Here is a 140,894-nt window from a genome sequence, read left to right as displayed (position 1 = left end):
GCATTGCCTAGTCTTGCTGTGCATGCAATACAATGTAAAGTTTTGTTTTTCGAGCTGGTTTGCTAAAGAGGCTAATGTAGTTAACAATAAAAATAGCTATACTGCCCCCCTTGTTGAAATTAAAATTGTAAATGAAGCTGGAATATGAACATAAGTGTAAATCATCCTGTAGCTTGTTTAGATGCTTGTGTTCTCTCGTGTTCTAGGCAAAGCACCCAGACCTACAGAGACAGCTGCCCTGGTGGCATCCATGTTCTTTCCCACAAAGACAAACTGGAACACTATAAGTGCTATGTACAAGCCAGGCAATTACGTCACATTCTCGTGTACAACTCGGGCGGTACGATACTAAAGGATAGCCCCAATATATCCGTGTAAAAATCTGAGATGTTTGCGTTCCAGTTGTCAACAAGTTGTGAGAACAATATGCCACCGTTTGTTAGCTATTGTCTGTTGTTAGCTACAAGCTACAAGATAGCAATTCCAGTTTGTAATAAAGCATTACACAGTATTTTACACAAACATCATAGCAATATAGCAACAGATAGATTCAGACACAGAGAGGTTGGAGACTATTGTGTCTATGACTGATTTGATGTGACACAAATCGGACAGAACTGCTAATAAACAGAGCATATCTACGGCTTTATTTACTGTTAATGGGCAGCCATCTTGGAAATTCGAAATTCATGGTAGGCTACTCTAGCAGAGACAACACTCAAATAATCTCCCATAGAAATATATGGGGTTAGTTTAGTTTGTAACGCAAACATGGCAGTCATCTACACATATTCCGCCCCATCCTACCATAAAAAGTTGACATGTGAATATGTTGTGCCAATCATGGTAAGTTATGTTGTGAATACATTGTGCCCATCATGTGCCCATCATGTGTCAGCCCATCATGTGTCAGCTGGAGCTGGTGTGTCGTGATTTGTGAAGCCTTGCGCGAAAAAGATGCCAGATAAGTGCCCAAAAAGCGTTACAATATGGCCGCCGAGTGCATGGGCGGATTATGAACTTTCGGGCCCCTGGACCCAGATGTATTAAGGGCCCCCCACTAATTGTCGCATATGTGGGAGGGGGGGTTTGGGGGCCCTCCCCCAGAAATGTTTTAATTTGTTTGATGTGATTTCCTGTATTCTGGTGCATTTTGGGGATGGCCAATACTAAATTCAATCAGATTCTTGCCTAAAAGGACTTTGACAGTGGTTACGACTGAGCTGAGAAGTCTGAATAAAACTTCAGAGGGCGTTCCTTTTGCAACTCGGTGACTGACTCGGGCTGACAAATGGAACGTGAAATTACAGTGTGAGTAGTAGGTCTACAGTGTGACCACGTCAATCACAATCAGGTTTGAAACTACATTAGGACCATATCATATGCGATAAAACAAAAATGCACTGTACCTGTCATTGGTGGGACTTGGTGTCTTTGGAACAGTATCAAGCATCAATCGTCAGGAGATAGGAATTTAATTTAATCTAGGCCTAATTTACAGAGAGATCATACAAAACTGATAGAAATTATTCCACATATTAGGGTGCATTCACACTAGATTGTTTGGTCCAGACCCGAGTCTGTTTGGACTGAGGGTTCTGTGATTTATGTGAGTACAGTCTACCGAAACCGACACACCAACCTCGCTCCAGCAGCAAAATCAGAACACATGATTAGCACAATGTATTCATAACATAGCCTACCTGGTCCGGACCCGGGTCCGTACCAGGGCCCCTATAAAACAGTGGTCTGGGGTACGGTTTGTTAGAACTCCGATGCAGTTTGAATGTTATCCAAAACCAGGAAATAAACTGCTGTTTTTGCAACATTGCCAAGCAATATTGGTAAAAAAAAGTCATGTTTATGATATAAACGAACCTGAGTCCGCAAAAACAAAAATGTAATGTGAACCAGCTGGGCAGGGCTAGGGGGGCATAATTGCACTCGGGTACAAACGGACCCAGTGTGAAAGCATCCTCAGTGTTGCATTAATCCCATGCATATTGTTTTGCCATTGTTTTGAACTGAAATCATATCAATTCGCCTTATTCACTCTGTGGCCATTGTAAACCAAAACGAGGCTAGGGGTACGCAAACTGTTTCACTGTTGTGTTCTATGTATCCACCAGTACGTGGTGAGAACGCCTTAATGATAGTCAGTGTACCCCATAGCCTCATTTTGATTTACACATGGCCGTCCAGTGAATAAAGCGAATAAAAAGGCTACATGCACTATTGTTGCTGAAGTGTCAGCCCTGTCCTTGTGTGAAGACATAGGTTACACAAGTAAAGACGACCAAGTTTACCTGTGCAAATTTTTAAAGCAAAGGGCACTGACAAAGGCAACCAGCCCAATTGCCTCTATGCCAATTCTTAATGGAAAAAAAATGACAAATATCTCAATAAACCACAATCACATCTTGTTGGGTGTTTGAATTCACTTTCTTGTAGCATCCCTTTTTAAATTCCAAATTTGGGGAGAAGTTCATTGGTCTAATTAGCAATACTATTTCCTTATTAGCCTCAAGGCCTACTTGAGGTTGAAGATATTTAGGCACATGAAATTTATCCATAGCCTGCTGGAATTTCAAGATATCATATGATTATCTTGTTCAGTTCTGCACTTGAATTGAATAAGAAACCTTGAGTACAGGTATTGTACTAAACCCACATTTATATTACCTTGTCTACATTATACTTTACTCTCTTATTTGTCCATATTATTTATGCTGGTCTCTAGACCTTATTCTTGCACTGTTGCTCTGTTGGACTACTGTTGGACTACTTTTTGCACCTTCACTATGTCACTCACTCTCTTGAGCACCTTACCATGCACACAGAACTACAGGACTACTGTTGGACTACTTTTTGCACCTTCACCATGACACTCACTCTCTTGAGCACCTCACCATGCACACAGGCCAGTCCCGGCCCTGTCACTGCAAGCGTCTCATGCCCTCAAGCACACTGTGGATTTTTTTTAATTTAATTTAGTATATTTAGTATTTAGTTTTGTTAGTTTTTCTTATCTTCTACTGTCTCTATTGTACAATGGAGTTTGGTTATATGTTTATACTTATATTTACCATGCTGTAAGTGCATGTTGTGTGTGATGGTCTGTATGCTACTGATACCTTGAATTTCCCCTTGGGGATCAATAAAGTATCTATCTATCTATCTATCTATCTATCTATGTGTAGCAGGTAGACCTTCTCTGCCTGCTATTTCCAATAGCACCTGCCAGTGCTAATGAAGGGGGCGGGGCATGGGCTTAGGCAATTAATCAATCTGGCACCAGTGGAGTGCTACTTAAGAGGGGCAGCAGCAATGTAGACTCCACTGGTGTAGCCCCTGTCTGTGCTACTGTCAGGTATGCTGTCTCCCCATAGACATTTGTGGTTTTCTGTTATGTATATTGATGTGTTTTCATTGTTTAATCTTCTGTGTTCTGTTCTATTAGGCAGCACAGTCATGCTGTTGGGGTAACATGGGTTGTGCTGCTGTCTTGTCTTGGTTTTGCTTTGGTTATTTGTTATGTTTGGTTTTTGTTTTGCTTGTCTTGTCCTTTTGTTTGTGTAACTTTCATCTTTATTTAGTAGGGCGGTGGCTCTGAGGGGGGTCTAGTTTAAGCACATGTGTGATGTTTTTGGTGTATTTCTTGTAGCTTTACTGTGTACCTTTGCTGTGTAACAGGTCAACCTTTCTTTATGCTTGCATGGTATTGGTGTGAACTTCCATTGTTGCCACCCTCAGATCTCCACTTCCCAACCTTTGTCTTAATAAATATTGTTTTCCTGCAATTCATGTCTCCACTGTGTAGTTACGAACCTGAAAGAGGTACGATCTCTTAAAGATTCCTTGACTCCTTAGGCTTCAGGGTGGCGTAGTCAGGCTGCTGTGATTGGCCCCTTGGCCCGTCCTATGTATCACCCTGTTACATTCGGTTTTGGCCTATTGATTATTATGTGGTTTTAATTGAAAGCTCTGCCAGTCCATTTGGATAAAAGCGTCAGCTGAGTGGCTAAATGTAAATTCTTGAATGATTCTTAATTATGACTACCCAAATTCTGATCACACTACATGAACTTGCATACAGTACTATTTGGTAGCACAGGGGCCAAATTGTATACATTTATTATTTAAATATTTGTTGTGCTTAACTGCCCAATGACATGTAGCCATATTATCCTTATTAGGCTAAATGTTTGGGATAAAAAAATAAAGTTGATTTACAAGGTGGTTCCATGCTCAAAAGTATTTTCAAAAAACAAATACAGTATTTTATTTTGATAAAATGGCTACGGTCATTCATTTTGATTCATTAAAAAAATGAGCCCTATTTAAAATACATTTCTGATATATTTTTGCCCAACCCTGGGGTACAGCACATTTATTCTAATTTATAACTGAGGAATTGAGAAAGCATTTTGACAGATGGTTACTAACAGGAGGCACTTTCAGAGGTGTACAAATCTGGATTCAGAAAGTAAAAGTCTTTTGTTCCATCCTTTCACTGAACCAGCTCATTCTTATGATATGTATCCAGTGGGAAGTTGCCTGATTAAATAACCTGTTTTTATTAGGCAACAAGTAGAACCCATTCATGGGTTGCATCAGGTCCCTTCCCACAGGTGTATACAATCAAACACTTAGATTGAATGCAAACTGCATACTTGATGAATACACCTGTGGAAAGGAACCGGATGAAACCAGATTACCACAGATGTTTTTGTTTAATTGTAGCCGTTATACTTGAAAGAATAATCGTGTCATGTTTAAAATCTTACATGAAGCTTAGCCTAAAATAGAATGGGAAGAGGCATTATTAGCCTACCAAAACAAAGAATTTGATATTGCGACTTTCGCAGAGAAAGAAGCAACATTGCACGACCCTCCGGAGATCATTGGTAACTGCATCGCCAAACAAATCTGTTTCAAGGGGACTCACCCTTTACCGTAGGCTAAATATATGATGTCAGCATTTTAAAGTGGTGACCGATTAACCCAAAACCAAAAACCTGTCCTTTACATGGGAATAGCTACCGAAGTAGGGCTAGAATTTGTTGAATTCTTCACCTGACTCCGTCGGCTCAAGTAGACCTGCATGATGCGTTAAAAGCATATGCAGGGTAGCCTACTGTTTTTGGTTAATTTTAAATAGGCCTACAGTAGATCATGGCTCAAAACAGATTTGATGAGTGCTTATGTGTTTGCTATTGTGTCAGACATTATAGCATAGGCCTAGTTTGCTGCCCTATGACTCCGCATATCTGCTTTACCATGACGAAGATAAAATAAATAAATAAAAAACCTAACCGCCATTACGCAGTCGCACGAAATACGCGGCCGATGTTACTTGGTCTAATCTGTTAAATAATTTATTCCAATACATGATGAAAACAGCATAGCCGACTCGGTTCCTATCGCCGTCTTTCATTTGGAAGCCTAGTGAAAAATGTGTAATGGTCGACGTTACAGAGATATCGTTATCTTTTTTATAGACACACACAGTCGCTGTTGATTATTGAAACGACTAGGCTACTGGAAAGGATGGATTCGCTGAAATACCCGGTAAGAACGACGAATCAAATATACGGTAAAAAGGATGAATAATGTTGTAGTCATGTAGCCTAGTTTTTCATGTGATTATATTACAGTGTACAGCGAAGCTATCTCCAGATGCTAGACGGAACCTGCATCTGCAGAGGAATAGCCATACAGTAGGCTATTCCTGAACGAATATCCATTGAGATAAACCTTTGCATGTTTGTCTTTGAACATATTGAGTATATTATTTATTATTGCATTATTTGCATAAGGGATAAAATAACAAACTATTCCAAGCTGCTGCACCTGGAGAATTAGCCTGGTCAACTATGTTTCACCCATCGGAATGCTTGACGCTGAGATGCATGCTTGGCTTGGTAGCTGCTGACCATGGTCCTGGGATACCAATAGCGTAGATCGCTTCCGAGTGATGCCAGCTGACATCCCATATAGATAATTAAGGGTCTTATGTGAACTGCTAACTACTACTACTAGTGAAATGGAGGGGAATGTAGAGATGGGGTGCTTTGGAACGCTGGAGCGTGTGACGTGCATGGGAAAAGAAGGTTCACATCTTAGAAACCGAAGTATAGTAGGCTAGGGTGATTGTCAAGGTTGTCAATCATGTCTATGGTATCCTCCCAAACTTTGTTAGGAAAACATTTAGGATACAACCACTGCCATACTTTAGCAGTTAGGCTATGCCACATTTTGTTGTAGCCATACGAAGTGTAATATGAAAGTAGGCTATTGTAATGTGACAAAGGAAAGCGGCCTTTTCCTGATCCTCCGTCAGCTACACCATCTTACCCATTCTCCCTTGCTTTTGTTCCAACAGCAAGTGTAAACAGCATGCAAGCATCCACGAGCAATGACTGATGTTGAAGCGACGTATGCCGACTTCCTCGCTTCAGGAAGAACTGGGAGGCGGAATGCTCTGCATGACATCCTCCAGAGCCCTGATGACTCTAACCAGAGGGATCTGGCCCTCACCTTCTCAGACCTCAGTGTCAGCAAAGCGGGTAGGTTCCTGAGGGACAGCACTGCACTGCCAGGGAGATCATCTTGTGGAAGTATTATCAATGGGACTTTTTACCAGATGAAAAGGAGCAAGTCACTGTTACTACCTCCATCAAATGTGAATGGACTGGTCAAATGTGAAGGACAACTGAGAAATTGTCACAGTTACTGTCACTTTATTTCATACACAGTTTGATTAATTTTTTTGTGTATTATAAACTTGCTGACAATTCCAATAGATGCATTGAATATAGTCTTAATTGGTCTTGTTTTGTACTGTACAGGTGAAGGAAATGGCCCTGGCAAACGCAGAGGCTCATCTACCGATGACAGCCCCGAACATGGCCGACCTGACAACGAGAGAAGATAAGCTGTCACATCTTTGGCAACTGCCACCTTACCCATGAAGCCCCACGGACTAGAAGGGCGCGGCCATGGGCATATAGGGCCTATCCTTTTACAGACTGAGAGGTAGAGAGGAGATTTACCAAACGAACAGGAAGTGACTGAGGCTATTTCCCCGTGTATTCAACTGGGTGGTAATAGTTTTCTGGGGGAGTTATCTGGCACGGGGTGCCACAGATCAAGTTCACCAGCTGCACACTACTAAAGTGGTGCTCAGTGTAGCAGGGAGAGATAAACAAAAGCAATGATCTTGGGCATAGGCTATGGGAACGATTCAGCAGCTATACTACATCACAGACTTATTCTACTTATGCAACCACCTCAAGGTTCTCTTTATCACTATATTTCATTTTGATCACTTTTGAAAAAGGAAATATTATATCTAAGTCTTAGTTCAATCATTTCCGCCATACAAGTTAATCCTAGTAACATTAATGATGTGGAATATTTCTTTTCAACCTATCATTTTGTTTAAAAGTGTTATTCACTGGATGGTGAGGTAGTCGTTACTATTTCATGTTATTGTAGTGTAATCATCACCAAACGCACAAAAAGAGTTAAGTGCAGGTGTTCATCAGTTTAATGAAAATCCATTTATCACTTCAATAAAATTGCACTGAACCATTTAACCATTTGTTCCCATTCTAGATTACACAAAGTGTGTGTGTGTGTGTGTGTGTGTGTGTGTGTGTGTGTGTGTGTGTGTGTGTGTTACATTTGTGTGATATACAGTATTTGAAATAAGACACAATGGAACACTTATGGAAAGGAGGACTACTATATAATGGATAGCAAGCATCAGTTAGTTCGAACTGCTTTTAGCTCCTAAAAGCAACAGAGAAATGGTCTACAAAATGAAACAAGCAGCATTAAATACTTGAAAAACTATTTATCTGGCCTGTCAGAGAAAGTAAATTCTTTTATATGTTTATATAAATGTTCCACTTGTAAAGCACCAGAAAAGCAACCATTTTGTTTTATACTTGACAGAATGACAGAAATGTTACAATACAGAAAATGTAAACAATTATTTTTTCTTAATTACTCTCAGAAATCTAATATCTAATTGGCAATGCTGTCTATATGTGCCCAGCATGCAGAATAACTGGATTGAGATTTTGACAAAGGCAAACATGTAACTACTGACGATATACTGTACTTGATCATCTCCTCATTTTAGCCGACCTCAATTTGTTATCTTCATCATCATCATTATCAACATTATTGCCAGACTTAGGGTCCATTCAGAAGACACAGACAACACAGACGTGGCATACTGTACATACATTACTGTATGTTATGTCATGCCATATTTCAAAAATAGGCTCCCATCAGAGAGTATAGAGCATTCACAATGAGAAGGAATAAAATATGAAACCCATTGCAAGGAATTCCTCACAATCAATTTGAGATGTTGTTCTTTGATGGTGTGGTTTAATCTAGATTGAACTTTGACACTCCAAATCAGCACAAGTTGATCACTATTTGCAGTCTGTTTGTTTTGAGTTTGTCAAACTACACTAAAGTAGCCTACCAACTGAATGTAAAATACCATCTTGGGTATACTAGGTAGTAGAAGCAAATATTGTACTGTACTGTTGCTGGTGGATTGCGCCACTATCCCATGCCACTGTCCCACGCCACTGTCCCGTGTCACTTGACAACTGTCCCACGCCACTGTCCCGTGTCACTTGACAACTGTCCCACGACACTGTACTGTGGCACTCGCCTACTGTACTGCGCCACTATCCCATGCCACTCGCCTACTGTCTCGCGCCCTAACTCTACCTTAACCCATAGAACAGCTGGGACAGTAGGCAAGTGGTAGTCTGGCTTTCACCAGACCAAGCTCAATCTTTTAAGATTGAACATTGGTCTGGGGAGTCCACTATGTATTTTCTACTGCACAAGAGGCATGATCGACAGGCATAGTTCAAATGACTCATGAAATGAAATGTACGCAATTGAATAGTCATTCACCAATCTGACCAACGAACCGGGTGACGTTTGCAGAGCGACGCGAAAACTCGAAGCGAAGGCTCTCCCGCTATCGTCATCGTTTTAAACCTGCCAATAGCGCGCCGGCAAAATTGTAACGGAAGCAGCATAAAAAGATGCACAGGTTTCCTGCCTGAGCTGCAGGGCAAAAAAGAAATTGCCGTCAGATCAGGCAGGGTTCACCCAGCCTCGGCAAGTGGCATAAGAGAGTAGGCAAGTGGCACAAGACCGTATTGGTGAGTGGCACGGGACAGTAGCTGTGGCACCAATAACAGTACAGCTTTTGCTCCTTACTGCTAATGCATCTTAGAGGAACTATCAAAGTATGCATTCTAGCCACTCTACCGACAAATAGCACATCGAGACTGAATGCTGCTCCAGCGCTTTGTGTTAACAAAAATGAGCATATCCCAACAGCTGAAGGCTGTCACAGCCAGAAAAATCTCATTATTCCACTGCAGCTCCTGATGGGAATCAGCCTCCGAGAATATAATGGTCACATAATAAATCCGGAAAGCATGGTAAGGGGCAAAACAAATTAATATGACCATTACAAAGCACAGGCTTTTCACCTGAGCCCAGAACTCCTGGTGACTCAGTGCTGTGTTGCCATATTTTTTGTAGATCATCCCCAGTATCCAAAGCTGGACAGCCAGGAGCACGGAAGTCACCAGCAGTAGCACAGCACAGAGAAGGTAGTTTATAATGGCGACTCCCTTCTCACGCAAAGCATTTCCATAGTCAAAGCACTGGTATTTTTCTTTTTTTGTATCTGAGCCATACTCTACTATAGTCACCGGAAAAATGACTACCAGGATGACCACCCATATCGCCACACTGGCCGCCAGAGCGTGGACTCGCCTGTAGAACTCCAGTCTGTCCCTCCGGCTGAAGAAGGTGATGTACCGCACGACCAGGATGATGATGTAGAATATGAAGACAATGTAAATGTGCGCATGGATCATCGCGCTGATCAACTTGCAAAACCCGCTGCCCAAATCCCAGTGCCAGCAGATGTAGAAGTATATGCGGAAGGGCACAGTCAGCAGAAACAGTATGTGTGCGGCTATCAAGTTGAGCACTGCCATGGTGGTGACCGATCGCCCGCTGGACTTCAGCGTGTCAATCATGAGTGCGATACTGCTGATGCCGACAACAAAGATCACAGTGTACATGGCCAGTAAGGTGTACCTGTACCGATCTGGCAGAACATCTGTGCTGTTGACAGTGCAATTCCAGGTTTCACTGTTAAAAATGGGAAAAAACAATGCATTACAATATGTGAAAGTATTCTCACAATTGTGCATACAATGAGGAGAACAGACCCAATAAATGAAAATGAATAAACCCCACAAAGTCAGAGAAACAAGGTTTTGTTTTCTTTTGCTTTGCCCTCAGTTTGAAATGTAATATCCCACTACACAGACATCTTTAAGTAGGAAGAATCAAACACTTTGACTGTGCCACTTCAAAATGGGATTGTTAATAAATGGAACCCACATCTTGCATGGTGATTCTGTCGCATTGTTGTTGCTATTCCCAAACATGAAATTGGATGTGATCAGAGTGTTGGTGTTGATGTGTTCAGAGTTGTATTTCTGGTACAGTCGTCAAATGGCCTTGCATGTGTGAGTTTAGTGAACCTATTCCAGTAGGTTATGATAACATTGGTACTCAGCTGATAATACAGCCAGTCGTGCATGTCAAGATCTTTATTCTTGTGTGCCAGAGCAGGACAACATCCTTTGACATTTAGTTGAGCAATTTCACATTTTTGCTTTGTCAGAGCCATTACTTCCCCAACAGATGCACCAACACAACTGTAATTGATATGTCTCTTACCGGTATGTTGAAATGAAAATAATTTCACTGATCTTGTGAATTGTACCGCAGAATTAAAACAATGTAGTAGCATTACTAAAAGAGAAGTTGGAAATACTTCCTATTACAGATGGTTGCAATAAAACAAATGCAATAGGCCTTCTGTATCTACACCTATGTATCTGTTCATAGCTCAACATATCTCTATCTATCCAAATGGGCATGCAAAAACTGTATATATACTAGATTGTGTCATTCATCTCAAATATGTAAATATAATCAGCAATGTCAGCCATTGTGCATAATAGTGATGTTCAAATATGACTGCAATCCCACAAGCATCACTCAAGTGACCGTAGAGAAATTGAAAATTTCCACTTTTCAATTTTTCCACTTTGTTCTCCTATTTTGATGATGCTTCTACTCACGACATTGACTCAAACTATCTATGCTCAATATTCTGCTCAAACTACTACATGTAGGTCTGCAAGGCTACAGAATGGCATGACAAACACACATGAGTTTGTGTAACCATTTCAGCTCTGGCATGGATCTTAAAGGAGAATTCCAACAATTTTTCCACACAGATCTCTGTTTCTCGAGGTCACCCGGTAGCCTACTGTCGGTACGGAAAAAAAATGAAAACACTCAGTTCTACCTAGCTCGAGTTGCTGCAGCCAACAGCTACAGTGCTACACTCTGGGGGCATGAACATGGGGGCCTTGAGAAACAGAGATTGATGTGAAAAATCACGGATATTCTCACACATAACATCAGAATGGGTACTTTCTTTCATAGTTTCAAATTTATCACAGTCTTTCCACAATTTCAAATGCTTCACGTGGCAGACCTGAGGAATATTTATATTTATCATACATTACATTTACTCAAAATAATGTAATCATGTAGTAAACTATATCACTGATTACTGGTTATTGGTGAGCAGTTTACTGTATTCACACGACAGGAATGAAGGAAAACAAAACAGTGGACACAGAATGTGTTAATAATTGACTCCAAAGAGCTCTTTGCATAGTTAAGCAGCGCATTGTGACAGCAGTACCACATACAAGGACAATCTTAACGTTGCCAGTATTACAAAATTCTGAAAGTCACCTTCCCCTTTGAAAGAAAAGGGAACTCTTTTGGCACCTAATTAAAAGTAATAAGCAATTAACATGATAAAAAAATGGCACAGAGCTAGAGAAAACATTATTGAAATATGTAAGAGAGAAAATGCATGTCCTTACTTCATGGCAGCAGTCCCTCCTATTAATAACACAAAATTCTTAACAAGGAAGTTCTGTCACTTTGAGGGCACAAAATAAAGAATAATCACTATGACATTGGTAGACTGTTGTTCTCTCTGTCTCTGCCATGCACATACTGAGCACAGTTCAGCAGGAAGCACTTGAACATAAGTCACTTGCGTGGTAAATACCAGGGGAGAAACCACTGAAACTTTTGATATACTTCCTTGAACTTTGGATCTTATGTAAAAATGTTAAATGAGCAACTTAACTTATCATAGCTGCAAAGTGTTCGCCAAGTTTAACAACTGTGTCGACACGTGCACACACGTGTGTGTGTGTGTGTGTGTGTGTGTGTGTGTGTGCCTCAACACAGGTGGCCTCTGAACACCAGTGAACGTGTACAAGGAAGTGAGCTGAAATCACAAATACCACAACAATCTTGTAATTTCATGACACACACGAATCATGTGACAGTACATGCAGTGATTGACAAACAAATTGGGTCTCTCGTGTGAAAAGTATCACCCACTATGTGAAGTGTGATCAGCATTTTCATGTAGAATTATATGGAGTTGTGCTTAGTATTTTGCAAATAATCATACTCACATCAAATAAACACAATGAGCTCTCTGACAAAAAAAAGCATAAAAGTAGAACAAGAGCAACCACAGCCACTCCTCGCTCATAACATAATAACCTAAACCAAGACTGACTAAGTTCTAACCAAGAAGAAGAGTGAATGCTCAAATTTCAAGTAATCATCATTCACATCATACCATACCATGGCATTGTGTTGGCATTATGGACGTGACAGTTTTGTGTGGAATTGCCCAAGTGTTCAAAATTGACATGTAAAGAGTTGACATGTAGTGGTTTGTTCCACTACTCAACATGATGAATAAGTGCAGACAATGATACCTATGGCCTTATTAGCATGTGCATTAGCATTTGAACGAGTCTGCTTCTGCTGTGTGTAAGGTGAGAATGTTGTCCATATGGACCTATTGCACATTCATCTCACTGTAGTTGTGGTTTTCATTTCCTTAAAAGTAACACTCACCACATCCTTGTGCATGTGAACACGACACCACTCACACAAGTTAGAGAATTTATCTAGCACCCCCCCCCCCATTGGGATAAGCTACTGTTCTGGTGTGATCAAAGATAAAGGTAATAATTAGGTCAGTAAATATTCTGGTGTCGATTCTGATAGCTGACATAGGGAAACAAATGTTTGGACTTTGGAATAGATTATCCCACTATTTAAGCTCTAGCAACTAATTGAGGTGATTACCATGAGGATTTTTCAGATTTGATCTTCTAGGAATTTATTGGTTGCTGAATTAGTCAAGCTTTCTTTGTTGGAACTTAAAAAAGAATATTTTTTTTCCTACGATTAAATTAATTCTCTTGCACACATGCAGAATTTGAGAAAAATTGCAGTGAAGCTTCAACACTTTTTGTCATAGTGAATGTTCATCAGCATCAAATTGAGCAGTATTAAATATTTTACCAATATTTTATATATAAAAGGAACACACTTTAGTTTAGGCTACTCTTACAGCATCACCCCCTTTAAAGAAGAAAACACTTGGTCTTCTTGGTTAACATCTTTGTCAGTAAATACTGGTAATCTATGAGATATTAAAGGCATCATATTATTTGAATGTATGCCTAGACTATATAAAATAGCATGTTGTGGCTAGGGTCCAGCTGATTATCTAGGATTAGCCTACTGCATAATCCAAACTGCCGCACAGAAAACCTAGGCACGGCTTTCAAAAGCACAGAACATTCATCGAACTGTGACTGACAATGGCAAAACAGCACACATAGTGCTACGCCTATAATGTTTTATCTACATTTGAGTTGAACTATGCTGTAATTTTGGAAGGATTCCAAGTAGCTCAGTGGACATGGCTAACATATACGCGTTAAGGTAAGACTCTTAATACTTAAAGCTGTTTACTAGAGACTCATGCCGGGGTACGTGTAGTACTGTGTATGAAGCAGTGGGAGACAGGAAGTAACACTGTTCAGCCGTGTTCAGGTGTGGTCTTACTCTGACTTTGCTCACACAGAAAACCAGTTGCTCAAAATGAAAAGAGCAAATGGTGTAAAACAAAAACAGACATGAAACAAACATGAATTTCTTTGAAATCTTCTCATCACAGAGCATTTTTTTGTGGCCAGTGGTCTTCCTCAGCAAGACTGGATGGCAAGACGGTGATCATAACGGGCGCCAACACTGGGATTGGCAAAGAAACAGCCAGAGACCTGGCCAAAAGAGGTTCTTTTTCCATTTCTGTATTTATTCCATAAATGTTTCTAGAACATTCACACTCATAGAAATACACACACACACACACACACACACACACTGTTGTAAGGCGTCAGAAAATCAAAGAGTTTAATTTTTCTTTCCCTCTTTTATCATTTGTTTTTACTTTTATTATCCCCTAACTTATTAACAGTTGAATTGTTTGCAGTCCTTGCTTTGCACTGCAATAGCTAACAATCTGGTGCATTTCTTTCGGTGATGCTGCTTATAGGAGCAAGGATTATCATGGCATGTAGAGATATTGAAAAGGCTGAGAACGCCCTGAAAGAGATCACAGAAGAATCAAGAAATCAAAATGTTGTGATCAGAAAACTGGACCTGTCTGACACCAAGTCCATCAAAGAATTTGCAGAGGTAATGAATAGAGGTAAGCTTACAATTGGGAGTGGGAGACATTTGATCTCTCATTTTCCAGACACACAGATTTCCCTTGTCTGGCTAATACTTAATACACACCCATTCTCAAATGCCAGAGCAAAGGAAATACACTCCGATTGGTCACGTTCCCAGGCTAGAATGTAGCCATAACATACAATACAAAAGATATAGCCTACCACCAGGCAAACAAAGTGCAAGTTAATAAACAAAATGTCTCCTGCATGAAATAAAGCTTTCTTGTGGTGTTCTGCACTGAGCGGACCCAAACAATGTTTGTGTTTAGGGTGTTGGTCATGGTATTAAATGAACATATTTTGCCCAGTTAATCAATTATTTTCATTTAGACTTTAGACTTTGAACTTTGCCCATAATCTAAATTATGGCCCTATGATGTCATCTATTGCCATCAATTGTTGCCAGATTTTTAAAATAATGTGTGCATGTCTTTTTACATCACATGACAGAGGAGAGGCAACTGAATATTCTCATCAACAATGCTGGAATAATGATGTGCCCCTATTCAAAGACAGCAGATGGCTTTGAGATGCAGTTGGGTGTAAACCATTTGGGTGAGTACTCGTTTCAGATTCAGAATATTCATACATTTATTGTTGCCTATCCACACGGCAATGACAGGCAGCATTTAAAAACAAATCCCACTCTGGAACCCGTTATCGAAAAAAAAAAAAGCATTTTCAGGCACCCAAAGAGCCATTTTCATGTGAACACTCTACCGTTTTCACAAAAATATAGTTTTTGTTGTTTCCGTGTGGACAGCACCTTAAACATTACACCCAAAATGATGTGTACACACAATTGGTACAAGGGTGGAGGGCAGATGGGGATTAAACACCAAAATGGCTAACGACGAGTGTCTTTCAGGTCATTTCCTGCTGACCTTCCTGTTGCTGGACCTAATGAAAAGGTCTGCGCCTGCAAGGATCATCAATGTGTCCTCAATGGCACACAGCTGGGGGTCCATCCAGCTTGATGACATTAACAGCGAGAGGCACTACCACAGCAGACGAGCATACGGGCAGAGCAAACTGGCCAACATCCTCAGCACCCGCGCCCTGGCCAAAAGGCTCAAAGGTTTGTGTTGTGCTACTTCATTTTCATGATACCAGACCAGGACACATATCGCACAAATGATTATCAATGATTATACTAATAAATAAAGTATACATTTTTAAATATAACGTTCATCACATTTATAGAAAATTATGTTGTGGTAACTCGGGGTATTGTAAACTGTGGACCTTTTAATCTCATTAGGTACAGGAGTAAATGTGTATGTCATACACCCGGGAGTGGTGCGCACAGAGCTGAAGAGGCACATGAACATCCCACTGCTGGTGATGTGGAAGATTGTCAGGCCCTTCACCAAGACAGTAGTGCAGGGAGCTCAGACGTCCATCTACTGTGCTGTGGAGCCCGAGCTGGACGCAGAAAGTGGTGGATACTACAGGTGAGCAGCACACACTACACTCAGAAGGTATTTTAAACAGAATGCATGCATGAATGTATGTAAGTATGGATGGATGGACACATGAATGTATGCACTATGTGTCTGTATATATCAACTTCTGTCTTCTGTCATTACATTGACCTGAATGGTCTATTATATTCATATTTTGCCTTTGAACTCCCACAGCAATTGTTCCCCGGCCAGTTGCTCCAGGGCAGCAAGAGACGACGTCATGGCAGAGAAACTCTGGGAGCTCAGCTGCCAGATGCTGGGAATTACCTGGGAGTAACCCACTGATTTGATTGATTGAATGCATGCCTTTCAATTACGCATGGAATTACCATGAGATGTTAGAAGGGCATGTACAGTATGTACTATGGCCACCACCGCAACAGCTTCAATATTGACCTTACTAACCTACTTATTTACTTATAGACCCACAAACACACACACACACACACACACACACACACACACACACACACACACACACACACACACACACACACACACACACACACAAACACATGGTTTCTTTATTTGAATCCGCCAATCAAATTTCTTACAGAAAGGATTCAAATATTCTCAGAGAAAACACAGCTTTGACATTCAAGGGTACATAAAGCATCGCTTACGCCACACAGCAAGGCTGCCTATCACAGCTGATATGTAGCAGAATTGCCAGCTGTTTAGACTTTCCTTTTGGTAGCCCTGCCAGTCTTAGTCCACTAACAGTCAGTTTGTGGACATGTCCCAGGCTGCAAAATATCAATGCCACAAACTTACATGCATAGCCTAGGTCACTGACCTTTGTAAGGAGGAGTTGGTATTTAGTCATTTTTTCAAAAACGGCTATGTCCATATACAGATCACAAACACAACCTATTTCCAGGACTTGCACCTCCTTTCTATCTGTATCCACAAGCACAACATCAGGGGTGTTACAAAACACATCATCAGAGCTGTTGAACCAGTCTGGTTACACGTGAGTGTTTATACATTGGCATATTTTTTGGAAATATGTCTTGAACACAACTGGCAATGAGATCAACAATACGGTCATGGCGTGCTGTGCATAGCTCTTTGTACATATTACAACCATTTACAATATGAGCAACTGATTCAAGGTGATCAGAGTTAGAATGCATTATGCAGTGTGGATAGTGATTTCCAGGGTACCATAATGCTAGGTTGTATCTGGTTGGTAGCACCTATTATATAGTCTGGCCTTAACAGTGAAGCAAAGAATATCCTCCCCATTGCAGCATTTACATAGAATGAGAGGTAGAGTGGTCAGCAAAGTCAAGACATGCCAACTTTCCCTGCATTCTTAGTCCAGTCCAGTGTTGTTTTGTGTCCATCTGTTTGATGTTCAGTAAGGATATTCTTGCTGTTGTGCTCTGTAGTGTGTGTTGTGTATTATTGTGACAGACTGTGGCCTCCACAGTAAAAGATGGATCTGTGACCACTGCGTCAGATACCTCTGGTGCAGTGTGTGAGTTGCTTTGTGTCCAGTGTAATTTAACTGCCAGTCTGTCGTTTAGGTCTGGCCAGTCTGAACAAACTCTGAAACCTTTGGCTTGTGTGTCCAGTTTACCGTTGCTTTTCCTCCTGAAGCCTAGGAAGCTGTCTTGGTTGCCTGTGGCCAAAGGGACCTTTCTCTTCCTGAGGTCCAATAGGAGAGAAGCTCTGGCTCTCTGACTGTAGCATCGTAGTTGTTGAGCATGCTGATGAGGTGTGGTATTCTTGTAGTGGAGTAAGTCCATTCCACATTTGGGACCCCCAGACCCCCTTTGAGTGTGAGTAAGATTATTTCCCTGGTGGAATTTCCCTGGTGGAGAGTTCAGTCCCAGCCATTTCCTGACGGCCTCAACTGTTTTATTATTCATGTCCCGTAGGACATTTTGTGGGATGTGAATGTTTGCAAAGAGGTGTTGTATCTTTACCAGAGCTACTTCTCTAATGGCTTCCAGTTTCATGGCTACAGGTAGGGGGGAGGATTTAGATCAGATTTAGATTTTTACCAGCGGTTTCCACCGCTTCACACACGCACACACACACACTACCAAATTCATTACTCCACATAATTTTCCACCGGATATCTGTTGCTCCTATTTCAATTTGTGCCAATTATTTCAGTTCTGCCATTGTGCATTGCTGATTTGTATGATCTGGTTTGAAGAAAACAATTAAAATATAGGCTTTTATCAAGTAGAACGTTTCCTGACAGTTGTTTCTTAAGTGATGTCTAATTCTCCATGAGTTCACACTTAGTGTGGGAGTAAAGGCCCACATGTCAATCGATTTCTCTCGGTCCTTTGATTCCACTCTACTTTCCATTTTCTGTTTCGTTAGTTAGTAAGTGGTTTTTAATTAAAATAATCAAATGATCCGTCAAACTTGCTCCACGGCTGCTCTCTTGTGAGTTAATCAGCAACAGAAAGAAAGTGGTCGTTGACCTGGACAACCCGAACGATGGGCCCACATGCCACTAGATGGCGATACTGATGGTAGAAGTAGACGACTCAACAACAGAGCAAGGAGGAATGACACCAGTGCGCAATTGCGCATGAGTGAGTTCGAAGCGTCGTCATCGTTTTAAGACTCAGTTACGATACGTGGCTCTGTTTAGAACTATTACCGAGCGACTGTATTCGGTCCCATTCCTCCTCTTGCATCCTAAAACAAAGGTGAGTAGTCTACATGTACGAGATGATTAATCTTTTTTTCTTTGAAATCAATGAAAAATATTTTCGGTTAGGAGTTTCGGTGTAGCCTAGGCCTACGATTTGGCCTTTCTATTAATGGCCGTTCGCTCAGTTTCGAAAAAGTAGATCCAAGTTGGCTGTGTTGATCGAACGTTAAATTGTAATAACTTAAGTAGGCCTATGTAAAAAGCTAGATGTTTATTTTTCTGAATAACTTTTGCTTTCAATTTAGCCTGTAGCAATGGATCAAGTGGTGCAGTTTGTGGAGCCAGGAAGGCAGTTTGTCAAAGACTCCATAAGGCTGGTGAAGAGATGCACAAAACCTGACAGAAAAGGTGAGTCAAACAAAATTAAAATGTGTGTCTGTTTGTTTGTTAATGTATGTTATGACGTAGCCTAATAAGACACACTAATCATATAGGCCTTCTCTCTAATATATAAAAAATCATGATATGCATTTTACAGACTGCTATTATCACAGAATAAATCTACAGATATTTCTGAATCTCGTGCAAATAAAGACTGTTCTGGTAAAGAGGTAGTGTTTTAGATTTTTTGACTTCACCAATTAACGTTGAGCGAAAATGTTCCAATTCCAGAATTCCAGAAGATCGCCCTGGCCACAGCAATTGGTTTTGCAATCATGGGCTTTATCGGATTTTTCGTGAAACTCATTCACATCCCCATTAATAACATAATTGTGTAAGTATCTTTGACAAATATGGTATTTATGTGTAGTACAATGGCAGAATTGATGCGAGTGAAACAAATGGCTTTCTTATTCTTACAATTCTTTATATTACAGGGGTGGCTAACCAGAATCCCTTCTAAACTGAGATCCATAACTTGGTTATGGGACTTGAATCGTGACATGGGATGATTTATGACTCGTGACATGGAATGATTTATTCTTTTGTATGTCTTAATTTAACATGTCTGAAACATTTGTATTTTGTGAATAAATCCGCCTATCAGTCTTTGCACATGGCTATTTATCTTTTCACTCATTTAGCAATATGCAGATGTATAGTCCACCAATTGAATTGAAATAGAAATTGTAAAGATTAATCATTTTTTGTAATTATTCCATATTTAGTGTAGTCATTCAATATCAGAAACCATATAATCCAAATACAAGCATGAAACTTCAGAGTGTTGCCTTTCATTTGAGACCAAGATTATGCTTCTACACAAAGGGGTTCTTCCATAGGGCATTTTACGAAATGCATGAGCATACCTTGGCAAATAATGGTCTAAAGTAAGTAGTTTTCATTCTATATTGATCTACTTTTGCACACAGCTTCACAAGACCTGATGCTAGGGCTGCAGTTGTGTTTCTAAGTCATATCAAGTGACCTAGAGCAGTGGTTCTCAAATGGGGGTACGTGAGATTTTAAAATATACATATATTTAAAAAGTAGCCTGAAAAATCCAGACCCTGATAATCTAGAAAGATTAAGGGTCTGGCCAAGAACAATGTAATGGCCCAACTCGAGGGGCGGCAACAAGCATGCATTTAAAAATCTCACTGCACGCAATTGGATAACACTAGACCATGTTTACTCTGAATGATTTCGGACTTCGACGCAATCGGATAACACTACGACCAATGTGTACTGTCCTCCAACGTTGCAGCGCTGTCTTCATCAGTTTAGCTGGTTCCCCGGAATGTTGGGGTAAAAGTAACGTGCATCATTGCTCCTTGCCAGAGTGTCTCGCAGAGACAATTCTATTGTGCTCTCGCGAGAACTCTGGATTTCCAGGGTATTTAAAAAGTAGAATACATGCAAAAATACTTTAAAAACAATTATTTAATAAATATTTCAGGAAAATATAAGTTCATAAAATGAATTTTATATTTCAGTAGGCTATTCAATTTCATTATCCTAAAAACCCTGAGTCCCCCCCATACCAGGATGGTTCGACCCAACCTGTTACATGCCACCCGCCATCACCTGTCAATCACAGTCAATGGAGTCGTGGTTGAAGCGTAGCGGTAATTCTTGTGTGCTGGTTAGGGTACTTGACTGAAAAAATATTTCACAGGGGGTACATCACTGAAAAAAGTTTGAGAACCACTGACCTAGAGGGCTGAAATGTGGTCAGTTCAGAGATGCTTGTTATCCGGCAGAATGAGAAAACAATATTCTAGCCTCTGTAACTCTGTGTCAGTACATCACAGTTTTTCTGATTGTTTTCCAAGAAACTAAAGTGTCTCAGCTTTCCAAATAGGCCAGGCATTTGATTATAGGCCAAAGTATGTAGGAGCAATGATCTCCTAAGTAGATGATGTGCAATGTCGGGCAAAAAACTCAAAATGGGGCATATGCATAAGAATTTAAAGTGAATAGAATATTTCCAAAGTAGGCTATTCCTGTAGGCTACTGCTTAAAGTAGAGATTACTTTGTAAAAGGTAATTAAGACTTACAATGTACAGTCTGATTCTTGTGAGGTGTTGTTACTTGAGATCCAACAGCCAAACAAATGTGTTTCCCAGTTATAGAGCCAGGAATATGTGTGTTCATTTGAAGTATTTTGGGCATTCTAGGTATATCTGTTCCTAACGGCCCCTTTCATCACACAGAAGATTACACGTTTTATGACCTTGCCCATCGAATGGCATTATACCATATACTGTAAGTCCTTTACCACAGATATATTACAGTAGATTATATTCAACTTAATTGTCATTGTGCAGAGTACAAGTACAGAGACAATAAAATGCAGTTAGCGTCTAACCAGAAGTGCAAAGAAGCAGAAAAGTTGGTTGTAACTGAGAGTTAAATATGTTAATTTTGAATTTGATACCAGCAACATGTTTAAAAAAATTTGGGAAGGGGGTAACAAAATGCTGGAAAAGTTGTGTAATGATAGAGAAAACAAAAGGAGGAATGTTTCACAACTAAATGGTGACTAACTGGCAACACGATTGGGTATGAAAAAGAGCATCCCCAGAGAGGCAGGGTCTCTTAGAAGCAAAAAGGGCTTCATCATTCTGTGTAAACATGTGTGCACAAATGATGAAACAATGTAATTGTAATGATTCTTAACATAAAATTGTGAAGTATTTGGGGAGTTCATCATCTACAGGAAATAATACAATCCCAAAACAGAAAAAGTTGGGACGTTGTGTAAAATGCAAATAAAAACAGAATGTCACAATATACAAGTCTCACAAACCCATATTTAGCAGCAAAAAGGACATAGACAACATATCAAATGTTGAACATGAAATTTTGGACTCTTTCATGGAAAGTATATGTTAATTTTGAATTTGATGCCAGCAACATGTTTCAAAAAAAGTTGGGGCGGGAGCATGTTTACCACTGTACTACTTCACCTCTTCATTTAACACAATTCTGTAAATGTTTAGGAACTGAGGAGACCATTTGCTACAGTTTTGAGAATGAAATTACTCCCCAATATAGGACCATGGGACCTGCTGAATACAAACCCTGAGACTCCCATACCACCACCATGTCTTACAACACATCTGATGTCGTCTGTAATGCTACAATGGATGCTGTTAAGAAAGCAGACATCATTGCACAAAGTCTCCTATTTTGTGTATGCCTGCAGTGAGCTTAGCGTGTTATGCTGTAATGCGACTAGTCAGGGTGGATCACACCACCCCTGTCTATGTCATCAACCTCCTTGCTTTAGACCTCATTCAGGTCTTAATGAAACCCCTGCACATATTATATGAGCTAGAGAGAACATACCATGCTCTCCTTTCATCTCATTTCATGTTTCTGTTGGGACAGTTTGGTAGCATTTGGTTCATATATGCATCTCAGTAGAGAGGTGTGTGGCAGTGACACGTCCTCTTTGGTACCAGGGAATGCACACAATCAAACGTTCTGTCCAGATCTGTCTTGCCGTTTGGATTGATATTGACCATTACTTTGATGAAATACTTCCTCATACCACCACATCTGAATCTCAGGGCTGTCCTATTTTTTGTGCTGTTCATGTGTGTTGTTATATGCTACGCTGGCACATGGAGGACAATAAGGTCAGTTCGATCTATACCTGACGAGGAGAAGAAAAGGATTATGCATTTGTTGGGAATGGTCGTTGGAACATATGGTGTGCTCTTCTTACCTCTATGCTTTCTAAGTATTTACACATTGTTAAACACACTTTCTGTATTCCCAAGTATTTTGCGGGTCTACTTGTTCAGTTTACCCCTCTGGTGGATCCTTTCTTGTACATTTTCATAAGAAGGGATGTCAATCTGCGAGATCCTTGCTGTGTAACACCCTAGTCTAACCCAAGGGAAGATGAAACAACCACTCGAAACCATTAATTGAAAAGTTAAGAATTGAAAAGTTAAAAGACTGAGAATTGTCCGTCAACACAGTATCTCTTATCTAGCTCTAGCAATATATATCAGCAAGCTATGTATGTTTACTTTAGTTTATACTATTAAACTGTGTTTTTCATGTAAGTTAGAAATTAACAGTCTATATGTTACACAGCAAGATGTATAAGTTCTTAATAAATGTTTTCACTCTTTTTGCAAAATTGCTGTGTTACAGTATGTGTTGTCCTACATATGTAATTATTTGTGTTGGTTATCTTTTATTTGGTTTCTGTTATTGCTACTTTTTTTTGAGGAGTGTAGGAAGGTGGCATCTGTAATATCATCATGGAGCTAATCTCTCATAGATGTATGTGCAACATAAAGCCAATTATGTTTGTGCAATAAAATTGTACTTTTGTTGTTTACAATATCATATTTTGTGGACTTGGTTCATATACTGTAAGGTGTCATCCACAATACAATCTAATTCTGTTTATAAAAAAAACATCACTTTTGAAATGTGATTTTATTATATTCAGAAAAAATACATCAACGGACATTCAAAAACCGAATGGTGGCTAGCTGCCTTGTCACTATACCCCATTATTTGTCAAATAAAAGAAATCCTCAAAAATGGAATACAAAATGCATTCGAATGAAACACTGTCTCATATAGGGGAAATATTTGTATTTCATATTTGTTAGAAAACAAAATGCAGGATACCTTGTTTTACCCTTACACTTTACTTTACTTTACTTTACTACTGTATTGTGCATTGATTACAAATATGGAATTGGATGTGAAGAACACTATCTTAAGAAGGAAATATCAGATCAACGTCTGAGACAGCTAAAAAACGTCACAGATAAAAAATGATTTTACAATATTAGTCAATGCTCCATGATCTTAGCTTCATAGATGTATGATGTGCATTCAGTCAAAAAGATGGCACAAGTACATTGCAAATCACCACAGCTTTTAACATCCCCAACAGTGTAATAGGTAACATAATGACCCCAAATCTCAAGATGTGATCAGTCAGAGGTTTGTCATGAGCATAGTTGACTCCTGATGATATCTGGATATACACTGACTTACTACTACTGATATTCAACAAAAGACATTAACAATCAACCAATGTGAGGCATAAATAATAGCAACCACAGAAAACTATTTGGTTATTATAAACCTTTCCCCTTTGTGTTGCCAGACTGGGGAGGACATCTTTTTGCTTTGAAAAAAAAAAATCCCCAAACATGAATAATCAGGGAATAACATTATATATTTCATACATAAAATGTATCTGTGCCACAGCCTGATGTAAGCATGCTTGAAGTTTATCTGTTTAGTAACTTGCATACTAATATTACCCTTGAACACTGTATTTATAAACAAGAACGGACTACATTTGACTTATATATTTCAAAAGAAATACCACTTCGGATGTATAATATGTTCAAGTACTTTAACATGGGATATATCAGGCTTCTCTTGCTGTGCAGAAGAAAAAAATGCTTACAAGCACACACAAAATATTTTGAAGGATTCTTAAAATGTCAAATCCTAGCACAGGCACCATCAGTTTAAACAACACATTCCTCTTTTAAAATGTCCATACAAGTATCCATTTCTAATGTGGTGTGGTTATTTTCACCTTGACCTGAATACATTTGTATAGCATCCTTGACAACCTCAAACATTCCAAACAATTCTACAAATGGTGTTTCTGTCCTGAGGTATGTGGCAAATAAAGCACAAATTTGACGCTGCAAGGCAGCTAACCCAGAGCCTCACACTGAGTCGCCCATGTCTGTTTTATTCATAGTATGGGGCAGTTCTGGCCACAGCGCAGCTGCAGTGACTCTGTGGAGTCCTCCTCCTGCAGAGTTCTCCCTCCAATGGTCTGAGACCGAGCCGGCCGCTCCACGGCAGCTCCCCCTTGTGGGTGAATCTTTCCATCTGGAAGCTTGAACTCCACAGAGGCAAACGAGGAGAAGCTGCTGTTCTTCTTGGCCCATGTCTTTGCTGGTTGCTCTTGTGGGGAGACCCTGTTCCCCCTCGTGACTTCTCCATGCCTACCACTGCCATTGCTGCTGCTCTTGTAATTTAGGAAAGGGTCTGAGTCACTACTGTGTGGTATTGTGAAATACGTGCATTTAGGGGTTGACGGCTTAGCCATCTCCTCCAACTCTGATGAGGATATGACAGCGAGCGGGGACTGATGGTTGAGGTACTGTGAGGACGGTACATCTTCATCCTGACCTGAGTCAACAGAAGATGAGTCCACTTGGTCATACATTCCCATGGTCAATGGAGGTGATGTTCGGATGAGGTGGTTTTCCTTCAGCAGCCACCTGCCTTTGTCAATTAGCACACCTTCACGGAGATCTGTTTGAGAGTAAAAAGACAAGCACTGCACAGATTCTGAATCTCCGTTCAATGAACTTGATAAGTATGTGTTATCCTGGTGTGAGACCATTGATGCAGTGTCCTGATTAGAGTTAAAGCTAAACACACTTTTCAGATCAGATTTTGGGGTAACATTTGACTTTTGACCTAAGGGAGACGTGGCGGAGCCATTCTCAGTTATAGCACTGAGTTTGCCATCTGACTCTTCGCTGTTTTGATCTATCTGATCATGTGAAGTGGACACCCTGTCAGGCTCCTCATCTCCTACATCTGTAGAAATGTCAAGAGACAACTGTGACTTCTCTCCACTGTCTGCTGTGTCAGATCTATAGTCAGACAAGTCTGAGGTATTTGGGCTGGGGAGTCGTTTCAGACCATACTGACTGTCTATGTTCATTTTGCCGTCGAGCATTTCTGTAATAGACTTTGCTTCACCTACTTCAGGCTGTATTCTCAGATTACCATTGGAGTCATATGTGAAAGTCAGAGACGATGAGAGTAGAGCTTTATTAACAAACGCCAGCAGCTCCTGAGATAACTCCCCAGGGAGAAGAACACCAGGGTAGCCCTGTTGGCTATTCTCCTCCTCCTTCTCATCAGGATAGAGCCCATTTTCACTAAGAGTATCATTGTGACTCTCGCATGAATCGACACCCTCAAGTGAGTCCTTCTGTCCTTCCACTAAAGCATCTGCTTGTGCTAAATCATCAGCTTGTTTTTTGCTACATTTGTCTTTTGCCAGGCCTGTGCCATCCTCATCTTCCCCAAGGTCGTCCGACTGCTGCACATGACCCTCCTCCTCTTCCCCAAGGTCATCCGACTGCTGCACATGACCCTCCTCCTCTTCCCCAAGGTCATCCGACTGTTGCACATGGCCCTCCTCCTCCTCATCATGCTTATCCCCACAGCGACCCTCCTTTTCTGCAGCAAGGTCCACATGACCACTTTCACTTTTGGCTTCATCTGATTGATGGTCTGTGTCATGACCTTTCCAAGACTCGGAGTCTCTGTCCATGTCTTTCGGCACAGACTCTTCTTGACCACTTTCATATCTGGCTTCTTCTGATTGATGGTCTGTGTCATGACCTTTCCAAGACTCGGAGTCTCTGTCCATGTCTTTCGGCACAGACTCTTCTTGACCACTTTCATATCTGGCTTCTTCTGATTGATGGTCTGTGTCATGACCTTTCCAAGACTCGGAGTCTCTGTCCATGTCTTTCGGCACAAACTCCTCTTGACCACTTTCATATCTGGCTTCTTCTGATTGATTGTCTGTGTCATGACCTTTCCAAGACTCGGAGTCTTTGTCCATGTCTTTCGGCACAGACTCTTGATCACTTTCATATTTAGCTTCATCTGATTGATGGTCTGTGTCATGACCTTTCCAAGACTCTGACTCCCTGTCTATGTCTTTCGGCACAGACTCTTCTTGACCACTTTCATATCTGGCTTCTTCTGATTGATGGTCTGTGTCATGACCTTTCCAAGACTCGGAGTCTCTGTCCATGTCTTTTGGCTCAGACTCTGTTAGGGGTGTGAGAAACCGTTCATTATCTATATCCTCTGATTCTCCTGTTCGGGATCCGGTTTCTTCACATTTGATGCTCTCTTCTTCATTACTGTCACTGAGACTTCTTCCTTCTTCTATTGAATTGAAAGCCTTTACTGTCTTTGTCTGAATGTTGCTGGGCTCCTCTACATTATCTTCATCCATAGAATCTGCCTTCTCTACATCATCAGTATATGCTACAGGCATAACTTCCACTTGTTCCCTCTCCTCCACATCATCAGCCTTAATAACAGTGTTTGCAGTCTCTGGTTGTGAGCCTTCCTCAGGGGTCCCTGTGGGAGGTTCTTCTGCATCATGATAAGTCATCTCTCCCTCAACAAGAGAAGATATTTCCTGTCGCAGTTCTTCAGACATACTAAGCTCCTCCATCAGCTGTTCAATACCAAATGCTTGATCTTTGTTTTGGTCGCTTGCCTCTGACTGGACATCTAGGGCAAACTCTCGCTCCACATTTTTTGGTGATTCTAACGGACCATCTTCAATGTCATATTTCTCTTGGAAATCTTTCCAACTCTCCTGAAATTTAGGAGATGTCGATTTACGCAGATCGGAAAGACTAGCCCTGAGCTCTTCCTCATCCTCTGTGCTGGCCAGCTTTTCAAGAGACTGCATCACCTTTAGGGCCTCAGGACAGCTGTTTTTCCCACTGTTTAGGCCCTCGGAACTGCTGCTGCTTTGCCCACTGTGTAGTGAAGGCTGTGATCCCCGGCCGGAGGAGCCATCCTTCAGTGTCATGACAGACAAGAACGAGAGGAGTTTAGTAGAGGAAGCGCCAAAGACAGAAGCCACCTGGACAGAGAAGTCAGGGAGGCTGCGGGCTTTCTCCAAGGAGAGATGTCGCGTAGGGCTAACAGCCAGTCTTATGGACTGCATAGAGGCACACAGCTGCTGCAACATTGGCTTCATACCTCCCTTAAAGCTTGACCCGGTGTCCTGTGGTGACTCACTCTCAAGTGGGAAAAGAGCTTCAGTGGACTTGTGTGCTCTCATCTGCCTCTCCTGATCAGCAGGATGGATCCGAACACTCGGCATCGATCTACAGAAGCTCCTCATTCTTAGAGGGCTGTCATCAACCAGCTCTCCATCACATCTTATCTGAATGACTGGTCCAGATAGTTCTTGTGGTCTATCATCAGCATTTTCATCTGCAGATAACCCCTCTTCCTCAGGACTGAAGTGTGCAGACACACTCATTATTCCCTCAGACCTCTCTGATGAGGAAGTGCCGATGCGAAACTCTGCCTTTCTCTCCGACTCAAGATAGGTTGTCCCCTCCATATCAGTGTCTGGCTGCATCTTCTCAAGCCAACTGTCCACATACTGATGCACATCTGAAGGAGGGGCACTGAGGAAAGGCATTGAAATGCTCCCAGATAGATTTTCTTTGGGGGTGTTCAGGTTATCTTCATGCAGAGATTTGGGCTTGGTTGCAACCTTTTTGATTCGGCCTGGATTGGTTGGTGTCGTTGACTTCCTCACATTGGGCAGAGGTCCCTGGGAGTCTGCAATGTGTCCTCTAGGTGTTGAGCCTCTGGACGTGGCCACTCCCAAATGGAGAGCCTCAGTAGATGATAAGACCCTCTTTGTTCCAGTATTTGTAGATGTGGTACTTCTAACAGAAGACATTTCACTTCTGTTGCCCTTTCTTTCTCTCTTTGATTTGTTGGTTTTCTGGCTCTTGGCACTCTCTGCCGAACTCAAATATTTCCTTTCTGAACCACTGACACTGAGGCTCTCAGCTGAGTTTGTATTTTCTAAAACTTGTAAATTGTCCATTGAGTTGTCTTTTTGTATGCTTGTGTAATTATCAGAGCCAGAGGTAGCTGCTTCCTCTATCTGGGCCACACTCTCCATGTCGAGGTCCTGGCTATTGCAGTGCTCAGATTCTTCCTGCACAAACTCCTTGAGCTTCGATTCAGACACTTGACTGTGATGACAAGAAGAATCTATTTCATGAGGAATGACCTCTTCATCTCCCTCTTCACTTTGGCTTGGTAAGACCTCTGGAGAATTGCAGTCCTCCTCATCAGCTGATCTGACCCTTGCTTTCCTCTCTGCGTTGTGGCTTGAGAGTACTCCTTCACTGATGCATTCCTCATCATCAGCAGACAAACTGTGTGGATTGTTGTTTGTGGGGCTTCCTTCTCCGTGTGTGGAAGCCACACCCTCCTGTTCTGAATTGTGAACACTGTGCACAGAGTAATCTTTAGCCATATCACTGGCCTCATGTTCAGGTGAGTTTGCAGGAGGTGAAGAAGCTTGTGTATTCACAGACTCTGGGCGTTTTGCCTCCTCATCGCTGGCCTTATTTGGAGAAAACATGTCCTCCTCTTTTAGTTCTGCACCTTCCTCCAAAGGGCTTCCTCTAGGGGAGTGAACATATTCTTTACAATATTCTGAGGGTAATTCTATGGCTTCAGAATAACTAATTTCTTCCTTATTCGCATTCTCTGAACTGTCCACATGTGAAGTCCCTTTCCTGCTACTTGCAGGTGATTTAGTTGTATCATAATCCCTTGCTATGCTGCACTCTTCCTCTAGAGGGCTTCCTCCGCTTTCCTCCTGTGATGTGTGGTCTTTGCACTGGAGATCAACCCTATCTCCTTCTTTCATTTGAGCAATAGACATAACTTCGACTACTTCGCTGTCCTCTATATCATTGGCCCTAATAATTGTGCTTGTGTATGTGGTCTCTGGATATGAGGGTTTGTCAGTGGTCCCTGTTTGTATTTCTGTTGCATCATGATAAGTCATTTCCCCCTCAGCTAGAGAGGATATCTCTTGTCTCAGTTCCTCAGACATACTAAGCTCTTCCATCAGCTGTTCAATGTCAAATGCTTGATCTTTGTTTTGATCACTTGCCAGTGAATGTACCTCCAATATAAATTCCTGCTCTGAATTCTTTGGTGACAGTAAGGGGTTATCATCAATGTCATACTTCTCGCGGAAATCTTTCCAGCTCTCCTGAAGTGTGGGCGATGTAGACTTGCGTAGATCTGAGAGGCTGGCCCTCAGCTCCTCCTCATCCTCCGTACTTGCCAGCTTTTCAAGAGACTGTATCACCTTTAGGGCCTCTGGATAGCTGCCCTTCCTACTCGTCAGTGCAAGTGACTCTTGGCTCTGAGAGCGGTCCTTTAGTGTCATGACAGACAAGAACGAGAGGAGTTTAGCAGAGGAAGCACCAAAAACAGAAGCTACCTGGACAGAGAAATCAGGAAGGCTGTGGGCTTTCTCCAAGGAATCAGCCTGGTTTGGGATAACAACCCGTCTTATGGACTGCAGAGATGAGCATAGCTGCTGTAACACTGGTTTCATACCTCCCTTTAAGTTCGCCTCAACATCCTCTGATGTCTGTGTGTCGAGTGGAAAGAGAACTTCAGCTGATTGATGCAGTTTGTTTCGACAATCCTGTTCAGCGGGGTGAACGCGGACACTTGGCATCGATCTACAAAGGCCTCTCATTCCGTATGGCTCGTCAACACACAGCTGGCTCTGAGTAGGTTGTTGTTGTTCTTGTCCTTCCTCAGATTTATCCTCTGCCGACAAATTCTCCTCTTCCTCACTGATTATTTCTGAAGCACTGTTTTCCCAAGACCCTTTTGATGCAGCTTTTCCAGCCTCTGCCTCAGTAAGATTCAACTCCTCCAAGTAGGGAACAGAGTCTGGTTGCATTTGTTGAAGCCAGGTCTCCACATACTGTTGGACAGAGGGTGGGGAGCATAGCCGAGGCAATGAAATACTCTCATTGATTTCCCTGTTTTGTTTTGGTGATTTAACCCTGTCATCACTCATGGACTTTTGCTTTAGAGTTGACATTTTGGTGTGACCTTGATGTGACACTAAGATATCCTGTACATTTTTCCTTTGGGGTTTCTTAGGCTTCTCAGACTCAGAACTGTTCAGATTATGAGCCAGGTCTCTGACTGCACTCTCATCTAAATTTAGCCCTTGCTCTGCTGATAATGCCGACATGCTGCTTTTGCTGGCAGAGACTTTACCTCCATTATTATCCTTCTCCCTCTTTTTTACTCTGCCCGTCTTTTTACTTTGAGCACTCTCTGCTGAACTTCCTGTTTTTCCTATGTTGTCAGATGAATTTGTTCTTTTGACAGTCTTTGAGGACTCTGTCTGTGTAGTTCTTTGCTTTTTGTCTGATCCAGAGAACAAAGGAGATGCATTTTTATGTGTTCTAGATGTGAGTGTTCTCTTTTTCTTAATGCCAGGACTTATATGTGTGGCATCTTCATTTGCAGATGAGGATTTGTGTGCTGTGCTCCTGCTACTGCCTGTTGCTAATTTGGTCCTAGTTGTTTGTTGAGGGGCCATGCTTTCTGATGACAGAGAGAACATCTCATCTTTCTTCCCATTATTAGAATCTGATGTTGATGACAGTCTTGTAAGATCTACATCACAATCATTATTCGATGAACAAGGCCCTGAGTCTGTGGAACCTGGCTTACTATGTGCCACTGGTGCACTATGACTGGGTCTCTTTTGTGCAACATGCTGAGGATTTGCGAGGTAGTTGTCATAGCTACCCGGTGGCTGGGGCTCATATATGTGCATAAAAGTCTCTGTGACGTCAAGACCACTTTTTTGAATCTGGAGGACCTCTGACACACCTGAAGCCCTTAGTGAGGAATGTAATGTGCTTTGCTTGGCCTCTGCAGATCCTGTTTTTCTGGGTTTTGGTACTGGTCTGATGTTACTCGTGCTGCTACTTCTGACCACACAGTACCCTTCAGTGACCTCTCCCTCTGATGTGCGCTCCATGTAAGAGTATGTTCCCACAGTGCTTTCTTGAACCTCAGTCTCTGTTACTGTGGTTATGTTCTCCACTGATGCGTTGTTACTTTTCACGCGTCTTGGCCCTGGTGTTGGGGTCCGCTTACTGTGCGTGAGGTTCCTGGAAGTCTCAGCCAAAGCACTGTTGCAGTGGCCTCCTCCTTGCTCCTTGAAGGCGACTGTCCTCCCAGATGAGGTGCGCTGTGCGCTGTGGCCTCCATTTCTGGAGGAGTCGTTGTTGACGTCTGGAGAGTTGGGACCTGATACAGGCTGCGTGGCATGCATTTCGGTCTGTTGGCAGGAGACGCTTGTGCGGCTTAGCGTAGTAGTCCAGTGTATCATCTCCTCCTGTTTTATCATGAGCCGTACTTTCATTTCAACGGTCATACTACCGTCCTGGTTCACGCGGAAGGATTTCTCTATGTCATCCTCTGTTGGCATTATGGGACAATCCTTTCCAGCGACACCTGCCTTGCCAACACAGGGTTCCATGTCAACAGATTCTGAGGGTCGGTTCAGCTCGGTCTCCAGAGATCCGGAGTGGTGACTTTCATGCTCAGACAAACTTTCACTGAGGGACTTCTTGATCTGATTCACAAAGTATCTCTCAGATGACAATGAGAATTTCCTTGATCTTGTGCTGCTGGTTGGAGATTTCTTTTTATCTTGATGTGTGAATGGAATGAGATTTGGACCATGCAGCCCAGTGCCAGGGAAGAAAAGACAGGAAAAGGCAGGGGAATAAGAGGACAGAGGTTTAAAATAAAATATGAATGTAACACTTAGAATTAGAAATCAACTGATGGATCCTATATGCAATTTCGTTTTACATAATCATTAAAGCCTACAATATTGTATTTGGTAAGAATGGTTTTCATTAGCATGTGCAACATGAATGAATACAGTAGGCAATATATTTGGCCAGCAACAGCATGCTCTGTAAATTCTGCAAACCTACCACCACAAATAGAATACAATTCTGTGGGAAACACTGCACAGTATTACTAATGTACACTTGCTCTTTAATTCCATTGAAAATATGTATAACTTCAGTATGATTTGGTTGAGTATGTAAAAATACTGTGAAACAGAATGTTTGAGTGGTCAGACTGATTGCATGCTTACATATTTGAGGCGGGGCTCTGATCTGATCCATCAGAAAGCCTGACTGTGTCGTTGGCGGTGGTGGACCTCCTTGGAAGTTGAAGTTCAAGAGCCTGAAAGGCTCGTTGCCAGCAGCAACAACAACACCGGAGCACAGTATAAGGCCGGCAAGGCCCTCCACCTGTTGGGTGAAAAGACAAGTGTCTCCTTATGGTGCTGAACATAAACACAAATGTTTATGTTAAGCATGTAGTTTTGAGGCAAAAAATAGGAATTGAAACATTATTATTTCCCAATGTTTAAGTGTTTGCAGTTTCCCTATGTTGCTGTGTTGTGTGCTGTGTGCAGTTTCATGGATAAAGAAATGTGAACAAATTAAGTAGCCTAAATCACAGAAATCGAGTATCAACTATCATCATCAACATCAACTATCTATCAACATCGACTCTAAAAGGTGTTACCATTCCTTCTGAACAACAGAATTATTTTGAAGTGCTGAAGCATTTTATTTTTGTAAAACAAAATCTACTCGAAATGGGAACTAGAAATAACAGTGGTAAAAAAAAGTTAAGGGGCATTTGATGTTAAAGCCAGTATTAAACCAAGACACGTGTATGGGTCCTTGCCCACAGTCCTGAGTCACTGCCAAGGCCAGGCAGATGGTGACTGTATTGACCTCAGTTTACTTAGTCCTACATAGGTGGTGTTTGACTGTGTGACAGAACGTAGAGATCAGGAGTTCAACATCACAATAACTTCTACTGACAAGACTACAAATGTTAGACTACAAAATATGCATGCAGATTACTGAAACATTCTTTACAGTAATTGCACAGTGTTTTTTACTATGTATTTGTACCTCAACTTTTTACAGCATACTTAAAAGGTGCAAACAGATCTGATATAGAGTACAAATAACATAATAGAAATGTAGTGACAGTGTCAGTGATAGTGAAAAGATTTGTTTTACCCGTCTCCCGTCTGGAGTGAACAGCTTCACAACTGGAAACTGCATAACCTGACAAAGATAATCCAAAAGTGCATCAAAAGTTGGGGCAGTCTTCCTTTGCAAGACCACTATGCGTTTCACAGTGGGGTCCCTATTCTTGTAAACCACTAGTCTTTTTGGTGTCCGCACTGTGACATTTCTATCAATCATTCTTTCGGCCCTGCTGCCAAAATCAGCTCTTCTGGGTATTTGTCTGAGGTTCCCTCTGCGTTTAGCACTGATGGGTCTGGTCGTATTCCAGGGGACCTGTCTCCGGTTGGCCTGCTCAAGGTTCAGAGGTTTGATTCGCTTCTGGTCAGAGCACACATAGGACCCCCCATCCTGAAATTCCTCCAAGGCACGAATGGAGTTGGTTCCCCTTGGTGTGGTAATGGTGCGCACCCCAAATGGCAGAGGCACTTTTTTGGAGAGGGCATCCAGGAGGGCATCGAAGGTTTTAAATGTGCGTCCGTTGATGACCATGCGCAGGCCACCAAACTGAGGGTCTCCGCTCTTATAGAAGCAGACCCGTTTTGAGGTGATGGGGTTGGAGGTAGGAGGTGGCCGAGCCCGGGAGGCCAGCGTCTGCACGCTCCCCGGGGACAGACCCGCATGGAGCAGGTCAGGGTGGGGAGTGACGCTCATGTTGCTGGTGAGGTGCTAGGAAGCAGAAGGGGACAGTTATTGAGCAGATACGGGACATTTATGGAACCTCACAGTATCTGCACTAGTAAACAGATATCTCTGTCTCATTTCAACTCTCTAACAATTCTGCCAACTAAACTGTAAAACAGAATTCAACCTACTTTAAATAATGACCAACATGCAAAGTGAGGCACAGAGTTAATTGTCTTGTGAAGTAAAGTTATCATGTGGCGTGCGGCAGGGTTGACCTGACCGGATGTTTGGCATATATAAATTAACAAATTAACCGACAGATTATTCAATTACCTTTAGTTAGACTTTGCACATTGTCTGTCATTTGAATTAGGGTCAAAAAAACAGATTGAATCACACCCTGAAAATAGCAGAATCACACCATGCATTCAAACCTCCAAAGAGGAAAGAATCCCTGCAATAATACAGTGAACAACTGTAACAGTGCAATCTTAAGAAATATTAATTTGACAAGTATAGCAGACATTTCAAATCTATGAAACTTAAGTTGTCAAAATGGATTGTCTTTTTAGAGTCAGTGTAGTATTTAGTTTAGCCAGTGCATTCCTTGTTGCTGTAGCTGTAACTTAGCACACTTGAAGTAACAACTATGAAAATACCTCAATTTTACTGTAAACTCAAACAGATGTCAAAACCGTATATCTACAAAACACTTTATCATACCTGATATCACATTTTGAAGAAGGCCTTTCCTTTGAAAAAGGTTAAATAGCACGGCTGACTCCCATAGCCAAGCTAGTGAAAAGCTGATCAACATTGAATGCAGGGCTATTTTGGGATGGGCAGCATCAGAGTCAATTTGCATAATCTACGCCCATAGTTAATCAGCATTTTACACCAAGCTAATGTATAGAGTGCAAAAGGCAAAACAGACCATATAATTTTGACAAATTTTACTTTGCTCAGTCTGACATTACCATGATAATCAAATTTTTAAGGAAATAAAATGCTTTTGAGAAGAGAGAGGGTGGAGCTGAAGCTGGTGAGACAGTGAGATTGAAAGAGAACAAAACAGATTCAGTTGTCAATGTGCCATGTTGAGTGTTCAAACCTAACCTCAAACACATTTGTGTGAATCATTTATTATTATTGTTATAAGACTTAAGTCTAGCTTTTCTTCCTGCTTTCGTGCAATCGTATGACATCACAAATGTGGTTAAAACAGATTCTAATTTTCTAGGAGAGATGTAAGCAGGTCTAAGCAGTCTTTGGCTAATAGGGATTAGATGAGCGGTTTTACACCATGACTGACAGCTAGGGAAAGGAAGTGTACTGGGGGGATGCATCTGCCTCTCCACAGGAGGGAATGGGCACATCCCTGAGTAACCGCAAGCACTTGGTGGTGGCCACAGAGTCACAACACAGATATCACAGCCCCCCCTGATCGCAGAAGAGGGATGAGGCCAGGGATGAAGACAGTGTGACACAGTGCACATCTAAAGCCACTAATCTCTCAGGAAGATGTGGTGCTGCCTCCTATTGGTTCACAGCTTACCGTGAGATGTCTTGAAAGAGCAGCATTATACTGGATGTATACAGCATGCAAAATCTAGCCGTATTGCATGTAATGTTTGGTAAAGTTATGAAAACGGGCCAGCCGTGGCCTACTGGTGTGTGCTTTACCTCACTGTGTGTTCACTGTGTGCTGAGTGTGTTCCACTAATTCACAGATTGGGATAACGCAGAGACCAAATTTCCCTCACGGAATCAAAAGAGTATATTATACTTATACTTAACAAAATCATGTGTGGTGGTATACTGCCGTTTTGACCTTATTCTACCCATGTTGTTTGGTCCAAATGTAATGCAGATGCAATGTGTTTGTCCTTTTATAGTTGTATCTCCAGAAGGATTAAGCCTTCAGTGAAGTACTAAGTGCAAGACAAGGGCATAGTTCACTGAAAGGACACTTACTGTAGAGAGAAGTCCAGAGGAAAGAGAGAAACTATCTCTTAAACATCTTTAGATAATTGAGACGACTTAGATGGGAGCGTATACCTATGTTCCCCGGGTCCTATGGTCCCCGCTTTGTATGGGACCGGGGAACATAGGACCCTTTTTTAAAAACCTAACCCCGAGCGGGGAACATAAGACCCGGGGAACATAGGGATGACCCCACATAGATAGCAGACAAACTACCAATGACCCCACAGACAGCAACGCTTAGGTGATTTCATCAATTTAATCTGATCAATCACTCAACTAAAATAAATATAACTGTATGTGTAAAAGTTTGAATATTTTAATTATTTATTTAACTAATTTAGTTAATTGTAACAAAGTAGGCTACAGCACCAACTTAACCTCTTTGGAAGTAATTTTTATATGGTGAGATAAGGTAAATTGGGACATCAAGTAAAATGGGACGAATTTGGTTTTAGACCTTTATCTCTTTAAATATTAGCTGCCAATCAGAAAACATGTCATGATATTGTCAACCCTCCAATTTCAAGCCCGAATCTAGCCATGGCTGCCCCTTATCACAATTTTAGTTGCGATATTCAAGAATGTGTTATATATGGCAAGCGATTTTAACATTTACCCGCTAGACTGGATATGTATTGCAGATATCTGTAATTCAGTTTTGCCTAGTCAAAACGGACATTTTAGATATCCGCAATTGAATTCTTCCTATCCATAATTGTCATTTCAGATATCCACAAAAACATTCTTCCTAGGACAAATGACACCACATTTGCCATTCATTTCTATGGGGTTTATCATTACGGATATCTGTAATTCAGTTTTGCCTAGTCAAAACTAAATTACAGATATCTCTATCTGACGTTTCGACTAGTCACAATTACGTTACAGATATCTTGAATGACAATTCCAACTATCCAAAATGTAATTGCGACTAGTCAGAAAGACGGTGTTGATATAATGTTAATTCCAGATATCAAACTTAGCGGGTAAATGTTAAAATCGCTTGCCATAGTTATAGCCTCATATGGCATGACTGTTGACTTTTTATTTTAGGCCTAGCCTACTTTTAGGCCTACTTACCTCTGGCAAAGCCTTCAGTCATTGCTGGACTGCATTCAGCACATCAATTTGGCTACCTGATGGAAGAAGTGTTTTGGCTTTTGTTTACAAAAATTAACACCACTATTAGTGATTTAAGAGATAAAAAGGTCTTAAAAGTCTTCAGATCTTCATAGCCTATGTGGGTCCTCCATCTTGGACATGGGCTGATTCGGTTTGTATTAGGCTACAGATGCTGGAATTTGATTTCATTGCCTTTGTATTGCTGAGTTCAGCGCCACTTGTTAGGAGTTGGCCTGCCTTTGCCACTCTTTCTTGGAAGACTTTAAATATTGTTTTAAAAGTCGCTGATAACTAAATGAAATAAGCCTACATTTGAATTAAATGTTCACATGTGTTAGCGATTTAATGTTAAAGTATTCCTATAGTAGAGCTGTGATTAATTCTGTGAGTGCCACCAATAGGCCTATGCCTAAACAATTTGTCAGTGCATCTGTCCAAAAACCCACACTGTCAGAAATGTTTCACTCAGACATGACCAGAGCTCCACAAAAATATAGGCTGATAGATAGATAGATAGATAGATACTTTATTGATCCTCAAGGGGAAATTCAAGGGTCTCAGTAGCATACAGACATAACACACAACATGCACTTACAGCAGAAATGGTAAACATAAGTATAAGTATAAACATATAACTAAACTCCACTGTACAATAAAGACAGTAGAAGATAAGACATATAAGAAAACTAACAAAACGAAATACTAAATACACTATATAAGTTAAATTAAGAAAGTTAAATTAAGTTAAATTCCACCACCAAGACATTCACATATTTACGAAATAGATTGCAGGGGGGGAGGCTACCTCTTTATTAAGCAGTTAGGGCCAGGCAGAGGAATATTGAGCCTGAGTGGAGCCTGAACTCATCTGTTCATTATCCTGTTCGGTAAGCGATTGGTATGGTCTGATAAATGGGTGTACGTCTCATGCGCTGCAGCTTTGCTCGCGGCAGCCCGCCGGTGGTTTGTTGTGTGGGTACGCGACACCATCGTTTTTAATCTGTTTTAATTTCTGTCTTGATTAACATACACAATGGGTAAAACGGACGAGGAAGAAATCATTAGGATTGCGAAGAAGATTGATAAAATGGCGCAGAAAAAAACGGCGGTGAGGTTTTTGGCATGATTGAATGAATGTGTCCCTTCTGTCCCAGACAAGGCAGGAGGCTAAAACGTTAGCCCTGTGAGGTTGCTAACGTAACACAACACGTAACCAGATTGCTAACATGCTAGCTATGTAAGATTGGCAAAATTGTAATTACTGGGCAAAATAGATCACAGCCACTTTTGCATTTTGCTCTTATAATCAGCGGCATTGCAGAAACTGAGTAAGCAGGTAGAACTAGCTGGAATATAAACGTGTGGGAAATCTAACGTTAACGTTAGCCGCTTGCAATTAGTCCGCCAGCGAACCCGTTGTGAATTAACGTTAGAACACTCTTTTTAAACCAATTTACATGTTTTGGGGCGTTATGTCGTTTTTCCTACCCCTTTACAGCCGTTTGGAATATTTATTTACGTTGCTACAATTACTTTTAGAGCACGAAAGTAACGTTTGCAACATATACAGTGATCATAACAAATGTTAGCCATCCCATGTTGGCTAGTTAGCTGTTGTATCATTAACGTCACGTTGCAAGTATCCTCCAGTTAGATATGATAGCTAGGATACCCTTCTTGAGCGAGAGGTTTTATTACACTAGTATGGCGTTTTTTCTGTGCATGCACCGAAACGTTAAAGCAACACCAAAGAACTTTTCCTCTGTCACACGCACCATTTGTTTATCCAGCACCGGCTTTGCAAATAACAATGTCCACAGACAAGGTACAACATGTTGCATGATTTTATGAAAGTATGATGTATTGCGACATCAGATGCAAGTCAAATTTTAGTTTATGTCTCATTCCATCGAACTACAGATCCGCTACCTGGCAAACTTACATAGTGCGGTTATAGTCGATAGAGGGCTGCGAAGCGAATGCAGAAAGTGCCATTCACCCTGTTATGAGTTGATGAACCACTGAAACGATTTTGGAAACATTATTTTAAGGTACAAAAAAATATTTGGTGTTGCTTTAACTTGGCGTTAAGTTAACAGGAGGTGGGCTTGCTCTGAGTATCGGTTTAACTTGTAATGAAATGTTAACGTTGCTCCATTATACTAAATGTAGGTGGATCTCAGACAGCGTACGTTAATCAAACAAATCGTTCAAACAAATTGATTATCAAGCTAGTTCTGAAGTTGCTTCAGTGGGGTGTACTACGAATCTCGATTAGTGGGTTAGCGAGGTATGTTGCGCTCAAAGCCAGGCTATGCTGTGACACGAAAGTGGATCTGTTTTAGTGTCGCTATATCACCATGGTATCTTATGCTGTCAACCAAACCTGGTCGGGAGGAGGTTATGTGCTAAGTTATAGCTCAAATCGTGTAATCTACCGCACACTGACCAATCAATTGTTTTAAAAACGAAGTTATCTCACGTGTAGGATTCTGTCATATATCTTACCGGTGGAGCCTAATAGTGCTGTGCGTGCAAATATCCCACTATGGACGTGCATACCATACAACAACTGATGACAATTGATTTATTTGATGTTATAGGTTAGACACAAAAAATGACCGCAGTGTAGATTAAGCTATCGCTCATGAATGCGGAAGTAATTGTTTTTAAATAGAGGCGGTCTTGTGCGTCTCCACGTTACACAATTGGCCAAAGTCATCCCAACACCGAGAACGCGCACAAATCTGAACTGAAAGCCTAGTTTGACAAATATATCACATAACTGCAATCGTAGTATCACTTAATGTATACCCCTGAGTCAAGGCTTTGTCAAGCCTCGATATGTCTACATAGCCTAGATATGTCTAACGTGCTTCGTAGTATACCCCACATGTCGCCAGGGTTTTCAGCTTTAACTGGCCGTGGCCAGTAAGTTACACAGACATGGCACGTCACATTTGTAACTGGAAATGCAATGTTTTCTTTAGTCTGGTGCTTTAGATCTCCTGAAGGAGTTGAAGAGCGTCACCATGACACTAGAGCTACTACAGGTAAGCCTGGTTTGACAGTTTCCATCATTTATCTTTTCTACTAAAGTTGTTGGCAGCCGTCTCTGATTTTGTCTTTCTTTCTGTAGTCAACCAGAATCGGAATGTCCGTTAATGCAATCCGCAAGCAGAGCACGGACGAAGAAGTTACATCGCTTGCCAAGGGCCTCATCAAATCCTGGAAGAAACTCTTGGGTAAGCTATGATCTTTGTAAACATCGTGCAGGCTTCCCACCCAAGATGCTCATGTAGTAATGGCCATATTTTCCCAATAAACTTTTTGTGGGAAAGAGCTGAATCGAAATTGATTGATTTTATATTAAGAACAGTTTAAGTAAAAATCCCGACAAATGATCTGGGGCTGTATTCACAAAGAATTTTAAGGCTAAAAGTACGTAGCTCCTAACTGGCAAATTTAGGAGCAACTCTTAAAAGTAATGGGCGTGTCACTCCTAACTTTAGGACTCCTAATTTTTTTCACTAAAAGTAATTCACGAAGCATTTTAAACCTAAAAGTAGCACCTAAGTCTGGGACGGCTTAAAAGAAGTCGAGAGGACTCCTAACTCCCTAAGACCTATTCACAAACAGCTTTTTGTGGCATTTCGCGTCACGATGTTTTGAAATTCTATGCGGCTACAGGAGCTTCTCAATCGCGAGGAAGCAATTTTGCATTGTAGGCATAACTAACATGCAATAACGCCACCAACAACAACCAAAACTAGGCTACATATTGTCAACATGTAAATTAAATGTAGCCTAACGTTATTATGAATCAAATGAAAATGTTCTCCTCTTTGCAAACATAGGCATAGTGAAAGATTAATTTAATATGTTACAAAGATACTGCATCAATCCGTATGTTTCATTAGGCTACTAGGCTATTTGTTTTGCCTTATTCTTGATTCATTTAGGCTAGGCCTTTTTATTCAGCTATTCATCATCTTCCGTCCTTGTGTAGCGCACGCATTCTCAGACCTGTTACCTGTCACTCATCATCCTAAGGGAGGTGTTTGGAATCATTCCCGTGTTACAATCATCAGCCAATCAAGGTGGCCACTTCAGTCAAGCTCGTGCATGAGTAATGACGTCATCCATAGCAACGAAGACTCACTCTTAGTTTAGGAGTTGTCATTTTTCCTTACTAAGAGTAGGTCTGAAAGGCTTTGTGAATAACTTTTAAGAGAAAACTCCTAAACTTGCTAAAATCTTTTAGTGCGATTTAGGAGTACTCCTAGTGGTAAGATAAAAGGCTTTGTGAATACGGCCCCTGATCCTGTTCCCCATTTAAAATAATGAATAAAACTGTTCATAAAACAATCAACAATTATTGTTTGGCAGATGAGCCTGGTGGTGGTGGTGGTGACAAGTCATCTGAAGAGAAAAGAAAGGAGCCCACAACACCGACGGTGACGTCACAGGGCAGTCCTGAGCCCCAAGAAGAGAGGTATAAAAGCCCAGGTTTCCTGTTGTCTTTCATTCCTGTCATTCCCTCCGCGTCCTGAGACATTCTAATGTTGCTATGCCCTATGCCTGTTCCTTTCTTCTCTGTCTTGTGTCAGAAGCTCAAGCAGTAATTCCAGCAAGGGTGATTTTGCTGAGGCCACCCCCAACACGCTAATTGCCACCTTCCCACGCGCACCCGTCACCTCCGACTCTGTCCGCCTCAAGTGCCGGGAGATGATCACCAATGCCCTGCAGACAGGAGGCAAGCCTCTCAGAGTTTAGATTGCACTGCTCTGGGCTCATCCAGAGATCAAATAGTTCAGATAGTTTAATCCTAAATATGCAGACAGGACAAAGTATATGTTTAAGAAAGTTGTTGAAAGTTATCAACTCGGAGGATGAACTTGTCATAGCTGACATTTGTAAACTTTAGTGTCCTTTAAGGGAAATATGGAAACGGTTGCCACTTTTGACCAAATGCTGTTTCTTTTTGGCTCCCATTAGATGATCACATTACCATTGGCGCAGACTGTGATGAGCTTGGAGCCCAGATTGAGGAATATATCCTTTGAAAGCACATTGTCTTGTTCTGTTGTTTTGACATGTTCCATATAGCTTTCAATGAACAAATTGGTTGAGTTTCTTAACAACCTTGCACGCATCTTTACAGAGTTTAAAAACACTGACATGAAATACAAGAACCGTATCCGAAGCCGAATTGCGAACCTGAAGGATGTCAAAAACCCTAACCTGCGGAGGAACGTTCTGTGTGGGAATGTGTCACCAGAACGCATCTCTAAGATGACTGCTGAGGTAACTTTTCACCAGTCCATGTCATCTGAGCACTTCTTTGATGGGACCCGTGGTTTGATTTGATTTAGGTCATGTTTATTTGTTTGTTTATCTTCGGTAAGTTATCTGGGTGTTTCAGTCAAGTGTAGGCTTTTGAAATTGTAACTGGCATGGCAAAAATGGAGTGACTATTGGACTAGGTCCTTGTGCCATTCTTTGTGTTCTATTGTACTGTATGTGAGTTGTACTAATTGCTGCACTAACAATATCCTATTGGCACTGTACCTTGATTGCACCTTGATTGTTGCAACTCAATTTGAATAAAAGCATCAGCTAAATGATTAAGTGTAAATGTAGCCAATCTTCCCATCTTGCAAATAGCTGATCCAACAGCACCGTTATTGCCCCACCAGTATCTGGTTCAACAGCTGTAGAGATCAGTAATAACTACCAAACTACTAGAAAATGGGTATTTAGTGAAAGTGTTTGTCATTCAAATCAAAAAATCAAATGTTCTTATTGGGCTACGTTTATCTTTATAGGTTCACATGGATGCTGGTGGTTTGATATTTTTTGCTTTATATTAATGTGGTGTCCATTCATTCTCCTCTGTCCAGGAAATGGCAAGTGATGAACTTAAGGAGATGCGCAAGAACCTGACCAAAGAGGCCATCAGGGACCACCAAATGGCCCAGACAGGTGGCACTAAAACGGACCTGTTCACCTGTGGGAAGTGCAAAAAGAAGTGTTGCACCTACACGCAGGTAAGTCCAATGTATCTCCCCCACTGCAGTGATTTTACACAGCAAAACGTCTTTACTTGTGCCAAAGTCTTGTACAACTAATTAGTAGGGGTGTCACGATTTAAATTTTAAATCGGAATTGATCGAAATTGCATCTCAATCTCGAACTTCGAGCGTGCATCTCAATCTCGAACCAACTAAAATCGAAGCCCCTCTTGCTACTCTGAAATCACCGGTGTGGAAGTATTTTGTCGTTCATTCACGTCAATTAACACTAACTTATTCAATTTAGCAGATTAAAAGATGATCTAGTTACAGTCCGGAATTACTTTAAGGCAAAAAAATGCACATTGATACGTGCATATTCCATGAACAACAACATTGGGTCTCTTCGGAGTGTGCTGAAACAATCAAATTATCATTCTGTGTTTCATTTCACTATGTTCACGTCTATGTTTAATGTTCGTTCTGTTTATATCCTCGTGGTTGGAGTGGTTTCAAAATAATAAGCGGTTTGAAAATGAAAGCCCCCGAAACAGAATAGGAAAAGTCCAAAAAATTGAAAGCAACAAGACAAAAAGTCAGCAACATAAGGAATCCATTAATAGTAATATTTTAAAAAGATCGAAAATTGAATCGTGACTTTAAAATAAAAAAAATAATTGAATCGAAGATTTGGAGAATCATGACACCCCTCCTAATTAGAATTGCTTGAAAGTTGGCAAAGGCTAAGTTCACAGTGGAAAACGAACAGAACAATTTAGATTATAAAAAGTAAGGATTGTAGTTTTTGAATGACCTGATGGAGAACACTGGACTATTATTTTTTTCTAATCTGCACATTCTGAATCCCTATCAGGTTCAGACTCGCAGTGCTGATGAGCCGATGACCACATTCGTCTTCTGCAATGACTGCGGAAATAGGTGGAAGGTGAGTGTGTTTTCTGTACTGCATTAGTCTGACTGTCACATGATCTTCACAAATCTTCACAGACTGTTGTTGCATGATCTTCACAATTTGACCTCACCCGAATGCAGTGATAGAAAATAGTGTATGAAGCAGTTGGATTTTGGAAGATTGAAAGGGAGTTAAGCTCCAACCAATTTCACGCGTGTCTCCTGTTTCTCTTACAGTTTTGCTGAAGATTGGAGAGGTGTCTTCGGCTTGCAGAGAGGTAGCTTAATTCCCAGACCAGGAGTCTGAATCAGTTATAGTTAGGAACTACCTGTTCAGTGGCACCTGGTGCACAGATATGGTCCCAAAAGTCCACTGAATGTTCTTTTCCTTTGGTCACAGAACTGTTTCCTGTGTTTTTATCTTGACATGAAAGTTGGCTCAGCTCTCAGACTCAATGTTGTTGCATCTATCTGTTTATTTACCATCACTTTTTATATGTAGTTTTAACTTTTTGACAACAATGATCACATTTACCTTTTTGTTTTGCTTTGCCCTACTGAGGACTAGTCACATTAATTTAAAATTGGAAGTGAACTGTTTCATGAAATAAATCAAAACGATAAACCCATCACGCCATGTCTTTCTTTCTAGTGCGGTATAACTCTGGGAAAACTGGATTTATTTTCACTTCAGTTATCAAACTGCAGGGATGTGAGCTCTTTTCAGATAGTGGGCTACTAGTAGAAGGGAGTGCTAAAGGAGGCGGTGGCAAAATCTTCACTTGTGGTGAGCATGATCGTATTCAGAGTTTGAAAATGTAGGGAGGTCCGTTGTCAAGAATTTCCCTAAAACTACACCTATAAGCAATCCATTGTATGCACCATGTATGATCCCTTACGCTACATAATTGGGACAGGCGTGTTTCCTAAAAAGTAATTTAATTGATCATTTCTGTTTGTGTGTGTGTGTGTTTTTGTATAGCTCTCGTGAAAAATGAGTGAGCTACCCAGCACTAAGACTAAGATCCGTGAGCCGCCCTGTGCCAGCTGGTTAAACAGTTGTAAAGTAACACTAGGGCATTGCAAGGTGACCGCACCAAATTAAACTGGACCTGCATTAACTTGGGAATTGGGATTAGTTCTATACTGTATGTAGTTCAGTGTATGTAGGTTATGTTTGTTCTGGGTAATGCACAGGCATTCAAATGCTGTTATTTTTAGAAATGATGTTAATTATAGGCCCACTGAAATGAATGAAACAACCATGGGCAGTGCGTGTGTATTTATTTATCATTTAGGCTTATTATGTTACTGTATCCTGTGGCCTAATAAAGGCCATTTTAACACGGTATGGGTTTTTGAAAATAAATGTTTTATGACATTAATCTTCGCTTTACCAATTGTAGCATGTTGCCAATTTACATTACACCTTACATTACTTTGTTTTGTTTTTTTAATATGAAAATGAAAGGTGGTGGCCATGTGCAGGCAGTGGGATGAATCCTCTCTGTGTTTAGGCTCCTTCAGCAGCACTTGGGAGAGGATGTCTGTCTGTTTCCCAGTTTAAGTGGTTGCAGCTGCACTGCACACCACACAAAAGCAACGTGCAGAGCTCTGTGTTTACAGTTACTGCAGTCCTGCTCTTCACCATCAGATCTTACCAAGGCACAAAGACGATGTCTTATAGTTGTATTATGTGTCAAAAAAACAGCTATATGGCTTTCTGATGGGTGCTCTAACATTTATGATGCTGGGTGGGTGCCTCGCAGATGGAGAGAAGCGTTGCCCAGTAATATTTGCATGCGAACAAGGACTGAATAAAACAGTGACATGAGTAGGATGCCACGGTGTTTGATGTTGAAATGAGATACATGCAGATAAAAGGTGCAAAAATCACTTTGCATTAAGCAGGCAGTGGATTCAAGGAACTGAACACTTATATCAAATGCAGATATGCTTCATCATATGAACCCAAGATGGGAGATCTAGGAGATCTGCTATAGGCTACGTTCTGTACGCTGGCAATGTAGATTAGCAGAGCAGAGTGGTTTGGAGATGGTGTTAAGGTTGTCCTTCGAAAGACTTCATAAGAGCTGAGGAACAGATGCCACAGTGTACCCACAGGATCTGTCACATATGACCTGTGAAAGCATGCAGCAAGTTTGTCTGTGCTTCATTTGATGTTGATGCTAATAATCTGCAGTCAGACAGCAGTGGTAATTATACCATTCCAGGATTCTGTTTATAGTATTCCCCATGCCTGCAGGCTGCCAGGCGGCACTGTTACTAATAGACTGGCAAGCTCTGTAGATTGGAGATGTACCTAGTTCCTCTTGTTATGATATCTCAATTTATGACCATACCAGTCGTGGCTGAATTTGATTGAGATCAGATTATTGAAAGAATGCTTAATTTCTTCTTCCTCTGAAGTTCACCTACAAAAAGGACCCAAAGCTGTTATCTTATAATATGGGCAAAGATGGTACCTGGATGGAATAAAGAAAATAATGAATGCTGATTACCAGGCTTGGAATTTCACCATTCTGGGGGCAAGGCCACTTGGCCTTCAGTTGGGCATATTTGGTGGGGGGCATAAAGGCCACATGTCAGGGCACCAAGGCCAAAGTTAACTATACAGTATAGTAGGCTATACAAATTATCAAAGTTGTATTCAGCCTATTCACTGCAGTAGACCTGCATCACTGTATGAAACATTACAAAAACATGAAACATGACATATTACATAGAACTGTAAATCATCTGATCATCTAATATTTACAGATATCTAGGCTATATATAACATTTATTTTATATTTGGCCTGTTATGAAATCATGTATTGAAAAATTTAAGCACAGCTCAGCTTTAAGAAACTCAAATAGCCTAGATGCATGCTTAGCATTTTGTGATCATTAAGGCTACTTTCACAAACTCTTAGTCAGCTGTCCTCTGATTTACCAATATCTAGGCGATATTTGTAACATTTATTTTGTATTTGGCCTGTTATGAAATCATGTGGAACAATTTAAACACATTGTAAAACTTAAAGCCCAAATTTGGAGACATCCATGTATGTCAACCTTTACTGGATTTCTCTGGAACGGCTAACTGTACAGGGGACTGCTTTACACCTTTGTGTTCGGTAAGGTCTCCTGTTTATTCTGATATATGGTTTGTCATGTGTTAAAAGAAGGGTTCGTAAAGTATTCCACCGAGATGAATGGGTAGGGAGATCATGGGACGCAAAACCTTCAGTAGAATGTATGATTAAATTGAATCATATTATTTACATTTCTCGCGAACCGTTCAACACAGCAATTATCGGCTAACATCGTTTAAAAGCTGAGAAAAAGCTCTTTCATGTGATACTTGTGATGTCTGTGTGATGAATAGACTACTTCGCGAGTAGTTCAACTGAGAATGGGTGAATTTGGACGCACTTTCTTTTTTGCGCTGTCACTTTCTCCACTGCGTAAAAGACTAAATTAATTTGCGCTGTGAATGCTAAGATAATTTTGACAGGCCACAGGCTAAATAAAAATCGCTATTAGTAGGACACAAAGCAGAATATTGAAAGAAGGGGGCACCAAGGCCACCGTGGCCTGTAAACCTCTGATTTTCAAAGGGGCCTCACGGCCAACCCAAGGGGCTACGACGGCGTGGCCGCCGTGAAATTCCTACCCTGCTGATTACTTTTGTCAGAAATGTAAGTTGTTTTATTTTTTGTGGAAAGGAACCAACCATTTCAGTCACAACTGTATGGCAGCATTCTGACTGACTGAGTGTATAATGAGGGGTTGTAGAGACGGTTGTGGTGAGGATCAGGTGGGTGGCATTTGTTGGGATGTAACAGAATACATGTATTCCAGATTATGTATTTAAAATACAAAATATGAGTAACTGTATTTAAATACAGATACAATTTAAATTGGAGGTATTCAGAATACAGTTGCATCGATACATTGAAGGGATTAGGCCTACATTTTAAATAATTTTAACATGTAGGCCATGCCTTTTCAAACTCAAATTCAATTTTTTTTAACCACACCCTATAGCCTATGTATCTCAGGTGGCTCCTTTCTCTTAGCCTCTAATATAATACAATGCTGATGTAATCCAAAGTATTTAAAGTACCCTTCCTAACACTGCACAGGGATGGTTAGAGTCTTGCAACAGCGCATCATAGTTCCATCACTTCCTCAGTTACTGTAAATGGTGTACCAACTGAAGTACCCTTCTATCCAGCCCAGGTCGATCTATACATTTGGCAACCTTTTTCCATTCCAACCAGATGCAGTTCCCAATTGCCAATTATATGAAACAGGTGCCTTCCCTAACATTTTCAAAATTTTCATCAAAAGTAAACTTTTTCCCTCCACATTCTACACTGTTAACAAGAGCACTTAACTGATTAGCTTTAGGCTTTAGAAACACATTTTGGCTCTGGTTTGTGCCTTATGTATCTCATGAAATGTTGTGGACGCAAATGGTACCCATTTCCTAGTATGATCCTTTTGATTGTGCACAATGATCAGCCTGGATACTCATGACAGGTCTGGGACTGTTTGTATCTCCCATATACAGCAAGGTGTGGTTGTGTGTTGATATATCCCATTCGTTTGATGTTCTGTATCTTTTATGGTTATGGTTATATGATTTTGCCGACACTTTTGTCCAAAGCGACTTACAAATCTTTTGCTACAGCTAGTTATTTCCTGCCAATGTTTCTATCCTTCAGACTCTCAGGTTGGTCCAGCCATGGCCAACAATGCAAATATAGTATTCCATTACAGGTCCTGTCTGAAGCTCATATGCCATTCCACAAGTTATATCACACTGTAGACACATGGAGGACCTGAAGCTCCTTGTCCAACTTTCCCAATTGTATAGGTTAAAGGTCATGTTGCTTGCAGCAATAAGTGGCATCAATATATGTGTGTATGTAGAATAAATGACCCTAGTGAATGAATACCCACAACACGTTCTATGTCTCATTTATAGGCGAAACTTGTGGGAACTAATACACTAGGACTGTCTCACTCTTTTGACACCAATAGAGTTGTTTCAATGGATGGAAACTCTTTTTTAACATCTGGAAAGCAGGTAAAATAGCAACAGTTGTGCATTTACCCATAGTATGGCCTGTTGATATCCGGGTCTGTTCTCAGAAGATCTCAGAGGAAGGTATGTGATGTTTTTCCCCGTGACAGCATCCACATCACATGGTCACAACAGTATTGTTTTTTGTGTACTAAAATGAACCACACAAACATGGACTTGGTCAACAAAAGCATTACTTGGTGTTCTCACAAAAGGCCTTTGAAACAGTTATGTATTTTAACTTAAATTTAAACATTACATTTTTAATTTAAATTAAAACTTGGTTTTATATAAAAGTCCTTAGAGTATGCTGAGATCCAGCACATCAGAAGGGAGTATTCATGAAACAACTTTAAAATAATTGTGCTTTATTTTTTTAACCTTTAAGAATCCAAAATGCCCACATATCATTGTTTATACTGATTTGATAAAACTGAAAATAAAGGGAAAACATAAATATTTACTGTAAACATTCATGTTATTCACCATATTGTAAACTCAAGTAAAGCAACACATTTTTTACAGTGAACAAAAAAAATGAACAAAACTTATAGGCAGTATCACTCCAAACCATTGGCTTAGACTGAGGTTGATCTGCATGGTGAATCCATCAGCTCAAATTGCACATGAAGTAAATTTCCCCTTAGACAAGAAGTACCACCATGAAGTTCATCTTTGCCGACAGACAACTGGTTTCAATCAACCTGCTTCATGAATTGTCCTGAGCTCTGATATCACATAAATACAATAATCTATTAAAATACCTCTTAGCTTATAACCTGTTGATGTAAAAATGTACTAAGTTAAAAACAAATAAATATTTAATAAAATAAAGAAATGGACATATCAACAACTCCATTTCAGTCAATAATGCAGGACAAATCACTTAGTACATTGATTGAAGGCCTAGAGTCCATCTACAGGATCTGTCTAAGAAATGGAAGCACTTTGGTTCAGCGTAAATAAGCCAGAGGCATGGACTTGGTGGTGCGGGCCCTGAGATTAAGGACATTAGGAGTGAATGATAAACGCCAGGGTAACTCATATTGTTAACTTTGAAAGAGGGCTGCTTTGACACCAACTTCACTGATCTACTTTACGCTAGGTTTTTACTTCATCAATGAAATACTTGGCTCTTCCATGTCAGTACAAGAGTCTAAGCAGGAAGGTAAAGAAAGCCATGAAGACCTCCTGTAAACACCCTATATAGACACACTGTTGTGTCTAGCTATTCATTACTCATGCAGCTTTGCTTGTTCATCTATTTTCATGATGAACCAACAAGCAGCGGGATATATGCAATCACCCGATGAATTATCTTTCACCTTCCTTTAGAAGCATCTGAATGTGAGGCCTAACACCCTAAAAATCGGTGCTTCCCATTTTTAGTCAGATCCTGCACATGCCAAAAGTGTGACACTATTGCCATGAATAGTGATGTCAGAAATGTTTAATACCAAGGCACTTCCTCTGATGAGGATCTTGTCTTTGAGTGACTTGTACGCCAGGCAACAACGTAATGAATCTACCACTAACGTACTGAAAAAAAAGAACACAATAACTCCAATACTTAACAGTGGCATGAATAGAAGGTACATGATATCAATAGTAATAATAGCCAGTGCTAGTTTGGTCTCAGAACTCAACGAAGGCTCTTTGTCCTAAAAGTAGGAGAGTATCTCTAAAGACACTGTTCTCCCAGCTTTTGACACCTGGTCACATAACATAGTTTTTCCCCTCTCCAACAAAACAATAGCACTCAAACAAAGTTCACTACAGAGATCATCCAATCAATATGATAAAACAAATACTGATATTGATCATGTCGACAACTTAAACATTGACAGTATAGGGAACAGAAACATATGTGCCATTTTCCCCCATTAGAAAACAAAATCTAACTCAGGACAATTAATGAACATTGTCTGTTCTCTTTGTGGTATACAGGAAGCACGGACATGACATGGGCTCAGTTTTAATGCACCAGAGCCCATGAAAATGGACGTGCGGTTTTCTGCACACTTCCACTGTCTCCTGCTTGCACCCATTTAAACGAGTTGATTCATTGAGCTCCCTCAAAACACTGTAGATATGTACTACCATTTCCTTCAGTCCCAGGGTGGACCTCAGGGATCAGTCACCTTAATATGGTCATTTCAACACTTCCTGTTAAGATCAGACAGCAAATGGTTAAATAGGCAGAGAGAGGAGAGTTCTAGGTAGTTTACTGTTACAGCACCCCTAATGAGCTGCCTGTGGATAGACTGTTCTCTTGAACAGAGTTTTGATTCCCATTCACACTACACACAGCTTGGCACTGCTACGTGCCCACAGTTCCTTCACCTTTTATATTACAGTAGAACAAGAAGAAAGTCTATCAATTCTTCACATATTAAAAAGTCAAATAACTATAAATGGCCTGAACATGGCATTTCACTCTAAACAATAATGCAAAGAAAATATTTGATTGTTTAATACAAAAAAAAGGATTTCCCCCCCACCCCCCTTTCTCTCTCTCTCTCACACACACAAACACACTAAAATAAATCAATCAATACATCAATAAATAGCATCCCCATGTCCACCCAAGATGATCTGTAGCAGTACATGTTGTGTCAAGCCCTCAGGATGCTTCAGACCTTTTTTTAATCCAGAGACTCTGAGCCCTGAGTGTGTTTTTTCCTTGCAGGTGCAGACCACATTAGCATGAAATCCCTGGTAGGAACCCGCTGATGGCCTTCTGAAATGTACCCCTACGGGTTCTCTAAGGAATGTCACCAACAACAAGAAAAACAGAACAAAAGAGGGAGGGGCAAAATGAGGAGTAGGGTCCCAAAGGCCTAGGATTCTGGAGATTGCTCTGACAGGGTCTGGACCAGGTCTTTGTAGAGGGCGGAGTTCAAGAAGCGAGGATACGAGTCTCTTTGCATTAGCGTGTAGATCTGTAGCTGAGCATCATCAAAGGTGTGTAAGTTGGGCTCCAGCATGTTGCGATTTATCACATCTCGAACACGCGAGTCAAGGCTCACCTGGGGAAGGGGAGGGGGGAGGGTGTTAGCCAAGGACATTTACATTAACTTACATTCATTCATTTTGCAGACACTTTCATCCAAAAGCGACTTACAAAAATATAACATAATAACATTCAAACTACAATGCAGAGGAGTCCTTAGGTAGGAATTATTACTCCATCAATCAATATTGCTACCAGAGGATGAGAGTACAGAAGATATAGATACTACTCAACGTGTAGTAGAAGGAGAACGTGGTAGAAGAATAAGGAGGGAGAGGAGAGAAGAGGAGGGAAGAGAGGGAGAGGAGAGAAGAGGAGGGAACGCAGATATTCAGAAGGAAATGAGGATGACAGTAAATGTGCACACCTCTTTGGGTGAGAGAATGGAGATGTAATCCTCGTAGATAAGCCGGGCCTTCTCCTCCACATTGCCCTTATTGGCCTCTTTGCAGAACTCCTCGCAGGCAAGCCAAAACAGCATGTTCTCTTCGCTGAACTCTGTCCGCAGAAATTGCCGAAATGCGTTCCTTCCGCTGGGGCAGTGCATCAGCTTGTCAAAGGACTGGCCCCACGTGCGGACCTCCTCCATCGTGGGCTTCAGGCTGTCAGGGCAACAGGCCATTTCAACAATTTCAGATCTCTGCTGAATCCTACTGTGTAGTTTTTAATTCCACATGCTGCATGTCTATATATAGTGTGTATGTATAAGAACCTGTTTGATTACTCTATGTCACTTCGCAAACAACAATAGTGATGGAAAATAACTAAAACACATGGAGGACTACAACAATATACAGTATTTACGATGTGCTTTCATACTTATACTGACGTTATTTCCTACACCTGTAAATGTACATGAGTGGATGGCTGTGGCCATAGCTGTGTGCACATTTGGTCTACATTGCATTTGAATTGTTCTTGAATTTCCCCTTGGGGATCAATAAAGTATCTATCTATCTATCTATTTGGTATGTGTGTGAAGTGCATGCATTGTGTTTTTGAGAAAAAGAGAGACAGAGAGAGAAAGAGGGATAGAGAGAGACAGGGAGAAAAAGAGAGAAAAGGTAGAGGGAGAGGGATAGAGATAGATAGATGGATAGATAGACAGATAGATAGATGGATAGATAGAGAGAAAGGGAGAAATGGGAGAGGGAGAGAGTTAGAGCATTGATGTTATTGTAGGTAAGTACGTGTAGTATTTGTAAGTTATTGTAACACTGACCTCTCCTCACAGTCTTCCGTCTCCTCTGTTTTCGTGTGGTAGGAGTCTCGGCGGTTCCTCTCCTCTCTGTCTTCATTCCTAACAGTGAGACTGCAAGGTGGTAAACACATCATGATCCTAACACACTAAGACCCAAACACTCCATGAAGGGCATCAGCCTGAGACGGTGAGTTGAACAGACTGACTCTGTCAGTTGTGCTGTCTGGTGTGCTCTTGTGTAAGTGCTTTAGCATTATTTACTTACACTGAACACTGAGCTGATGTTTAAGAAAGAAGACTGTCCAATTGTATCTCTGTAAAAGGATATCCTGTTGACAATGGTTAGCAATATTTTTGGGTCTTAGAAAGTCTTAGAAAAATATCCTGATCCTGAGTTTATATTCTGAGTTTCTTGAGAGCTTGTTTTGTGGACACATGGCTGGTTCCTTTTTAATATAAATGTAAGGACTCGAGTCTCAACCCCTTAACCCTCATGGCGAAAAAAAATACTGTTTGGTTATACCTATATATAAGGCCTATTTGGGACAGGTTGAGTGTTATTCTACCTAACATGAGTAGGTTCTGAGGGTTGAGTGATACACTGTGTAGACTCTGAGGTGTGAGTGATATACTGCAGAAGCAGACCATAGGTGAAGGTAAACCTGGAGGACCGGTAAAAGGAGAGGGAGTGAGCGAGGGCCTACCAGGAGCAGCTACAGCAGCAGCACCAGCAGAAGCAGCAGGCGTTGGAGCCCCGGGCGCCCTGCTCAGGCTGCTCTGGCTGGGTCGGCGCGGTGCCTCCCGCCACCGGCTCCTGCTGCACCGACATCTGCCTCTTTCGCATCTCCATCCGCTCTGATCCCATGGGCTGCGGAAAGAGAGACATGACATGATATCACTTGTGCATGGGACACCTCGCCCGGCCAAAGGACACTGGATACCTCGCTCAAGGAAAGGGCACTAGACACCTTGCTCAGCCAAAGTGCACTGGCAACAGCCATGGCATGACAGGTAATGGTTTTATGAATGTTATATTACGTCATCACACCTGGTACATGTAATGCATTCATATCCATGAGGCAGTTTTTACTGTTTGGCCAGCATGTTGCGGGGTTGATTGAGTGCATGCAAGTTGATTAGCTGCGTCCAGCCGAAATTGAGTATCATGTTCACGCTTGCCCAAACAACATCTACATTTGGTGAGAGCAGCCGTGGCCTACTGGTTAGCACTTCGGACCTGTAACCGGAGGGTTGCTGGTTCGAACCCCGACCAGTAGGCACGGCTGAAGTGCCCTTGAGCAAGGCACCTAACCCCTCACTGCTCCCCGAGCGCCGCTGTTGATGCAGGCAGCTCACTGCTTCACCTCACTGTGTGTACACTGTGTGCTGTGTGTGTTTCACTAATTCACGGATTGGGATAAATGCAGAGACCATACTTATATATACATGCTCGGACATGGCATCAGCATGTTTTAGACACATAGCATGACACTGCATCAGTCTCAAATGGTCTACATTTGTGGAGAATACTCTATCATAGAGTACTGAAGTTGAATATCAGGATTTTTCAAATGTTCAAGTCCATCTTTAGATGATACATCATCCCATTGAAACGGAATTGGGGAACAGCCTTGTAAAATGCATGGGAAATGGGAATGTAAAATCAGTTGTGTTGGAGGCAAATAGAGCCTGTTTTCAGCCAACACGTTTTAGGCCAGTCATGGCTTCAGGTTTTTTGATGTTGTAGAAAAAGGAATGCAACTCCCCTTTTGTTGGTATTTTTGCCAGCAAGACAAAACATTGCTGTAGTAGGGTCTTTAACACAATGATGTTAATAATGTTCCAAACACATAGCCTATAACCTATCTTTAGATAGGGGGGTTGTGGGTTATTGGCTTTGGTGGACTTCCATGTCTGACTTAACCACAACTCATACATTCAGCCACAGCTAATACATGACATTGCTGATGTAATCCAAAGTATTGCTAACACATTACTCAGTTTAAGTGATGTAGTGGGATATGGTCCAACATACATTTTATGTATGTAGGCCTATTCAGTAATATGTTAGTGGAATGCATTTTAACCTCCCCTACACAGCATCAATTCCAACCAACCGAAATGACCATGCTTATTTAAATAAGTAGCATGCTCAAGGAATTCGTTGAGATAATGATCATTATCATTCTCATCATTATCAATAATTATTAGCATACTTGTTAAGCAATGTGCGTTCCCTTTCAGCCCATGTGTCGCGCTAGCTGTTCCTGTAATGAAGAACGATCCAAGGCTAGATGTGAACATTTTATATGTGGAGGGCGGTAAAAGGGCGCAGCACGCATCCAACCGCGGTAGCATCAAAGTATCAAAGCCATCCAAATTATTCATCCCTGCTTGAAATCCTCAGCCTGGGGAAAAGCGACGTTGAAACTTCTCCTTGTATCCATTTTGAAGAGACGTATGTTCAAGGCGTAATTAGTAAATACCTATAGGCAGTCAGCAATACGAATATCGTTCATGTGCGAGGAGGAAAATGGGAGATTCCCACACTGGAAAATACTATTATGGTATGATTACGGCACAGACACATAAGTAGCCTAAACTAAAGCAGATGGTAGTTGTACAAAATCACATGCAGTATTACCTGAAGAAAAACTGATATGTAATGTTATTGTCACACAGCTTTAGAGAGTGCCAAGATGAGGAGCGACGACCGCTCTATCGTCAATAGGACCACAACCAAAAATACATTTCTGTTAGAGCTACCATGTAGCCTTCTCTTCCATCCTGACATGTCGTTTTGTAATTTTTTAGATAGATGCTACAACAAATGTTAATAGCAAAATATCTCCTAAGGTTACGCAAGTTCATTCCAGTACTTACAATTTCACCATGTATGCCCAGATACAAGAATTCTTTGCCTTTATTATATCCGTTGATAAAGATTTTAAAGACCGGCTGCTCTGTGTCGACGCGCATGCGTTTTCTTTGCAAGTTGTGGCAGCCAGTGTAAGTGTAAAACCTCTGAATGTCACAAATTTCCTATGCGCTTATAACCATACCCCCGCATTTATCGAATGCACGACGCGCTACAACCCACGTTACGGCCGTGCCCGTAATTTTTCAGATAATGTCAAACCATTTCAAATGTTTGTTTGCAGTGATAAAATATTTTATTTCTTTCTACCACGACGATGTTGGGGTACCAAATTTCCCATCAATTTCTCATGTCTGCATTCATTGTAGGCTATATTGAGTATAGTTAGTTAACAGTTTTTGTTGGCAACTTAACGAACTGGATAATTGTGTGATACTGATGATACTAAATTAATACTACCTCTTTGGGATGCTGAAGGATGAGGAGAGCCGACTGTAAGTGGTTCGAGGGGTAGCCAACATCAGCGTGGGAATGGCAACGGGAAAGCTTCCCCGCCCTTTAGCCTACTACAATCTCACGGGAGTTCCCCCTGGCTGTTGCGATGCAAGGATTTCCCGAAGACGTGAAAACACACAAGTATCCCATATAATGGATACATGGGCAAAATTGATGGGTCTCACCACATTCGTTATTTATAGACTATGCTATATCTGACAAGAATATCGCCAAAGCTCAAGTGTGTCCCCTCTAGGCCTATAGGCTACTTTTAGTAGCCTAGACCTTTAGCATATTTCCTCTCAATGCGTAAGGCTGCTGTCCATGGTACTGACACAGCTCATAGGCTCGTAAGAGCCTGATGTGTAGGAGGCCTCGTGACCCGTTAGTGTTTTCCTCGATGAGCAAATCGAGTCACCAAGATAATTCAATGCCAGTTTTATATGAATTTTCATATTGTTATTAATTATGAATTGTGGGGACATCTGAATAACGGTCGTAGACCCTAAACGATGAAACCTTCAAAATACTGGAACCTAGAACCTACCTGAGTGTAAGCAACACAGACCTCAACAACACGATAACATCTTAAATCTCTTAAATTAGAGCTCCATCATAGGCTATGCTGACATCTTCAGGAGCTGATGTCTATCTAGTCTATCTCAGTATGCATTGAACTATATGTAATGGATATGTTTTTGCATTTTTTAAGTAGACCTAGGCTATATTCAAGGTTTTCCTGACTTTATTTTGTCTGGATGGAGAAGAGTGACCGATGGCGAGTGGGGGAAGAGCTGGAGTGGGATTGGGAAATGACCGTGGGTCGGGTTCGAACCTGCGTCCCTGTGAGCACTTGGGACCGATTGTGGTGTGGACACTGCAGCCACTTACACCACAGCTCCCCCGCAATTCTGTATTTTTACAATCAAACATTTTCTAATCGGTTATCACTTTCTGTCTAAAGCAGCATCACCTTGCCCTTTGGACCCAGACCTATTGATGTTACACTAGATGGCAGTGTGGTGCCGTTTGTAATGTATTATGTAGTCAAGATTTATTAAGATGCGGTCAACTGTAACATGAAAATATAGAAACGAAAGCAAATACATAGCATTTATTAATTTAACAAACGCTTTTAATATTTATAAAGCAACTTATAAAAAAATAGGAATAATGTTCAAGCAAACTTGACTGCTCTTGACACCTTCAACTAAAACCTACATATCTTCTGTAGACAAATGCAACATTGTGGAAAGCAATCAATTTAAGGTTTATACATTGATGTACTGTAACCTTAAACAAATTACATAGCCTACAGGAACTATTATTCAGTAACTAACTACAGTTAGTTATACAGTAGCCTACCCTCCAGAATTATTGGCACCTCTGCTAAAGTTGACTAAAAACCGGTATAAAACATAATCTGTTGGTGATTTATTGTAATCTTACAATGAAAAAAATGAGGAAAAATCAAACCTTGAAGGGAAGCAAATTTATTTTGAGAAAAGGAAAAATCTCATAAAGAAATACATATTTTTAACCAAAACATGTCACAATTATTGGCACCCCTGCTTGTGATACCTTCTTAAGCCTCCCTTTGTCAATAAAACAGCTTGTAATATTCTCCTATGACACCCTATAAAGTTAGATAATACAAAGCAAGGGATTTAAGACCGTTCGGCTTTACAAAATCTCCCCAGATCATCCAGATCCCTTGTGCATTATTCTTTTTGACTTACACTGTTTTCCTATGGAGTTTAGATCAGGGGACAGAGATGGCAATGTCCGAAGCATGATTTTGTGTTCAGCAAACAATATGTTTGATCTGGACGTTTGTTTTGGTTAATTGACCTGATAAATCATCCAATCATGACCAACTTTTAGTGTCTCGGCAGAGATTGACAGATTTCCTTTGAAAATGTTCAGGTTTTTCTTGGTATTCATGATACCATGCACCTTAATTAGGTTCCCAAGGCCTTTTGGAATAAAAACAGCCCCACAATAGCACAGCCCCTCCACCATAATTCTCATTAAACACTTAAAGTGTTTCCAGCCAAAGAGTGCAATTTTCATTTTTATCTGACAATAGCACACCTACAGACAAAGTCACTGTACCATTCAGTAACTCCTGCCATTTACATTGGTAATTAAATGACCGGACAGGCTTTTATCTTTCATGCCTTCCAAATAATCTGTTAGCAGTGAGGTCGCTTTTGAAGATTTTTTGGGGGACTTGGTAACCTCAAGATGTTACCTTTGTCTGTAACTTTCCAACAGTGGTTCTTCTTATGGAATTTTTTGCCTATCTTACCATCCTCCATACTCCATACAAGCCTGTTTGTCACATTTCCAGATAATTAGAACCTTTTAATCATTGTTTTAACTGTAAATATAGGCATTTTCAACAAAGTACCTAGTTGTCATCAGGGCTTTGAACCAGATTTTTTTTGCCAATTGGTTCGTTCTGAACAAAAACAGTATTTTAACGTTTCCGGTTTTGGTTCCCACCCTAAAATTGACGTTCCCGAACCGGTTAGAACAAAAACATATTGTTCCTTAACTGGTTAATAACGTTTCATGTCAGCTGTCAGACAAAAATATATGTATGCTTTCAAACTGGCTATTAATAGTCACAATATTGTCTTTTAGACTATCCTACAGCAAACATAATAAAACACTAGGCCTCTGCTTTATACAAGCTGCACCAGTGTCTTCCTGCACCAGTGTCTGCCTTTAGCCTGAATAATTTCCTGGTCAAACAAAAAATGCTATCATATATACAGTATATTTTTGGTGGGTAATGTAATATTGGATTCTTGGATGCCTTCCCATTGTCCAAATGCCAAAATGAGGACTATTATGTTTTTCCAAATAAATTAAAGCTGTAGCCTTAACGTTAATGTTAGCTTTTTCCAACAATGTTCGTCACGGCCTAGTAAAAAGAGAAAACAGGTGAAATGAAATCATTGAGATTTGGAGACTTAATAGGCCTTTTGATTGCCTGCTAGTGGCAAGCTCTGTCTGTCTGCGCTCTCCATGCATTCATTGAATGACAGGAGGTGACCCTCACCATTTCATTGAAGACACAAACCTTCCCAGGAACAAAAAAAGAACCGGTATTAACCGGTTACCACTATTTAAAAAAATCGCTTCTGATCCGGAACATAAAAAAAATCATAAAGTTGTTTCTGGTTTCGTTTTTGTTCCTAGCAAAATGGCAAAAGTTTCTGGTTTTCGTTCCATGAACCGGTTCAAAGCCTTGGTTGTCATAGACAGTCTTTGACTTACAAATGTCAACACACTTTCTTTTTATTTAAATTTAGTGTATTCTCTTGTCGTTTCGATGTTGAAAAATGACCGGAGGATTTAACCTCTGTGTGACTTTATTTTCATACCATGGTGAAAAAGAAAGTCATGAACTACTTAAGAAAGTTCACTGACACTCTGATTAACTTAAATACATTGAAATTAGATAGGAAAATGCTTCTGTTAGGTTTTGTATATAAGATTTTTCAGGGGTGCCAATAATTGTGAGCAATGTAGTAATTTAGTTAAAAATATGTATTTCTTTATGAGATGTTCCTTTTTCTCAAAATAATGTTGCTTCTCTTCAAGGTTGGATTTTTCCTCATTTTATTCATTGTGAGGTTACAATAAATCACCAACAGATTGTTTTTATACCGGTTTTAGTCAACTTTAGCAGAGGTGCCAATAATTCTGGAGGGTACTGTAGGTTGTAACCTACTACACCACAACAGCTTGGATTATTATGCCTAATCACCTGAACTTTCCTTTTAGGCTACAGGAAGTGTTTCCACAAATAGCTATAGCTTTCAAGGAGTTAAACCTGGCTACCATAGATAAAACCATGGAAGTTTGGTTTTCACAAAACTATTACACAGTAAATTATTGAGTCTTTATGTGTTACCAGAATAGTTTGGTAAAATATTTTATCTACATAATATGGAAAATATGCACACTGATACTACAGAGGATGCATCTTACTTCTCAATAATTTGCTACAATCATAACCAGAAATGTTAGTAAGCCTATATATAAACAACAGTTATTTATTCACCTGAAAAAAAGAAAACATAAACAAATACACTTAAATAATGCATTAAGCCCTGTAAACAGTGTTTGCAACTGTCAAATACACTGACACTGACTTAGATGTGTATGTATTGATCTCCTTTGACCTTACCTGAAAGGACAGATCCCTTTCATTCTCATGTGCGTGGCTTCCTTGAGCTGAGTAGCCATCACCATGCCGACAGGCTAGGAGAATTCTTTGTATCCGACCCCACATCAGAGAGGGAACACGGGGAACCCTTAGCCGCAGCAAACAAGAGGGCCTGACAGCCCAGCATCGGACAATCCTTGTGCACAGCATGTCCAAAGTGGACAATGCTTCATTTTCTTTCTGTGTCCTTCTTGATCCTCTCTAGTCTTCCAGACAACCTGTTCTCGTACAGCTTCATACTGCTTCAGCATTTGTTGCCGTCTCCCATCACTGGGCCATGCTGCTGGAAAACGGAGATACTGTAGCACCAATGGAAAAAGCAAACTGTGTTTACAGTTGAGAGGACAGGGGAGGATTATCACCATGCTCCCATTCAGTCAAAGCCTGATCCCACTGTAGTTTAGAGCATCTCACCAGCTTAGGGCAGATTAAGAGTGAAGGCTTGAGTATTTGTGTGCTTGTGTATCAGATGAACCTCTGTGTGTATGTGATTGTGTGTGTGTGTGTGAGAGAGAGAGAGAACAAGAGCGAAAAGGAAGATTGGAATCTTGAGACACATCTGTGCATCTGTAATTTCTTACTAATAATGTGGCTACGTTGATGAGAGAAAATCCTAGGTCAGAGTTAGTGTTAACTAATCACAAGCCGTACCATGATGATACAGTATCACTCATAGCTCAAACCATGTGCTCTGAGATAAGAATTAAGATTTCCATACCAGAGAGTACAGATGGTGCAACAGTTGCAAATACCTAAACATGATGTCACTTGTCTTGTCCTAGCTCAGATTCCAGAACACAAATAATTGTTCACATAACAGTTTATCAATGTAAACATTTTATTCAACATATTCAACAGACAGTATGTCATGTTTCAATTTGGTGCAAAGAAAAAAAATGAAAGCTGGTCAGAGGCATACTGGTCCAAAATAGTTTATTTACAGTATGCTTGTGAAGAGCAATTTGGCAAAAGGATAGAAGTGATTCTATGAACCTTGCAGATGGTGTTACAACCATTAGTGGGCAGTAACGTAATAACTGTCAGTAATGTAATAATTTTGTTTTTCCCCCATGTAATAAAGCCGATAATGTAGCCTAATAACGTTTGGAAATTTCTGAGCCAATAACACATTTCCTCCCAAACTGTACATAAAAGAGGGATATGCAGATAGTTTGAAACAAACTCGGGCACTTTTATTAGTATTATGAAGCTCTACAAGGCTGCACAACAGTGGTCTCAACACACAGTCAGTCATGTCAGTCTGCCATGTCGCCTTTGGACAAAGTTAAGGATATCTACTGGAATGAGAAATGAGAGACTCAATGTATGTGTGTGGCCTGGTCTTTAAGCAGCTATTTGAAAGAGCCAATAGTAAGACAAAGTGGCATGAAGGAATGGCACTTTATATCCCATGCACGGCATAGGTACATGGTATTACCACCATAAGAGAAACATTAATTTGAGACAATTCATGTGCAACTGATGTCCACATAACAATGAAGTACTGTAAGTCCAATGGATTATTTTGTTCAGTGAATGCAAGTGACATTCAGAGTTTCAGTTTAACTGCAAGTTTATCATCTGCATTAATGGAAGTATATATTTATCTGAAAATGCTGGTAAATGCAGACCAAGGAAGACTGAAAACGAATGGACCTCAGACAACTTGAGTTTCGGCATTATTCATAAAAGCTCCCCCCAATATTGTAACAGTTCCACTCACCATTCAGCCTAGGCTATGCATTGCCTACTACAAAACAACCATGTGACAGCTTGTCATAGGTCTACTACAACTGAATTTACCTGAATGTATGCTTCTATTTTTTAAGATGTAATGAGCAACTAGGCCTAAACAACAAATAACCTTGGTCTTTGTGACCTTGTGTAGGCCTATAATTTAGTGTAATTCTACACCAGGGGGCTTAAAACATAAAGATAGCAATAATATTAAAAACAAGCATTACATAAATGTTTTGTAAAACAAAACATAAGTGCGCTTTCAAGCAACCCTGTTCCAATATGATTCTTTCCCAACACTTGGTTTCACCGCTGCCTGTCTTGTTTGTCATAAGCCTCACATGATTTTGTCACATGACCATAGTCGTGACGTACTGTTTCGGTCTGTCAGCTGAGAGGCAGCAGGTATGGAATCAGTGTTTTTGTCGCGATATACGCCTTATTCAGTTGCAATTTAATTGTTATTTTCCCTCTGAGAAAGGTAAGGGTTAGAATTTAAATCGAATTCAGAGTCTGTTCGCTTGGTAGGGTTAATTTGCTGTTTGCCCTAGCTAGCCTGCGCTAACTACGCTAATATTGCTATCGCTAACATTTTAGGAGTCAATGAGTTTTATGACACATGCATAGATATACTATTGTAAAACTTGTAGCAGCTATTGAGATATCACTAGTTGCTCAACTTGTTCCTGTGCAGTTGTCTCCTGAGGGATCACAAACTTTTTGTAAAGAGAAAGAAGAAAGGAAAGAATGATGTTGCCTTCCTAGGAAGCATTAGCTTTCTAGGTTTCAGGCTAAGGCTATGTTTTAGCAAGTATTTTACCTGCCATATATTGAGTCAAGTAGTAGTGAGCACAAGTATGAACACAAACAATGTCAATGCTCGTGTCACAATTTGAACAATCTGGATGTTGGAAGGTAGTGTTAGGTAGGCCCTACATCATTGTAACGTTGTGTTTAGTGGTTGTCATTCCTATGAGCAACATTAGCCAATCTAATAAAGATTAACGTTGGCTTTTTAGAGCACTACACATCTTTGACTTTGTAAACCTGAAATGTAGGTGTCTTGGATATACTTCTGACCACTCCGAGTTCAAAATGGACATCCGAGGGGCTGTTGATGCTGCTGTTCCTACGAACATCATTGCAGCAAAAGCAGCTGAAGTGCGGGCTAACAAGGTCAACTGGCAGTCATATCTCCAGTAAGTGGGAATTCCGAATAGTAACCTAAAGACTTCAAACTCTCTGTATGCTTTAGTGGTCTATAGAGGATTTACCAAGTTGCATGCTTCCTAATGATGAGCGGAAATATCTAATCATGTGCCATAGTGCATCATAGCCCTTGTCTGTAGCCTAATTTAGCCTTCTGTTCTGATGCACTGTGGGTTTGATCGTTTAACCAAATCATTGTGATTTTTTAGTAGGCCTACTAACTCAAAAAATGTTTTGCATATTTTACATCAGCCTCTTAGATGATGTTTTCCATCTTAATATCTGTCTGTACGCTTGACTTTTGTCAAACTGTAGTTGTGTGTTTCTTTTTGCAATGTACCTTTGCTGTGACTTCACTAGGGGTATGCCAGACATTTCTAGCGACTGTGTGGTTGCTATCAGTCAACTACATCAATTAGGATATACATGTGAAAAGTCAGACTCTCAGTCACAGTTGGTCAATAGAGAAAACATGATGAACAAAGCTGGGTAGACATCCTGACTAGTTGGGTAACATCCCCTTTTGCAGTAAGAAAATATGCCTAAAGAATAGACCCAGAAGGATGTCATTTCTCCTGTGTCTTCATCACTGGAATTTTTGAATGTTCAACAGTAAGACAGATTGTTAGTGTCCTTATTGGTTTTAAAGCTTCCTCTTTGGTAGTAAAATGAGAACCTCGCCCAGCTTCTACTTCCCTGATTTAAAACTCCTTGCTGAAACATAAAATCATAACTATTTGTAGCCATTTGTTACCATTCAAACCCCTGAGTGGAAATGCTTGATATTTTTAGCCAAATAGTGATGTGATTAAAGTATGCAAATTAGTTGCATGGAAATATATTGTCATCTATAAACTTATCTTTTTACCCTGCATCTAATTAATGAATTCTTTTTACATACTGTTTCATTGCTGTTTATTATTGACTTTACACTGTTAATATTATTGTTGATGTAATGTTAGTTGTTACATCAGTAAGTTGTTTTGGATAAAAGCATTTGCAGTAAACATAAGCATAAACATAGACAAATGTGTTCCATCAGGGGCCAGATGATTTCAGGAGAAGACTGTGAATTCATCAAGAAATTTGAGGTGGCTGTCTCCGAGGAGAAACAGGCTATACTCACCAATGAGGGCCATCAGGTAAAGCACTCAGAGCCACAGTACCACACAAGTTTCAGTAAGTAATGTTAGCATTGTTCAGCCCAGCTCTGCAGGGCTGTTTCAACCACAGTGTTTCCTCTATGTTGATTTGGTAGTGGCGGCCCCCCACGGTTTAATTTTCTTCCCCCACGGTATCAGAAATGGGGCAGACGTACAATAGTCGCAGTTGCCTTTCAAAATTCATTGTGCAGACCTGTTGTAGATTCTCCAAATATACAGCTCAATCACAACTGAAAATAATGCCTCATTGTGTGTGAATAGAGGTGAATACATATCATTGTTTGTGTTGTTGCAAAGTGTCAGTTGTCAGTTCCGTGGGACGGGGGGGGGGGGGGTTCGGACAGGCCTGCCCCCACTGCTTAAAAAAATCCTAGAGGAAACACTGAACCATGTTTCACCCATGTTACACCATAGTTATGGCCAAAGTTGTGGCCAGTTGCTAGTACCATGAAAGAGCCCTCAAGTCACTTTCATGGTTTGCTCATCCCTCAGCCCAGATAAATTGCTGGCAAGATGGACTACCCATAGTCTTAAAAGTTGCACTTTCTTGATTTTTGTGCATGTTAGCTCTGAATGTTATTGAAATAAATGTACAATGCCCTAAATTAACAACCAACTCTGGTTTGGGTATTTATCTACATCTGACGACTTCATGAGCTTTCACAAGCTTTTAAATGTTTTACTCACGTCAGCCTCCGTCACCTGTAGATCGACTGCAGAAGTGTAGACACCTTTTGCTTGCTTCTTCTTGGAATATGAGAATGCCAAGCCAACAGACCTAAGGCAACAATAAGCAACACTGCCACTCTGAGTTTTTTTTTGTGTGAACGTGTACTTTTAATATTCTCCTCAAGTTGGCTTTGATGGTATAACGTCACGTGAAAGACTGATAAACGCAGCTCTCCAGGCTATGCCCTATGCCGTTTGGTTGTCCAGAATGAAACACCATGGAAAATGTCTTCACAGTTACCAATTATAATACCAAAATATGGCACCAAGCTCTGAAGTTAGCTGTTAAAATCTCCCTGTTTTGTTCTCAGTCACCTCTCACCAGTACAAGCAAATTACATGTATGCTTTTTTTTTTTACTTTAAGGTTCCTTACACACGGTTGTTACAAAAGAAGCCTAGAATTTGAATAGGCTTTTATTTGTTTCCTGCTCTTGGATTGATTCCTTTTGTGTTGCTGTATAGTGTGCAAAGACGTTCCTGAACCTCATGGCCCATATCTCAAAGGAACAGACGGTCCAGTACATTCTGACCCTAATAGATGATACTCTGCAGGTAGGTTAAAAGGCATATGTGTGTGTGGACTCACACACACTGGTACTTGCACTATACTGAAAAGTATACGCTATCTAAGTTTTGTTTCCAGTGGTATTTGGAAGGCTTACCTCTTTCCATGTAAATCCGTAGTGTAGTTGGTGATCAACACTAGTGAGTGAGTGAGTGAGAGATCTTTGGCACAACTCTGTGAAGGTGGTAAATATAACCTAGTAGCTGTTAGCATGTCTTTCCAAAAGGAGCTTAGCACAAAGACACACCTTAAGAATTCCACTGACATATTGCTGAGGTTGGTGTGAAAAGCTCCAGCAGTTTACCTGGAACTGTCAGAAGTGGCACTCTAGGCTGTGAGAGCTCCTGTACTGAAGCTCTGGGGCCACAGCTCCAGTATGGATGTGGCAAGACTGTCATTACAGAGCAAGGCTTGTGAATCTCAGAAAGGGTTAAGGAAAATGCAGTTGTAGCCTTCCGCAGACATGTCTTGGAAGAAGCTGTGTAATATTGAGAGCAAGGTTTTCAACTGTGTATTTTAGGCCATTCATTTTTAGGAAGTTCTGACAGATAAATAGCATGTTATGCCCTTCTGTTGTCAATTCAAACTAAGCCACTCAGTATGAGTCATTACCAGTTTGGAGCAATAAGATAGGACCTGGGTCCCAACCAGGGAGAGAATTGCAACAGTTAGTAATGCATTATTAAATAAATAGAAAGGTTTTTAGCAACCTGTGTTGTGCCATTCACACTGAAATTGACCTTGGTCGGAGGTCAAGGTCAGACATGCCAGGTTACCAGAGTGTCCACATTTGTGTCCACATTTGAATGTCAATAGGGATTTCTTGACAGAAGGGCTTTCTTGATTCCAGTAAGGTTGATTTGGGCTACTGACTGTGTTTTTTATCTTATCATTTCCCAACTTGTTTAAGCATAAGTGTCATTTCAAGCTTACTTGGAGCTGCTTAGCATCTGTGTTTTCTAACATAAGCATGAATGATAAATCTTAGGAAAACCATCAGAGGGTCAACATCTTCTTTGACTATGCAAAGAAGACCAAGAACACTGCATGGTCCTATTTCCTCCCCATGCTGAACCGCCAGGATCTCTTCACTGTCCACATGGTGAGTGCCTAACTCTTCAGTTCACACGCAGAAGGATTTTTTTTCTGGCATATCATCAAAGCTTTTAATCAAATTGCATAGGTAGCAGTCTTGAGAGGAAATTTATTTATTTTTTTAAACCTCTCTCTCTCTCTCTCTCTCACACACTCACCTTTACTGTATTCTGTGTCCTACATCACAGGTCTTAAAAAATCTCAAATTTAATAATATGAAATTTAGGCCTTAAAAATGTCTTAAATATATTATTAAATATTATAGACGCTAGGTCTTGTACTTTTAGATAGGTCCTAGGTATGTGAATGCTCATTTAACAATCATGGTCATCTGAAGTGTTTTGCAGCATATAGTAGGTTTCTGTATTGCAGTTCTTTCTCCCGACGGTACAGATATATTGCCATGTAAAAGAAACGGCAAACTGGATTAGTTTGGAACTGATAACTGATACAATCTTTGCAGCTCGTATTAATTTACTTAACCAGTAATTCCGTTACTATCATTTTCCTTAATATATTTTGCCAGTAAAGGTGATACCAGTCTCAAATTTGATTAATAATGGTCATAAAAGTCTTAAATTTAACTTGTTGAAACCTGCAGAAACCATGCACCCTCACGATACTTTGCCCAGTCACAGTGTGCTAATGAAGTGCGGTTTGCTGCCAGGCCAATGGTGTGCAGGAGGGGCTAGTGAGGGACCCTTGTCAGTGGCCTTCTGCAGCACTGTGTTCACTGTGTTGAATGTGACATTCTGTCAGAGGAGTTTGTGCAAGTCTTAATTAAGGCCCATGCATTGCTACATCAGAGCTGTGTAAATGTCAAGCCGTCAGAACCTCTAACCTCACAAAGCCTCCAGGGGGGAGGGCGGAGGGAGGAGGGGCGCTTTTCAAAGGCATAAAGCATGCAGATAGCTTTCAGCAAAGGTCCAAACGGGCACCATCAGCCAAGTTGTTCTTTTGCTGGCTTAATGAAATGGAATTAAAGAGTGTCATTTACCCAGGCCCAGAGGGGTCCTGCTCCAGCACTGGGCTCACTGGCCTGCGAGAGTGGAGCACAGCACTCAAACAATCCTCCATCGAAATGTAATGGGGTTAGTTCATAACATCAGAATTGCAGTAGTTTACACATAACGCCCCTTCCGCTGCCAAAAGTCGACATGAGAATACATCATGCCAATCATATGGTATATTGTAAATACATTGTGTCAGGCATGTGTTTGTTAATGAACATACCCTGATAAATAATTCTACTAGGGACATTGGGAAGGAAAGGGATATTGACCAAGGCCAATTAGAGAAACAGCAAAGATTGTATAGCAATAAACAGCAGCGATACTACTTCATAGGAATGATAATTTTGCTATAACTTAAGAACTTTGTTAATGTTTCCATTGTCCCTCTGAGAAAAAAGCTTTTGTGATGTTTCTGTCTGTCTAATCATTCTGTCTAGCTCATTCCCACAGTGGCTGTGGGAAATAAAACACCTTATCTAGTCTGTATGAGTTTTTCACGCTGAAACAATCTTTTCATTGTCACTGTACCAGAGGGATAAACCATTTTTTTCACCTAATAGTGCAATCCCATGGTCTCATCTAATTACTTCCAGACAACTCCTGTCTTCTAATGACAGTGTGAGCTGTCAAACACTTAGCTGTGGAGAACTGCCTGTTAGAAACGAAGAAAGAGGTCATTAGATGTCTTGCTTAAGAACAGATATTCAGAATGTTTAGTTCCCCACTGATCATAGAGTGAGGGATTTAAAGGAGTTGAGTGCTGTGGTAGCCATGATTGGGTTTGCTTTTGTTTGTCTCAGGCTGCAAGGATCATTGCCAAGCTGGCAGCCTGGGGAAGAGATCTGATGGAAGGCAGTGACCTAAACTATTACTTCAACTGGATCAAGACTCAGCTCAGCTCACAGGTACACAGTGGTTACACTAATAGGTCTAGTTATTCCCTCCTGAGAGATGAAGGATGTTACTGTGTGCATTTATAAAAAGAGTAATCAGCAAATCAGGGATGGAAATTAGCCCCCCGCCAAATGCGGGTAGTTTTGTGCGCTGGCGGTTGAATTTGGTCAACTTACCAGCCACTTTGGCGGGTAAATAGAGCTAGCATACCACAAATAGTCAGATCCGGTCTAATTTTCATACTTATTGATGGTTAAGAATAAGAACATGTCTGTAGTGATCATGTAACCTTACCAGCCTATAGGCTAAGGGTAAATCACACTGATTTGAAGTTCTGACAACAGTGAGCCTATAGGCACTGGTGCAGCATAGCCTATAGGCACTGGTGCAGCGCTTCACTTTTTGCCACTAGGCTACCATTAAGAAACTGTCGCTATGCTTTCATGTGCCACTGCTAGCATATTTCAGGATGACTGCATAAACATAAATCTATGCGATCTGTGGATCTGCGTTGTATCTTCACAGACTAATATTCTCATGTGAATAGTTCTCTCCGTCCCGCGACACCTCCACGGAAAACTATACACGCTGCTATTTAGAACTATGAGGCAGACACATCCATTCGTCGTGGTGGAATATCTCACAAACTTTTCATTCAAGAAATTACAAACCGTAAATCAGAATAAACAGCAGAACTTACCGAACACAAAGCCATTCCAGAGTAATCCGGTTTGAAATTGAAGCAAATGTCTACAAGAGCAAGGTCTCCAACTTTGGGGTTTTGTAATACTTAATAAGGGCAAATACAAAATAAATGTTAACAATATTGCCTAGATAACTGTAAATATTAAAACCAGAGTTTTTCAATGTAGTTTCACAAAATGCTAAGCGTGCATATTAAGTTTCTTAAAGCTGAGCTGTGCTTAAATTGTTCAGTGGATGATTTCATAACAGGCCAAATAGAGAATAAATGTTAAATATAGCCTTGATACCTGTAAATATTTAAATCAGATGATGTACAGTATAGTTAGATCAAGTTGGAGAGTTGGATTATAGGATGCTCCAGAACTCACACAAACGGAGTCTTAAAGGAGCCACTTTTAGCCACTTTTATGACAAGACACTATAGCATATGAATGTGGTTCTGTTGACCTTTAGTTTTGTTGCTATTGTGCTAGGACAGCTGGTAGGTTTAGAGCAAAATTCAGCACATTTTAGTCGTATCGCAATAATGTTGATAACTGTGGTCATTTAAGGTAGCCTACTATAATTATGATATCACATTTTCATGCCATTTCTCTAGTGGCTGGTAAAAAAGTTGAGTGGCTGGTAGATTTTGGAATTCACCAGCCACAGTGGCAGGTGAAAAAAAATATGTAATTTCCATCCCTGCAGCAAATCTCCAAATCATAATTTACAGAATTGTAATCAATGAATTGTGTAATCAGCGTTTCTTGTGGAGAGGTGTTCTGCAGTGCCATTATCTGGCACAACCATAAATCACCAGGGCCGTAGCAGATTGTAGAACCGTTGGCCGTAGAACTTTTTCTTTTTTTTGCTTTCATACTCTTTGTTGAATTTTCTTTCAAAGGTGAAATATACAACTTTGATTTAACAAATTGAATGCTAGCCATCTGGATATTTGTCTGGTTTGCTTTATGGTTTTGCCAAAGTACAGATCCATTTTGGCGTACAATCCATTATTCTTCAGTCAAGTTAAATGGGGTTACCTCCTTGTGATGACTAAAAGCACTTTCTGCTCCAAATGAGAGAGCACCAGTGCATTAAAATTGTATAGAGCCAGGCAGCTCTTCAGAGCTCGCCTTAAGCACTTGTTTTTTCCCTGCCGATTCAGCCTCAATGGGAGAGCACTAGCACAAAGAGTTGACCCTTCGTTTGCCTCTGCCCAAGACGTTCAACTGTCATTAGCATTAAGCTCTCAATCTCCTAACACAATATTTAGGACTGTGTGTTGAAGGCCAGATGTCTCAAAACAATGACATGTTTGCCTCACTCACAAAACCTATTGAACCCACGGCTGCCTTAGTCTCTGGACTGTGCGAGTGAAGGTTGTTATTTTTGTGTTGGGGACATTTCTGTGACGTGACAAAGATAGCGTTTCATTTTGCAATTGGGGACATTGGTGCCAAATGTCATTCCTTAATGCTACGTGCGAGGGCTAGAGACTGGGTGAGTATAATGGAGGAAGATTGCTAAATGAATTACTCTCTCAATCAGCCTTGGACTTAAACCCATTCTCATGAGAAGAGATTTTTTTTCTCCTAAAAATGCATTACATACATTTGCACCAACATGAAGATGATAATTTATCCTCCTCAAGGCTGCTGAGGGTGGGTAATAGCTTATTAGGGAGAAAAAAAATCTTTCTTTTCTTTATCTTTTCCGCTAGAAACTACATGGTACAGGTCCAGACACAGGAACAGGAACCATCTCCCCTAGTGAAGTGAGTAACTGCTCGGAGGCCACAAAATGGCTGACTCGGGCTCCACGGGCCGGGATCTCCTGTCGGATCTCGAGGAGCAAGTCTATCTGTTTCCTGTTCTGAGAAATGCCACGATAACCTTCACTCTCTCCAAGTTGTCCTTCTGTTGCCTTTCCTGCTTGTCTGTCTCTTACAGAGGAGTTACTAAAACACTTGTTTCCACTTCTTTCACTCTACAACAGTGAGACATGCTGGCTCTGTGCACGCTTGAAGCATTTGACCATGGCAAAGGGACTGACAACACAACATTAACCTATTCTATTGATACCTGTGCTGCCATATGTTTCACTCTACTTTGCATAGCAAGCCCACTTGTAAACCTAAGTGCTTGTACAATGTGAACAGAACAAAGGAAGCACCACCTCATAGAGAGTGCATTTTCTGAGGCCTTATACTCATCTAGCACATACACATCTGCTGTGTCCATTCCGCACTTGACGCCTCTCTCATGACATGCGGGAAGTTCTTTCATGGTTCTCTCAAGTCTGTGCCACTCCAGTGAGAGTGGCAGACATGCTCACTCTTTCTCCACCACCTTTGCTTCTGTTTTTTCTTTTCTTTTTTTATGGAACACTCTAGGCTTTTCCCATCTCTTATTTCATGTTCTTGGGCTCTTGAACTCCTCCATCCCACTGCTAACAGGATACCTATGTCCTCTCCCCTCTTCTGACTCAGCACTACCCACCTGCTCCCCTTTCTCTAATAATAATACAAATAATAATAATAATAACAATAATAATAATAATAATAATGTTTCTCTCAGTATTCCATAGGAGCCTGTGCTTTCTCTGTGCTGTGCTGTGGACTGCTTTCTCTGCTGTAGCATGTTTGTAAGGATTCGATGTCGGGCCCCCTGGGATTGCTGTTTTGCACGCTCATCAGATTAATGCACTCCTCCTAGTGGATGCGGCTTGCATCAGACTCTTTGTTCTTGCAGCGGCCTTGTGTCTGTTTTGGCGTTTGGAGTTTGATGTTTTTTTCACTGATGTGGGCCTGGGTGTGCTGTGACTAACTGCTCCTTTATATCTCGCTCATGTGTTTTTCCCCTCTTCTCCCACCACTGTACCTTTGTATTGTGTCCATAGAGCTCCCAGTATGTTCAGTGTGTTGCTGGGTGTCTTCAGTTGATGTTGAGGGTTAACGAGTACAGATTTGCCTGGGTTGAAGCTGATGGTGTTAACTGGTAAGTGATAATGGAGAATCAAGTATAATCAAGTATATATAAGCCCCTCTTAAATACAACTGAGAAATGTTGAAGTAGTACTATATTCAAAATTGCACAATCCCTCTACACTGTCTATGAATATTAATGGTTTTGTGTGTGCATGTCTGTCTGTGTTTCTGTCTGTCTGTCCATCCGTATGTCAATAAGACTTTTGTATGAGCTAATATTATGCCATAAAGTAGTAACTGTAAATTAGCAATTGTAATCCTTTTAGATTTGTGGTTGGCTTTTAATTGAACATGTCAGCACGTTCAGTAACAGTTGTTAGAGTGCTGGTGTTAGTTTGCAGATGTCTTAATAAAAATAGAACATGCACCCTGTACTATTCTAAGCACGCATCTGGAGGTGTATCTCACGTGCTAACAGGCTTCTCCCCCCCCCCCCCCCCAGCATCACCGCAGTGCTGAGCAACAAGTGTGGCTTCCAGCTGCAGTACCAAATGATCTTTTGCGTGTGGCTGTTGGCCTTCAGCCCCCAGCTGTGCGAGCAGCTCCGCCGCTACAACGTGGTGCCTGCCCTCTCCGACATCCTCCAGGAGTCTGTCAAGGAGAAGGTGACGCGTATCATCTTGGCTGCCTTCAGGGTATGTTGGACAATCATTCCCCATCACAGCATGTCCACTGTGAAAAAGTGTTCACAGTCTTTGTATTGTTTTAAGGTTAAAGCTATCAGGACTTTTTTTTTCATTGAAAACCTTTCTCTTTTTCGTTTAGCAAACAGCTTTTAAGATCACATTTCACAACATTTTGCACATTTTAGCAGATCATAAAGAAAACCCTTCATTCCAAAACCTTCTTTAGAAGAGCACAGAAGGTGGTGTGAATCAGTTAACCCATTATCTCCACCTGCAGAATATTATACAGCTAACAGCCTGATAAACATGTACAAAAGCTCATAATATTGCAACTAAGACTGCATATGGCATCTTCACAACCACTTACTAGAAAAGACTACAACAAATATTCATCAATTCGTTCATTCATTAATTCAACCTTTATTCTTGAAAGTTCTCTGTAATCCTCATTTTCAGTAAAGCCGACATCACAATAGCAATGAAGCAACAAAATAAATAGACAATTGTATTGAAAAGTAAGCCTAGAAATAGACCAAATAAAATTGACGTAATAAGGTTTGTGATTACAGATCTAAATTGACCATAGGAAAGTAGAGGGTTCATGTTTACAGTGCATTGAAGATGCAGACTGCAGAGTATTTGGTGGCTAAATGTTTTTGTTGGATAGTGTAAAGCAGGGCTCTCCAACTCATACCTATGGACAACCTGTTAGGTGGTGGTCTTATGGGGGGCCAGGGCAATAGGGCATGATAGAAAAAATCTGTTATCTTGAAATGGTCATTAAAACCCCTGATAAATATAGTGCATTGCAATTTAATATTAGACTGTATCCATGCTTTAATCAAATAATTGAGTATTCACAACTCTAGCTATAGGGCACACTGTCCATAAAACATTCTGTATTTGAGAATGACATTTACTTTCTATATAAAATGCCTTGTCTAGGCAGAAGATATTTGTAACCTGCAGCACAACACTTCACTTTCAGTCTCTCTGAACCTGTTCATCATTATATTACATTGGCTATTGCTTCACTCATCATGTCATAACTTTGCTAGTACCTTCTTGGCTTCATCACATTCTTTTTTGGCTCTCGGGAAAAGTTTTGTTGGAAGACGTGATGCTTTGCTCTCCCTCATAGGCTACTCTTCTGCATAATTTGTGGTGTAGTGGTGCCTTTGAATTTGTTTTCTTCTTGCAAAACAGACAGGTTGTTGCTGCATTAAACTTGATGAAGAAGGAATCACATTGTCCACTTAGCATGAAACTACTGATACTCCTGGTCAACATTTCCTTTCGCCTCAGAAAGACATGTTTACTTACTTTTATAGTTTAGTGACAACTGGCCCGTATAAGCAAGCAATAGCTTAATTGGTGTGGTCCAAATGTCATTACAAATGTAAATGAAGCAAAGGGCTGCATGAAAGTGTCTTGCAGGTCAGACGTTAGAGACCACTGGTGTAAAGGTCAAAACATCTCTGGGAAACAAAGAAGACAGCCGCACCAAATCAGATTTTTGCCACAACCGCTTGTTGTGCTTGTGCTTATTGCACAGTGGTTGGTTGTCATACATTTCATCATCATCAATCATACATTTTCCATTGGCGTTCCATTTGATCTGTACTTTCAATGTAGGTCGGTAAAATTGGTAGTCACACAAACATTGTTCTCAGCAGCCTCAATGAAGAATCCTCATATATTGAGTTCTGTATGAATTCAACACTGACGGCCATAAGACTTTATTTGTTGAGGGCACATTGACTGTTCTTTGTGTAGGTTGGCAGGAATTGTCCTGCTAGAGGAGAACTGAAGATGGCTTCCTTTGCACTTACAGATGAGAGCATCTTATGAAGAGCATCATAGAAATGTAACAAGAAAGAAGTATTTTTCCACACTTGAAATCGCGAGCACCGCCATTACTTTCTGGCCATGTAGCTTGGGTGTTAGAATAGTCTGTTCAGCATGTCTCAGCATGCCTTTAAAATAAAAACTAGCACTCACATACTGCCCCCCATGGGTCCACTCTGCTTGGACGAAATGACCCCAACTATAGGGAGTCCGGAAGAAGCAGACATTTTAGCGAGCTACTAGGCTAGAGGACAACAAAAAGGGTTTTGTTACATTGTTACTCCATCTCCTGAAGTGGAGGGAGTGGTGGGCAAAGTGATTGCAGTGCAAATGAACTGATAATGCCTGAGATGTGACCTTCATGACTCCCAGAGCTTTGGGAGAGATTATGGGATGAATAGCCCCCAGAAACATATTGCTCAACTGGTGTGGCACAAAAGTGTTTCCCAACTAACCCCCACCCCATGCACACACACTAACACACACACACACACACACACACACACACATGCACACACACACACACGCACGCACACCTACACACCCTACCCCCACCTCTCACCTTTCCACTCTTCTCAGACATTCAATTAAGTCTCTCTCAGAGGAGCCACAGCGCTGCGGTAGCATTAGCGCCATGCAGGCCCAGCGGCCACCAGGATGCTGGTGTGACTCCGACCTGAGGTCATTTCCTGAACCCATTCCACACCTCTCTCCTATGTATTTCCTGCCCAGTCTTCACTGTCCTGTCGATTGAAGGCTCCAATGCCCAATGTCTCTACCTGAAATTTGTACACCACCATTTCTCTCTGGCCATGTATCTTAGGGGCAGATTTTACACTTACTACTACATTTAGCCAACACTTTTTGCAAAGCGACTTACACAGCGTAGGTCAATTATATTACAAGGGCATTCTTGCATTGTCCCAACAGCAACTCAGGATGAAGTGCCTTGCTCAAGGGCACAACGGTGGAGGCCGGGAATTAAACCCACAACCTTTCAGGCTACTGCATGATGGCCCAGCTCCTTAACCACCACACTACCACCACTGTTTGTGACGCTGCTGTGATGGGGACACAGATATGTCTTCCTCACTACATGCAAAATAAATGTACAACAGACACGCCCGGTTGCCCCTGCCAGTGCATTACTGTGGGTGTGCCTGCTGTATTTAATATTTAAGTGCCCCTGAACGCCGCTCTCTGTGTTGCCAATATCACTGGCATTAGCGTTGGGTAATGAATTCTTCCTGTATGGCCCTAGCACTATTGAATTAGACCCAGGCAGTGCATTAATCTCGCCCCCACACCAAACTGCCTAGACACAGATGTAGATAATTAGGCATTGGCAAGTTTAACATCAGGAGTTTATTGTCCTCCACCCAAGCAGGTTTAATATTCTTTGTACTGTAGATGGCAGTTCTAGGACCAGCCACTCTCCATGTGAATCTTCAGTGTATTGAACAGTGTTTTTCACATGGTGTAATCGCCCTTGTAAGTCACCTTCCTTATTTCATCATGTCACCAGTTCAGTTCTGCCTTCACGGCATATTGATTTTGGTCCTTTTGCATTCTATTTGCAGTTCAAAATGGTTCACAGAACGAAAATGAAAACCAGGAATGTTTGATGTTTTGCTAAGAACAGAAGCAAATCCAGAATCTTTTAAAAAAAATTATGTTCCGGAACAGAATTGTTTATCTAAAATAATAGCAACTGGTTAATCCGTTATTTTTTTCGTTCTTTGACAAGATGTCTGTGCAATATGACTCGTTCACTCATCGGGAGAAATGTAATAGAGAAGCTTGCCACCAGCAAGTAGCCTAATCAAGATCATATGCCCAAGCTGTAGCCTTAGGGGGGGGGGGGGGGGGGGGGGGGCACAATCAGGGACGTTGCAATTGTTTTCTTATGGTGAAGTGGATCATGTTAGAAGGGGTCAGGGAGTTTCTCTGTGTAACTGTTCAAACTGTAACTGTAACAGTTCAACTGTTCAAATTGTAGCCTGATATTAACTGTAACAGTTCAACACAAGCAAATCATTGTGAACTCAATGTGCGTATGAGTTGCTATAGGAGTATACACAGACACCAATTTTTTTACCAATTTTCCAAACCTTCAGCTATATTGGTACGATTTATTACGCATCCAAAAGAATACATTTGAGTCTTTATAGGCTCTGGCTTGATATGGAGCATAATAGGAAAGTTATGATTAAAAAATTACTTCGATGGGCATGACGCCTCTGTCTGTCTCTCAAGCTCAATCATATGAGGTAAACACTGTTTGGTCAATTAAAGTTCTCAATGACAGCTATGTAGCCTGCCCTATTTGTCATTTGCACCAATTGAGCTGTAAGAAGTATAATGGATATTTGTTCAGTTGTTTGCCAATAAACAACACGGCAGAAATATTCCTTGTTTTAATTCATGTATAATACAGAATTACAGTTATGCCGCTTACATAATATAGCCTATAGTGTTTTTTTTAATGTTTGAAGACAGGATAGAGACTTAAGGAAAATGATGTAGACTAACAATATAATTTATAAAAAATATCCAAAGTCCTAATGTTCAGCCTACGTATTTGTATGTCCCGGAGCTGACATGGAACATTATTAACCAGTTTGGGAACTTTATTTTTTTGTTCTAACCCGTTCAGGAACGTCAATTCTAGGGTTGAACCGGAAACCAGAAATGTTAAAATACTGTTTCTGTTCGGAACGAACCAGTTGGGAAAAAAATCTGGTTCAAAGCTCTGGTTCAACTAAAATAGTTGAAATCCACATAATGACACCACACACACCATATGTGTACTACCAACTAATATGCTGTTACCAGAACAACTATTTTTTACAAACTTCACAGAAGTTCATGCACGCTCTGTTTTATCTGTCTTCATAATACAGAAATGCAAATGTGTCTGTACATTTCAAGTGGAGCCACTTCTCTTCATTTTTCTTTCATCTCAGTGTCCTCCTTTGACTGTGCACTGGAGTGAGGTCGCAGTGCTGCTGCTCCTGCTGTTGCGGCCGTTTTCAAACGGACTGTGAAGTCCGAAGCGACCGTGGAAGAGTTATTATGTGCCAGCATGGTATATCACCCCTCCAAACCAAATTAGGGGCATAATTCAAAGGAGCAGCTTTGTGCTTTATCAGCCTCTAGCCTGTGATGCCAATATGGACTCCTCCTTTGAACATAATCCTGGGTCTGATGAGAATCCTTCTTGCCCTTCACATTTGCTTCTGCATCACAGGCTCTGAAGTATCCATCATAATTGGTCAATTTCTGTAGAGCCCTTACTGTGAGCGTATGGAGGATTTCAGCTAATTAAACGCCATCAGGGAGTAATGGAGTATGGGCTAATCACTGGGTCTTTCTGTTTCTTACGTTGTCTCATCTCGGGTGTCCTTAGATAGACTTTACATAACTAAGTGTGCATCTAGGACTGACCTAATTGAATGATGTGATGAATAGCTTTGGAAGGTGTTAGAATAAAGCTTTTGTACTGTTTAATTTCAGTAGAAACCAGCAAAGGCAAAGTACTGAGCCCTTGAAAGGACATGCATAGAGAGAGAGATAGAGAGAGAGCAAGAGAGACATTACAGTACCCTCCAGCATTAATGGTACCTCTACTTAAGTTAGCTAAAAACAGGTCTAACATTTTTGGTGATTTATTATAATCTCACAAACAATAGAGGAACAACAAGGTGTTGCTTCCCTTCAAGATTGGATTTTTCCTCATTGTTTCCATTATGATATATTATTCCAAAATATTGTTTTTTATACCTGTTTTTAGTCAAATTTAGCAGAGGTGCCAATAATTCTGGAGGGTGCTGTGTTTTCTTTTTCAGTTCCTTCAGATAGCTTTGCCTTCCCTGATAGAAAGGTGTTCTGCTCCTACTCTGTGCCTGTGCATTCCCTCACACTCACATCAGCACAGTAGTGGAGGGTATAATTGACTTGCATGTTCAAACAAAGCAGCGATCTCTACTTCTCTCTAGCTGGGCATGCAGAGATTGTGGAACTAAACAGGCCTAATAGTAAACTGGATGTTTGCCCCATGTGGATAGGGGTTTTTATTGCCCATTATCATCATGCTGGAAAATGGTAGGGCAGTTTCCCATCATATTGTTGTGTTTGCAAGTCAAGTAATAGACCAGTTACTGTTTAACTGGCTTCACGTTTTCATCTTCTATGCATAGATATGATTAGGCCACATTTCCACACAGTGCATCTCCCACTGGTAGTTTTATTATGTTGGAAGTGCTACCACTCCACGTGTCTTTCCATTGAGTAGAATGAACTGTGACTTTGAAAGTGTGACCAATATGCATGCTTTCGCAGGTGTGTGTGTGTGTGTATGCTGCTGCTGTTATTTCGAGGTGTGGGGGAAGATGTGTGAGCGTCTCTTTTCCACACGTGAAATATTGTTTGTGCATGATGAGAGCCTCCAGTGTTGGAAGGTGGAGGAGAATGACCCAGTGTTGTTTCAGTGCTACTAATATTCTTTGTTAGAGACAACCCTGGGCACTTAGTATACGTGGACAGACATGGAGGTAGCAACTCAGTCAGCAATAACAATGTGTGCTTCTTTTTTCTGCATGGAATACAGTATGTGTATTCCAACTGAAAACATACTTCCAGCAAATATTCCATTAAAAAATCTGATTATGAAATGCCGATTCACTCTCATAACTTGCTGCTGGATGCACTTAGTCAGCATAGTGGATGGTGAGACTAGTTATTTGAGGTGTGTGTGTGTGTTTATTTGAGGTGTGTGTGTGTGTTTATTTGAGGTGTGTGTGTGCGTTAGAAAAGTGTAGTGATTCTGCCTCCTTATCAAGAAAGCGGAGCTACACCACTTAGATACTGTAGTTAGAATCCTTTCAGCGTGATGCTGTTGCCAGGTGGGCACATGTGGAGACGGGCAGAGTTGACAGATCCTCATGGTATCAGCAGAGTTGTTTTTCACAGCTTCAGAGCCAATAGGAGGTATTTATAGCTAAGAGTTATTGGGAAAATGTTCAAGAGTTTTTTAGCAGTAACTCGGTGAAAAAGATCAGAAGTGCCGGTGCTGTGTAGTTTAGCTTAAATCATCTCCTTGGTCATGACATCTGTGACACGCTATAGAGCAAGACCTCAATCGGTAGTGAGTTTCTGTGTCAGTGAAAATGGTGGCCAATGATGGCATCTTTTTTTACTTATAAAATGGTGGAAATGCTCATTTTCATCTCTTTGAGCGGAAAGGCTACTATAACTCGGTCATGTTTTTCCACATGAACCTGTTTGGCCAACATGCTTTATCTACTAGGTCAAACAGCAAGTCAGTTCAGTTACTTTTTATAAAGGTTCGGTATAATAGCAACAGTGTAATCTCTACCAGTATTCTGTTGAATACCGACCACATGTTTGCACTCTTAAGGAGTGAGGAAAGAGCAGTGGCGTGAACACAGAACACACATCTGACGTTTTGAGCTCCATACATTTTCGTTGTGTTGTTTTTGCAGAATCTGTTGGAGAAATCTGCGGAGAGGGAGACACGTCAGGAGTATGCGTTGGCCATGATCCAGTGCAAGGTGCTCAAGCAGCTGGAGAACCTAGACCAGCAGAAGTACGACGACGAGGACATCACTGAGGACATCAAATTCCTGCTGGAGAGGCTCGGGGAGAGTGTGCAGGACCTGAGGTACCCACAATGCAAAGCAAAAGCAAGGCATTATGAATTCCGCTCGCATCTGTTTGGCCAGAGGAGTGATTTGTGTCGAGTAACAAGGCATGATGAGTTTACTTGCACTGCTGATTCCATACAAATAGGGTTTTTTTCAATGTGTAAAAGCTGTCACAAAATGGAAGTGAAAAAAACATAACAGATGGAATAGATTAGAGTTAAAAGGGAATAAAAGCACATGTCGATTTGTCGATTGGTTACTGCCGGTTCGGTTCACGGATTGTATTGGTCCATCTGTTTTTCAGATTGTTTCTTGGGTAGGTGAGATTTCCTGGGTAATGTTTTTATGTAAGGGCTTTCAGAAGCATCAGGCCACAGCACAATGATTTCATCACACTATGAAACACTGCAGGGCTCCAGAGTGCGACCAATTTGGTCGCAGATGCGACCAAAATCTTTAAACGTGCGACTACATTTTTTCCTGGGTCGCACTGGTGCACCTAATGTCATTAGGTTGAGCGCCTCACAAGAGAAACCTCACAATACCTAATTGTATTAGTATCGATATAGCCTACGTTTAAGAATGACAGTCGTGCGCTTCCCGTAGCCTATGTGTCTTTTCTCCTCACACGCACACAGCTGTCGTGATCCGAGCAAGTAGCGATGTTGATTTTGACCTGCACCTCTCAAGTTTGTGTTGCCTAGGCTATGGAATTTAGTTAATTTAGGCCTACTGTTGAGTTTTCCGAAATAAGCTACACAACCTATTGGCAAACGTTTACATCTTGAGAGAGTTTCTTCTAGGTAACTGTTAGCTCACGACGTGTCATGTCTATCATTAATGTAGTGATGATTTCAACAAAATCATAGAAATTAACATTGCAAGACACTTATCTCTTCTATGATCCCATAAATATTTTCTTTGACTTCTTAGTTTTTTGAACATTTATTTTATCAAATGACATAGAAAACATAATGAATTGCATCCATATATCCTTGGATGATGCGCGACTATTTTCCTCTTGCCTAAAACCATGAGAATGAAAGCTACTTTGACGTTCCTCTTAAAGTGACAGGCACTCAATTAGACCACACACACCACCACTGTAATAACATTGACACTGATGTGAATGATCACAGTATTCAATATTACTGATGTCGTCAAGGTGGTGGAGGCCCCAAATCAAATCAATACTGTCATTCCTGGTCCATGCACTGACAACAGCTCAGACACAGAATGTATATGGAGAGCAATAAAAAGGGGACCTTGAAATTGTGACGTTAAAGGTGCCGCGATGAAAAATTTGGGTGCACCTAAATTTTGTGCTGGTGCACCTAAATAAAAAAGTTAGGCGCAACCAATGCAACAAGTTAGTCTGGAGCCCTGCACTGTCATGCTGTATGCCTGAATGACAGTCTACCTCACCTTTGCCTTGAAAAGCCAATTACTCTGAAGCACCGACAATTCCTTTGACAATGCATAACTATTTCCCATTGTACACACTCAGACACACGCACACACACTCAGACACACGTGTGTTCGTGCACACACACACACACACACACCACGTAAACAACCAAAGACCATAAGAATCTAGAAAGTGCACGTGTGTGAGTGGTTCCTTAAAATTGCCACGAGTGACCATTAGTGAGACAACACATGAATGTTTATCTCGGTGCTGATGCCAGAGGTGCCTGTGTACATGACTCATTTCTGTGAAGTGATGAAGACTATAGGAAGTATTTTGGGCCATGGGGAGGTTTGTACTTAATCTGAAGATGTGAATTATGTGATGTGTACCAGATGGACAGCACAGTCCAGCATTAGGTATTGATATTAGATTGAGTAGCTTTCTGGCTGGCTGCAGCTGTTGCGGTCTCAGCAGGATCGTCCAGATTGATGCAGCCCTACCTCTCTCCATCTCTCCTTCTCCGCCACAGCTCGTTCGATGAGTACAGCTCTGAGCTCAAGTCTGGACGCCTGGAGTGGAGCCCGGTGCACAAGTCTGAGAAGTTCTGGCGAGAGAACGCTGTGCGTCTCAATGAGAAGAACTACGAGCTCCTCAAGTAAGGTTCCAAAAGATCCCCACACCTCTAAAGAATGGAAGGCCAGTTCTAATAAAATGAATGACTATTTTTGTCCTATGAAATAACTAAACAAGATCTGATATGTTATTTTTTCCTTTTGTTTAGGGGGGGGGGCATGTTTAGTGTTTAATTGGTGTAATGGATATGGCTTCTCCTGTTTGAGTAAACACTGTCTTGATGGGATAATGTCTGAATGGCACTCATTTCCATAAAGTTCAATCTCCTGATCCCACCTTTTGATCTACCGGTCCTGTTTCCTCCATGAGTAGCCCATCCCCAATCAGTGCCCAGCCCCATGCCTCCTGCCATCGTTCATTTGAGATTTCTCTGCACTCTCATTCTGCGACCTCCTTGTTCAGTTGATTTTATTCCGTGTGTGAATCAGGAAAGGCTCTTGAGCTCCCGATTCCTCATCACATCCATTTCAGGCGTTTTGGAGATGTGCGGGCCTGCGTTTCATCTAGTGAGCCACTGCCACTCAGTACAGCCGTTTGCTCTCCTTCTGCTGTGGAAGAGATCATCTGGTGGCTGGTCATGGCATCTCAGTGGAGACGTCTTTCTCTAGAATTTGATCTCGGGGGCTCAGCAATTTCAGATATTCCCAGATAATGCCCTAATAATACGCTGTGATAGCTTATGCAAGATGATTGCCCATTTGTTTAGCAGAGCTATTTTTACTTCACTTATCCTCTGGTGCAGGTCTGTGGAACAGCTATGACCAGTAGGGCCCTGGCCCGACCTTCTTTTTTAAAGGGGGGGGGGGGGTCTAATTCATCAGTATCATAGGCTACACTGTGCCTGCCTTTGTCAGAGCAGGGCATGAGATATTGGATCAATGTCAAACACATCAGACAATCAAATTGTTTTATTTCTATGAGGCAGGCATATGCCTATTGGGAATGCCATCAGCCAAAATTTCAGAGCACGTCCAATGATCCACTATGATATTCAGTAGTGTTAATGCAATTGTCTAAACCATGCTAAAGAAAATCAGGTGGGGTGGATGTATTAGTGGCCAGCACAGCGGATAGCCTACAGGACTTCGAGATAAGATGACCCAAGATGACACCTAAGATGTTCTGTGGTCCGTCTCTGGCATTTTGACAGTAATGTGCTGTGTTGTTAAAAGTGCACATGGGACCAGCATCTCCTCTACAATCTTTACCAAGTTTGCTGTCTATGGGGAAGTTCAAGACATTTGAATTGATCTTGTATGAAGCCCAAATATGAAGTCCTAGCGAAATCTAACTTCACTTTTCATTCCCTGGTCCTTGAAACTGATCCCAAATAACAGTAACACCCAGGGCTTTCCTAGAAATAGGCCTCTGAAGTTCAACTACAAAAAAGCTACCATCTTTGCCCATATATTAATGGAGATTTGGTATCTTGCGAGTTTTCCTATGAGTAAATAACATGGGGATTTTAAATGATCACACCTGTTAAACTCTCGTCGGGACGAAGAAATCTAAAATGCAGACATTTTGCTCTACACACTTTTGCCCTCTGCCTTCGAGTGAGTACTGTGATCTTCAGTATGTTAAGACATCGAACTTTAATTTTTGCTACCCCAGAGCTAACTTGCCATGCAACTTGCCATAAGTAGTTAGCTTCAATTAACACCCGGATCTCCTTATATGGGCAAAGATGACCGCTTTGGTTCCTTTTTGTAGGGGAACTTCAGAGGTCTATTAGAAGAGGAATTTCGTCCAGTATTAATAATAATAATAATAATAATAATAATAATATAATAATAATAATAATAATAATAATAAGCTTTATTTGTATAGCACCTTTCATACACGGAATGCAGCTCAAAGTGCTTTACATTTGAAGCATGTAACACAATAATAGTCAGACAGTCATTATCAATCACTTTTCTTCATTGCTGGGGCCGTTTATGATCCACTCAGCAACATATCAAAAATATAGAAAATAACATGTCATAAGACTGGCAGCCTTAACCCTTTACCCCCCACAAGCACGCCATATGGCAACTGTGGCAAGGAAAAACTCCCATATTCCAGGAAGAAACCTTGAGCAGAACCTGACTTAATAGGGGGAGCCCATCTGCTTCTGGCTGGCTGCGCCCTCCAATAGCAGCAGATGTAGAATAATCTGAAAAAGTAGTCTACAGGATAAGACGAGTTAACTAAAAGCTTTCCTGTACAGGTATGTTTTCAGATCTTTTTTTAAAATATTAACTGAACTCGCCTGCTTGATGTACAGAGGCAGGGTGTTCCATAGTTTGGGGGCATAATGGTGAACCTGTAACTTAGTTTTTCTCCATGTTCTCTCAGCTTTTCTACATGATCTTTTTAGATCATAGATATTTTCGTTCATCCAAGGTCAGTTTGCTACAGGGCCTTTTTTTTTGTCTTTAAGGGTGCCACTCTGTCAAGCAGAGCGCCTAATTCACGATTGAGAGCCTCTACCATTTGATCAATGGGATGATGTAAAATATCTAAATTTATGGAGTCTATAAGAGCTATGTCCTAATGTCCAAGAGTTGCGATTTGATTGCAATTTCGGGATGAATTTTTGGAGTATGTAGTACTATATTAAAAGATACACAATAATGATCAGACATATTTATATCATTTACTGATAAGTCTGTGACTTCTATCCCTCTAGAAATGACTAGATCGAGGGTGTTGCCAAGGTTGTGGGGGGGTCCTGTAACATGCTGCTTTAGCTCTAAACTGTCCAACACATTAAGGAACTTACTGGCTTTAGCATCAGTTGTCTTATTGACATGAATATTAAAGTCGGCATTTAGTTGACTCTAGTCAACTATGCAGCTAGGCAGCTATATTTGTTTGAGAGAATGGAGGCAATTCCACCACCTCGTTTGCCTTGTCTAATTGAGTGGAAGAAATTATAATTTGGGGGACAAGTTTCAACAAGAACAGCTTCGCTGTCTGAAGTCAGCCAGGTTTCAACAAGAAACAGAAAATCCAATTTTTTTTCACTAATAAAATCATTGATTGCAAAGGTTTTGGTAGTAAGTGCACCTATATTTAGTAAACCCATGTTAGCTGAAAATGCCTCTGGCTTTTGAGGAATATGCTGAGGTATGGAAAGAATATTTGTTAGGTTTCTAGTTTTAAATTTGTCTTTTCTTTTTACTATACGTTGGGTAGAAATCAACGTTGGAATAGAACTATAAGCATAAGTCATGCTATTGCATGAAGCAGCTTGATCTATGGTAGTAGTATTGTATGTTACCCTGCAGAAAACATTCTCAGACCCATCCACATGTATAATGCCATTCGAATCAATACCTTGTCCTCTTCATAGTAGTATTAAATAGTAGTATTCATAAGTCACATCCTCTGCTCACCCACTCTCCTTCTCTTTCTCTCCCTCTCTCCCTCTCCCTCTCCCTCTCTCTCTCTCAGGATTCTTACTAGGTTGTTGGAGGTGTCTGATGACCCACAGGTGATAGCAGTCGCTGCTCATGACGTAGGAGAATATGTGCGACACTATCCAAGAGGCAAACGGTAAGGGTCCACTCCAGCCTCCACCACTCAAGTCTTGCTTTTCCCACAGATAGAATCCATGCTCCTACTAGACAAAGATGCACTCAGCAACCAAGCCTGCATAAAGAGAGCTGGTTCTTCAACTGTTTCTATTCTGAATTGTTTAAATCTTGGTGCTATCTAGTGAAGCATCCTGTTTTTCAACCAGTTTTGAATGAAACTAAGGATGCACCATCACCAGAGTCTGTTGTGTGCATAACTGAACTGTAGAATAACATGACCACTTTAGTTCACTGGGAAAAAAACAACTATTATTTGATGCCAGCTCTGTGAACCAGAATGGAGCCAGTTCTCTGGCAGTATTTGTCCTCAGTGCTTTCATGCATGCCTTGGTCTCATAATGTGTGTGTCATCGGAAAAAAAACTCTACACCACACATGATCAGATCAAATGTCTATTCACTAAAATGAAGGTGCTGTATGTACATATGCAATTGAGCACTTTTCTCAAATCAGTGTCCATCAGACTGGTTTACCCAGTGATTTCATCAATTCCAGCACTAAGAATGACACAGAATTGCACAATGCAAACAAATGGGTCAAGAAGATATGGATAGGCACATGTTTCCAACCCTTTAAATATCACTATCACTATCTAGACTTAAAATACTGAAAAAGTTGTATAACTTAAAATCACTGCTCTACCAGTTCCCTTGGCAGCAGGGGCGTAGATTTGCGTGGGGACCGAAGGACGTGTCCACACCAATGTCAAATTACGACTGAAATGTTCCCACCAATATTAAGGCTGAAATGGGGAAAAAAGCGCTCACATGCGCTACACAAAGAGTTAAATCATTTGACTTCAGTGCTGCGGATCATCTCGTACAGATCTTGTAATGTGCAGTAGCCTATAAGGGTAAATCGCGCTGATTTGAAGTTACCTATAATAACTACCAGTGAGCCGCAGTCTCCTGCGCAGCATGCAGCGCTTCAGCTTTACTTCACTACAAGCATGAAGTGCGTCCAAATTCACCCATTCTTCTCTGTTGAACTCCTCGAGAAGTAGGCTACTCATCACACATGTGTCACATGAAAGAGCCTTTTCTCAGCTTTTAAACGGTGCTAGCTAGCCACTGTATGCTGTGATAAACAGTTTGCGAGAAAAATATTAGAGATTTAATAATTATTTCTCTATAAAGAGATTTAATAATTATTCTCTGCGCCCATCTCCACATCCATTCGTCTCGGTGGAATATCGTAGGCCTACACACTCTTCACGCAACACATGACAAACCATATATCAGAATAAACAGCAGACCTTACCGAACACAAAGGTGTAATGCATTCCCGTGTATAGTTAGCTGTTCCAGAGTAATCCGGTTTTGAAATAAATTATAGCAAAATTCAACATGGTCTTTCAGCTGCATTTCTTAAAACTGAGCTGTGCTTACATCGCCTAGATATATGTAAATATTAGAATCAGAGAATATACAGGCAGCTCACGATTAAGAGTTTGTCAATGTAGCCTTAATGATTTCTTTTCACAAAATGCTAAGCATGCATGTATTTTAAGTTTCTTAAAACTGAGCTGTGCTTAAATGGACATGATTTCATAACAGACCAAATAGAAAATAAATGTTAAATATAGCCTACATATCTGTAGCCTACATATTAAAATCAGATTATGTAGGCTACACAGTGTAGTTAGATCAAGTTGGACAGTAGCACATTTTAATCATGGATAGTAGTTGGACAGTGGCACATTTTAATAATTTTATATATCTATAATCCATGTTGTCGCTTTGGCTAAAAATGCGTCAGCCAAATTTAATGTAATGTAATGTAATCTATAGTGGCTGGTGAAAGAGTTGAGTTTTTTTTTTTTTTTTCTTCGGGGGGGGGGGGGGTAGTGGGTAGTGTCCCCACCAAACCTACGCCCTTGCTTGCCAGCCTCTCACTAGTCAGCCTAAATGCATGGTCATGCAGTGTTTGATGTTGAGTCAGTGATCGTGTATGCCTTCCGTTCTTATGGGAAATAAGAGAGAGAGAGAGCGATGAAAGCCAATCCTATTTGTGATAACCTCACACCATCTCAAGTTGGTGATTTCATATATTGCTGCTGTCGAGGCCTCTGTTTTGCTGTGAGGACCCTTAATCCCCAATCTAACTCAGGAGAGAAAGATGACAAGTCACCACCACCCCACACTACCGAGATTGCAGGGTTCTTCAGTGCCTTGGAACGCCTCCGTGGTCACAGGGCCAACTGCTCTCAGCTGGGGAGCCAGTGGTGAGAATGACTGACACAGCCCCCTAACCCTGTTATTGAGCCTCTTCAGAGCAATTTGCCCTCATGGATCTCACGCAGATGAGGTGGAAATTGCTATAATTTTATCAGGAGGAGCCATGGGGCAGTGTGGTCAGGGCAACCTTGTGGTCGTTATCCGCCTGTCTTCCTTCTGCTGTCCCCTTGACCACAGCTGGTTTTATCTGCTCCACATGTTGACCGCTGCCCTTTTTGCTGTTTTATGCTTTGCTTTTAATGTAAAGCACATTGAATTACCCCTGTGTCTGTAATGGGCTATATAAATACACTTGCCTTGCGTTGCCTTTAATGCAAGGGGTGCTATGGGGTAGAGATCTCTTGCTGCAGGAAGATGAGAATGTGAGGGGCAGAGCAGACATTGACACATAAAGACTTCAGTTGTCTTATCTGAGGTGGTGAAATAGGTTGAAATGCCGCCAAATAATTCTTAGGTGGTGAAATCAGAACTTAATTGATAAAACACTCGTCAGATTTATAAAAGCATAGAAGGCTTCTTTTGTGTCATTCTTGGGTGGGGACATCTGAACTGGCTTTCTTACCAGGCTCTTTTTCAGAATTATCTGAATGATCATTTTTCAGAATTATCTGAAAAGGACGACAAGTCTCCTTTCATAAACAGGCCCTTTTTATAACTGCCTTCAATAAAGGCATGGGTATTTAATTCAATTGACCCTTAAAGTAAAATTCAGTAAATAACAATTAAGGCTAAAAGGTATGAACAGGTCTACCCTTCCAATCCTAAAGATGTGCCAGGTAGTGGATTTAGACCTATGCATGCTTAGCACATGCTAGTCTATCATTAAATATTATTAAATATGAATTATTACATTTACATTTACATTCATTTATCCAAAGCGACTTACAGCAATGGAATAATATTTAGGCTATTAACATTTAAGCATTTTAAGATTTTAACTTAAATTATAACCACATCAGACAATCAACTAAAGATGAAGAAATGTTATGTAGCACATGCCTCTAGGCCAAGCTAAGCCTGTCAATGTTACAAAATCGAACCATCGACATATGTACCATTTTTCACAACGCCAGATGGATCAAGTGTGTTTGGATTAGAACAGGAAAGTGTCAGACAGGATGTCTGAATTTAAAACACGGCGGATCCTCCTGGGCTTTTCAACTCAAGCGCTGGGGTGGAGACGCTGATAACGACCCCAACAACCCTCAAAAGTACCTTTTCATCACATAGCTTAGCATCGCCAGCCCGTCTCGTTTGCACACTCTCAATTACCCCCCGCTTCTCATCTCAAAGGAGCGCACAGACAAGGTCATCTTGGCTATAAGGCCAGGTTCACCCTGTACTTCTCTCTCTGTCTCTTTCTCACACACAAACTCTCTGTCTCTTCTCTCTCTCTCTCCTTCCCCTCCTCAGAGTGATAGAGCAGCTTGGCGGAAAGCAGCTGGTGATGAACCACATGCACCACGAGGACCAGCTTGTCCGCTACAACGCCCTGCTGGCAGTGCAGAAGCTCATGGTGCACAACTGGTAAGGAGGAGTCATCTTGGCACTTGTGGAGGGACCAGTCTGTGTCTCACCTGGTCCAGAGCAGTGAGCTTGGTGTGAATCCCGGAGATCTACGACCTGGCTAAGCTTGGTTGTAAAGTCAATGGAATGCATGTGTCATGGCAGTCCTCATGCAACTACTTATGGTTATGGTTATGGGATTTTCCATTCAATCAAATATAATAACATTCACCAATATCTTCCTAAGAATTTTCTTAACTGTGTTCTTAAGAAGGTCCTACGAAAACTCTTAGGCAGATTCACAAAGGTGTTCTTAAACTTCAGAATCGTTCGCAGTTTTGTTCTTTTCATGCTGAAACCCATTTCTTCTTAAGTTGACAGGGCGTGCCAATTGTTCTTAATTAGCATAGGTAAACGCCCTGTCAATCCCCATAAAAGGGCATGATACTGCAGGGCCGTGTGCACACAAATTGAGGCTGAGGCACCAGCTTTCATTTGTACCATGAGCAAGACAATTTGATTACCGTGTATGACGCATGCTTTGAAGTGAAAGCACTGCTGCAGGAATTGAACAGTACATGAGTCGTTATATTTAGCAGCTAGTATAAAAAGTGAAAAAGTGTTATTTGTTGTGTTAATTATTTATTCTAAAATACATTAATGCTTTGTAAAATAGTGGAATTTATATTAATTTTTTTTTAAATAATTATAATATTTTTATTCAAAAATATCCTAAATGATAAAATACAGTATATAGTTGTCATTTAAATTCTATTATATTTTACACCTGCAGATATGATGAAAATGCAATAACCAGTCAGTTCTCAAATGTGCGTAAGAGTGCTCTTGAGTGTTCGTAGATTCTGTTCTTACTTAAGAACAAGACAACATTGGTGAATACCATAATCTTCGTAAAAACTTCCTAAGTGGGTTTTAAGAACAAATTTCTTAGTAAGAACGGTTGGTGAATGAGGCCCAATAATAAGTATATAAGTATATATACTTTTTTGATCCTGTGAGGGAAATTTGGTCTCTGCATTTAACCCAATCGGTGAATTAGTGAAACACAAACAGCACACAGTGAACACACAGTGAGGTGAAGCACACACTAATCCCGGCGCAGTGAGCTGCCTGCTACAACGGCGGCGCTCGGGGAGCAGTGAGGGGTTAGGTGCCTTGCTCAAGGGCACTTCAGCCTCGGCCCACTGGTCGGGGCTCGAACCGGCAACCCTCCGGTTACAAGTCCAGAGTGCTAACCAGTGGGCCACGGCTAATAATAGCATGGTAAGACTACATTAAGGAGAATATCAATAATAAACAACAATGTGAAATTAATCAACAACCTAATAAAAAAATAAACAATACTATAATATACAAACCATAAGAAACGCTTAATAAACTAAGTGCATGTTCACCAGATATGCCTTTAGACCCCTCGTGAAAGACCCACAACTATCACAGGAATGGAGCACTACTTGTCCTGGCTTTGTCTGAAGTTGAAAATAGCCAGCGAACATTGCAGAACTAGAGTCCCCACTGGTTAATTGTCCTCAGCTGCTGTTGAAACAGTCTTGTGTTTCACTTTGTCAGACTATGAAGGCTAATCACCCAGTTTAATGTGAAGCTGCACTCACTGGTTACTCTTCACACTCTAATCCCGTGGAGCAGATCCAGACGGTACTGAATAGCGCTACCGTAGGTTTGGCTAGCGTAATGAAAAATCACTCTGAATGTTTTGAAAAGCATAATTAGGCACTATTAAGCCTTGGAGAGCCTTCAACCCCTGAGATGTCATTGATGCATTGTAGGTATATTTAGTATTGCAAGTGTGACAAGGCAATACAGCATTTCACCTTGTTATCTGATGTTAACATAGAAGGTATGCAACTTTGGTGTGTCAAAAACACATGATCCGTTGCTATTTTACAAGCCCATTTACATCCCTGTAATTAGATTGGGGAATAAAATCACCCATTTTAGCAGATATCTAGCACCCTTCATGCTTATCTGAATAAGAATAATTGAGCTCAACACTGATTGGCTGCCTTGTAGTCAATGACCGCTCACAACAGGCTCCAGCAACTTCTAGCTGAATCTCCTACTCAAAGTGGTAAAGTAACGTGTGGAGAGGTGGACCTCATTTAAAAGTCTGAGATTAGCATACAAAGGACAAAACAGCTGTGTTTCAGGTTTATGGTAGCTTTGTGGCCATTTGCCAAACTCTTGTTCAAGTTTTTGGTTTTCCATTCTGTGTCGCCTTTAATGATAACACATCAACAGTGAGGCCAATGCTCATCACTCAGTGGTGCTAAAAATTCTGAAGACTATTACATTTTTACACACTCTCTCTCTGCACTGGCTTTGATCTTTTAAGTCATTGTACATTTCTGAAGACCTTTATTGTTTTGTATTTTCATATTCACTTGGCCTCCTCTCTGATGAGCTCTGTAGAACTTGAAGTGAATGGATCTCTGCTGTACTGTTGATTTGAGTCTCGTCTGCATTGGACTAATGTCTGGAACACTGCCAGCCTGGTGGCTTTGTGCTGCCAGTGTTGAACCAGACTGTTTATTCAGATATGCTTGTTTCTCATTTTATCATGCTACGCCTTTTCCCTCTGCTCTAAGTGCAAGATAATTTGTTAGAAAAAAATTCTGTGTTCAGCGTAGCATTTCCAAAGCCTTTGTTCAGGTGTATTGATCTGAGATAAGAGCACAAAATAGACAATGGGTTTTGAGAGGGCAGCGGAGTAATACAGAGGGTAAGGGATGAGACTGTATCATATATAATTCATTAAATAAAAGAATGAGCTTAGCCCTTCATAGCGGGAGGAGCAGAGAGAGCAACTATGCTCGCTTGTGTGTGTGTGTGAGAACATATGCCTTTGCTGGCTCAGTTGGAGATTATAACACCAGCTCTGTCTGTGGTGTCCAAACAGTGTAATGCTGTTTGCATTCAGGCATATTTTTATTTGCTGTTCTCTGTACTCTACACATACGAGCTGCATTTGTATTTAGTGCTATTCAGATATCATAAAGAGCCCTATTTCCCTCGAGAAACGATAGTTTGAGCCATTAAGAGCCCCGTATTGTGGGGCTATCTGCCTGAATGCAATCACTGATTTAAGATGGAAGATTATGAAAAGCGAGACTATCAATGTTGGAGAAAGTCGCTCCAGATTTTATGGGTCGTGACATGAGAACAGCATGCTGGGTGCATATTTCTCCCTCATTCAGACTAATGGTGCAGAGAGTGCGTCTCCATTTTAGTCCAGCAGGAGTGGAATCTGAAGTGTCTGTTGATGGCGCCAACGTGATAAGACCATTGTGCAGCCCAAGGATTTTGACATGGAGTGAAGCAGTGCATGGCGAGAGGCTCATGCTGAGACACTTCTGGGTTTGTCACACTTATCTGTTGTTGACCAAACAACATCATAGGCCCCTATTTGAATGATGGGCAATGTGCACAAGTCTTGAGTCTAACTAACGATAACTTAATAAGTAGTGAAAATCAAATCCCAACCTCCCAACGCCTTTTATTCACGATTGTTCAAAAATGTAGTAAGTATAAGCTCCCCACTTCCATGCAACTCCATAGGTTTTTATTCAATCCAAACGGTCAATTTCCCCTAAAAAGGGGCAGGTGCGTGCAGCACATCCAAATTTACCAGTTGTGGCGTTTGTACGTATAGATGCCTATAGTTAGAGAGGGTTGAAGTGGAGTAATCAAGGATCTTTGCTATAGTGGAGCTCAGCTGCTGTCATGGCAACGGTTTTGTTGTGGCAAGCCAGGGGATTTTTTTTTTTTTATAGGTGAAGAGAAGACACAGCTGATGAGTACTGCACAAATCACTCCCTGTGATTAGTAGGACGTAACAGCACACTGCAGGCAGAAAGTAAAGGCCACAGAATGCTAGGTCAGATGAGCAGCTTTTCTGTTCTTGTTTCCTTTAGAAGAGTGATATGTATGAATAAATTAAGTGATGAACTTGTGGAAATCCGATTGCAGTAGATTATGCACAAGAAAACATGTTCACTTTCAGTGCCAGTTTTACCTAAATCTCTTTAGCTGGTGTCTATGAAGCATTTGTTTTGTGTTTCAGAAAGATGTACTGAGTAATTGGAGATGACATTGAGGGGTTTCCATATATACAGCTCTGGAAACAATTGAGAGACCACTGCACATTTTTCTGATGTCATCCTACGGTTGCTGAGGGACATTTGAATGAGTTGATGGTTGAAATTCAAATTTGCAGTGGTGTATTGATTTTGAATATGACCGTCAATTAACTCGAATGTCACTCAGCAACGGTAGGATGATATCAGAAAAATGTGCAGTGGTCTCTTCATTTTTTCCAGAGCTGTATATATATTTCTCAATTTTTTTAATGCCACAGCTTCTTACAAGGGGTGATATGTTTGCAGAAGGGGGGTTGTGGTTGTGTCAGCTACGACTTGTGGGTTGGGGGTTGTGGTTGTGTCAGCTACGACTTCTGCTAATGGATGTGTTGCCCAGAAGAAGAATCCAGAGCTGGAGAGGTGCTGGTGTGGGTGTCGACGCCTCACCTGATTGCACATTTGTGCTATTTTAAAATGGCCTGTGTGTTTGATCCTGTCATTCATAACCTTTATCTCTGCAAAGTGGCTGCACCTCCACATTCCATGTTGCTAAGGACTGCCGTCTCAAACAGATGGTTGGACTGAATGGTGGGTGGGGGGGGGGGTGGGGTGTTGGTGAAGGACTCCTACAGATGGTGGCTACTAGATTGGTGCCACGGTCAAATATGTTCGCGGCTGCCTTCCTAATTATGAATCAGATGAATCAATAATGCCTCTAATGTAGATTTGAACTGCAGTAACTTGTCGTTCTTTCCCATCCATAATGGCCTCTTTGCAATCTGTCTCTATGCGAACATTTAGTTTAAGTGCCAAAGATTTTTTTAATTACATAATAATTACATACCTAAAGCATAAAATATTTAGTATGTGTAACATAATTACATACACAATAATCTGTGATAGTAGAAGTAGTCTGAAATCATGGCTGGTGCTTTCTGCTGTGGAACGAGTTGAAATGCCAGTAGAACCCGCATGTCCTTGCCCACAGAGGGAGTGATGCCCCCACCCCACCCATCCACCCACCCACCCACACACACACACAAGCGCTTATTTTCCAGTGTTCTGATTTGTGTCCATACCTCTTCTCTTCTCTTCTCTTCTCTTCTCAGGGAGTACCTTGGCAAACAGCTGCAGTCCTCAGAGCAAGCCCCCGCCACTGCCGTCGCAGCCAGAAGCTGAGCGTCTGATCCCCCCCTCTCTCTGTCTGTTTCTGTCTCTGTCTCTCTCTCTCTTTCTCTCTCTCTCTCTCTCTCTCTTTTTCCCTCCCTCCCTCCCTCTCTTGCTCTCTCCGGCAATATGCTGTACCTGTGTGTAAACATCTCTGTATGTATGTGAAGGTGTGTGTGTGTGTGTGTGTATTGGCATGTTTGCAATGGCTAGTGTACCCCCCCCCCCCCCCAAGCGCACGTCCAGTTGCTGTGAAGTGTAATACTGTATTACTGTGGTTTGGCTCCCTTCACGTCCAAATGTACCCCCCACCCCCCACAACCCCCATTGTGATTTTTGTTGCTCTAACAAATGTGAACATTCGGATGGATTTGTGTGTGTGTGTGTGTGTTTGTGTGCATTGATGGGTAGTTGTCTATGTTACTATATGTGTTTAATCTGGAGAAGTTAATCTTGAAATTTATTTATCTCTTCGAGTATTAAAAAATATGACATGCATTCCAATAAAGGACTCCCTAGGAAACGTTTGTCATGTCTGCCGTCTCTTGCAGTGTCATGGTGAAATAAGTGAAGGAACAAGGCTATTGCTATGTGCAGACATTTCTACAGGGGGTGTGAAGAAGCATGTTGAAAATCTGACATGAGATTTTGTGGTTCCTAAAGTAATTGTACTATTTTGGCCCCTAAAAGTCAGACACAAGTCACATTATTTTGTAAGCCTGGGCGCAAAGTTTGAGTGGACGTCACGGTGGCCATGAATGCCCAAGGCTTCTCCGTACTTAGCTTGGTGTATATATATTGACATAATGAAAATGCCATATTGCAGACCATGTCTGAATAACAATAAAGTAGTGAGCTCTTTTTCCTGGGGCTTGTCTTGATTTGGGGGTGCTGTATGATTAACTGCTATGGATGGATCCAGGGGAAGTGCTAGCACGGCCTGCTGAGTAGACCTCCAGACAATGGGAGCTCCAGCACCTGGGTAATTTGTTGTTTTTTTCCTCTTTCTCTCCCTCATTGATCGTCTCTTTCACTCTCACACACAGCCCTTTTTCCTCAGGCTAATAGGTGGACTCAGTGATTTACTGAGACTGCAGGGGATGTGTGTGGTTGCCACTCTCAGATTTATTAACACATTCATTAATATGCTGTGTAGATAATGATGTTTGGCGAATAGGCTTTTTGTTGAGTATCTGATTTTCTAGCTGTCACTCTGCTGTTAAATCCTCCATATTCATTGACATTTTGACTATAAAATGAGTCAGAAAGATTAATCGTATTTGGGCTTTTTTGTGTGTGTGTGCTTCTAACTACTTTCAACTTCTACTGTCTCCACAGATGTGAAGAGGCTGTGTTTGGAAATACTACAACAGCTCCCTTCTTTTCTTGGTCTTCTATTAGAGCATGGTTTGCTGTGAGACATCACTCAGCCCAGCCAATGGGAAGATGCTCTTCTACTGCTCTGGTTCTCCCTCAAGCCCCACCACAGATAATTAAATTTGCTCATGTCTCAATGGTGCTCTGATTATTGAAGCAGCACAGAGATTGACTATATTGCTCCAACAGCAAAGTCAATAGTCCAGCCTAACCTGCCATCCTTTCAACGTTGCCCGAATCATTGATGTTTCGAAAGGCTCAACCGTCCATCCAGACAAAGCTAGCTATGTTGGATCAGAGTCATTCTCTAGCTGTGTCTTGTTTCTATTATTATTATTATTATTATTATTATTATTATAGTTTACTCAGTTCCATATGAATAATTTATGTACATTTCTCTATCAGGATATCATTAAGAATTCAAGATTGAGGTGGTGAAAAAACATACTCAAGTGTCACAGGTCTCCTTCATTATGTAATATGGCATATTTCTACATCTGTCGATATGTGCCGCTGCCAGGCTCATCAGAGAGTTGATTGGGCAGTCTGGGTGGTCATGTGAATCAAGAGGACCAATATACAGCTCTGGAGAAAATGAAGAGACCACTGCACATTTTTCTGATATCATCCTACGGTTGCTGAGTCACATTCAAATGGGTTGATGGTGATAGCAATAAAATGTATGGTTAAAATGGATAATAATTTAACTTCAAGACTACTTTTAGTTAGCCATGTAACCCATCTTGGTTTTAAACAAAGACACTATCCCCTCCCCCAATGGAATGCTAATGTGCTGGTTTAAGGCCTATCACTTACACAAGACAAAGGATGCTTCCTTGATATAATGTATCCATGTATCATGAAATGTATTGTGAGAATGTTTGGAACATTCTATAAGTGATATTTCTGATATATAAGATATCTCTCCTCATGCTATTCATATAGGTGTGAAGTGGGTGTGAGTAGGTGTATCTGATGCCAACTGGAGTACCAATCAAGTGGGCTTGTTCTTGGCGCCATTTTTGTTCTTTGTTTAAAACATTTAAAAGTAACTAAACTGCAATGTTTGTCAGATCAGATTTTGGATTGTCAGACTAAGGATGTAGAGCGGAAGAGAGGAGTTGGCTACAGGCCAACCTAGGCCTTTCAGGCCTGGGATAGGCCTACATAGACCATAGACCTTTTTTGTACCCTCTCAGCTTGTAACAGAATAAACCTGATTCCTGAGTTTTCCTGAAGTTCGCCAGTCTAAGATTAATATTAAGTAATTATTCACTACAATTACTTTCAATGGTCATATTCAAAATTAAGAGACCACGGCAAATTTGAATATGGCCGTCAACTCATTCGATTTTCAGTCAGCAACTGTAGGATGACGACAGAAAAATGTGCAGTGATCTCTTAATTTTTTCCAGAGCTGCATATATATATTGACCTGCTCATTCAGTCTAAGCTGCATCCCCCAAAGCCTTCAACACATCCTGAGTAATGTCACTTAATAGAAAAAAGTATTCTGATTATGTTCGTTTCATGTTTGCTAGTTTTGTGTTTGTGTCAAAAAATTACCGCTGCATTATAACTTGTTATAAATCCATAGTAACACATATATTATCAAATACTGTGATAGACCTTTGTATCAACTTACGTTCTGTTAGATATAACCAGTTTTGAAAGTCCATTGGCTATTTATGGCCTGCAGGCCTTATTAAGCTGAGCTCATGCAAGTCAAAAAGGGGAAGATTCTGTTGGGGAAAGGTTCCAGTGGGGGCTGGCATTGAAGTAGGGGAGTGAGGGTGTGTTTGAGTGTGTGTTTTAATGTACAGACGCACACATACAAGTCATGGAGCCTCATGATCAGAATAAATGAATAATATTTTTGAGAGACAATTTGTTTCACCATAACACAACAGGAGTGTTAACAGACACATTGAATTGTAATCTATAATCTGTATTCCGTAATCTAAGGAAATCTATAGGAATTCCTTGATAAATATTTCAAGGAATCTTTCTAAAGGAAATCTATCAAGTGCAAACGCCTTCCCTTGGTTTGATTGATGGGACAGTAAATAATGCTAAGCAATGCTACCACCTTAACAGGGCAAGTAGCCTTCAACTTTGCTACAGGTGATCTTCACAGATGACCACTCAAAGCTACCCAGCAGTATGTGCCTTATACCAACCGATTAAGGTTAGCAGCAAAGCTGGCAAATAGAATATGAATTCATATCTTGGATCATTTTGATCATCTGACATTAAACTTACTGTAAGTGCATACAGCGGTGTCCTGTCAATGGCAACTCTGGCCTGCTGGGTTGCTTGGTCCCCCTCATTGCTGCATGCTGTTATATTGTTCTTCTCAATGAAAAAAAAAGGCTAATTTGAAGAAAATTGAAAAAGGTTACCCAGCATAATAAATGTGAGGTAGGCTAGAATTAGCATTATAAATATTGTATAAAGGCAGCCATAATAATGCTGTCCGATCATTTACATATGTTTGTAAATCAGTTAGGCCTAAATTATATTGGCAGTTGTTGGGATGATGTACAAAAAAAATCATCATGGAAGTTGACAAGAATAAAAAGAATAAGATGGTTTATATGTGCAAAATACATGAAACAATAATTTTAGAAAGCACCTCTAAACTGACCTATAGTCGGACATATTTATGTCTGCTTAAAACAAATCTTGATGAGATTTGTTTAACCTGTGGTGTGTGCAGTGCTTGTTACCAAGTGATTGCTTATCTTCCTTGATCATAGATGTCTGGTGACGTCCTTGGTAAGCACAAGCCTTAGCACTACTAGTGCTTCTGATTTGGCAGCCCTCTAAACAACCAGGTTTATGTGTATTGACCTTTATTTCTCTAGTTTCCACAAAGAGGCGTTAAAGACTTACATTTTCAGAAATCATGTGACACATTTGAAACACAAAAGGTGGATGACTCATCAGAGCCACCTGCTTCATTCTTTAAGCTTTTCTCTTTTGTTTTGATGTGCTGTGCAACAGGTGTGCTTAATCATTTTGATGGTGCTTCCAAAGTACTTTTGAGCTTCTTAATATACACTGGTCTCTTGAGGTCAGTGGTGCTGTGGAGCAACTGGTGATATTTATTTCCTATATATCAATATTAATTAAAATAGTCTTAAGTATGCAAATATTTCCACTACACTGTGAACATTCATATGGGTTATATTGTCTGTCATGGCAATAGCTTTTCATAGATGAGTGGTAGTGGACCCTGTAGCTTGGCTGGCTTGAGTTAAAAGGCCCATCAGTCAAACAGCTCTGCCAACAGCTAAGCCCATAAAACAAGCTGTAGAGTCTGCTTAATTCTTCCCAGGCCATAAATAGTTCTTTATTAATGGAACATCAGTAGAATGGCTTTTGCCATGGGATCAAATCTTTTGATCTTTGCTCCCTGTGTGACAAACAAGATGCTGACCAAAGTTTAAGAGCTAGGGCTAGCCACTTGTCGTTGAGAATGAATGAAGATAAAAGATGGAATTACTTCTGTCAAAAGCCTATTTTTCAACAAGGTCAAAAATTATTTGTGATATGTCTCTGGGTTGCCACTCATACAGAGGGACTGTTCACACAGTCGGACGCCTGGCTCCTCCACACGGGCCAACAAGATTCCTTAATACTGCAAACTGATTTGCATGCTCACACCATTTTCTCTGGCGTTGGTCATTACTACAGAAAGTGAGAGCCTACTATTGAAACTTCTAGGTACACAACCAACTGAAACATTGAATCCTTGAATCCTATTGTGTTTCATTGAAGGATGGAGCACCCATGCCTCCTCTATAAATCTTTTCTCCCAGGCAGTATTCTCTGCTCAAGGTGGAGGTGGAGTTAATTTTTGTATTCTTCCCAAGGCCACCCATTTTCAGATCCTGTAACACATTCTTGTCTGCAGTCCTACATTATGTGCGAGTGCCTCTCTTTTTGTGTGTGTATGTGCATGTAAGCTAATGTGTGTACAGTATGTGGGCGTAATGTACAAACTCTACTTTGTAGGAAAATACTCATATTTAAGTATTCATAAATTCTTTGAACCGCTACACGAGACATTGATCTTTTATTTTATTTAATTTAAAGCAGCTATTGTTATTTCTTTCTTTCTTTCTTTTCTTTCTTTTTATGCATGTTAAAATGTGCCAAACTATTTCCCCCTTTACCTTGCCATGATGATTCCATGATTTTCAATATGTCTAAAGAAAATTCAGTTGCCATGGTGACTCCCCAGCCTCAGAACTCTCTGCCATTTAGCTTAAACATCATCCTTTCATTCTTCAAGGTTATGGTGAAAGATATCGTTTCCACTCCCACCTTCCTCTCTCCATCTCCTCTCATTTCGTTCTAAATCACTCCCAAATGAATATGTGAGGTACTGTCTGAAAATTAACTTACAGATAAGTGTTTTTTGTTTGGTTGGTTGGTTGAGATCACAACATACTTAGGCTATTTTTTTTATTCAACCATATCCCTTGAATTTCATCGAGCAAATCATGTTGTAATACAGGAGAGGATACCTCTTAAAACTATTATTTCTTTAACAAGTATCGCTTGAAAAATATTTGAAAACAGGTTGTTTTTCTCTTGTTCAAAGCTAGTTCCTTGCTAATTTTCTTTTCTTGACTGGTTTGGGGTGACATATTCTGTAATCTGGTAGATATGTGAAGAATCCTTCGTACAATCATTCCTGAAAACTGAATGGAAAAAAGATAAACAAGCAACAAAGAAAAAGTACCCTCTACAGTACCCTCCAGAATTATTGGCCCCCCATGCTAAAGTTGACTGTGTGTGTGTGTGTGTGTGTGTCTGTGTGTGTGTGTGTATTTATGTATGTATGTGTATGTACAGAACCCTCCAGAATTATTGGCACCCCATGCTAAAGTTGACTAAAATCTGGTATAAAAAATAATCTGTTGGTGATTTATAGTAATCTCACAATGAAAACAAATAGGAAAAATCCAACCTTGAAAGGAAGCAAATATTTTGAGAAAAAGGAAAATATCATAATCTTACATATCAAGAAAGAAATATTTGTACAAAAACACGTCACAATTATTGGCACCTGCTTATAATACCTTCTTAAGCCTCCCTTTTCCAATAAAACAGCTTGTTATATTTAACTATGACACCCCATAGTTGGAGAATACAAAGCAAGAGATTGGTCTTTACAAAATCTCCCCAGATCGTCCAGATTCCTATGTCCACACTTGTGCATTCTCCTCTTTGACTCACACCACTGTTTTTCTATGGAGTTTAGATCAGGGGACTGAGATGGCAATGGCCGAAGCTTGATTTTGCATTCAGTAAACCATATTTGTTTTGATCTGGACATTTGTTGTAGTTCATTGACCTGATGAATGATCCAATCATGACCAACGTTTAGTATCTTGGCAGAGATTGACAGATTTCCTTTAAAAATTTTCAGGTTTTTCATGTTGTTCATGATACCATCTTAATTAGATTCCCAAGGCCTTTGGGAATAAAAACAGCCCCACAATAGCACAGCCTCTCCACCATAATTCTCATTAGGTATGGGGTTCTTTTCAGTATAGTCATTCTTCTATGTATACCAAACACACCTAAAGTGTTCCTAGCCAAAGAGCGCAATTCTCATGTCATCTGACAATAGACCACACTTCCAGACAAAGTCACTGTATTCAGTAACTCCTGCCGTTTACATTGGTAATTAAATGACTGGACAGGCGTTTACCTAGCATGCCTTCTAAATAAGCTATTAGCAGTGAGATCACTTTTGAAGATTGTTTGGGGGACTTGGTGACCCTAAGATGACACCTTTGTCTGTAACTCTCCAATAGTGGTCCTTATGGAATTTTTTGCCTATCTTACCATCCTCCACACTGTACGTAGGGGCGAGATAACCATGGGTCTTTGTCCAAGCATGTTTGTTACATTTCCAGTTGATTAGAACCTTTTAATCATTGTTTTAACTGTAAATATAGGCATTTTCAACGAAGTACCTAGTTTTTATAGACATTCACTTACAAATGTCAACACACTTTCTTTTTTATTTAAATTTAGTGTGTTTTCTTGTCTTTCTGATGTTGAAAAATGACAAGAGGATTTAGCCTCTGTGTCACTTTATTTTCATACCTTAGTAAAAAACAAAGTAATGAACTCTGAAAGTTCACAGACACTCTGATTAACTTAACAAAGTTGAAATTAGATAGGGAAATGCTTCTGTTAGGTTTTGTATGCAATATTTTCTAGGGGTGCCAATAATTGTGAGCAACGTGTTTTCGTTAAAAATATTTATTTCTTTATGAGATTTTCTTTTTTCTCAGAATATTTTTTTTCCCTTCAAGGGTGGATTTTTCCTTGTTGTTTACATTGTAAGAGTACAATGAATCATCAAAAGATTCTTTTTTATGCCTGTTTTTAGTCGACATTACCAAAGGTGCCAATAATTCTGGAGGGTAGGCTACTTTATCTGCAGTACTTCTCCAGCACATTGTCCCTGATGGCGTTACTTAGCAACATGGTGATCCATGAAGTCTGAAAGGGGAAAGAAAAACACCTTGATTAGATGTAGGCTACCTTATGACACATATAGGCTAAGAAATACAGTGAAATATATCATGTGTATTCTGTTAGGTAGCTTACTGAAGATGTTATTATTAACCAATGCATAATACTAAAGGCACTTACAGTTATAGTAGGATAATCATCTATGTTTGTCTAATGCCTTTATCCTAGTATTTGAACTGCATCACCATTACATGATTCTGATATGATAGCCTAATGATCTTAGGACTGAATATGAAAATGGCCTATACAGGCTGACACCATCACACTTGTTCCTTAAGCAATCCCCTATGCAGAACGTTGTTTCTTGATAATTTCTTTTGAGTCCTCCTATATTGAGAATTAGCCTATTACCTCTCACGGATGACATCACCCGAGGATCAGAAAAAAAAAATCTCATGTCTGCAGTTAAATATATTTCACTCTCAATAAAGGAGGTAATGCCAATTGGATATGAAGGAGCCTCGTCAGAATGTTCTCAGAAATCTAAACATGTGTAATGTCAGTGGGGATAACGTCCTGACATCTTTGGAATAGGTGTACATTTTTTGTTTTATATTGTAAAACATTTCACATAATCTTACACGGTCTGACTCTGTTTTCTGGATTGTTTTCTTCCAATGCTCCCGAATCCGACTCTATAGCCCATTTAGGGTGTTTAAAGCGACATAGGCTGACAATTCAGCACCATGGACCGGTGTTAGTTTGATGTTTCAAATGTCACTTTCTCAGTCACGTTCAGTGTAAGAGTGAATACAGTGAAAATGTGATTAGAATGACATGCAGGAGGTTTGAAGGACCAACTGAAATCGCAACAGTAGGCTAGTCTGTATTCAAAGGTATAGCATATATAGCAAGTGGTTCTCAGCATTTATAGCATACGTCTACTATTTGTGTTCGGCTACGTGTAGCCTACATTCAATTTCATGTTACGTGATCCTGGCAACTGGTTGTTCGTCTTGATCGGCCACTGCATGCCATTGCCAGGCCGGCACGTTTCGATTTATCACAACAACATGTAGGTCCATGCGGGGTCAAGGATGGCATGAAATTAGGCTATTCTTTCTCAGAAGTGTCTCCCTCTGTCATAGTATGTTTATACTGAGACTGTTGAAAGTTGTTTGTTCTTACAGTAGCCTAGGCTAATTAAATGACAAACTGCTTGGGACCATTGAAGGTCATCCGAACCTTTCGAAATTCTTAGATTCTTCTAATTCTTGGACTGAATTCTATTACCGTAGCAAGGCACTCACGTTAAGGACATAAGCTATTTGTATGCATGGACTGGACAAGTATATGCTTTCCACCTGTCTTTTCAACTGACTTGAGAGGTGGGGTAGTTTGTTCCATGCGGGAGTTCGTGCGCGCGCACTTGTGTTGGCTGTGTCACAGCGCGGAGCTAACCTGCGGGAAGGGTGGTGCGGCAGGAGAGATGCGGAGTTACTGACATCTGTGCGGAGTGCCAGCCTCATGCATTCAGCAATCTAAGACTTCTTTAAATAGATACTTTTATTGAAACTTTGGGAGGACCTCAAAATACAAGGTAAGCTGAGTCCATCTACACCAAATATTTTGTGATAAGTTTAGTAATCTACGGGTTTTACGGGATTTAGAGTAACGCATGAATGCATCATATTTAACTCCATGTTGTCATCAAAATACATGCATACAATCGTTTACACTATAGCCTACATTTGATCCGGTAACTTGTGTATATTGATTATATTTTGTCATTGTGTGTTTCTTTTGTCTGTTGTGGAAACATATGAGAAGAATGGGGAGCGATGCGGTGCAGATAGTTAAAGAGGACAAGTGTGCAACAGTTCACTCTGAAGAGTGTTTGCCAAACTTCACGTGGCAGCCTGATATCTACAATGACACACCCAATGGAACCTGGCCGGCCGAGCCAGAGGCTATGTCTCCAATCATCCCCATAATAACGGCGCTGTACTCCGTAGTGTTCGTGGTGGGGTTGGTGGGCAACTGTTTTGTAATGTATGTCATCATCAGGTAAGACAACCATCTGTGCTATAGACATTTTCAGTCACAAAAAGTTTCTAACTTTGTACAGCCATTCTGTGCAGTTACACAGGCAACAGAGCATAGACACATTGGAAACAATAAATTCAAGGTACAAAGAAACGTTTTATTTTTATATTATTGTAAATTGTACGCTTAGTTGTGAGGGTTTTTTTCTCAGAGATGCGCTGAATCCTGTTGCAGGAATAATGGAACGTGAAAGGCTCGGACAATGCGTTGAAGCACCAATAACAAATCATCCATCATAAAAGCTCATATATTTTCCCTTCATAATGCATTTGTAGTTACTTTGGCGTCCCCGTGTGGATTGTTAGTAAAGGACTATCAGTCAACTAATTTGATAGTGCAGGCTATATAGTTGTATGAACATGCAGTTCAGTACAAGAACGTGCAGTACAAGAATAATACAATATATAATGGGTGTTGAAATCTTTGGTAACCTGACCTGTTTTTACCTGTATACAATTCACTGATAAAATCTTTAGTGCAAATGTCTATTCATTGCCAGATACACAAAGATGAAGACAGCCACCAATATCTACATCTTCAACCTGGCCATGGCAGACGCTCTGGTCACCACCACCATGCCATTTCAGAGCACTGACTACCTTCTTAACTCATGGCCTTTTGGTGAAGTGGTCTGTAAAGTCTTCATCTCAATCGACTACTACAACATGTTCACCAGTATCTTCACGCTCACTATGATGAGTGTGGACCGCTACGTGGCGGTGTGCCACCCGGTGAAGGCCTTGGACTTCCGGACACCCGTCAAGGCCAAGATCATCAACATCTTCATCTGGGTGCTCTCCTCTGCTGCAGGCATCCCTGCCCTGATTCTGGGAAGCACTCAGACCAATAATGGTACTACTTTTAGCCTGCTCACCACACACTCTTACCTCTGCACACTTATTGTATGCAAAGTTTGCACATATTTTTGTACCTTACAAGGCAAATATTGTGCGCCTCCCCTCTTTATGTTACTTTGGTTTGTAACACAGTTGGATTACATTATGGTGCATTGTGTTGTGCATGAGTTCATTAGGCCTATTTACTTGTGACTGTTCTGTTTACTTTGGTTTCTTTGGTAACAGTCTCCTAAGAGAGGTTCCTGCAGTTTAGGTAAAAAAACATAAAACATGTCTTTCTCCTTGACTCCAGGGATGCGGCATAAATGTCCTTGCAGTTAATATAATAAAAATTGATGATCCAATATGTGTTGTCACTCTTTCCAGGCACAACAGAGTGTGCCCTGCAGTTCCCCGACCCATACATCTACTGGGACACTCTGATGAAGATCTGTGTCTTCATCTTCGGGTTCGTGGCACCCCTCCTTATCATCACTGTCTGCTACACGCTGATGGTGCTGCGTCTGAAGAGCGTGCGCCTGCTTTCGGGCTCGCGGGAGAAGGACCGCAACCTGCGGCGCATCACACGCCTGGTGCTGGTGGTGGTGGCTGTGTTCGTCATCTGCTGGACGCCCATCCACATCTTCATCCTTGTCAAGGCGCTCCTTCCTGGCGTGCCCGAGACCACCGACGTCATGGCCGCCTACTTCTTCTGCGTAGCTCTGGGCTACACCAACAGCAGCCTCAACCCCATCCTCTACGCCTTCCTGGACGAGAACTTCAAGCGCTGCTTCCGTGACTTCTGCTGCCCAGGTAGAGGGCGTGGGGTGGGGGAGGGGGTCCATGGGGTGAGCCGGGTCAGGAGCACTCTGAGGGAGCATGCCTGCACTGCGGGAGGCCATGACGAGGGGGGAGGCCAAGGCCGACCCGTATGACTAGCTGTGGAGCTGGATTCCCTCCAGTCACACAGAGGGAGAGAGGACTCCAATGACTTGGGTTTGACACAGATCACTTCTGCCATCTGATGGCTTACAGAGAGGGGTGGGAGTGTGAGTGAGTGTGTGTGTGTGTGGGGGGGGGGAGGCTTAAGAAGGGGCGTCTTTCAATGTAGATTGCAGAGACGTGTACTCTGTGAAATAAAATGGCCACATATATGACAACTTATCTTAATGACCTATGACTTTATCTTAGCCCTCTAGTATTGAGACTGAATGAATATCAAAATGCTAATGAACCAATGATTAAATATAATAGAAGGAAAAACCTACATCCCTGTTTTCTATGAGATGTAATGCCTTATGAAGTGAATTTGTGAACATGAAGTGAACTTATGAAGTATTGGAAATAGAAAAAAACTTCAGCCATAATACTGTTTTCAAAATATAGGCCTTCAGAGAATTTTCTCATGTACGCCCAACAATGTAGGTTGGCGAGGTACTATCAGAGAAAACTATCATTTAAAGATCAGTTGGGTTTGACAGAATACATATTCTCAGGAACCAATGACCTGATCGCATACTGAAACAGTAATGTTGTTAGCAGATGTATACATACTATCTGCTTTTTATTGTTTTTTTGTTGTGTGTCACAAGGCAACCTTAGGGATTTCTTCATCGTGGAACAGGCATTACCAAGATTGGACTTATGGCTTTGAATATTCTATCATAATGACTGCTGACATTCTAATACATCTTATATATTCTTTACAGTGTGCCCAAGGTGCTTTTTTCCATTACATTAGGGAGAGCAGAGTGTAAGATATTTTCATTGAAAAGACATACCGGTAGATCTTCAAAAAATATTCTACATTATGTGTCTGATCATGTACTGCTGCATTTGCACAATATTAGGAACAGACAGGTGATATGAAGTATGTTTTTGACATGACATACTGTAAGTGGAAATCACCCATGATTCAAGCATGTAAATGAATGCAATGTGACATTTGATTTGACATTGTGCTATTGCTGCTATACTTCTGAAGGTGTACCAGTCTCTTGTTCTGAAATAATGCGCACTACCAGCACAAGTAATACCTCCACATAAGTTCAATTGTCACCATCACCATCAATGATGTACTGACAGTAATTTCAGATATGTATGCCTTATATTAGTAAATATTTATTTATACTGTATACTTCTGCTTATAGGAAAGAGTACGTTTCTAAGGTACCTCCAGATGTATTGTATGTGATGGAAAGTCTGTTTTTATGCTTCATGTATTTGCATTTGTGATAGGACAGTGTATTGATAACATTTACAATGTGTGCTTCAAGGTCAATCTTGTAGGATATGTGCCAAACACATCATTAATATAATCTGAAATAGGACAAAATAAGCATGTGGATTTACTGAATGTACGTATATGTGAATGTCCCAGCTGTTGTTTTATTGGATACTACACCTATTTTGAACCTGACCTGTATTATTTAAGCTATGAATAAACAGCTACTTAATATGGGCCAATTAGTGTTTATTACATTGCATGATATGTAGGTCTAGGCGACAACATGAAATACATAACATAAAGAAGCACTACATGTTCCTCAAGCACAGCCAATGCTTAAACATACACATTTTAAGTTCGGAGATATGAATTACAGAGACTGATGATTAAAATGAAAATATTTATAGGGGTTTATTTTTTGCCATATTTAGGTGAATCATAGGTCACCTTAGTTACAGAAACAGCTGTCACATTGGCTACAAGTCCTATATTGTTTGTAGGCCTAGTGTAGAAATGCTCAAATTATTCCCTATTGAAATCTGAGGATATGCCAAAGCATATTCACTTCGTTCATATATGATTCATATGTTTTATTATTATTATTGTGCCGCACCCAAATAGGTGACCACAGGTGTTGTGGTTTATTTACTGCATTTGTATTTTTATATTATTCATGTAGAATGGCACTATGCCAGGACTTTTATTTTTCAATATTATATTATTACTGTATTTTTATATTATTACTAGGGCTGTCAATCGATTAAAAAAATTAATCGAATTAATTACATACTCTGTGATTAATTAATGTAAATTAATCGCATATATAATTTTTGCTGTGAAAGTATTTTAAATATTTAAATTCAAATGAATCATTAAATAATCAGCATTAGTGACATTAAAGCAACACCAAAGAGTTTTTTGTACCTTAAAATAATGTTTCCAAAATTGTTTCCGTGGTTCATCAACTCATAACAGGGTGAACGGCACTTCTGCATTCGCTTCACGGCCCTCTATCGGCTATAACCGCACTATGTAAGTTTGCCAGATCGGGTAGCGGGTTTGTAGTTCGATGGAATGAGACATAAGAAACTACAAATTTGACTTGCATGATGTCGCAATACATCGTACTTTCATAAAATCATGCAACGTATTCTAGCCAGTGATGCCAGTAACGCGTTACTTAGTAACGCGTTAGTCTATTTTTACCACTTTTTTTTAGTCTATTTTTACCACTTTTTTCAGTAACGAGTAATCTAACGCGCTACTATTTACAAACCAGTAATCAGATTAAAGTTACTTATCTAAGTTACTGTGCGTTACTATTTTTGTCATGTTCCTTAATAAAAAGATATATTCTTTGCTTTCTTCTTGTCTTGGGTATTAATGTTATGTAGAGGCTATGCTCACGTTTTCAGCATGAGGACAATTCACGTGCAGCGACACAAACGTAAACAACAATGGAGGGAGAGAGAGAGATGCACATTTCATCAGTCATTACTTTGAGTTTGTGTCAGTTAAACATGACAACATTAAGGTACATTGTACATTCTGTGCTGGCGACAAAGTGCTGTCTAGCTAGACATCCCAAGTCTCCCGAAGTTTTGGGAGTCTCCCACATATTGATAGCGGCTTCCTGACGCCCGCAAATTACATAAAATCTCCCGGAACCTAGAGCGAACAAGAGCACGCAAGCCAGACCGGACTTCAAATCAAAGATTCTAGAATCTTTGCTTCAAATCGCGTGTGCATAGCTTAATGCGCACACAACGGAGAGGGAGAGAGAGAGAGGAGTGGTGCGTTTGTGCCTGAAGCGCATCCAAGACAGAGAGCATCCTGGTCTTTTTTGCTAAATCAACCAATCCGTTTTCAGTGTAAGTGCTTATATCTCTTTTCTCCCAAACATAATTAATCAGTTCAGTCAGTGTATCTAGGAACAGAAGCGTCATGGCAGCGTCAGTGCCCCTCAAAAAGGAAGATTTAAGACCCATTTCACATCAGACTACACAAAAGTGTACCCAATTGTCTCAAAAGATTAAAACATAATGATCATCTTGCACACTGCACTGTTTGTAACAGCAACTTTAGCATTGCTCACGGTGGGTTAAATGATTGCAAAAGACTTGTTGAGGTGAGTTTAACAAGTGTAATTTCATTTGCATATTATTCAGGCCTATAGGCTACAAGATGGCTAGTTGCCAAGGCATGAAAAAAAATCTACATATTTTACTATAACAGTTTCTATCAGTAGGCCTTCCTTATTTGGTGTACTTAGACATTATTGAACAAACATCTGAATTTCAGTATCTAAGTAGGTTAGGTTGGGATGTCTGCTATACATTGCTGTTAAAATGCACTTCCAGTATATTGAGTATTGACAAAACCGTTATCATTTTTATGTTGAGGCGTTGGGGGTGTTGTCGGCAGCTGCTGAAAGTAACTAATAAAGTAACTTGTAATCTAACTTAGTTACTTTTAAAATCAAGTAATCAGTAAAGTAACTAAGTTACTTTTTAAAGGAGTAATCAGTAATCAGTAATCAGATTACTTTTTCAAGGTAACTGTGGCAACACTGATTCTAGCCTACCTTGTCTATGGACATCGTTATTTGCAAAGCCGTTGCTGGATAAACAAATAGCGTGGTGCGACAGAGGAAAAGTTCTTTGGTGTTGCTTTAAAGTTAAAAAACTCTATTATTATTTTCACAGTTAATGGCCATAATAATCTATGATATGACCTAATATGCTGAGGAAATCAATTCAAAAGTGCTTCGGGAAGACGTTTTTTTTTCACATACAAGGCATTTCAGGCCACAGATATAACCTAGGGGACACAATGAAAATAAATTAACACTCCCCTGAATATCAACACTATTTCTTTGCATTGATGTCCGACTTTAGAGTTGACAAACTCTGGTGACATTGCAGAGCACTTTATTTTTATCAACATCGGGCTGTTTTTTAAAAGTAAATGTTCCAATCAATGATCTAGGCATTTTCTTCTCTCTCCTTCATTTTACAGTCTAATGGTTACTGACTAGAAAGGCTGGGGGTCAAAGGTCATACAGAATCGATTAATCTGCGTTATTTTTTTTAATCAGTTATTTTTTCTCAAATTAATTAATCGAAATTAATCAGTTATTTTGACAGCCCTAATTATTACTCTACAACGGCCTAGTGCCTAGTAGGAACATAAGCGCGTGACACAGGAGGTGCAGTTTCGTCTGGGTTGCTATGGGAGCAGAACACCGCTTTGCCCTCAGATGCACCAGCGAATGTCTAATAAGGGCCTCATTACAGAAACTTCCTGACTCTGAAATCCTTATCTCAGTTTAGGATGGCATTTAGGATTTTTGGTATTACAGAAGCATGTTTCCTAACTGCATTTAGGAAAAAATCCTATCTTAACTTTTTTCACTAAATAAGTTAATTAAGTGAAAACTTAAAAATGTAGTCTAGGCTATCCAGATCTGACATCATTTCATGTATTAGTACTAGCATTGATTTTATTTAGATTTTTAAAGAATTAAAATATAAAAAGCGTATTATAAAAAAGCTTATATTTTGACATGTATCTCACCACAGCAAGCTCATAGCTCTACATGCATTTCATGTGTGTGTATGGCAGACTGTCCTGAATCTGGCAATATCATTGCCACGGTGGAGGGATTCACTGGGGCTGAGCAATTTACAGACATATGTGGTGTGCGCCAACACATGTGTGATGCAGAGTACCACCTACCTTCGACATCACCAACCGCCTTGTCTTGTACAAACCAGCAGAGAACACCAACCTTGAACAGCTCAGTGTTGGAGAGGGCCTGCTAGAGATCAGTCCGGGCAGATGGCCTTGTGTTAGTGTTCCAGTCTCCAACCACACAAAGCATGAGGTCATCCTGCTAAAAAGAACTCAGCTAGGCTCCATCCAGCACATTGTGAAGGTCCTTGAGGTAGGCAAAGAAGTCGAGCCAGCTGAAGCAAGACAGCAACGACATTGGGTATATCCCCTCTCTCCAGATGTCAATCCGCCCCAAAGATGACATCCCTGTTCAGAGAGCTTATGCGTCAGTCCCAAAGCCACTTTACAAGGAAGTCAAAGAATACATACAGGAGCTACTGTTGAAAGGATGGATTGTCAAGTCCCAGTCACCATATGCTGCATCGATTGTCTGTGTGAGGAAAAAGGATGGATCACTTCGCCTATGCATCGACTACCGGCTCCTCAACAAAAAGACGGTTCCAGACTGACACCCACTCCCACGCATACAGGACTTGATTGACTCCCTCGGAGGCTACAGCTGGTTTTCCATCTTAGACCAAGGCAAAGCTTACCACCAAGGCTTCATTGCTGAGGGACCAAGGCATCTGACTGCGTTCACGACGCCATGGGGTCTGTATGAGTGGGTTAGAATCCCTTTTGGGTTGCACCAGCAGCTTTCCAACGGAGCATGGAGGAAATGCTTGACACACTCAGAGACGACTGTTGCATACCTTACCTGGATGATGTCCTCTGTTTTTCCTCTGTCATTTGAAGACCATGTTGAGGTGCTGCGTCGTGTCCTCCAAGCGCCGCAACGCCACGGTGTGAAGCTGAGGCCAGAGAAGTGCAAGTTATTTTGTAAAGAGGTCAGGTACGTGGGCCGGCTGGTGTCTGCCGATGGTGTGAGGGTGGATCCGAAAGACCTGGAGGCAGAGCGTGCGCTGAAAGACAAAATGCCACAAACTGTTGGAGATGTCCGGAGGCTGCTAGGCTTTCTGAGCTACTACCGGGCGTATGTCCAAGACTTTTCTCGCATAGGAAGACCATTGTATGAGCTGCTCCAGGTGAAACACGGGGTAGAGCCACCGAAACCATCAAGAGGGAAGACCAAGGGACCCCAATTCGGCGGTGTGCCACCTGGGATGGGAGCAGAACGGCTCAGCAAAGCGATGTCGCATGGGTGGCAGCCCTCAGTTTAACCTCACAGCCGCCGAATCAGTCTGTCCTTCTCAGTGATCAGCCCAGAGGAACTGGCAAGAGAGCAGCGTAAAGATCCAGTCATTGGCAAGGTGTCATTGGCCACTTTGGATGAAAAACTGACAAGAAGCAGCCTGTGTCATCTCCTTGTTTTTCCACCTGTTTCACAGGTTAGTACTGTATAAACGCTGTCCGTTTCATGGTGTCTGCAACTCATGACTGATGTTTGTTTGATAACTTGTTTTTGTGTTATTGTGAACTTTTTAATTGTTATCGGAACTCCCCCTATTACCGTCGGTCCCGTATTTCCGCCGTCTTGCGTGTATGTGTCACTTATCGATAATATCCATAATATATGTCTGACCATTTTATGAATGTTGTGGGGAATACGAGTATAAATAAATAGATATGATACAAGGAATAGTATTTCGTAAAGTATGAAGACGTATGTTAAGAAACAGTTTTGATACAACAGTTATCCTGAAGTAATGAATGTAAATATACTAAGCTATGACACTGGAATGAATGTTTGTTATCTGAATCATATACGTAATGTAACTAGTGCCTTTGATATTGCTGTTTTGTATGTATTTAAACGGGTTAAGTGTTTTATAGTATTGAACTGAATCTTTATGTGCTATTCTATTATGTGCTATTATGTGCTTTATAGTGAGCACTAAACTAAAGAAACTGCACATGGGTAAGGCAGCGGGGCCTGACAGACTGTGTCCAAGGCTACTCAAGGCCTGTGCTGCTGAGCTGGGCGAGCCACTGAAGCACATCTTTAATCTGAGTCTACGCCTTGGACAAGTTCCAACACTGTGGAAGACATCATGTCTCACCCCTGTCCCTAAAAAGCCACATCCTAGTGAGCTTAATGACTACAGACCTGTCGCTTTAACATCACATGTGATGAAGACAATGGAGCGACTCTTCTTAGGTATGCTCAGACCCCATGTACGCCATGCACTAGACCCGTTACAGTTTGCATACCAGGAGAAAGTGGGCGTGGACGATGCCATCACTTATCTTCTACACAGGACACATTCTCACCTGGACAAGGGGAAAAGTGCTGTGAGAATCATGTTCTTTGATTTCTCAAGTGCTTTTAACACCATCCAACCCCTCAGACTGGGAGACAAGCTCTTGCAGATGGGTGTGGACGTTCACCTGGTAACCTGGATCACAGATTACCTGACGGATCGACCATAGTTCGTCAGACTGAAGAACTGTCTCTCTGACACTGTGATCAGCAGCACCGGAGCGCCACAGGGAACTGTGCTCTCTCCAGTCCTGTTCACCTTGTACACATCTGACTTCCGCTACAACACTGAGTCATGCCACATGCAGAAGTTTTCTGACGACACTGCAATTGTGGGGTGTATCAGGAACGGGCAGGAGGAGGAGTATAGGAGCCTGGTGGAGGACTTTGTGCAATGGTGCAAACTCAATCATCTCCAACTCAACACTTCAAAGATGGTGGTGGATTTCCGCAGATCTAAGCCCACTCTGCTACCAGTCTCCATTGATGGGGTCAATGTCGAGGTGGTAAGCACCTACAAGTACCTGGGTCTCCACCTGGACAATAAACTGGACTGGTCAGCCAACACTGACGCACTCTACAAGAAAGGGCAGAGCAGGCTGTACTTCCTGAGGAGGCTGCGCTCCTTCAATGTGTGCAGCAATCTCCTCAGGATGTTCTACCAGTCGGTTGTTGCTAGCGTCCTCTTCTATGCAGTGGTATGTTGGGGAGGAAGCACAAAGAAGAAGGATGCGGGGCGACTTGACAGGCTGGTAAGGAAAGCTGGCTCTGCAGTGGGAGCTGAACTGGAGTGCATCACTTCAATATCTGACAAAAGGACCCTGAACAAACTGATCAACATCTTGGACAATGAGTGTCATCCACTCCACAGCACTATTGTTAAGCAGAAGAGCCTGATCAGCTGGAGACTTCGCTCACTGCCTTGCACAACAGACAGACTGAGGAAGTCATTCATCCCCAGGGCCATTGAACTGTTTAATGCATCACTTAAGGGAAGAGGAGAAATAGACTTCTCCGCATAGTCTGTCTGCCTCTTCACCACCTCCAATGTCTTGAACTGTCTGTCCACTAGTCACTTTACATTTGACTTCTGCCTCACTGTTTGCGTGCTGTATTAGCACATATGCACAACCCCTCCCTCCATGCCACATACCTTTCTTAATATAGTTATTTATATATAGATATATAGACTTTATTCTTGCACTGTTGCACTGTTTGACTTACTCATTTGCACCATCACCATGACACTCATTCACACAGAGCACCTTAAAAAAATTCTTGAATTTCCCCTATAGGGATCAATAAAGTATATCTATCTATCTATCTATCTATCTATCTATCTATCTATCTATCTGTTCTCTGACTTTTGCTACTTTATAATTATATTCGGTATGAATGGTTAGTCAGGTGGTTTGCTACAGGTAGCCTGTACTTAAATACAATGGAATGTCCATGCTGCACTATTCAGCACAAAAAATGTGAATGTATGAATGTGTTTTTGGGATACATGAGCATATGTATGTAATGAATGTATTGAGATACATAAATGTAATGTTAAAGAACATGTTACTGTTGAAACAGACTTATTAGAGAATTATTGCACATACTTTGACATGATTGCTAGTAAATAAAAGATGCACTTTGAATGAAAAACTGACAAGAAGCAGCCTGTGTCATCTTGTTTTTCCACCTGTTTCACAGGTACATTATCTTTATTACTGCTGGGACCACTGTTGGGACCCGTAATATTATTATTAGTAGTAGTAGGCTAGTATTATTAGTATTATTCAGTTAACCGGAACAGCCACAAGGTCAATGAAACAGATACAATCTAAACACTGCATAGGCCGTTTTTGACCAATGGCATCACGTTGGTTCACTGTTTCCGGGTTACCATATCGATGCTTTGATTGTGTCCGGATTGTGCCTCCTCCTACGGACCTAGGTGCTAACACTGTTTTGATTTCTCAACATAACAATGAATCGGATTTTCGGTAGGAGTAAAGGAAAGGATCCGCCTCCAAATCTATCGGACTGCATTGGAAATGTAAGTAACGTTATGATTAACGATAAGCTTAATGTAAAACTTGGTGACTTGCTGAATTACTGACAGCCTAGGATGTATACGCTGCGTTAGCATGTTACCGTTAACGTCATTTCACATAACGGTTTCTGATCATACCAAGTATTATAGATATATAATAAAGATAACGTTATTGAACTTGTAAAGTCACGCAGTTAACGTTACCTAGTTAACTAACGTTATAGATTTAATCAGATAGGCGCGTTTATGCAGTGACTGTTGATGTTTGTGATGTTAAGTTAGTTACATGAGAAAACACCAATTAATCACCTGATTCGTATAGCTGCTGCTAGCCATGTTTTCTCGCAACAAAATCTATATTCATGGTAATTCACCCTCTGTAGGTGGAGGCAAGGACGGAATCTATTGACAAGAAGATAGCCCGACTTGACGCCGAGCTAGTGAAGTTCAAAGATCAGATGAAAAAGATGAGAGATGGGCCCTCCAAGGTAGGTAACGTTAGCTCTAGGTTTATTTAGTGGCTGTTCAAATTATTTTTGTCTAGATGCTAGCAGCTAAAGCTTTACTGAAACGCTTTAATACATAATGACATGAGTTAGCTTAAAATTATTTTTTGTCTTTACAGAACATGGTTAAACAGAAGGCCATGAGAGTCCTGAAGCAGAAGCGAATGTATGTGTCAGCATATCATGTTTATGGAAACAAGAATAAATAAAAAATGTTTATAAAAACAACAACACTGACCATATCACTTTTAAATGTGACTAAATTCAGCTGGAGAGTGTAGGCCAGATACCCTATTGACACACAGTTCTTACTGTAATCTGTGTTGTTGTTTTATTCTGTTAGGTATGAGGGTCAAAGAGACCAGCTTGCACAGCAGTCCTTTAATATGGAACAAGCAAACTACACCATTCAGACCCTGAAAGATACAAAAACAACCGTAAGGACCTTGGTCATCATTATCATCCTCCTGTGTTCATTAATTGTGTTTACTGTTCTGTTTACTGGGCAGCCGTGGCCTACTGGTTAGGGCTTCGGCCTACTGGTCGGGTTCGAACCCCGACCAGTAGGAACGGCTGAAGTGCCCTTGAGCAAGGCACCTAACCAGTCACTGCTCCCCGAACGCTGCTGCTGTAGCAGGCAGCTCACTGCGTCGGGATTAGTGTCGCACTGTGTGTTCACTGTGTGCTGAGTGTGTTTCGCTAATTCACAGATTGGGATAAATGCAGAGACCAAATTTCCCTCACGGGATCAAAAGAGTGTATATATATATATATTGTAACGTTTAATTCACACGACACCAACGTTGTTCAATGGCAGCTTTATTGGCTCATGAACGAAGGCAGGGACTCAGGCACAGATTACAATACACACAGGGCAGGTCAAGGAAACACACATACTACACCAACAGGGGAGGTCCAGCCCCCCACACCAAAAGGAACACACATGAGGGATAACTAAAAGGGAAACAGGTTACGATAAAAACACCAACTTTACACTTCTAACTTAGGGGAAATACGACATAAACCCCGCGATTGTTCACCCTCGTGTCCCAGCATGCCTTTCGCTGGAGAACGCTAACACAGTCTTTATGCGCCGACGCTACAATATATATATATATAATATATATATATATATATATATATATATATATATATATATATATATATATATATACTCATACTTAGGTAGTGAGATGTGAGGTAGTGATCTCTTTCTGGACTGAAAATGCCTTGGTGCACTCTTTGATGATTTACATTGTATTAATACATGCATATATTCCATGTCTCTCTAGGTGGATGCTATGAAGATTGGAGCAAAGGAAATGAAAAAGGCCTACAAGCAAGTGAGAATGGATGATATTGAGGTATGGTTGTCTCCGCTCACTGATTTATGCATTATACATTTCTAAATGCCAAATGTGATGGCAATGTGGGATCATGTTTGTGTCTGTGGTCCTCAGGACTTGCAGGACCAGCTGGAGGACATGATGGAGGATGCCAATGAGGTCCAGGATGCCTTGAGTCGGAGCTATGGCATGCCTGAAATTGACGAGGATGACCTAGAAGCAGGTTGTGTTTGTAGCCAATATATTATATATTATATATATATATATATATATTATATATATATATTCAGACCGTAACATTTTGAAACTCGAGAATAAGAGAAATCAATGATCTCTTACCTTGATGTTCGTTTTTTCTCAGAATTGGATGCTCTTGGAGATGAGTTGCTGTTAGACGATGACAGCACTTACCTCGACGAAGCCTCTGCTGCACCTTCCATCCCTGAGGGAATGCCAAGTGACAGCAAAACCAACAAGGTGTTTACAGGATCTTTAGTGACCATTCACAATTCAGAATAGATCTTTTTTGCTTTCACCATGCCTTTACACGCCTTTTTGTGTGTTTCTTTTCAGGATGGAGTGCTGGTTGATGAGTTTGGGCTGCCACAAATCCCAGCTACGTAAATGATGGATTAATAAATACTGTGTGTATATACGTATATATTTGTATAGGAACATTGGCATGATAATTTGACTGCCAACATTAATGTCATTAAGCTGCAAACCTCTTGGTCTTTGTTTTGTTCCTACTGACATGCTGGCATGTGGTCTTGAAGGCCAGAATATGGTACCACCCTTAATCTCCTTATGAAAAAGAACTTTAGGAATCTTATAGTATTTAACACAAAATATTATAGTGATCTTACTGGAGTACTATAGATATTGTAGGAATTGTATAATATTTGGGGGAATTCTATAGAAATACTATGCTATAGGAACACTAGAGGATACGGATGTTAGAGAGGTGTTACAGAGCATCATAGAAGTATTATACACTACCATAGAACTACTATAGAAATGTTTTAGCATTAAAATAGTTCTTTTTTTAAGAATCCTCTGCCGTACCTCAACACCTCCTCTTCAGTATTCATTGGTATTGTAGTGGATATTGTAATCATATTATGTGCTCTGTTAAAGAATTGTGTTAATTGATGAGTTGCAATTTCTATGTGTATTATGGTGATGTCTTTTACATTGATGTTACAATGATGTTATAAAATGCACTTTTTAAAACAAGCCAGCTTTTGTCAAAGCACTTAACTTAGTCTAAGAGATGGGAGCATGAACTGTACAGACTCATACTATGGATGGGAGTATCATGGGTGTCTTATGGGAGGACAGTGTGAGTAGCTGATGTTCTCAAAACATGTAGGGAACTGTTATAAGTAAAAAGCGTGTGGCGTAGACGTAGAGAGTGCACATGCACAACAAGAGACTGCTTCAAAAAAGATTGAAAGCTAATGGGGTAAAAAATCATGGCAGATTTTGTCCACTTCCTGGCAACCCTTCAATCGGGAACTCCTTGAGCGTTGACCATTTCCTGCGCAACCAGGAAACACGTTGAATATTTTTGTGGTAAACTAATTTAACGTTTGGATCATATACATTGTACATTAACGATGGCAAGCGATACGATGACAGTCACAGTTGCCTATGGTAAGTATCCAAGGTTGTAAAAACGTTTTCACGATATACCTGCTCATGCCTTTATGTCAGATTTGAGACCGCTCTGTAACTTGGCTGGATATTGCTTGCTAGTTAGCTTAAAATGATATTAGCTGGAGCTTGCTAAGGTTAGCTGTACGTTAAAAGAAAGCATGATGCTATTTTGTATATTTAACATATAATGTTTTGTAGTATAGACCTAACTGCAGACATAAGACCTCATTAAGCGTTATAATCAGAGAGGGTTGAAGCGGAGGATTTTTGTGATAACGTCAAAGTTAGCTATTAGCATCTGTGTTGACATACTGCTGCAGCATCTAGCATCTAATACCGCTGTCACACTATCTAGAGAAGTATACTTTGGTCACCGTTATTCTTGCTGTATGTATCTTGTTGTACCAAAATGTAGTTTATTATCAAATAAAATGTTGCTGGTATATCAGCTGCGTTAGTTTGAGCACATAATTGAAGTATTGTTTCGATGTAGCAAAACAAGCTGTTGAGTTGGAGTGCTACCTGGAACGATAAGCTTTTAATGTAGATATGGTGGTCTTTGGTTGAGGGCTTGATCAAATGCAAAACTTAGAAGATACCAAGGCACTCATCTGGTGAAAAGGTTAAATTGCCTTTATTTTAAGGGCAGAACATGATTAAAAAGCACTTCTACGCGTTTCGGCTCAAAAGCCTTAGTCAGGAAGTGAGTCAAGTCTGGTTAAAACATCAATATGGGTTGGTTAACAGGTATGAACATTGGATCATCAAATAACCAATGGCAGACAAAGGTAGCCACAACCAACAGGGGGCCTCAAATCCACCCAGCAAAGAGTGCATCAGATATAGACAAACATTATGTACATCACACGTACATATAAAATAAGCATAAGTCTTTTTTTTTTTTTTTTTTTGAAAATCCAAACTGTTGTTGATTCAATTGCTTTAGCCTATTTCCCCCCCCCCCCTATAGTTTGTGGTAATGTGATCAATGCCAATTGCCCTTAGGATTGAAGGATCACTATTATGTTTGTCCTTAAAATGATGAGCCATTGGGTAACTGTCATTTTTGGGTTTTATGGCATATTTGTGCTTTGAGACTCTATCCTGTAGTCTGTGTTTAGTCCTGCCAATGTAAAACACATCACGGAATCCTATCCTAAATCCCAGAGTTCTATCCTAAATGTACCTGATGAAGGTCTAAGACCAAAACGTTGTAATTTCTAATAAATAAATAAATAAATAAATAATTGCTTGCGGAATGGTCAGTGTGCGGGACTCAAGTTCCTGATCTGAGACCTTTGGTCATACCCTACGCACCTGCCCGACAAAAGAGGTGTGCAAAAAGCCTTCCTACGTAACTTGTTCACCAGATGAGTGCCTTGGTATCTTCTAAGTATTGTTTTGATGTGTTGAATGGAAGTCAGTAGGAGCCGTAAAATGGTAAATAGTGGTGACCAAAGACTATTTCTCCGGATAGCGTGACAGCGGTGCAACTAACGTTGTATGCTGACATACATCTTCCTCAGGCACAGAGAAGCATAGCATCACATTAACAGGACAGGATGGCAAGGAACCTCTGTTAAAAGATCTGTCAGAGGCACTGACAGAAGCGACGGGTGTTCCAGGACCATCACAGAAACTCATTTTCAAAGGTGGCTAATGTAGTCTGCATCCACAACATTGCAATCAGTTTACACCGTTTATGAATAAATAAATAATAATAATAATTTAAAAAAAAAACATACGTATTGACCGTGATCATGACCATCGCTCAAAACTTTTTTTCAGGAAAATCATTGAAGGAAATGGACGAAACCCTTGCCAGCTATGGCATGAAACAAGGCTGTAAAGTCATGTTGATTGGGAAAAGGGTAACGTTAATGTACAATTAAATAATATCATTTGTTTCTATCATTGGAGTCTAATTCAGCAAGTGCAATTGTAGCAAAGGTTCAACAGAGTTGTTTTCCAGCAGAATAGCCCAGAAGAGGAAGCCGAGTTACGGAAGCTGAAAGATATCGAAAAATCAGTGGAACAGAATGCCAAAAAGTTGGAGAAGGTAGATGGTGAACTTTCTGGGCTGAAGAATGTAAGTGTATTAACCCTACAGATGACTACTAAATTCACTGGCTTTACACTTTGGATAATACATTTTATTTAAGCCTTTCACAGCAACAGTCAAATATCTCATCACTTTAGTTATTCTGTAGGGCTTCCTTGCAAAGGATCTGCAGGCCGAAGCTCTTAACAAACTGGACCACAGGGTGAAAGTTGCTTCAGAACAGTTTATGAAGATATTGGAACAGATTGATTCTATGGTCAGATCTGCATACTTCACTGTATTATCTGAAATACTGTATCTGTAAATAATCTATTTCAACCACCACATGAATCGTTCAATGCATATCACACTTTGTTGTCTGGATTCCGCAGAGTTTGCCAGAAAACTTCAGTGACTGCAGAATGAAGAAAAAAGGCCTTGTGAAAACTGTCCAGGTGAGTAGTTGAACTGGTCCACATATACCCAGCCTTTTTACCTTACTATTATTGCTATAAAACTATTTTCTATGGTGGAAGTTGCCAAGCATCATCTTTATATACGTGAATGTCATAATATGCTGAGTTTTAGGTGTTACACTGATTAAAACAGTATTGACATAATTTCTGCACAGGGATTCCTGGCCCAGTGTGACAGGATCGAAGCTGGCATATCAGATCATCTGGCCAAAATCCAATCCAAGAACCTCGCCTTGGCGGAGTAGAGCTAAGAGACCTCGTACTCCTCCCCTCCACTGTCCTGACCTAGACCAGCGTCTCTCTCTGTATCTTGCTCTGTGAGCAATGAAGGGTGGCGCTGTAGTGAACTCTGGCTCTTTCTAGGATACTGCGCCCTGTTCATGTTGGGCTTGCAAGAGAACCTGACTGGACAGTTTTGACCCTCAACACTTGATAAGACATATCAAGCAATGTTGTAAACCTAATTATGGTATAATGTTGAAAGTAGATTTTCATAATTTTCCTGAATTGTGTGTTAAGCAGGGGAACGGTATTTGTGTCAGTTACTCCCTAAGTCTTTTATCCCAAATAAACTGTAAGGGCCCCAACAAACCACCAGCAATGCTTTGGTATCTGCATTTGTATATTTTGACATTAGTGTCCATTGTGTGTGCTTGGTTGAGCGCTAGTGGTTTGCATTGTGCATTGCATTTAAATAATTGAGAATATTATGGTTATATGGAGAATTTAGTTTGTCACATCAAAATGGACAGAATCAAGGAAGTCAAGTCAAGAAAAGTCCAGGAATACCATTTTTTGGTAAGACTGTATATAGGTTTTTTGATTGATTCTTGACTTGAAGGTGGCCTGTTAGATCAATCTTGTTACATGTGTTTCGGTCAGTTAAAATCTTTGTCTTTTCATGTCAGTTCATTTTTTATGCTCTCTTTCCTCCAAATGGAGAGTATGGTGATAAATACTTTGTCTGTAATTATATGTATGGAGATCTGAGACTCATATTTATCAAATGTAAAAAATACATGGATTGTATGGAATTACTCATCCTTATTGTGCCCCGTGACATTTTTTGCAAAATTCGGTCTTTCATTTCAAGTCGATTAAAAAAGAGAAAAAAAACAGTATTTCTGTGCGTCATCATTTGTTCTATGTCATTTTCAGAGGTTTGTCTTAGCTATGTACAAGTTTGAGTGCTCATGTGCATTATATTACAGACCATCCCAGAGCGCCAGTGTCCATATAGCTCAACACAGCTCCTGTAGTATCATCCTCTGCACAATCCTTGGTTCAATGCATTTTCATAACTTTATTTTAATAAGGGCGAGCACTGCAGAAAGTCTGTGCATTATTATACACCTATATTTTTGCTTAAGCCATTTTGACAACCTATTTTCTTCCATTTACCATTCACTATGAAAGTTATTCAACTTCAGTTGAATCGAAGAGCAAAACTCCAGTGGCTGCTGGTCCATTATTAGCCCACTTGGTGGCGATCTGGTGGTCCGCTAGAGCACTGCTCATTGGTTTTCCCAGTTATAATTATTCCTTTATTTTAATAACATTTCACATATTTTCTTAATATTCAAGTTGAATTAAAAGTAATAGTGGACCTCGAGCAGCATGCCACCTGTGGTCTGATATCTGCACATCTAATTTTGCCATTTGGGCAGATCTGATAGTGGTCCACTAGCCTCTTGTTTTCAGGGGCCTATCTTTCAATTACACATTCTCCCCATCCCTCTCCATTTAGGTCCTGGTTGTCACCATTACGGAATCCAGCGTTGCCATACAGTCCAAATTAAAAACAGACATTTGGGCTTTGCGGTGGCGTAGTCAACATTCTTGGAGTATCAAACATAAATAACCTAAATGTGTGCAATTTATGTAAGCTATTTCCATAGATAGTAAATAGACTATTTCAAGTAGCCTTCATAGTTTTCCTTGTTATGATTACCATGCATGCAACATGTAAGCGTGCGTGTGTTGGAGTTGTCCGCTAGGGGCTCAATTACTCTTCGTTGCACTGCTGCAGTCTCATGTATGGAGGTAAAAAAAAAACAGTAATGAGAAGCAAGTGTCAACAGGGAAGTGTGGCTATCAAACAAAACCAAGAAAATCACACGGTTGTACACATAAGAAGACGTGAGGTACTGGTTAAGGTTTGTTAATATGTTAGGATTTAATGCTAAGATGTAAAGGTACTGATTGAACAATTACCAACTAACTAAAGCATCATAGATACCTCACAAAATGCACTTAGCCAGCTAACGTTAGGTTGCTAGCAAGCCAAGTTGGTTATCGGTAGCGCTACACATGGAAATGAAAATGAGAAAATATAATGTTGAAGGCATCTTGTGAATTCCAAAAGACAGGCACGATAATAAGTAACCCATCTTGTAACTGCTCTCTGAACCTTCCACGTAACGTATCTTCAGTGCTCTAACGTTACCTTCTACCCCTTAGCTCTACAGCTAGCTAACGTTAGCTAGGTTAGAGGGGGTTATTTGACGAATATGCGTAAGTTAAAGTGGCCAATAATTTAAATGAAGGAGTCGCGCTAAGCATAGGTGTCTAGAGGTCATATGGTAACTTTGTGTATGAGAATATCTCATTTTGTTTTGCAAGGGTCAGTGATTTACTCTGAAAACGGAAAGGATTCTATCAACATAATGCTAGGTTAGTTGAGTTACAAGCTAACGTGAAGTGACGGGCATATTCAAGTCCATATTCTGTTTGTAACTAAAATATGCACAGTAACTGTACACATTAATCGATGTTAATATTATGATACGATGTGGAAATACAGGGCTTGAAGTTAAATGCAACACACATGACATAAGTAACTCGTAACTGATTAGCTTGCTAGCCAACCTGCTTGTAATTAATTAGCCTCGGCATAGCTAGCTTTCGAGCCCTCCGAGAATCTTTGCCTCCGCCTTCTTGCTGAGTGTTCCACGTGAAGTAGTGCTAGAACAATAGAATATGCGGGTACTGTATGAGTGAGGAACCAAAATCTTGCAACTAAATGCGCGAATAGAGATTGAAGTGAAGTAAGTGCATCAATGTTTTGGGAAAAGCTACGCCGTTTTCATGGTGTAAACGCTCTAAGCTAAGCAGTGTTGAACAGTGTTTTTGTTATTTATTGACTATTGACTAGTTTGAGTTAGTTAGCCAGCTTTCCAATGGATCATAACCAGGTAGAGTTTTGTGTCAACTCTTACCAACGTTACGTTACTCCTCTGTAATTTACCCGAATAGCATCCCACCTAACGTTACCCCAGGTGTTAAATGGAACATGTAATACATCATATGTTTTACTCTTGTGGAAGAGAATGTGTCTTCACACAAATTTCAGTGTTGTGTCTATGCCATGTGTTTACGTTAGTCTTGTGTGTTGTTGGATTCTGTTGTGTCCCTTCTTAGTGAGGCTGCTGAGATGAACCCAGTAAATGCCACCAGTCTTTACCTGTCTGCTTGTCGGTCAGTGCTGCAGTGTGACGCGGGGGACCCTGAGACATATGCTGAGCTTTATAGAGTTCTTCCTTTTTTTAGGGATTCTCTCTCCTGCCTTGTGTGTGGTAAGTGGTACAAGTTATAACCACACTCATATTTAATTAAAGTTTTGTGCAGAGTGATTAAGTGGTAACTTGTTCCAAAATTCCCAAGACTGAAGGTCTATGAATAGCACTAGCCTAACTCCTGAAGGCCTTTAAAGTAATTTGTCTTTGCTTGTTAGTCCTCAATTATATTTGACATTAAGTTATACAAGTGCAGTTCTTGATTCATTTACGGCACAGCTGAAAAGACCTAATGTTTAGTTATGCTTTTCTATGCCCTGCTTTAGGGAATTTGCTTCAGGATCCCATAGCGCCCAACACTTGCCAGCACTATGTCTGCAAAGCCTGCAAAGGTAAAAAGATGACAATAAAGCCGGCTTGCAGCTGGTGCAAAGACTATGACCAATTTACAGAGAACAAACAGCTGGGCATCCTGGTGGAGTGCTACAGAAAGCTCTGTGAGTACATCTCCGAGTCGCCCTTGGTGGAGCAGATAGCCAGCACCGCAGGCGGCTCACCGGAAATCATGTTCATGCTGGAGGACGTCCTGGGAATGAAACTGGAGCAGGAGAGCCCTGGTGTCCTCGACATTCCCAGCCTGATGCTGCCTCTGTCTTCAGCTGCGTCTGAGGGCCTCCCCCCCACCTCTCATCTTGCTGAGCAGGCTGCATCCTCACTGGATGCCGAGGGGGCAGTGAAGGAGGAGCCGCTTGACCATGCTATTCAAGATAACTACGCCAAAGCAGCAACAGCAGGAGCTGTTGTGGAGGTTTCGAGTTCAGTATTGCCTGTGAGCATGGACGTTGTCACTGTACAGGAATCCCCAGTTCCCAGAGAGCCCAGTTCGGGGACCTTCAACAGTTTTAGTGACTCAAAACACAGCCACGAGCCTGTTTTATTCAGTGTTGACGAGGCGCTGGAGAGCCTGGAGTCGGGCTGTCTAGATGAGGACCTTCACGACGGGCTGCAGCGGGACCTGCTGATGTCCGTCGGCCTGGCGTCGGGTCTGAGCGAACCTCGGACCTCATCACAACAGGACTCTCGGACGCTCACGTCCAGTCACTCCCAGAAACCACCGTCTGGAATCTCCTGCTCGGCTGCAACGCCAAGAACGGCACGGCTTCACCGCAAACGCTCCCACTCGGAGAGCGACAGCGAGAAGGTCAAGCCACTGCCTATCGCCAGCTTTATTGAAGAACCCCCTGTTGCATCTCCAGCCCCTCTTACAGTAACACACGAACCAAATGACACTGTTCAGCCCTTTGCAAAAATCCCCAGCGATCGAGTGCTCCAAGTCAACAAGGCACTTCTGGACACCACTAAGAACATACAGCAAAATCTCGGGCAGAGCGTCAAGAACATCTGCACCACGAAGACCACCAAAACAAATAGGCCCAAGGACAAGACGAAGGACAGGCCTCTCTCTGGTAGTGTTACGTCAGGGAACTCAACCAAAGTTTACAAGAAGGCCAAGGAGAAGAAAGGCTGCAAGTGTGGCCGGGCCACACAAAATCCAAGTGTTCTTACCTGCCGTGGCCAACGCTGTCCCTGTTACTCCACTCGCAAAGCCTGCTTGGACTGCATATGCCGAGGCTGCCAGAACTCCTACATGGCTAATGGTGAGAAGAAGTTAGAAGCGTTTGCTGTGCCAGAGAAGGCACTCGAGCAGACTCGGTTGACGCTGGGCATCAACTACACGAGCATAGCTGTCAGGAACGTTGGAGCGAATGCAGGTGTGCTCAGTCTTTCAGCTGACTCGCCCATAACGTCTTTTCTTGTTGCCAGCTCCCATGATGGATCACAACATCGAAAGAAAATTTAAGGGTGGTGTTTTGAGACTCTTACATTGCAGTGATAAAGACTCCTAAGGCAGCTATGTTATTGTGCTAGATTGTCTTAAATGAAACAGTTTGCCAAAACAACTGCCTTGAAAAAAGTATGGCTCCAAACACAGCATCTAGTTTTAAACACAGTTTGTAGTTTGCAGTCACAAAGAACATTGACTAGATTACTGTGTGTCATGTTTTGTGAGTAATTATATGTGAATCAGGTTCTTGGGGCACAAGTTTATGTGAGGAGATGGCAATATTTTGCAGATAGGGCAGCATACGTTCTGTCTTTTGGCTGACACATAGATGTATTTCTAAATGAAGTCCAAAGTAAAACCTGTAGTAATGTCCTAATATGACTTGCTTATCATCAATATGTTTTTCTTGGACAAATGTCCAAAGTCAAATACTCTTTCACCACAAAGCTCGTCGTGTGTGTTCAGAGGAGTTGTCGGTTTTAGAAGTGCTCATTCATAGGTTCTGCACATCATCCTGTAAAGATCCCCTAACCATTAGTTGGCTTGCTGACTTGCTGCTCAAGGAATGAGCACCATTCTGACTTTTTTTTATTTTTAATCATTATTTTGTATTATTTAAAAGCTGAGCACTTCACATGACCATTAATACAGCACTTAGTTTGATTAGTTATGCTCTTAGATTTACTATAGGCATCAACACCGACTTGTAGTCTCATTACTCTCACCTTGTATGGAATCATCAGGATGGAAAATGACATTTTTGGAAGAAAGTTAGTTGTTATCTGAATTAACTTAAACATTACTTAACTAACCTCCCCTTGTGAGCTATTTATTTCTCCAGGACACCATACAGGAGATTGAGAACCTTATGATTTGACTTGAAGTCTTTCCTCTGAGAGGAGTGATATTTTTGTCCTTACCTATTCTCGTTTGAAGCAACTTTTGTCATGTGTTGACTGCAGGGTGCCATCTTCTTGTATTTTTGTCCCTTACCATGGTACAACCCTCTCTCTTTAAACAAAGAATGAATCAACTCTGTTCATTCAAATCCAAATCCATTTAGTAAACAATTCATTTTTTAAAAACTCTTCAATCAAGGGTCTTCAGGAAGTTATGGATCAGTGCTTAAACTGTAGCATGAAATTATATAATATATTGAATCAGCCTGATCTGCTTCCAAGAGCACTCGGAATTCCACAATAAGATGATGTTTAAGAACATGTTCAGGTAGTGTTGTTGAATAAGCCATAATAGGTTAAATGACTTGATTTACTGTGTTGCTGAAAGTCAAATTATTATTTTTCATAAACCATAAGAAGGCTCCCGTGAATCAGCAGTACCCTTTCAACCCCCCAGTTCCTTGCACCATACATACCTCAGCATGTTGTTTTGTTATTATTTACATTGATGTATTTGTACTGTGGTTTGCTATTTTCCTGACCAAAACACAGTTGAATCACTTAAAAAGGAAGAGAAACGACTCTTTCTGTTTACTGCCACATTGTGCTGTATCAACATGTTTCTTTGCAGTGGATGCAATGCGTCATTTATTATGATAAAAATGATTTTAAATACTTGATAACACTATTACTAGGACTCTTACCAAATATTGAAACAAAGTCTGTATCATGAAACACAGTAGTACAAACATAGGCTGTTTGACTTGCTGTAGAATGTATCAGTTTGTTGAATTTCTTTGTTTATTTTTTGTGTTTTGTCATGTTTTGAGCCTTGGTTGTTTACATGAAATGTGTTTGGTTTCTAGATGTTTTTTTGTGTTTCCAGTTAATGCGGGTTAATTCACTGCCACATTTGGAAAATTGTAATACAACAATAAACAATAGTTTTTTACTTCTTTTTCAACCACTCAATATATGATATCCACGCCATCACTTTTATCACAGACTTTCCCAGACATTTGTGTAGTGTATGCAGCAGATAGTTAAATTCACCATCATGCAAGGTAATGACATGCTTGAAACGTTCTCATTTCTCAGGAGATCATTCAGTTTGACATGACTTTCCCTCACAGAGCACTTGATCTTTATCTATCACAGAGAAACCTTCAATCCAAGCATGAGCACTTCCTAGAGCATCTGGCTCTCTGAACCCCCAACACAATCGGTCAAATCACCTCATGCCCACACTCACACCATGACAACATCAGATGTAGCTTAAAGCAGTCTTTGGTTGTGTAAGGGTTAATAAGTCTTTGAAAATGTGTCATTCCAATGTTAGAGAAGAGGGCCTTTATGCTGGCTAATGCAGAACCACTATGATAGTCTGTTTAAAAATAAATAAAAATAAAAAAATATATATTTATTATATTTATTGTATATATATATTTATTGTTTTCCATTACTGAGGTGTAATGGACTTTGCAATGGAGTATTGACAACTGGGGCATCCAGTGATGTGTGGTGATGTGTTTCCATGGAGATCCCTCTGTAATACTTGGAACACGATCCGTGTGGATGACAAATATCAGGAGAACAGATGGCATCTCAGCTCTGCTTATTTGCTTTCTTGCTTTGTTGTTCTTTGCTTTGTATCTTGCTTTGTTTGTGGCCCTGTGCTGTTCTCATTTTAGAACTGCAAGAGGAACCCCTATACAGAAACCTTTTAGCCAAGTTATTCACAGTCACACAGTTTGAACCCACAATTCAAGCATTCCCTGTGTCAATACAGTCTCTCATCAAGTAACCAGGAAGGCCCCAAAAAAGCTTGTCCTCTCATCCATTTCTAAGGTGCTGATGTTGCTGACTGTCACAAACACTCTGTCACCAGTACTCAGTGGGACGACAGCGGCCTGATAGATGGAATAAAGGCCGTAGTCCTGGTCCCTGGACCAACAAGTGGTCCTTGCATTCTTCATTAAAAGGATGGGCACAGGATAAGAGCTCATCTTCTGGTAGATGTACTGGAGTACCTCTCCATACTCTTCCTCTGATTCCTGCTGCGAGAGCCTGAAGTAGGTCTGGGAGTAGATGTAGTAGAGACCGGCTTGGGGGAAGATCAGCTCCCCATCGCTCATCACCAGATTGCTCTGGAAAGCAAGGCCTCTTTGAAACTCCCAGGCCTCAATTTTTTGGCCCAGGACTTTCGCGTTGCTGGGTGGACCTGGGACAGCAAGAGCCAACAGGATTTCACAAACAAGTTCTTCACAATGACAGGAAACTGGCTACCCTGATGAAAAACACATGATCTCTGCACATCTGCTTTTATAGTTCTCTTCTGAAAATGCATTGATATGTCAAAATGGCAGGTTAACACAAATGTTCATATTCTCACTCACTTTCAATATCTGTGTCTTCTTTTGTCAAAAACGTAGCTGTTAGGTGGGCTGCAATTTCAGGACGATGGCCATAGACATAATTCTCGGCCGTTGAAGGTGAAATCCACTCACCTTTGACAAAAGATGAGATAGCTTATTACCATTTTTAATTCTGCTAATTTATGTAGGGGATAATGTATAGAACGCCGGTCATTACTGGGAAAATAAGTCCCGACAGGGCGAACCGGTCCCCGACGCGCAGCGGGTCTTGTTCCGCCCTGAAGGGACTTATTTTCCCAGTAATGACCGGCGTTCTATACATAATCCCGTTTATTACACGGCTACTTGCCAAAACGAAATAATAAACTCCCCAGATATGACTTTAGCCTACATAGCCTAGCCTATTTGTTACCGTTCATCGTGGCATTTGCTGAGAAACAAATAGTTCGCATCAACACACGCTGAACTTGAATCAAGCATTCTTTAGAACACAGCTGATCTGATCAACCGTCTGCTTTCACGTTTGAATGAAGTTCCAGTCCTTGCATAGTGATATGGAAGACGTATCAGAAGCACAAAACCCGTTGCCATTGACAGCGGTAATTATATGTTTGCAGCGGTAGAACTTTGGGAAATCCCATTCAAGCCAATGGAGCGTTCTACTTGTCTTGTAAAGAGCCGTGTAATAAACTGATTTAAACAGTAGACCATAGTCTATAAAAAATAGTGTAGGCCTACCTCTCACATCAGAGTTGAATTCTGTATTAAACGTTGCCTTTTCAAAAGCCATAGTCTGTAAATTAAACCAACACATTCAAGTTATATCTCCAGTTCGGGGTGTGGGTGGGTGTGTGTGTGTGTGTGTGGGGGGGGGTCTATTCGAGGTCAAAGTAACTTACCTTTTCAATTCGATACTGTAGTTGTTGCAGTATTTGCCAGCAGGGGTCATACTTTCTTTCTTCTTTGTCATATGGAATACTTGTTCCCATCAGACACGAAACGCTGCTCCTTGAAAAAGCTTGTTTTACCTGAAAAATAAAAAAGGAATTAGGCCCTTCGTTGGCTACTAATGCGCTGAAGTCGTGTATTGATGTCCTTATCCACCTAAATGTAGGCCTACTTTTTTTTCCCATTGTTTCATTGTTCAATAATTTCCAAATAATCTTTGGATATTGCTGTTTGATGACAATGTAATGGACATCTTATACAATTCTGGTTTTCTTACCGTGCTGAGAGCATAGTTGAAGTACAGAAAGCTAATGGCCACAGCAACTGTCTGTAGAAGCACTGCACCAAGGAGGATTAGTCCGAGATACAAGGAGTGAGAGCTTTCCATTGTTGTTACACCCAATACTTCAAATGCGGACTGGAGCTGGATAAGCCTCATAGCCTTGTCCTCGAAGCTGCGAAAATAGGCGTGGTTGGTCTTGACAGTTGGATTTGGCAGAAATGGTTGTTTGCTGCCTTCCACAGTGAAAACCCATGCTCTTTAAAGGAAGTTTCTAGCAGATCATTCTCATCCTGAAAATCATTTTACTGTACCTCAATGACACCAGGCGAATGACACTCACTAACTTTAACCCAGACTGGGCTAATAGCCTACCACATAACATTTAATGTAGCCTGAGTAAAGTTACTGATTCTGAGCTGTCAAGTTAGATGAAGCAAGAAACATCTTGAACTGTTGGCAAGGGCTATCGTGTGTCAGCACCTGCAGCACTTCGAGTAGCCTACTGTCTCATAATTCCCACGCATTCTTGCACTTAGGCTACGTCTTGAAAGACATCCTAGCCAACAGCAGAGCAAACAGCAGTGGCAAGCATGTCTTGCAGTTTTAAAAGTAACCTAATTTGATTGATGTCGATGGCATGAGAAATCTGAGTGTTAATGCTTTTGATTCATTTCTCCGTAATCCAGTCCTTCTCATGAGAGGGCTGCAGCTTTGATTGTTTAAGGGTTAAAGTTCAGTTCATGCCTTTAAAACCTAAGAGTAATTTCATGTAGGCTACAGGAGTTGTTCAGCGGAAACAATAGCCTAATGGCGCCTCTTCTGGAAGAATGTTCCTAAAATGTCACCGTTCAAGAGAAACACACCTGTCATACTTTCCCACGGAGGTGCTTTGCACTCTAGCTTCATCACCTTGGGCAGTGAGAAGCTATTATTCACTCTGAGGCATCCTTGTGAGGTTGAGTGAGGTTAAAAGTGTGTGAACTGGCAGATGGGTGAATGGTGCACCATTTTGTTTGACCACAAACAAACACAGACAAAGCAAACAAAAATTGTAGTGGGTATATAGGCCTAGATATTTCATTTAATTTCATTCAGTAATAAGCTATTGCATGGATCGAACTGCATGGACCGAACTGAATGTTCCACTAAGGGGCATGAGTTTGGTATGTGGCCATTTCATCATTGTGCACTTTAGGCTGTCATCAGAAAGTAATTCACTGTGGCATTGCTGCTGAGAGAGAGAGAGAGAGAGAGAGAGAGAGAGAGAGAGCAGGTTCTATTGGTTGTTTGATTCCAGTGTTTAGAATGAAATGCTAAAATGCACAATCATGTATATAGTATCTTTGTAAGTGAATGTGCTGTGTTTTTGTTTCCAGTCTGGAACACGAATCTCCTGTGTAGGTGTCATGCTGACCTTATAGGGTTTAGGAACTAACTTGGAGTTTGAGTGGGAGATGATGAGCCATATAAAATCTAAATTCATTTTGAAAAAGCAGCTCAAAAGAAATTGCCATTTCAGGATCAATTGTTGTTGATCAATGTTGCTTTGAGTTGGTTACATGGCAAAATCTCAGGTATATGCAGGTACATTTGGAAATCATATTACTGAGAAGTAAGAGACATACTTTTAGAAGTGCTCTGTAATGGAACTAGACTTACTTTTCCAGACAAATGTATATTTTCAGACACAGTGGATCAGTGGAACACAGACACAGTGGATCAGTTTAAAACTGATCTACAACACTTTGCAAGGCCTTAACTTTATAACACATTTCCTCAAACACACTAAAATCTGAAAGTAAGAGCTGGAGCAGTCAACAAAGTTGCACAGTACACAGTAGCAGTTTTGGGAAGGATAATTCTTTGAAACATTAGTGAGAAAAAAATTATCTATGCTAAGCACAGTGTCGTGATGAACCTCTAATGCAAAGACTACAGATTGTCATTGAGCCAAGAGATGTAGTTCTGCAAGGCCCGCTCTCCCACCGAGAATTTGATAGGGTCGGAGGCAAAAGATAGGCAGCCGTGGAAGCCGTCAGCGTAGTGATCGCTGGTGACTTTCACCCCAGCCTGCTCGAGGCGTCGGGCATACATCATCCCGTCATCCCGCAGGACGTCGTGCTCGCAGGTCAGAACATAGGCCTGTGGTGTCTTCTGCAGAACCTCTTCTTCTGCCAGCAGCGGTGCAGCACGCACGTCCAACAGTGCCGGAACCTTCTTCAGGATCTTAGGTGACCCCTTGCGTGGCACGACAGCCTTGTAGTTTTTTTGGAATTCTGGGCTGAGGAGGGCGGTCCAGTCGAACTTGGCACGATGCTTGGACAGTGCCTTCTGGTCTTTGGCGGTGTGGTTGTTAATAAGCATGGTATGGATTAAGGTGCGATCAGCGTCTAGATATTCAAGCCAGAAATGGACCATAGAAGACCGGTAAAGAATGGGTATGTTATGATTCTGCTGGTATGAAGGGGTGTTGAAATCCAGGGCTTGGAGCACAGGATATATCAAGGCCTGCACCCGGAGCTTCACTGAAATGGTGTCATCCACACTGATCTGAAATAAGAGAACCATTATGGCCAAATAGATGTGACACATCTGGGTTATAAAAAGAGTGTACAATAACTGCATAATAGAAACTGAATCATGTATGAGGCTGTGCCCAGATTCGGATAGTATGGGTATGTATCAGGTTGCAGTAAGCAGAGGTTTGGGATTTAAATAAAGACCAGTAGGTTTTGGATTTCAGATGTTGTCGTGTACAATTGCCGCAGCTCTGGTACCTGCTGAGCCACCGCGGCTGCCAGGTTTCCCCCAGCGCTGTCCCCTGCTATTCCCACATGCGCAGGGTCCACGGAGTAGAGGGCCAGCACCTCAGGGGTCAGGAAGTGCTTGGTGGCCTCCAGGCAGTCGTCATACTGCTTTGGGAAGTGGACCTCAGGGGCCAGGCGGTATCTGCAAAGCACAGGGTTTTTTTTTTTTTTTTTCCTGACTGAACCCACTGAGTGAGCAACCACTTACTATGCGAAGTAGTCAAACAAGCAGCTCATGCATTCATGTTCGTCATAAGTTTTTTCTCTCAGGGAATATGCTTACTCCACAGATACAATGACTGCTTTCAGCTCGTCTGCCATTTTCCTGCAGAGATGGTCATAGGATCGCTCCTCTGATGGCCAAGGGAAACAGAGACATATTTAAATGCATGCAGTCCATGGAAAATACAGTCAACATTTATTATGAATTGAGAAAAGAAGCACACTGCATAATGGCATAAGAAAATTACATTATTACAGTGCCTCACTCTCTCTCCCTTTCTCTCTCTTGCTTTCTCTTTCTGTCTACGTTCATCCCTCTTTCACTTACTGAATCTCTCTCTACCTCCCTTCCTTTCTCTTATTCACTGAATCTCTCTCTCTCTCCTTCTCTCTCTTTCTCTCTCACTCACTCTCTCTGTCATTGACACACATGCCTCATACAATTGCAGCCAGTTGATAAAGAAATGTCAGCTGTGGCACTTACTGGTAGATGCCAAAGCCCAGCCCCCACCATGCAGGTAGACCATTCCTCTCCTCAGCCTGCCTTCCTCCCCTCCTGTCCCCTCGTACACTCGCACTTGCACCCCAGCAAAGGTGGAGTCTTGGACCTTAGTATCTCCACTGGGCATAGGTTGCATTTGCTGCACGAACCGTACCACGTGAACTTGATGGCAGATACCTAATGTCTGGAAAAGGGCCCCCTGCAAAGGAGCAAATTGTGGAGTTGTTACTACAGCTTGCCCATCAACAGGATCATCCTTCAACACTTCTGCTGTTGAGAAAAGCCTGTTTCATCAAACTGGTTTGACGTTATGAAAGCAAGGTAGAGGTCAAGCTAAAACAGACTATTGTGCAGTTTACCCAATCCCAACGGACAATAAGTTGGTCAATATTCAGGAACTCATGTAGATATTTAACTTTCAATGTTCACCAATTCTGACATACTGAACATACTGACATCCACATACTGAAATTGAAGAATGTTTCTCAAAAGATATTTAGAGTAAAACATTGCCGCTTTTCTGAAAAATATGAAAAATATTTGAGAAAATACTGAACACAAAAGACTCTTTGCCTTTGGCGTATACAAATTCTCAAACAAGGCTGATGTTAGATGTTGGTAACTGTTACGGGGTGCAAAGTCAAAGAAGATAGTGATCTCAATGTCTTAAATTGTGAATAGGGCCTATCTTGGCACATTATAATGGACATTTCCCTGATTTTCCTGCACAACAGTTCAGGCAATCATGCATTTACTTTTAAAAATGTAATTTTGGTTAAACATTTCTTTACATTTCTTACTTACCACGTGCATCATGGAGCGAATAGCTGTATCCAAAATCATGAGTTTCCATGGTTCTGAAATGGTTTCAGGCATTGGGGTATAGACATAATATGCAAGAGCAAGAGATAGTAACAATGTAGCAAAACAGAACAGCTTCATTATAAGTTTGTTGACCTAAAGTTGTCTCTGTCACCTCATCTGACTGACTGGGAAGTTATAAGAGAGTTGGTCGATCGTGTTGTGATTCTGAAATTCTGTCAAAGACAGGGAAATCAAAGGAAAGGGTCACTGGATATATAGGTCACTTGAGTTTACGCCCAGGGACGGAGTGGACTTTGCACAACCATACCAGTCCTCTGAGTGTTATCATTGGTTAGATTAAAAGCAGCAATCCATGTGATATTCAAGCAGGTGAAAAACTTGATAACTTAAGGTTGATCTTAAAGGCACTCTATGCACAGTTATATCAATCTCACTTCATAAACAAACCGATTCTGATGCTGATGTTATGAGAACATAATATTAAAAAGATAAACTGAAATATAAGTCATTGCAACACATATGCTTTGAAAATGTAGGCACTTCACCCTCAAATAAAGAAAGATAAAGTATATAAATCATTTTGGTGGCAGTTCATATTTTTTCTGTACAAACACCAGGTGGCATTGTTGACCAGAAAAACACTGAAGGGTTCCAGTTGTTACTTGAGGTTATTACAGTTTTTATAACTGTTTACACATATTTTCAAAACCCTTTCAACTGCAGAAACAAACATGTATGTCCTAAGGCATTTCCGGAAGCCCAGAAAGCAACATTGAGCTAATGGTAACTTGGGGACAAAAGACAAGTTTTATGTGAAGTCGACTTTTTGTTTTTTGTAGAACATTATGCTAAAGACCAATTCATTTTCATTTCAAAGTATCTGCATTGGTTCTGAACATTTCAACCTGGAAATCCTCTGAACAGATTGAAAGTGTGAATCACAGAGTGTGAATAAGTGGCGAATGAGTGTGTCACTTTGATAGGTTGTGTTTGAAAAACAATCTAACAAAGTTACTTCCTTAGATTTTTGTGTGTTAGGTAGAACATTGTGTGTGGTGTTTTGCAAAATGTGATTTAGAAAACTATGTTAAACACTGAGAAGTAGTGTAAGGTTTTGCCGTTTTGGTGTGGGGTTATGGTGTTTGTCAGGAGAAATAACTATTAATACAGCCTTATTCCCTTCGATCTTGGTACAGTTTCTGTTCAACCTTTGGTGAAATTCATTACCAAATCACTAGCTTTTTCATGTCAGTATGATTATAAGCAGGGATGTAGTGGAGGCTAAACGCAAGTAAACACAGTTTATCCACCTCTGAAATTTCAGAAATAGAGTTTATCCACCTTTTATTAGAGTTATCAACCTCTCAAAAGAGTTTATTGACCAATTGCAACGTTTAACATTAAAAAATCACACTGTATTATCCACATTCACAATATGTACACTCATCAACACTCTAAGAACCATTTATTGGGCCCACTGGTTAGCACTCTGGACTTGTAACCGGAGGGTTGCTGGTTCGAGCCCCGAGCAGTGGGCCGCGGCTCAAGTACCCTTGAGCAAGGCACCTAACCCCTCACTGCTCCCCGAGCGCCGCCGTTGAAGCAGGCAGCTCACTGCGCTGGGATTAGTGTGTGCTTCACTTCACTGTGTGCTGTTTGTGTTTCACTAATTCACCGATTGGGTTAAATGCAGAGAATTTATTGGGTTTAAATTTGCAGAGACCAAATTTCCCTCACGGGATCAAAAAAGTATATATGCTTATACTTACCACTGGTATTGTTATAAACATTGGACAATAACCTCCACCATCATCAAACATGTTCTGAAAAATCTGATACCGCATGGCACAGTCCACCTCACCGAGATCATAGAATTCATAGTTTACACCTCTTATTTTACCACTACATCCCTGATTATAAGCCCCTGTCTAGAGTGGTGGTGCTGGGCTCAGGCAAAGTTGGCTGTCCTGTCTGAATGCCCACAGCTGCTCCAAAAACCCAGCTGAAGTACCTTAAGACTTGTCAACACCAGAAAGAAAATATCCTTTCCAAGAATACCATGTTAAACAACATCAGATCAAATCCGCTCCATTAGTCTATACTTGTCTGCGCTTTGACTGGTCTACCACTAGAGGGCCACCTTACCATTCAGTGTAAACATGGCAACAGGTAAAAAGGAAAGCTCTGTGACCCTGGTGAAATGGAAATATTCATTTGTCCTTTAAATCAGAGGCTATGTGTGAGTATTCCCAGCATACATCTTAATTTGGTCCTTTTTTGATAATCTTAAGGGACTCATGACGTTTGTTGCCAATAGTCCTTTGCGTGAATCAAACTTTTTAAAATTATAATGCGTCTGTCAGGAATGTTGGTGAACTGAACCTCTCCAGTCCCTCTGTTTTCCACCCACTAGGCAGACAGAAGGATGTGAAGGTGTCCTCCTGTGCATGCTCTGAGAAGATCCCCAGGGTTGAAGTGGTGTTGTTGGAAGTGGCTGATTACTGATATGGCCTCCTGTATTTCTGTTTACTGGTTTTAATCACCATGCCACTAATGACTCTTCTGTGCTATTATTAGTGCGGTCATGTTTTTGACTGTTGATTTCTGTGAATATTTCCCCCAAGTAATTGAGAAAAATAATACTAATTGAGAAAAATAATTGGGTCCGTCTGTCTGTCTGTTGGTCCATCTGTCTGTCTGTCAACTTCTGAAGGTCTGCCTGTCTGTCTTTCCAATCACATAACTTAGTACTGGTCTGATCTACAATTCATTACACAACTCATTTGTGTACAAGCTATAGGGCCATCACATCTGGATCTCCCCACATTATGGTCTGTTTCAGGATGCAGGATTAGTTCATAAATACAAGGGCTCGGGCTTGCAGTCAGCTCTGGATCATTCTGTCCCCCTGAGCTGCGTCCTCTTTCAAGGCGGAGCCCTGTGTCCTCTTTCGGAGGAGCTCTGCACCTGCTTGCCTGCAGCTGTGATTAGGA

General features: G+C 40.9%; 14 protein-coding genes across 20 annotated transcripts; 10 read left to right on the top strand and 4 right to left on the bottom strand.

Annotated features, from left to right (window-relative positions):
* Nucleotides 1-5,463: 5,463 nt before the first annotated feature.
* On the top strand, nt 5,464-7,543 carry LOC143135171 (cAMP-dependent protein kinase inhibitor alpha-like). The gene is made up of 3 exons (XM_076295892.1): nt 5,464-5,571; nt 6,386-6,569; nt 6,852-7,543. Exons 2-3 carry the CDS (start codon nt 6,419-6,421, stop codon nt 6,935-6,937), a joined length of 237 nt encoding a protein of 78 aa, XP_076152007.1. The 5' UTR covers nt 5,464-5,571; nt 6,386-6,418; the 3' UTR covers nt 6,938-7,543.
* Nucleotides 7,544-7,735: 192 nt separating this feature from the next.
* On the bottom strand, nt 7,736-12,154 carry LOC143135169 (putative G-protein coupled receptor 141). Its single transcript, XM_076295891.1, has 2 exons — nt 12,042-12,154; nt 7,736-10,215 (listed from the first exon to the last, which is right to left on the bottom strand). The coding sequence occupies exons 1-2, from the start codon at nt 12,044-12,046 to the stop codon at nt 9,312-9,314; spliced, it is 909 nt and encodes a 302-aa protein (XP_076152006.1). The 5' UTR covers nt 12,047-12,154; the 3' UTR covers nt 7,736-9,311.
* Nucleotides 12,155-13,960: 1,806 nt separating this feature from the next.
* On the top strand, nt 13,961-16,520 carry LOC143135168 (retinol dehydrogenase 12). The gene is made up of 7 exons (XM_076295890.1): nt 13,961-13,983; nt 14,219-14,334; nt 14,597-14,752; nt 15,228-15,332; nt 15,646-15,855; nt 16,039-16,231; nt 16,418-16,520. The coding sequence occupies exons 1-7, from the start codon at nt 13,961-13,963 to the stop codon at nt 16,518-16,520; spliced, it is 906 nt and encodes a 301-aa protein (XP_076152005.1).
* Nucleotides 16,521-18,796: 2,276 nt separating this feature from the next.
* On the top strand, nt 18,797-19,922 carry LOC143135167 (protein transport protein Sec61 subunit gamma-like). Its single transcript, XM_076295889.1, has 4 exons — nt 18,797-18,921; nt 19,172-19,274; nt 19,539-19,641; nt 19,745-19,922. Exons 2-4 carry the CDS (start codon nt 19,181-19,183, stop codon nt 19,752-19,754), a joined length of 207 nt encoding a protein of 68 aa, XP_076152004.1. The 5' UTR covers nt 18,797-18,921; nt 19,172-19,180; the 3' UTR covers nt 19,755-19,922.
* Nucleotides 19,923-22,350: 2,428 nt separating this feature from the next.
* On the top strand, nt 22,351-23,224 carry LOC143133427 (uncharacterized). The gene is made up of 2 exons (XM_076293192.1): nt 22,351-22,708; nt 22,760-23,224. Exons 1-2 carry the CDS (start codon nt 22,510-22,512, stop codon nt 23,161-23,163), a joined length of 603 nt encoding a protein of 200 aa, XP_076149307.1. The 5' UTR covers nt 22,351-22,509; the 3' UTR covers nt 23,164-23,224.
* A 15,520-nt stretch (nt 23,225-38,744) lies between these two features.
* tcea1 (transcription elongation factor A (SII), 1) lies at nt 38,745-45,384 on the top strand. 2 transcript variants are annotated; one of them, XM_076294313.1, is made up of 10 exons: nt 38,745-38,937; nt 40,820-40,882; nt 40,969-41,074; nt 42,219-42,324; nt 42,443-42,585; nt 42,828-42,884; nt 42,982-43,136; nt 43,733-43,879; nt 44,718-44,789; nt 44,993-45,384. In XM_076294313.1, the coding sequence occupies exons 1-10, from the start codon at nt 38,863-38,865 to the stop codon at nt 44,999-45,001; spliced, it is 933 nt and encodes a 310-aa protein (XP_076150428.1). In that variant the 5' UTR covers nt 38,745-38,862; the 3' UTR covers nt 45,002-45,384. The 2 variants fall into 2 exon arrangements, with proteins under 2 accessions (XP_076150428.1, XP_076150427.1); XM_076294312.1 differs by having other exon boundaries at nt 42,440-42,585.
* A 7,309-nt stretch (nt 45,385-52,693) lies between these two features.
* Nucleotides 52,694-61,833, bottom strand: rgs20 (regulator of G protein signaling 20). Of its 2 annotated transcripts, XM_076295887.1 has the most exons (5): nt 61,645-61,833; nt 54,772-54,935; nt 54,089-54,178; nt 53,234-53,468; nt 52,694-52,882 (listed from the first exon to the last, which is right to left on the bottom strand). In XM_076295887.1, the coding sequence occupies exons 1-5, from the start codon at nt 61,831-61,833 to the stop codon at nt 52,694-52,696; spliced, it is 867 nt and encodes a 288-aa protein (XP_076152002.1). The 2 variants fall into 2 exon arrangements, with proteins under 2 accessions (XP_076152002.1, XP_076152003.1); XM_076295888.1 differs by lacking the exon at nt 61,645-61,833 and having other exon boundaries at nt 54,089-54,166; nt 54,772-54,932.
* A 1,930-nt stretch (nt 61,834-63,763) lies between these two features.
* Nucleotides 63,764-97,089, top strand: atp6v1h (ATPase H+ transporting V1 subunit H). 2 transcript variants are annotated; one of them, XM_076294309.1, is made up of 14 exons: nt 63,764-63,825; nt 64,479-64,619; nt 65,672-65,771; nt 66,986-67,075; nt 68,077-68,190; nt 69,997-70,101; nt 72,501-72,554; nt 73,679-73,776; nt 74,209-74,401; nt 81,745-81,923; nt 83,847-83,972; nt 87,392-87,493; nt 91,185-91,298; nt 96,505-97,089. In XM_076294309.1, the coding sequence occupies exons 2-14, from the start codon at nt 64,516-64,518 to the stop codon at nt 96,572-96,574; spliced, it is 1,449 nt and encodes a 482-aa protein (XP_076150424.1). In that variant the 5' UTR covers nt 63,764-63,825; nt 64,479-64,515; the 3' UTR covers nt 96,575-97,089. The 2 variants fall into 2 exon arrangements, with proteins under 2 accessions (XP_076150424.1, XP_076150426.1); XM_076294311.1 differs by lacking the exon at nt 63,764-63,825 and adding an exon at nt 63,882-63,901.
* A 9,185-nt stretch (nt 97,090-106,274) lies between these two features.
* oprk1 (opioid receptor, kappa 1) lies at nt 106,275-115,694 on the top strand. Of its 2 annotated transcripts, XM_076295885.1 has the most exons (4): nt 106,275-106,510; nt 107,049-107,401; nt 107,773-108,262; nt 115,539-115,694. In XM_076295885.1, exons 1-4 carry the CDS (start codon nt 106,275-106,277, stop codon nt 115,657-115,659), a joined length of 1,200 nt encoding a protein of 399 aa, XP_076152000.1. In that variant the 3' UTR covers nt 115,660-115,694. The 2 variants fall into 2 exon arrangements, with proteins under 2 accessions (XP_076152000.1, XP_076152001.1); XM_076295886.1 differs by lacking the exon at nt 115,539-115,694 and having other exon boundaries at nt 107,773-108,320.
* Nucleotides 115,695-117,529: 1,835 nt separating this feature from the next.
* chmp5a (charged multivesicular body protein 5a) lies at nt 117,530-120,739 on the top strand. Its single transcript, XM_076295884.1, has 8 exons — nt 117,530-117,654; nt 118,035-118,139; nt 118,277-118,323; nt 118,501-118,594; nt 119,450-119,521; nt 119,618-119,726; nt 119,865-119,980; nt 120,077-120,739. Exons 1-8 carry the CDS (start codon nt 117,586-117,588, stop codon nt 120,125-120,127), a joined length of 663 nt encoding a protein of 220 aa, XP_076151999.1. The 5' UTR covers nt 117,530-117,585; the 3' UTR covers nt 120,128-120,739.
* A 284-nt stretch (nt 120,740-121,023) lies between these two features.
* On the top strand, nt 121,024-124,783 carry bag1 (BCL2 associated athanogene 1). 2 transcript variants are annotated; one of them, XM_076294308.1, is made up of 7 exons: nt 121,024-121,159; nt 122,689-122,814; nt 122,951-123,033; nt 123,138-123,251; nt 123,373-123,480; nt 123,596-123,658; nt 123,835-124,783. In XM_076294308.1, the coding sequence occupies exons 1-7, from the start codon at nt 121,123-121,125 to the stop codon at nt 123,922-123,924; spliced, it is 621 nt and encodes a 206-aa protein (XP_076150423.1). In that variant the 5' UTR covers nt 121,024-121,122; the 3' UTR covers nt 123,925-124,783. The 2 variants fall into 2 exon arrangements, with proteins under 2 accessions (XP_076150423.1, XP_076150422.1); XM_076294307.1 differs by having other exon boundaries at nt 123,135-123,251.
* A 934-nt stretch (nt 124,784-125,717) lies between these two features.
* msl2a (MSL complex subunit 2a) lies at nt 125,718-130,891 on the top strand. Of its 2 annotated transcripts, none has more exons than XM_076294306.1 (3): nt 125,718-125,823; nt 127,100-127,254; nt 127,521-130,891. In XM_076294306.1, the coding sequence occupies exons 2-3, from the start codon at nt 127,113-127,115 to the stop codon at nt 129,053-129,055; spliced, it is 1,677 nt and encodes a 558-aa protein (XP_076150421.1). In that variant the 5' UTR covers nt 125,718-125,823; nt 127,100-127,112; the 3' UTR covers nt 129,056-130,891. The 2 variants fall into 2 exon arrangements, with proteins under 2 accessions (XP_076150421.1, XP_076150420.1); XM_076294305.1 differs by having other exon boundaries at nt 125,718-125,835.
* Nucleotides 130,892-131,482: 591 nt separating this feature from the next.
* LOC143135163 (tumor necrosis factor ligand superfamily member 10-like) lies at nt 131,483-133,336 on the bottom strand. Its single transcript, XM_076295882.1, has 4 exons — nt 133,214-133,336; nt 133,053-133,107; nt 132,336-132,446; nt 131,483-132,160 (listed from the first exon to the last, which is right to left on the bottom strand). The coding sequence occupies exons 1-4, from the start codon at nt 133,301-133,303 to the stop codon at nt 131,736-131,738; spliced, it is 681 nt and encodes a 226-aa protein (XP_076151997.1). The 5' UTR covers nt 133,304-133,336; the 3' UTR covers nt 131,483-131,735.
* A 1,813-nt stretch (nt 133,337-135,149) lies between these two features.
* Nucleotides 135,150-138,100, bottom strand: nceh1a (neutral cholesterol ester hydrolase 1a). Its single transcript, XM_076295881.1, has 5 exons — nt 137,881-138,100; nt 137,059-137,275; nt 136,636-136,705; nt 136,323-136,494; nt 135,150-136,095 (listed from the first exon to the last, which is right to left on the bottom strand). Exons 1-5 carry the CDS (start codon nt 138,016-138,018, stop codon nt 135,478-135,480), a joined length of 1,215 nt encoding a protein of 404 aa, XP_076151996.1. The 5' UTR covers nt 138,019-138,100; the 3' UTR covers nt 135,150-135,477.
* Nucleotides 138,101-140,894: the final 2,794 nt, after the last annotated feature.

This window comes from Alosa pseudoharengus, unplaced genomic scaffold (assembly GCF_046254945.1).
Source record: "Alosa pseudoharengus isolate Yale_2024_CS ecotype anadromous, Long Island Sound unplaced genomic scaffold, YU_APseudo_1.1 YU_APseudo_1.1_scf_2, whole genome shotgun sequence".
Classification (NCBI taxonomy): Eukaryota; Metazoa; Chordata; class Actinopteri; order Clupeiformes; family Clupeidae; genus Alosa; species Alosa pseudoharengus.
Note: the sequence above shows the minus strand (reverse complement) of the source record. Positions and strands in the feature narration are given on the sequence as shown.

Coding starts and splice junctions, on each gene's coding strand:
- LOC143135171 (XM_076295892.1), top strand. CDS start 6,419: ATGACTGATGTTGAAGCGACGTATGCCGACTTCCTCGCTTCAGGAAGA. Junction 6,570..6,851: donor CCTCAGTGTCAGCAAAGCGG/GTAGGTTCCTGA, acceptor TGTACTGTACAG/GTGAAGGAAATGGCCCTGGC.
- LOC143135168 (XM_076295890.1), top strand. CDS start 13,961: ATGGCTAACATATACGCGTTAAG. Junction 14,753..15,227: donor TGCAGAGGTAATGAATAGAG/GTAAGCTTACAA, acceptor ATCACATGACAG/AGGAGAGGCAACTGAATATT. Junction 16,232..16,417: donor GAAAGTGGTGGATACTACAG/GTGAGCAGCACA, acceptor GAACTCCCACAG/CAATTGTTCCCCGGCCAGTT.
- LOC143135167 (XM_076295889.1), top strand. CDS start 19,181: ATGGATCAAGTGGTGCAGTTTGTGGAGCCAGGAAGGCAGTTTGTCAAA. Junction 19,275..19,538: donor CACAAAACCTGACAGAAAAG/GTGAGTCAAACA, acceptor TTCCAATTCCAG/AATTCCAGAAGATCGCCCTG.
- LOC143133427 (XM_076293192.1), top strand. CDS start 22,510: ATGCCTGCAGTGAGCTTAGCGTGTTATGCTGTAATGCGACTAGTCAGG. Junction 22,709..22,759: donor GTTTCTGTTGGGACAGTTTG/GTAGCATTTGGT, acceptor TGTGGCAGTGAC/ACGTCCTCTTTGGTACCAGG.
- tcea1 (XM_076294312.1), top strand. CDS start 38,863: ATGGGTAAAACGGACGAGGAAGAAATCATTAGGATTGCGAAGAAGATT. Junction 42,586..42,827: donor CAATGCCCTGCAGACAGGAG/GCAAGCCTCTCA, acceptor GGCTCCCATTAG/ATGATCACATTACCATTGGC. Junction 43,880..44,717: donor AGTGTTGCACCTACACGCAG/GTAAGTCCAATG, acceptor AATCCCTATCAG/GTTCAGACTCGCAGTGCTGA.
- rgs20 (XM_076295887.1), bottom strand. CDS start 61,833: ATGCTGTGCACAAGGATTGTCCGATGCTGGGCTGTCAGGCCCTCTTGT. Junction 54,179..54,771: donor TGCTGCTGTAGCTGCTCCTG/GTAGGCCCTCGC, acceptor ACCACCTTGCAG/TCTCACTGTTAGGAATGAAG. Junction 53,469..54,088: donor ACGGAAGACTGTGAGGAGAG/GTCAGTGTTACA, acceptor TTGCCCTGACAG/CCTGAAGCCCACGATGGAGG.
- atp6v1h (XM_076294309.1), top strand. CDS start 64,516: ATGGACATCCGAGGGGCTGTTGATGCTGCTGTTCCTACGAACATCATT. Junction 67,076..68,076: donor TAATAGATGATACTCTGCAG/GTAGGTTAAAAG, acceptor GATAAATCTTAG/GAAAACCATCAGAGGGTCAA. Junction 74,402..81,744: donor TCATCTTGGCTGCCTTCAGG/GTATGTTGGACA, acceptor TTGTTTTTGCAG/AATCTGTTGGAGAAATCTGC.
- oprk1 (XM_076295885.1), top strand. CDS start 106,275: ATGGGGAGCGATGCGGTGCAGATAGTTAAAGAGGACAAGTGTGCAACA. Junction 106,511..107,048: donor GTAATGTATGTCATCATCAG/GTAAGACAACCA, acceptor ATTCATTGCCAG/ATACACAAAGATGAAGACAG. Junction 108,263..115,538: donor GTCAGGAGCACTCTGAGGGA/GCATGCCTGCAC, acceptor GCCATGCACTAG/ACCCGTTACAGTTTGCATAC.
- chmp5a (XM_076295884.1), top strand. CDS start 117,586: ATGAATCGGATTTTCGGTAGGAGTAAAGGAAAGGATCCGCCTCCAAAT. Junction 117,655..118,034: donor TATCGGACTGCATTGGAAAT/GTAAGTAACGTT, acceptor CACCCTCTGTAG/GTGGAGGCAAGGACGGAATC. Junction 118,140..118,276: donor TGAGAGATGGGCCCTCCAAG/GTAGGTAACGTT, acceptor TTGTCTTTACAG/AACATGGTTAAACAGAAGGC.
- bag1 (XM_076294307.1), top strand. CDS start 121,123: ATGGCAAGCGATACGATGACAGTCACAGTTGCCTATG. Junction 122,815..122,950: donor ACAGAAACTCATTTTCAAAG/GTGGCTAATGTA, acceptor ACTTTTTTTCAG/GAAAATCATTGAAGGAAATG. Junction 123,252..123,372: donor AACTTTCTGGGCTGAAGAAT/GTAAGTGTATTA, acceptor GTTATTCTGTAG/GGCTTCCTTGCAAAGGATCT.
- msl2a (XM_076294306.1), top strand. CDS start 127,113: ATGAACCCAGTAAATGCCACCAGTCTTTACCTGTCTGCTTGTCGGTCA. Junction 127,255..127,520: donor TCTCTCCTGCCTTGTGTGTG/GTAAGTGGTACA, acceptor GCCCTGCTTTAG/GGAATTTGCTTCAGGATCCC.
- LOC143135163 (XM_076295882.1), bottom strand. CDS start 133,303: ATGGGAACAAGTATTCCATATGACAAAGAAGAAAGAAAGTATGACCCC. Junction 132,447..133,052: donor ATTCAACTCTGATGTGAGAG/GTAGGCCTACAC, acceptor CTTTTGTCAAAG/GTGAGTGGATTTCACCTTCA. Junction 132,161..132,335: donor AGAAGACACAGATATTGAAA/GTGAGTGAGAAT, acceptor TTGCTGTCCCAG/GTCCACCCAGCAACGCGAAA.
- nceh1a (XM_076295881.1), bottom strand. CDS start 138,018: ATGAAGCTGTTCTGTTTTGCTACATTGTTACTATCTCTTGCTCTTGCA. Junction 136,706..137,058: donor CTGGGCTTTGGCATCTACCA/GTAAGTGCCACA, acceptor CTTGGCCATCAG/AGGAGCGATCCTATGACCAT. Junction 136,495..136,635: donor GCAGTCATTGTATCTGTGGA/GTAAGCATATTC, acceptor TGTGCTTTGCAG/ATACCGCCTGGCCCCTGAGG.